Genomic DNA, 144179 nt, shown 5'->3' with positions numbered 1-144179 from the left:
AAGTAGTAATACCAATTCCAATGAAATAATTATTTAAAAAATATTTTTCTAGAAGTCAGATACCTGCCACCTCCAGGTTAAAAACCCTTTCTTTAAAGCATGCAAATGGATTAACATTCATTCAGGGACTTATGTTTAGTATATTATTTGTTGGGATTTCTTGAATTTGTGAGATCCCAACAGCCTGGTCCCTATCATAATTGGCTTTGCAGATTTAAATTTATCCTTCCATGAACAAGTCAACATTTTATATAACATCAGAGTACAAGATCTGTGTAATATGTAATGGAATTGTGTGGTAAAGACAGCCAGGATAATTCTACAACTCCAAGAAAAAGGAGAAATTCATCAAGTTGATTTTCCTCAAGTGAATGAGATTCTTAGGTTTTAAACATTTGGAGGCTCTTCTGGGAATCTAATCCTCCCCTCAGTGGCACCAAGGGCAGAAGCACAGCACAGCCTGCTCAGAATGAGGTGAGGACAGACTCTTTCTGACTGCTAATTCCAAAGATACCAGCATCATGTTGAGCCTGTCTGAGCTCTTCACTGACCAGAGAGCTCTGAGTGCCACCCAAAGACCAATCTCTTTGACTGGACAAGGAAGCAAAAAGCTGAACCAGATCTCCAGCTCCAACTCTGGGGACAGTAATGAAAAAGTCAAGCTATACAGTCTAGTACTGGCTTTATTTCTAGCGGGGTTTATCCGGGAGATATGTGTTGATCTTCAGGAACAGTTAGACTTTTGCCTCAGAAGGGATGATGGATCATATTTCCTGACTTTGGGCCAGCTGGGTAGAATTGACTCTCAAGACCCCAACCAGCTCATGTTACAGATGCTTTAGAAATTCTGCATACATTTGACCAGGAGGAAAAAAGAAGAGATTAAAGTCCCAGTTCTACCACCTGACTTTTCTAACCTTGGACAAGTCACAATCTGAGGGAGCCTCAATTTCTCAGTATCATTGAACCATAAAGGGGAGGGCTGGGTTCAAAGAAAAGCTTCCAAATGTCCAGAATCGGTCCAAGGATCTGGATCACTGGATGGAAATATCTTTGATGAGGGAGGGGGATAATAAGAGTTGCACTACTTATTTCATGGGATTATTGCAAGAAATGTGCAACATTAGTATGTTAGAAAAGCATGAGTTTAAAAAAGAAACAAGAAGTGAGAGTAGCCAAAGAATAGAATATCAGGAATACTACAGGAATGAATGAAAAGTAGAGTGGTATAATGATAGAACAGCAGTGGGTAGGAAGACCTAGAATCAAAGTCAGATTCTTATTTTAGTATCTGTGTGACCCTGGACAAGTCCCTTGGTTGCACAGTGAGTTATGTAAAATCTCCAAGTCTCTAAGTTGCAAAAAATTTGTTGACTTGAATGAGTAAAGGGAATTCCTTCACCTGGGCATTCTCTATATAAATAAAATCACCAGTTCCTATCCCTTTTCTTAGAGAATGAAATATAATAATAATAATTATTACTATTATTATCATTTATATAGCATTGTAAAGTTTGCCAAGCACTTTATAAATATAATTTCATTAGATCCTCACAACAACCCTTGGAGGTAAATGTCATTATTATTTACATTTTACAGATGATGAAACTGAGGCAGACAGAGATTAAGTGATTAGACCAGGGTCATACAGCTAATAAGAGTCTGAGTCCAATCAATCCCAGAAAAATGAAGCCCAAAGAATTCCAGTGGCCTGCCCCAAATAAGCTACAGGGCTTTGGACTCCTTCCACTTCTCAGGTGCCCAGAAAAAAGAAGATTCATTTTCATCTTGAGTGTTCAGGGAAGATTCTAGGTCATTATTTTAGAGTCATCCTTTCTTTTTCCCCCTCCAGTACTGTCTGTACCTGATTAGTGTGTGGGTCCTAAACACAGGTGTGACCATTCCCTTGCTCCAAATTCCTCAGTGGCTCCCTTTTTCCCCCTAAAATGAAACACAAGCTCCTCTCGTGGATATTGGAAGCCCTTCACAGTCTAACTCTAGGCTATCTCTCTCTGCTATTCTTGCATGAACTCTGCCTCTCAGTCAAACAAGCCTATTCCTAGCAGTATGCCACTCTCTCTTTATATTCCATCTCTCTGTTTCCCATGCATGTTTGGAAACATGATCTTTAACAGATTAGAGGAAGGGGGGTGGAGAAAACAAGTTAAGTGCTCTCTATCCATTGTACTACCAAGCATCCTCTAACAAATCTGACTCTGATAAGATATTGATGATAGACCTGTAAAGGGATCCAACTCTTCTAAATTGCAATTAGGAATTGCTCTCCTGTTTTACAATAACTCGAATCATGAAAAAGAAAGCAAATTTAGAATAATGGAAAAACAAAGGCAATCCTAGACAATAGATAATCTTGGCTTCCTACTTGACAACAGAGAGGTGAAGTGTCCTAAGACAGCACTGTGTTTACACTGCCAGAAGATATCACACAATCAATGTTTGTACAGAATTGTTCCTGTCAAAAGGGAGGCTTCATTCTAGAGATGGTTGAAGTGAAATGATTGTGATTTAACGACAAATTTGTCAATAAAATAAGGATAAATGTATCTTTACTTTCTTCTAAGCACAACTCAAATACCTCTCAACCCCTAGCACTTCTTGTTCGCCCCATTTCATATCATCTTGTATTTCATTCTCTCTTGACATATTGCATTTACCTTAGACTGCAAGCTGCTTAAGGGCAGGCTCCTGTTTTTTCAGTTTTATCTTCATGTCCCTAGAGCTTAGCAAGGTGCCTTGTCCATAGTAGACACCTCATAAGGAATAATTGAGTTGGACACTAGTTAGCCTTTCAAGGATAATTAGAATTTGAAGGGTATTCCCATCAATGAAGGCAGAAATCATTTAATTCAACAATTCTCCAATAAGTATCTGCTGCATTATAGGGAACAGAACAGTTTGTGCATCTGAGGGGCACAAGTCTTTGGACAGAAATCCCTCAGTTCATCAAACCAACCCAGCCCCCTTGTTCTCCCTTTAAAGCAGTGCCTTCCTATTCAGTGGAGAGCGTTCCTGAACCTAGAGCTGACCAGAATGACAACTGTTGGCCCCAGTCTCCTGATTCAGTCCCCACAGCTTCTCCACAGTCCAGTGCCTATTTATAAACCTTATTAACATTCCAATCACTGTACCTAGGCCCCTGCCTGCAAAGAGAGTCAGAAGTCAGAGGAAACCAGAGAAAGCTCTAAGAAGCCCATAGGTCTCCTTGGACAGTAGCACCTGGTGGTTCACCATTTCCCCAGTTCCTCTGCCAGATTCTTGGGAACAACAAAGCTTGCCCTATATGGAAGACATAAGTAATAGCATTTCCCAGTCCAGGTTCCCATTCGCTGTTTCAGAAAATATAAACAAAAACATGAAAGATAATTGCTATTGGCGGTACTTTTGGCCACAAAAAAGGTTTCAGGGCTATACTTCTTCCCTACTTCTTTCTCTCTTATAGTCTTCCCTTCTCCCCTCTTAAAGATGTCTCAGTAGAAAATTGTTTTAGATAGCCCAATTTTTCAGAAAATTGAGTTTACCCTTCTTAAATTCACAAGTGAAAAAAACCTATTTTCTATAAATATCTTTCTAATGTTTTGTCCTTTGTTTTCAAAGAAGACCATATAGAGGTGATACCATTACATGTATGTGAATTGGATATGAGTGAGGAGGGCTGTGCTAAGTCACCAGCCTCACTTTTTCCTCTGCAGCCATCTAGGTCCAGTGACCATATATGGATCAGAATGACTGGAAATAGTCCTGGATGTGAGGTAATCAGAGTTAAGTGATTTGGCCAGGGTTACACAGTAAGTATCTAAGGTCAGATTTGAACTCCCATCCTCCTGACTCCAAGGCCAGTGCTCTATCCACTGGGTAACAGAAAGAATTCTGAAAAGACGGTAGAGTAGGTCAGAAAACTTTTGGTTCTCCAAATCTCCCCACCCCACCATCACACACACACACACACACACACACACACACACACACACACACACACACACACACACACTTCCTAGGACAATTTGAGAAGACCCTGGGAAAGATTTGACTTCCAGAGGAGGAGATTTGACCTGAGTGAAGTACACACACCTCTCCATAACGCAGTAGAATCAACTAGCAACAAGCCCCAAGGGCAAATGAGTTGAGAAGCAGCCTCAACCTCAGCCTCAGTCTCAGAAACTTTGATTTTGCAGACAGTATTGCAGTCCTATGGCTGTGTAGAAGATTGAAGGACCTTGCTCTGTTGAGGGAGACCCAGCCCATGCTAACCAGATGATTCCAGGGCTGTGACTGCAGGAGAAGGAATGTGCCACTGGTGAGTACAATAGCAAAGGACAGGGACCTGTTGGCTGTGTATACTTGCAGAAAAGCAAAATCCCTGATTTCAGTTCTGGGGTAGAGAGGACAGTTGTAGTTTGCAGTCAACAGAGGGAATTCAGGGAGTAAAATCATTTGCAGGACACTGCTCAAGGGTCCTAATATAGCTTGGGAGTAAAGAAGAGATCCCAAGTGCCCTGAATCATACCTCATGACCTGAGACCAGAAGCATAATTCCCCATACCTTCAAACTACCATTTGATTGCACTTAAGAGCTGCTAAAAAAAAAACAGTAAATAATGAATAATAAAATAAATAAATAATGAATGAATAAAAATGAGTAAGCAAAAGAGAAAGAACCCAACCATTAGATAGTTACTATGCAGATAAACAAGATTTGGATTCATACTCAGAGAAAGATAATGGAGCTAAAAAAGTCACTCCATTTTCAATGAGAAATAGCAAAAGAAAAAAAGTACAAAAAGAGTTCTTTGACGAACTTAAAAAGGACTTTAAAATCACATAAGAAAGAATGAGGGAAAAATTAGAAAAAATTAAGAGCAATGTGAGAAAATCAAGAAAATTATGAAAAGAAAGTCAGTCAGTTTGAAATAGAGAATCAAAAATTTAAGGAAAAAATAATTCCTTGAAACTAGAATTGGGCAAGGGGAAATTAATAGCATTCTAAGAAACCAAGAAATAATAAAACAAAATCAAAATAATGAAAAAATACAAGAGTGAGGGAGGGTTTTTTTTCCTTTTTTGGTTTTTGCAAGGCAAATGGGGTTAAGTGGCTTGCCCAAGGCCACACAGCTAGGTAATTATTAAGTGTCTGCGACTGGATTTGAACATAGGTACTTCTGACTCCAGGGCCGGTGCCTTATCCCCTACGCCACCTAGCTGCCCCCGAAAAAATAGAAGAGAAAACAAATCATCAGAAAAACAGTTGATCCAGAGAGCAGATTGAGGGGAGATAATTTAAGAATAATCAGACTAACTGAAAATTACAGTTAAAAAATAATCTTGAATAATATTATAAGAAATTATCAAAGAAAATTGTCCTAAAGTTCTGGGACAAAAAGGCAAAGCAGAAATAGAAAAAAATTCATTGATCACCACCTGAAAGACATTCTAGGAGGAAAACTTATCATAACCAATTTCCAAGTTCCCAGGTTAAGGGGATAACATTGGAAACAAGAAAAAAAAAGAACAATTTAAATATCATGTAGGTACAATAAGGATTACACAAGACTTAGCAACTGCTATGCTGAAGGACTGTAGGAATTGGAATATTAAGTCCAAAGAGCAAAAATTAAGAATTCTAGGGGCGGCTAGGTGGTGCAGTGGATAGAGCACTGGCCCTGGAGTCAGGAGTACCTGAGTTCAAATATAGCCTCAGACACTTAATAATTACCTAGCTGAGTGGCCTTGGGCAAGCCACTTAACTCCATTTACCTTGCAAAGAAAAAAAAACTAAAAAAAAAAAAAAGAGTTATGGATTCCTTCCCCAGAAAAGTTAAGTATAATCATTAATGAAAAAATGGATATTTAATAAATTGAAATACTTTCAGGTTTTTGTAGTAAAAAGCCCCAGAACTTAAGGGGGTAAATGACATGTAGCATCCAAGAGAAATATAAAGCAAACATTTAAGAACAAATATAAGGGATGCAATAAGATTAAATTGTTTATTTTATATATATGAAAATATTAGTGGTACTCATGATTGTCATCATTATTTGGATAGTTTGAAAATTATGCAATGATTCTAAAAAATAAAAGTGTGTAGAAAGAGATAAAAAGGAATAATTATCTAATATAAATGAGGCTAAGAGAAAAAAGTTGGTACAGAAGCTAGTAGGAGGAGAGTGAGTAGTGCTGGAACCTTATTCTCATGAGTAATGGACTAAAGAGAGAATATGTGTCTGTTTGTGTGTTTGTGTGTGTGTGTGTGTGTGTGTGTGTGAATGATTTCTAAATTAAGAAAGAAATAGGAGGGTGAGGGAAGAAGGTGATAAGGTGGGGGGAGAAGATAAGGGAAGAACTTTTAGAAGGATGGATAGGTTAAGGAACAGGAGGACAAGGTATTGGTTGGAAATAAAGCAGAGTAGTAGGGAAAGATTGGTAAATAGGGTGAGAAGAATAATGAAAATAGGAAGAAGGAAAATATACAAATAATTGTAACAGAATATGAATGATATGATTTTATACACAAAACAGAAATAGATGGTAGCTTTAAAAATAAATTTGTCATTATGTTGCTTTCAGGGAACATTATGAAAATGGAAGATACACAAAAATAAAATAAATGGCAGAAGTAGAATTTATTGTGTTAAAAAAAGCTGGGACAGTAATTATGAACTCAGACAAAGTTGAAGTTAAAATAGATTTAAAGTGAAAACTGGAGAAATTACGCTATATTTCAACAATATTATTCAATATTGTTTTAGACCATTTAAAATGCCTAGACAATATAAAATATTTGAGCATATACCTGACAAAATAGACATAGAAATTACAAGAACAAAAACATAAATTATTGTTATACAAATAAATTCATCTAAATAATTGAAATAATATTTATTGTTCTTGGATAGGTAAAACTAATACAATTTTTAAAATGAAAATTTTACCTAACTGGTATATATATATATAAAATCAATGTCATCTCAATTAAATTACTAAAAAGTTACTGTTAGAAAAATAATAACAAATTTCTTTTGAAAGAGCAAAAGCTCAGGAACTTCAAAGAAATCAGGAAAAAAGATGCAAAGGAAATATATTCAGCAATGTCAGATCTTAAGCTACATTATAAAGAAGATAATGTGGAAGTGTAAAAAGGAAAGTTTTGATCATTTTTTTATCAAAATTTTTTGGTATAATTAACACTTAATGTAGCCAAGTATAGAAGAAATGAAGAATATTGGGGGGAAACTATATCTCTCAGTATGATGTGATTGGATTGAAATAGTATTGTGGGGTATGATTACTGTTTGTCCTTCATTCTCTAAGAAGACCATAACATCAGGGAGGTGATGCCATGATATTCACGTGAATTGTTTTTGAGTGAGGGAGTGCTGTGCCAAGTCACCAACCTCAATCTTGTGTTTTAGGAAATGAAAAGCTGGTTGATTTAGAAAAACATGGAAAGACTTGGACTATGAAAGAAGATACTATCCACCTTCAGAGAAACATATGACAGGTAGAAATTTTCATGTGTCTGAGTGTTTATAGGAATTGATGTATGTTATATATGTATGTGTGTATGTATATTTGCAATTAATTTAGCCTCTTTAGGATGGAAAGGGAAGGGAGAGGAAAAATAAAGGAAAAAGTGCACAGCACTTTTTCCAACTAGGAAGCAAAGTTGGGCATCTTTGAAAATAATGTGTAGGGGCAGCTAGGTGGTGCAGGGGTGGCTAGGTGGTGCAGTGGATAGAGCACCGGCCCAGGAGTCAGGAGTACCTGAGTTCAAATTCAGACTCAGACACTTAATAATTACCTAGCTGTATGGCCTTGGGCAAGCCACTTAACCCCATTTGCCTCGCAAAAAAAAAAAAAAGAAGGGAAAATAATGTGTAGCATTTATTATATAGGTTTTCTTGAAATGGAAATTTATTGTTTTATGTTGAATCCTCTCTTAAGGTCTACTGTGTACATGGCAATTTTTTTCTCATTTTGTATTTAAGTTTAAAATTTTTTAAATTATGTTATATATATTATTGCATATAGCTTAAAGTCATTATTATGAACAATTATTTCAGTTTTTAGGAGTGACAGAGGCCCCATGTTAGGATGATTATTCCAAGTTTAACAGTCTTGGATTGTTTTCCTTTCCTTTCTAACATTTTATAGATTTCCTGAGTTATATATTAATAGAAATATATATACATACATACATACATGTTCAATATTTATAGTCTGGCCCAAAATATTTAGTGACATTTTGAGTTATTTGAGTTTAAACTTTAAACTATTAAAGTTTAAAATGACACTAAGACTTTTGGGGATACCCAGTACATGTATTTGAAGAATGTTTTATTAATTAATTTAGGTAATATTGCCATTTTTACTATATTGGACCAGCCTAATCATGTACAATTAGCAATACTCCAATTTTATAAATTTGCCTTTATTTTAAAAGATTAATTTAGGTAGCATTGTCATTTTAATTAAATTAAACCTAAATATATGTGACTCTGTGTGTTTGTGTGTCTGTGTGTGTGTGTGTGTGTGTGTGTGTGTGTGTGTGTGTGTGTGTATTCAATGGAAAGGACATTGGATTTAGAGTCAGAAGATCTGGCTTCAGATTCAGACTTTGCCATTTACCACTGTTGTGACTATAACTGTGGAAAGTGCCTCTGGTCCTTATTGTCACATAATAGCCAGCACAGATTAGAGTATGCAACTTCTTCTAGCCTCAGTTTTCTGGTCTATAAATTATAGCTAGACTAGATGACCTCTAAGGATCACGCTAGTTCTAAGTCTGTGATCCCATGGAATTTTATGGGTTTTAAGTTTTCAAAATTGTTCTAGCTTACATTATATCATTTGGAAATCACAGAAGTTCAGTGAGGTTGCCACCACAGGTCTTATGATTGTTCTAATTTTACTAATAAGGACATTGAGGCTCAGACAGGTATCCATCAATGACTGATAGAGACAGGCTTGTCTTTGGAATGTCCAATTTCCTGAGCTGCCTGTCAAACTCTGCCTATTGGTCTTTTCCCAGGTCCATTCCCCTTCTCCCCAGGTCAACACTCACCCTCCCTTCTTTATTATACTGAGGCAGAAACAGGGGAGACCACAAGCCTGCCCAGTCAAATTAGCTTTAAGGGAGTGAGTCGGAATTCAGAAAAGCAGCTTTGGTGATGTCAAAGGAAGGGCTGGCTTTGGACAACAGAAGTATCAAAGCCCAGATCACATATTTACTACTTGCAAGGCCTAGAGCAATTAATTTCTCTTTTGAGCCTTGGTTTCTTCTTCTGTCAAATGAAAGCATTGAGCCAGATGATCTTTGCATCCTTCCCCTTTAATAAGTCTCATACCAAAGCAATGAAGCTTCCACAGTAGAACTGGGGGCATGGGAAGATAATTCGAGACAGCCTAAGAGGATCTCTGAAATAAGACCTTTTACAGGGGTAAATGTTGCAGCTGAGCCAATTGTTAAATTTTCACAAATGCTACAAGGCAGTGATTCATTTATTGATTGGTTGATGATTGTCTTAAGAAAGGGTTGAGCAAAATGTTAATGATGTAAATTAAATTTAAAAGTGTGTTGTGCCTACATTTTTTCCCCCTGGTTTTTGGAGTCATTTATCAACCATTTACCAGCCTTTTAGGCACCTTCTCTATTCATTTGAAGCCAGCTCCAACAGGACAAATACCAGTTAATTGAAGAAAGGTCACTGTCTTTTAATAGCCACAGCTCAGTTTTCTGCTCCCACGTTCTAATCTTTCACCAATTGACACCCTGCCTTGATTCACCCTTCACCATGCAGAGCAGAGCTTCACCCCCCCACCTTTGCTCCCTAGGGACCCTCTCCTGGGCAGGCTGGGCTGCAGCCACTGTAGAATCTAATTACTGAGAAAGCCAGGGCTACAAAAATAAAACTCTCAGATCCCTTTCAGGTATCTATAGTAATTGGCATTTTTTAAGTGTTAGCCATCTTAAAAGTTCCAAAGATCAGAAATGTTTTCCCATTCTTCAGAAACATCTAAATAATTCTTTGCAGAAGGGAAAATAAATTATTTATTTTGCTGTCCTCTTGGAGCAGAGGTTAGGCGTCATCATTTCAATGGTAGTCTGTTGGTAGAAGTAACATTTTGTCCCTCTGGGGAGCATTTTTAACTCTACTCAGTTGCACTTTCACTTCTGTTATTTCATGATGTCCTATTAGGAAAGAGCTTGTTAGTGGTAGAGGAGATATGATTTTAATCCAATCCTGTCATTTTACAAAGGAGCAAAACTAAGATCCAGAGAAGTTAAAAAATTTACTCCAGGTCACACAAGTGAGCAGCATCAGTGGGATGAGAAAACCAGAGACAGACCCCGGGCATTGTTTTATTTTCACCTGCCCCAAATAGGTAGGATTATACAGTTTAACACCTGGCTTCATGGATGACCTGGTCTATTTCCTGTTTTCCCTACCAAGAATTTAATTGAATAAAAGCCTCATAGCCTTCATTGTGTTGTGGGGCTGCAAGTGTCAGAGGAAAGAGTAGAGATGAGAACTGTAGAGCAACTTACAGACTGAGGACTTTTTCTTTTTTGGTAATAAACCACAGGTTTTATTGCAATGTGGTCAATTTTGTGGGCATGGGAAGTTTGATCTCAAAAACATTCCATTTAAGGTTCTTTTCATACAGAAATTGCCATTATATTCAAAATATCGTTAATGCTGCAAGACTCACATGGTAAACACATAACTCCTATTCCTGTTCTGTGGTGTACAATCAATGGAAAATAAAAAGGCAACAACAACTGCTTTATTTAGGAAGATATATAGATGACAGGAATGAGCATTGAGGCACTACAGTAATTTGATGACTCATGATCATTTAATTGGCATTCCTTTTTGAGGGAGACCTTATTATATAAAAGTGCTTTCAATGCATAGTTGCATATATAAATATATACCCATATGTGTGTAAATGTAAATATGCATTTATACATATTTGTTTATGTTGTCATGTCACAATAGGCAAGTTAAAGGCAGATTAGGGATACAAAGCCCAAAGAACTTCAGGAGCTGCAATCAAGTACAACTCAAAATAATACTGAATGAGCTTCAGCTTCCAACCAGTGGATCATACTTTCAAGGTATTCAATTAGCTAACCCTTTGCAGTTTTCTTCAGCTTAGTTCTGCAAGGAATGCATATAAATGTCATCTGTTTTGCCTAAAATGTGATAGGAAGGCATTCCTCAGGTTCTACATATAACGACCAGGATCAAACAGTCCAGTGGCAATCATTGGTAGCTTGCTTAAATTATGTTTTTCTGGTAAGGGACAAAAATCTAACATTATTTCAACTGATGGAGCTGCAGAAATGGAAGCTATTTCTGGATGGCACTTCACCATCATTTTATAAAGGTCTTCCTTCAGGTGAAACTACTACATTGCCTCCCAATTTCTCTCCAAGCATTGATTGATCCTTAATATCATCCAAGCCATATACTTGCCGCTTGTGTTCAATGCTTATAAATTTCTTTTTAATAGCATATTTAGAACTAGCATAAATCATCTTGATTTTTAAAGGTGCACATTCAGGAGCCCAGAATATAAAAACAAGCACTTCTTTCTTAGACTCTTTTGTCTCATATGTGGCATCATACAAATCACTCAGAGGTAGCAACTTTATAAAAGCTGTGTAGGGATCCTCTACAGTGTCACCAAGGTCACCCACCAAGATCTGCTCTCTTTCTTTTTTTATTTCTTCATGTATAGATTTCCTTATTTTTCCATGTCATAAAAAGCTCTGATTACTTCAACATTCATAGTTATTACTCCAGAAGCCATGGTTCCCAGGAAGCTAAGGCTCCAGCGACAGATCTCCATTCAGTGGCCCTTGGGAGAGAGAAGGAGAGGAGGCCAGATGAGAGACAAGAAGAGGGTGAAAACTTATTTTTTAAAAATTTTGATAACTATAGTTTCAATATAATTAATTTCCTTTCAATATCCTACAAAGGGATTCATCATATATATTATATAATCACATATATATATATATATATATATATATACACACACGCACATACATAAACAACTGAGAAAAAACACACCTTATTATTTTGTTTTTGTTTTATTTTAAATTTAAACACAAAATAAGAAGGAAAAAAATGCTGTCACAACACCTTACTATTAAATGTTCTCTTGTCTTTAGGATAAAATGCCAACTCCTCTCCTGGACAGTTAAATCCCTAAGCAAACTGTCTCCAGTCTACCTCTCTAGACATACTTCCCGTGATTTCCCTTCATGCAATATAGTTTCTGGACAAACTGGCCTATTTGTTGTTCCCTAAACTCCACATTAAATATCCCACCTATGAAAACCATAGAACACACCCAGAGGATGTGAGATCAAAGTGATTTCAGGAAATACCATCTGGCAAGAAATGGGAAGTCCTTGAGGAGACTCAAAGTAGCAGAAGCGAAAGTAAACACTCAGGTTGATGACTGGAGAAAGAGAAACCTGTCCCAAATTCCTCTTTTAGGACTCTAATCTTAATCTTGCCAATCTCTGACCCTGGGGGGGGGGGGGGGGGGTTGGCTGCCCTCAACAACACCTCATTCTGGTTAAATCTCTATCCCCTGGCCCTCTCTTCTGATGGGTACCTGCCCCAGGGATCCAGATCTTACTTACTTCACTCATGGATCAGCTCTTCACTCTCAGGACCTAACCACCTCCTCAAGAAGTCTTCTTACCCTAGAGATGCATCTATCCTTTGACTTTCTCTTGAACTGTGAAACTCTGTTCTATACTGTTGCTTCCTGAGGTGCCCAGAGTATGTTCACTTCATGCCTGATGCCATACCTTGCTCCCTAGACATTTCTACCTCCTTTCCAACTTCCTCCCTGGATATCATTTTCTGTTTTCCTCCCCCCATTATAGTAATTAAGGTCCCCTTTAGATGCTATCTTTTTCCTCTAAAGATTTTAAGGTCTTTGAGAGTAGAGAATATATATGTCTTTGGTTTATAAATGTATCCCCAGCAGATAGTACAGTTTCTAGAAAACAGTAAATCTTAATAATCTTTCTATCCATCCATGCATCCATCATCTGTCTTATCTATCATTTATGTGTTTAAGATCTATTTGAACTAGAGAGATGGCATGTAGACAGACATTCAGAGGGTAGCTTCCAAACTTATTCAATCCCTTCCTCAGAGGAGGAAACCATGTCTCAAGGGTAGAAAATCACATAGTCAGGGTCACAGAGTTAATTAGTAAGTGGACTCTCCATCTATTAGAACCAGCAGCAGGAAAGACTGCCCTATCCAGAAGCCCCCTTGATCACTTTTTTGGTTCTTCAGGTTCCTAGAGTTGCCTCCATGACAGACAACCATGTAGGATTTACATGTAGGAAAGGAGTCAAGCATAACAAATTGATCTGTGTTTGGACAGCCTTCTCTTGTTTCCTTGATCCCCGTGTCATTCATCTGGAAGGACAAAGAGAAATACTGAAAATAAACCAGGTCTCCAGGGCTTCGGGCTGAAAGAAGCTAACTTTTCAGCTATGGGTACTTGGAAAAAAGATGAGAGATGATGCTAGATCCCAAATAGAACCAACAACAGGAGGAATGTGGGCAGTGCCTTCCCTGCCCCTCAGGCCAGCCCTCTCCTACGTTACACAATTATGACAGTAACTTTGTTCCTAACCCTTTTCTCATTGTACTTTTTTCGGAAGGCTGAGGGACAGTCCCTGAGACTGCATTTCCCTCAGTTATTATAGCAGCCTAACCTGTGCTTGGTGTGGGCCAAGGTCAGCTCTCTGGCAGCCCTGGGGCATCTGCTTGTTCTGGTGCATAAGCAAACTGTCCCAGTTCCTACCTCCTTGAGCTTTCTTTCAGTACAGTCTTGAGACCTTTGCCTGACCAACAATGAATACTGTTACCCAAGATTGTTTTATTTTAATGGGAAATGAGAAGCAGCAAGGCTAAGGAACAAATGGGGAAACAGCAGCATCTCCATCAAAAGATGCTTACAATTTAAAAAGAATGTCAAGTCAACATTATTTTTCACATCATTCAAGCTCAACAACTGATCTAAATTCGAAGATCAAGAAGGTGGTTGGGGCAGCTAGGTGGTGCAGTGGATAGAGCACCAGCCCTGGAGTCAGGAGTACCTGAGTTCAAATCTGGCCTCAGACACTTAATAACTACCTAACCGTGTGGCCTTGGGCAAGACACTGAACCCCATTGCCTTGCAAAAACTTAAAAAAAAAAAGAGGAGGTGACTGATATGGTGAATTTTGGGTGGTTTCATAAGAGCAGGCAAATCAAGCCCAGCTAAAGCAACAAGGCACCCTGAGGAATAGACAGGAAGGGGACATGTGCCAGAAAAGTCAAATCAGTGCCAACACGTCATCCCCACTTTCACTCAGACCTGAATGAAGAATAGATTAGGACCCTAAACCCAAGGGCCCAGGAAATAGCAATATCCTCCAGATCTCTGGTTCTATTTCCAGTTGCTCCTGTTTCCAGCTATCAAGGAAGGGAGCAATTCACTTTTCTCACCACCCTACACCAACAACCAAAGTTTTTGCTGTTGTCAAATAACAACACAAAAAAGTAGGACTATTGCAAAGAAATCTCATAGAATTATCTTCTTTGCTAGGATGATGGGACCTTTGCATCTGAAACCTATATATGTTGTTTCTCTCTGTTTAATTTCTCCAAGGCAAGGGTCTTATTTCCTATTACTATACCCACTATTTATACACACACACACACACACACACACACACACACACACACAGAGTGAGAGAGAGAGAGAGAGAGAGAGAGAGAGAGAGAGAGTCATGCTTTGCACCTAATAAATGCTTTTTCATTCATCCATTGGAGCAGAGATTTAGAGCTGGAAGGCACTTCAGGGGTCATTCAAAACAACTACCTCAGAATCACAGAATTTCAGAGCTAAAAGACACATGATTGATCCAACCCGAGCCCAAAAATGTACTCACACAGCAACTCATATAAGAATTGTTCTCAGGGGGCGGCTAGGTGGTGCAGTGGATAAAGCACCAGCCTTGGAGTCAGGAGTACCTGGGTTCAAATCCGATCTCAGACACTTAATAATGACCTAGCCCTGTGGCCTTGGGCAAGCCACTTAACCCCATTTGCCTTGCAAAAACCTAAAAAAACAAAAACAAAAAAAAACCAAGAATTGTTCTCTGACTCGTTGCTTAAAAAACTTCATTAAGTCCTCACTACCTCCAAGGGAAGCCCATTTCACCTTTGAATATGACTATCCTATGGGTTAAGAAGGTTTTCTTTCTGTCAGAGTAGATTTGGTGAGATTCTTTAGTTGTGCTGAGGAGAGACAACTTAACCTTCCCTTGGACTCCAAATTGAGCCTAAGTACAAATGTGTTAGTTTAATTTACTGAGAACTGCAAATATTGCACTGGGAAGAAAAGTGAAAGGGGGTGAGGGATTTAGTTCCCCATTCCCAGTCTTAACTCAGTTGCTGTAATCTCATATGAGTTAATGTGTCAAGAAGATATTAATAACCTATGATCCCTTTTATCGAATGTTTTCAGAATTTCTTTAATTGAATAACAAGCAGCAATACTTTGAATTGAGATTGGATAACCAAATCCCCTTCTCTGTGATACTCAATTTGTCTTTCAGACAAGGGTAGAGTCATTGCTTTTTTCTTTTAGATTTTTCAAGGCAATGGGGTTAAGTGGCTTGCCCAAGGCCACACGGCTAGGTCATTATTAAGTGTCTAAGACCGGATTTGAACCCAGGTACTCCTGACTCCAAGGCTGGTGCTCTATCCATTGAGCCACCTAGCTGCCCGGAGTCATTGCTTTTTAAAAGATTCACTGAATGTGCCCCAGTCCTTTTGTCTTAGTAGCCAATCCTACCTTTGACAGCTTTGGAACATTTATCTCCTCTTTAGCCAATCCATGACCTAATCCTAGAAAAAGGACTGATAACAAACAGTTATGAAAGTAGAGTTGTGCTAGATATTAGCCGCATGAGATCCCCCCCCTTGGGGGGAATCGGAAGAGCAGCATCATTGGGCAACAGTGATGGAGGATGCCCTTGGGGGAAACTTAAAAAGATATCGCCTAGCTAATATAGAAGCTCATGAGCTATGTTATGAATATAAGTACCCAGGGAGTACCATAGAGTCCGAGAATGATAGCCAACCTCTAGATTGGGAGTTGTGGAGGATTGTGGAGGAATGTGGGGTCCAGAGTTGTGGTTGCTATGGACAGAGCATAAGTTTGAGAAATTTCTGGATGGGAATTCAGTACAGTGTAAGGAGGGAAGGCTACTCCTCCTGAATCCTATTAGACATAGCTTTTACATAACCTCCAGTGAGAAATATGGGGTTGTTTGGATTCCACAAGAATGTGAAGGGAGAATTGTTAGTTTACATTACAAAGACTGGGGTCTGCCTATATTACCTAAGGTACTGGGTTAAAGTCAAAAGATTTAGTCTCAATCTGATCAAAAACTGAGATTAGGCAGGTGTGTGCCTCCTATTTCTAAATTAACCTAGGGTCTTGGCCTTCTCCTTTACACATGCTCAAGGAGACAGCTCATTAGTATAATGAGCAGGGAGGGGACCAATGTATCTGTTAGATTGTGACCACAGCCTATGATTGGCATGAAAGGACAGGAACAAAGCCTTTCAAAGACCTAGTATTTTGGGATTTCCTCACCCCTCTCCCACCTTGAGAGAGTGTGTCATTTATTAAGGTATCTTAATTATTTTATTTTATTTTTTATTTTTTTAGGTTTTTTTGCAAGGCAAATGGGGTTAAGTGGCTTGCCCAAGGCCACACAGCTAGGTAATTATTAAGTGTCTAAGACCGGATTTGAACCCAGGTACTCCTGACTCCAAGGCCAGTGCTTTATCCACTATGCCACCTAGCTGCCCCAAGGTATCTTAATTAAAAAACCACTTTAATCACTCTGGACTAAGTATTCAGGAGCCATTTCTAACACTCCCCACCTCCTTCCATGATAACTTACATTATAATAGGAACAAAGGACTACCTGGAGTTTTCTACATCATCACATTCATCCATCAAAAGTGAATACATTTTACCAGAAATGACTAGCATAAGTCAACACATACCTCATGGGATACAAACGCTTACAGTCATGCTTCAGAGGGAAAACACTGAGGCCTAGAAAGCTTGATTTGCTCAAGCTATCACAGTAGTTAGCACAAGATACAGGATTCAAACTCCAATCCTCTGACTCCAAATCCATCACTTTCTCTTCATGTCCAATTAAGACCATTTCATTACTGATAAGTTCAGAAATAGGTCCATGGGCAGCATGTTCTGCATGGGAGAAGGCATTTTTACTACCCAACCTAGCCTGGCTTGGTCTACCTTCCAGGATGATTACTTTTTTTTTTTAACTTGGGAGATACCAGTGGTTGGGTTGGGTCAATGAACATGCCTCCAAGATAGCCCTGGAGAAAGGAATTTAGTGAAATCAGGAATTAAGTGAGAGATAAGAGAGCACACAGGAAGGACAATGACTGCCCAGAGGGTTTAAATACCAAGAAGGTAGGTAGACAGGGAATTGATTATTTCTGGGAAAAGGGCCATTCTCAGGGAACAGTGTAACAACTTTTTTTTTGTAAAGTCCAAACCAGATATTTGCCTTTCTCATTACACATTCCTTTCAGAAGATTACCCATATGAGACAAATAGAAAACTGGAGAACATGATTACATTTTAAATAAATTTCATTATTTGAGGGATTTTATCAAATCCTTCTGAAAGATAACTGGGAGACAGTGCAAATGAAAGATCAAAAGATTTAAAATTGAAAGATAGTGGTTGGGAGTCTGGGTAAGTTACTTAACTTTTCTTAGCAAGTCCATGATTGCCAGGGCTTGCTCTCTTCTCTACTGCCAAGGATCATGCTCCTTGAAGCTGCTTCTGGTCTCATGACTACATGTAGGAGATATCCTGAAGGTATCCCTCATTTCTCAAATGAGGAAATTGAAGCCAAAAGATGGGAAAGAACTTTCCCAAGGTCACATAGGTCTTGAGATTACTTAGTTTTGGTTTCCCAAGTATCTAAAGCAGTTACCCATTCATCCCCAAACAAAAGATACTGGATGCAGAGGGCATTCTTCACCTGGGTTCAAATTATAGTTTTTATCATTTAATAGTTATGCAAATATATCACCTTTTAAGAGGGCTATTCCTGTTTTAAGGTCTAGTAAAATGAGAAAAATGAGAATAGATGACCTCTAAGGTCCCACCCAGCTCCATATCTCTTATCCTGTATAAGATCTCTATGGTAAGAGATGACTGGTTTGAGAGGAGGTTACCATTGTAGAAGGCAAGGCCCCATCCAAGTACACATTGCATTGTGACATGTTCATGAAATTATCTTCAATCATTATTAGAAAGAGTGTTTTAGTCCAAAAGAAAGGGCTTCAAATCCTGCCGCAGATACTTACTAGCTGTGTGAACCTAGGCAAGTCATTCCAACTTTTCTAAGTTCCACTTTTCTCATCTGTAAAATAGGAAGGATACTACTACTGGCAGCACCTATCTTCAAGGTGGTCCTGAGACTCGGAATGTAAAGTTAATGGATGTTAAGCATTTTGAAAACATTAGAGTCACTCTGTAAACCTCAGTGACTTTTATTTTTATTTTCTCTGTCCAGTTTTCTTGGGAGGAGAGAAGCCCTAGGTCAAAAAAAAGTGCATCTCAGAGTCACAAAAAACCTGAAGCTACCTACCTACCCCTTGTTTCCCATTGAAAGAGCCAACTGAAATATTTCAATATGAAAAGCCAACCTGTGTGTTTTTCAGGGGTGCCAACTTGGCCCTGGTTTCAAATTGGAGAATGATATAACTTGGACCCTGACAAAAGCAAACCAGTCAGAGCTCCTAAGCTATAATCGGTTCATCAGAACTATCTGGAGAGCCTATTCAGAAGAATTTCTACTGTCTCAATAAAGGCCAAATTTTGTGGGCACCCTCCTTTTCCTCCAATCATGGGCATGTCTCAGACAACATCCTCTCATTTTTTTTCTTAACTTGAACAATCATTCCACCCAACTCCATCCCAGGGTCTCCTGTCCCAACCCTCCAGACTTCAAACAATTGAACTGATGCTAACAAGGGTGGGGGAAGCCAAGGGCTTATGATTTGTACCTCCTATGGCACAGCTGGGGGAAGAAAAGCTCCTACTCTCTTGTCTTCATCCATTTATGGTTTGAGTGTCTTATACATTCCTTTAGAATAAATCAGGGGAGTGAAGGAGAGTCAAAGAAGAACAACCAGAGCATCTACAAGTCTAGACAGTGTCCAAGCACACTGCCCATTCCCATCCACCCCCACACATACCAGGAAAGGATACCAGGCCCATCTAAGGAACACTCTGCTTTAGAGATCTTCAAAAATAAAAACATAAAACGAATCTAGAGAAATAACAGGTCACAGACAGATGAAAAATACTCCGATTAGAGGAGAGGGGTTTTTTTTAAAGAAATAGCAAATTGTACATAATAGATTTACAGTTTTAGGTACACTCCTCTGTTTTTCTCTTCCAATTTGTTATGGAAATGTTGGCTTTACTTCTAAAATTCAGAATTTAAAAAAGTTTAAAAGTCCTGTTAGACTTGGCTCTCAGTCAAAACTGTGTGTATCTGTGTGTGTTTGTGTGTGCATGTATATGTATAAAACCATCATCACCAGAATTGTAGGTACAGTACAATTTAAAGTTTTCAATGCCCTTTTCCTATATTATCTCACTTCATAATCTGGTATGTGTTGAGGGGAGGGGGTAATTACACATATTGTTAATTCCATTTTACATTTGAGGCAAGTAAGGCTCAGAGAAGTTAAAATTTTCCCATAGTCACAGAGCCAGTAAGTCACAGAGGCAGGATTCAAACCCAGCTCTTCCTGACTCCACATCCAGTGCTTTATCAACCATACCACTTTCTTCAACCTGTCAGGAACAGGCTTAGCATTAGGAAAAAGAAAAGTCTATTTCAGTGCTATGAGAAGAGAGGAAGTCGAGGGTTAAAAACAGTGTTGGTTCCAGTGGGGGTGCCAGAAGGGGGTCAAGACAAGAACCATGAAGGCATTGATGGAGCAGATTTTAGGAACAGAGTTAGGAATCTGCAATATCAGCATCCTAGAGACAAACACAATTTGGAGAGAACATTTGACATAGCCTTCTGTTTTCAGGCAAAAAAGGGAAGTATTATTTATTATCAAGGCAATGTAGAGTAGGAGAAAAAATAGAGGAGAACAAGATAACAAAAGTAAATGGAATAATAAGAATAATAAAAATGATTGTAAATAAGGTAACATATGTAAGGACTTCTGAAACCTTCAAGTATATATAAGTATTTTGATCCTCATTATTATTATGACCACGGATCAAATCTCAATTCTAACATCTGCTTGCTGTGTGACCCTGACCGAGTCACTCAACTTCTCTATGAATTTCAGTTTTCTTTCAAATACCTATTATACCTGCTCTTTATTTGAGACTGAAATGAGCTAATGTCTGCAAAGCACTCCAAGCCCAATTATCGATGGCAGAGACTATTATTATTAGATAGGACAACACAATCTAAAGAGTAGCTAGATGCCCTGCTTCTTTGGGAATTGTCCCTGGGGGACATCATGACTATTTGCCTAATCAGTGACTGGAAAAACATCCTTAATCCATAAATCTCTCTGACCACGTCATTCCTTTGCTCAAAAACCTCCTCCAGCTTCCCACTGCTTCTAGCCTAAAATACAAACTTGAGTCGGCTTTTCATCCACTCCCAATCTGACTCCGGCTGACTCCTCTGGGGTCGTTGTTTTTACCCCTTTTATGAACTCTGTGTTCTAGACCAGCTGTCTTCCTTCCATCTCCCATCTCTGGACCTTAACAAAGATTTCCCCTGTCCCCCTCCCCGCCCATGCCTAGAATTCATGGCTTCCTTCTTACCTTGAACCCTGGACTTCCTCTCATGGTCAGCTCCAACCCTACCTCCTGAGGGGGGCCCTCCCTGGCATCCCATCCTACCTACTCCACCCCAGCCACCTCCAAAACCTGCCCTGCAACAATTTAACTGTATCTTTGTTGAATATGAAATCCCTCTTCACGTAGTCAGGTTCTATAAAAATATTTTTTCAATTAAGTTTCTATATTTGTGCTATTTTCCCCAAAAGAAAGTAAGCTCCTTAAGGTCAGTGCGTGCTTTTCCATTTTGGTTTTGAATCCCCTGGGCCCAGTATGTACTCAGTGTCTCATAAACACTTGCTTTGGAGCAACTAGAAAGACAACCCCTTCACTTCCCACTTGGGCTGTCACAATAGCTTCTTGGGTCTTCCCAGTTCCAGTTTCCCTCACTGCTCTTCCCATAACTTTCAAAGTAATATCCCCAGTGAAAGCTTTTACTGATCCACTTATCTCTGCCATCTCCACCCCGCCCCCCATAAATTCTTGTAGTGGCTATTCATTGCCTCCAGGATAAGATGCATACTCCTTAGAAAGTCATTTCAGGTCCTCTGCAGTTTGTTCCCACCTACATCTCAAACCTGGTTTCTTGTATTACCAAGTCCATATTTCAGGCAAATTGAATATAACTATTCTCTGACCTCATGGCAAATCTGATAATTGCATAGACTCTGTCTATGCCTCAAATATCCTCCCTGCTCACCCCAACTTTGCTAAAATTCTCTTCTACCAGGGCTCTGTTTCAACTTTATGAAATACTACCCATCCAGAAAGTGAACTTTGTTGCCATGGAGAACTTTTTGCAGGAATCTCATTTCTGCCCTTATGTCCTATCTTGGATTATATTCATTGAAGAACAGCTTGATGTAGTAGATAAAGAGGTGACCTCAGAGCCAGAAAGATCTGGGTTCAAGTGCCCCCTCAAGCACATACTGGGTATGCCATTGTTCCTAAACAAGTTACTTCAAGTGATGAAATAGCTCTTCTTCTCTCTGTTACCACATGAAGGACAGCAGATGTGGTTGCTAGGCTGGTTTGTTTTGGTGGACTGTTTTTCTCTATTATACTACAGGGTTCAAGTGGACAGGGTAAATAGCAGAAAACTATTATGGTATGTTTTAAAATGTAGGCACCAATAAAACTTTTTTTTAGAAAAAGAAGAAGACTACATGTCCTAGAATATGACTCTCAGCAGTGGCAGATTATTAGTCACCTTTTCCTCTCTCTTTGACCCACCAGGAATGTCCTTTTCTACCCCTGATAATTTTTCTTAGGCTTAATAACTCTGTTAAGCAAATAATTAACAAATGACTGCAATGTGCAAGATACTTTGTGGATCCAAAGATCAATGATAGGTTCCCTTTCCTCAAGAAGTTTATAGTTTCTGAGTCCAAGAGTAGAGTATAAAATAATAATACAAAACAGGAACCTAATGGCCCAAGTGACATGGGTTAATGAATCTGGCATTTTATCCTGAACTATGTGGCACCAATTAGAATCCCTCCTTTAGCTTAAAAATGAAATAATCCAGGGGCGACTAGGTGGTGCAATGGATAAGAGCACCAACCCTGGAGTCAGGAGTACCTGAGTTCAAATCCAGCCTCAGACACTTAACAATTACTTAGCTGTGTGGCCTTGGGCAAGCCACTTAACCCCAATGCCTTGCAAAAATCTAAAAAAAAAAAAAAGAAAGAAAGAAAAAAAAGAAATAACCCAAAGAGCCCTAGCTTCCATTTGCTCTTTGTTATGGTATGAGTTCATGAATGCTCCTCATTCCTTCTTAAAACTTGGACTAGATGACCTAGTTCAAGTACTTTCCACCTCTGCCACAATTCTAGACATTCTAAACACACACACACACCTCTTATGGAGAAACAGATCAACTTTAACCAGCCACGTGGGGGAGGCAGGGCTGCTTCCCACTCACAATGAGTTGGACGTTCTTTGGACTCTATGAATGTTCTTTTTTGAGTCATCTTGGTAATTCAGGTTTCAGGTTAAGATAGCGTCACAGCTGTCTACCTCCATTTATGAGTGAGGGAGAGTTCTAATTTTAACTCTTTTAGGACAGGTGACATGCTTGATCATGAGTGGTGATGCACCCATTTGTCTTTTTCCTTCAAAAAACACTCAGAAGACCAGGTCTACTGATGTGAGAGTCCACATAAGCAATCATGAGATGGATGAATCCCTAATTTTGCAGCAAAATGCTTGGGAAAGGTTTCCAATATTTTCTGCCAACAAGAACTTTAATGGGTGCTCTGTCTGGCTCTCTTTTACACATGTATACCATGCCAGACTCCCCAAAAAATGAGGTACTGAGCAAAAATCCCTTATGAATTTTATTGATTATCTTACCCATGGTATATTTTATAGTTTGGAGATCAATGCCAGAGATCTATGTAGTGTAGTTAAGACTTGTAATTAAGCCAGACTAAAGTGTTTGTATTTCATTTACTATAGTCAGAATTTCATGAAGAAAGACAGAGGAAGGAAGGAAGGAAGGAAGGAAGGAAGGAAGGAAGGAAGGAAGGAAGGAAGGAAGGAAGGAAGGAAGGAAGGAAGGAAGGAAGGAAGTGAGAGTGAGGGAGGAAAGGAGGGACTGAGGGAGGAAGGAAGAAAGGAAGGGAGGGAAGAAGGGAGGAAGGGAGAGAAGGAGAGAGGGAGGGAGGAAAAGGAAGCAGGAAATTCCATATACAAAATAGAATATAAAAAGGGAATTATATATTAAATCACACATCTATTCTTTTCTATACATGCTTTAAGATATTTCAGTTCAATAATCTCTCATTTCTTTTATTTTTAGCAACCTTATTACTAGCACCCTTCTCCCCTTAAATTCTGTCAAATAAAAATAGAAAAATACAATCCTTGTGAAAATAAGCATAGTCAAACAAATCAACATGTTGACCATGTTAAAACCTGTGTGTGTTTATGAATGTGTGTGTGTGTGTGTGTGTGTGTGTGTGTGTGTGCCTCTGTGTGTGTGACGATATTCCGATATACAGAGGCACCTAGGGAGTTAGAGTGCAGTAGATAGAATGCTGGGTCTAGCGTTAGGAAGACCCGAGATCAAATCTAGTCTCATACACTTATTAGTCATGTGATCTTGGGTAAGTCACTCAGTGTTTGCCTCAATTTCCTCAGTTGTAAATTGGTGATAATAATAGCACCTACCCTAGAGTTACTGTGAAGATCAAATGAAATATAATTGTAAAGAGCTCAGCTATGATGTATATATATATATATATATATAATATATAAATTGTGTAAGTATAAATATATATAATTATATGCATACCGAGGTACATCTCTATATCACTATATACATATAGATATGTGTCTATATCTGCATTTGGGTATGTATTTATTTAAATACATACATAGATATGTCTCTACAAAGTTATATTACATATATGTATGCCTATATATGTATACATATGTATAAATATATATATATATTCAAATTTCTTTTTCATAATATTATTTATTTATATTTTTTTAGGTTTTTGCAAGGAAAATGGGGTTAAGTGGCTTGCCCAAGGCCACACAGCTAGGTAATTATTAAGTGTCTGAGACCAGATTTGAACCCAGGTCCTCCTGACTCCAGGTCCAGTGCTTTTATCCCCTGCACCACCTAGCCACCCCTTTATAATATTATTATATAAATTGATCTGGTTTTTCTCTTTTTGCTCTGCATCAGTTCATAAAAGTCTCATTGAAATCCTTCAATCACCTCTTAAGGAGCAATATTCAATTATATTTAATATGTCATAAGTTAATCAACCATTTCCCAGTTGGTAGACATCCCCTTAGTTTTTAGCTCTTTGCCCCTATAAAAGAAGAGTTGCTAGGGCAGCTAAGTGGTGTAGTGGATAGAGCACCAACCCTGGAGTCAGGAGGACCTGAGTTCAAATCTGGTCTCAGACACTTAATAACTTACCTAGCTGTGTGGCCTTGGGCAAGTCACTTAACTCCATTTGCCTTGCAAAAACCTAAAAAAAAAAAGAGAGAGTTGCTTTAGATATGATCCACATGGATTTTATTACTCTTTCTTCCATCTCTTTTTAGGCATGATCTTAGTGGTGTTACTTCTAGGTCAAAGGCAATACATAGTTTAGTAACTTTGGGAGATGTTACAAATTGTTTTCAAGAATATTTGGGTCAGTTCACACAAAGAATTTCCTTTTTCCTTTTTTGTCATCTTTGTTAGATTGATGGGTGCAAAATGGAATTTTAGAATGGTTTTAATTTGAATTTCTCTAATAGTGATTTGGAGCATTTTTTAACATATGGCTGTTGATCACTTGGATTTCTTCCTTTGAGAACCACCAACCTGTATATCTTTTGACTTTTTTGAGTATAGGAATTGGCTGTTATTTTTTTATAAATTTTAATCAGTTTCTTATATATTTTGGATACCACACCTAGACAAGAATTTCCCTAATTTTCCCTCTTATTTTAACCATCTTAATTTTTGAAAAAAGCATTTTGATTTTATGTATTTTACATTGTCCATTTCTTCTATGGTCTTCTATATCCCTTGCCTGGTCAGGAACTCTTCCCCTATCCATAGTTGTAAAAGTATTTTCTTCCTTGCTTCCCCAATTTCTATATACTTTGACTTTTTAATGTTGAGATTATTTGTCCATATATGTATGGTATATAGTGTGAAATCTTGTTCTAAACCTAATTTCTGCCAACAGTTTTCCCCACCAAATATTTTTTGTCAAAAAATGAGTTCTCACCCCAGTAATTTCAGTTTGGGGATTTATTGAACATTAGAGCACTTTTTTTCAGTCCCTTCTGTATGGTGTATAGTGTAATCTGTTGCTCTAATTTACTTTTCTAGCTTTTAACCAGTACCAAATAGTTTTGATAATTCTTACTATGCAGTATAGTTTGAGGGCCCTTTCCTTCTCCCTTTTTATGATTTCCCTTGAGAACTTCTTCCCACAGGAACTCTGTTAATTTTTCCTAGCTTTCCAAAATAATCCTTTGGCTTTTAGTTGGTATGGTACTAAATAGAGTACAACTATCATTTCTATTACATTCACATAGCCAGACCAATAGCACATTTTGATTTGTTTTTATTTCTGAAGAGTGTTTTGAAATGTATTCTTAAAGTTCAGTGTGTGTCTTGGTATGTAAACTATTAAATATGTGCTTTCTGTTAATTGTTTTTTATCTTTTCCTATTAGGATTTGTTGGTAAAATATAGAAAGATTGATTGCTAGGTGCTGTTTTATATCTCTATATCACTGAATTTATAATTTCAATTAATTTTTAGCTATCATATATTATCTGCAAGAACTTAATTTCCTTCTTGACTATATTCCCACAATTCAATTTTTTCACTACTATCGACATTTATTTATAGCACCATTTTATTTCTCTTTCTTCTCTCTTCCAGTGCTTCCTTACTTCTTCCTTCCTGTCTTCTCTTTCCCTTTCTTCCTTTTTTCCCTCTCTATTTTGCTTCTCTAACTTGCCTGAGTTAGAAATTCAATGGCTACTTATAGGTTCAATCCCCAGTACTAGTTGCTACAGAATCTTTTTATTCCTCTTTTTTTTCTGACCTTGGCCATTTTGCTCCTCCTTCAGCAGCCTGGGGTAGCCAGTCCTCTGTTCCTGAGATCAAAATAGTTTCTAGTAATTTGCTTTGTCTTTGTTATGTTGTGATTTCTTCTTTTTTAGTTTTAATATTGGCAATTTACCATTCTTCCTTTTTAATCAGACTGATTATTTTATTGTCTGTTTGATTAATTTTTAAAACTCATAACTTTATTTGACAATTAAAAGTGTGTTTTTTGCTTTGTATATTCTTTGATTTTCAGAATTTCTATTGTGGTGTTTAGTTGAGTCTTTACATTTATTGGCTTTTTAGTTTGCTTGGCTGTTCATTTTTCATTTGTGTGCCCAATTAATTAATTTGCTTTTTAAAATATTCTTTTTGTTGATGTCTTTAAAGATATAAAATTTCTCTTCATGATGGCTTAAATCACATCCAAAAATGTTGTGTTGTCTTGTCCTTTTTTTTAAATAAAAATTTCTTTTTCTGTGATTTGTTCTTTTTTTTTTAGGGTTTTTTTTTGGCAAGGCAATGGGGTTAAGTGACTTGCCCAAGGTCACACAACTAGGTAATTATTAAGTGTCTGAGGTGGAATTTGAGTTCAGGTCTTCCTGACTCCAGAGTTGGTGCTCTATTCACTGCACTGCCTAGCTGCCCCCATGATTTGTTCTTGATCTGTAGTTTGTTTTTGTTTATTTGTTTCTGAGTCTGGTTATTTGGTCTTAAATTTCAAAAGACCCTTAACTCATTGTGGTTTGCATATGATGTGTTTAATATTTCTTTTATTCTGTACTTGTTTATGTAGTTTTAATTAAAAAAAGAGGGAAATACATATTTTTCAGCACAATTGAAAAATCATACTGCTTTCTGATCCTATTCAGTAATCATCAGTGCTCTATTGTACCAAACTTTTTAAAATTCTATTCATTTTTGGCTATTTTATTATTTGTCTTTTGATTATCTAGGAATGAGAAAGGAGCATTGAGATTCCAAACTTTAAAGTTTTACTATTTCTTCTTACATATTAACTAATCTTAATTATTTAGATGCTGTCACTAAGTACGTATATTATTTGCTGTTTATAGTGCCTTTAATCATACTATAGTTTTCCAATTTATCTTTTTTAATCTAGTTTACTTCTATTGTTGCTTTGTCTGAAATCTTGATTTCTAGTTCTGCTTTTTTGAGTCCACCTGAAACAAAAGATTTTTCTCCATCTCTTTAACTGTGAATTTTGCTATTTCAAGGGTGATTCTTGTAAACTATAGTGTTTGATTCTGTTTTCTAATCTATTTGGCTAGTTTCTTCCTTTTTATGAGTAAATTCATCCCATTCACACTCAGACATGATTATTAATTGTATATTTTCCTACATTCTATCTTCTTGTACTTTTTTTTCTGTCTCTTTCCCCTTCTTTAAAATAAAAAGGTGTTGAGAAAGGAGTTAGTGGTCTATATTTTATACAATTTAATTCCATTCCAAGACTCCTTTTCTCTTCCCCTTACCTAGTCCATTGTCACAGGATTTTACCATTTTTTCTTCCTTTTAATCCTGTTTCAGTGCTCTGCCTTTCAAATGTGAAGTCTGCTTTCCTTTCCTCCCTCATCCCCCTATCTTATCATTTCTTTCCCTGATTCACTGATTTTTATCAGTCAGATTCTTATCTCAGTCAGACTGAGAACTGTTAAAAGACCTTAGCTCAAAAAGGTCAAGATCTTCCACTGCCTCCAGGGTCATCTCCAGTTGTGCTCATTAATATCTGCCCACTGGACCTAGAAGATTCAGGAGGAGGAAGTGAGGCTGATGATTGTGCAGTGCCCCCTCCCCCATTTAAATGCAATGTCATGTCATGCCATGTCATGCCATGTCATGTCATGTCATGGAATCACCTCTCTGATGTCAGTCTTCTTTGAGAACAAAAGACAAGCAACAATCCTGATGCCTCATAGTTTTAATGTATTTTTGCATCAAACTCTGCATGTTTACACAATCTTCCTTTGTGTAGTTTAGATAGAAGTGAAATTCATATGCAACCTACTCCCCCCCATCCTCTCCTCAATGTTGTATTGTCTTTATTCCTGTTATATAAGTTAATTTTCATTCCTTTCTGCCCTAGTATAATTCTTTAGTTCATTTTTTTGTAGTGCTAGGCTGAATGAAGGCATCCAGTGAAGTTTTTCTTTATAATTTCCGGGGCAATGAGGTGAGTGCATAAAGAGCAATAAAGTTCCCTTGGATATTTTTTTTCCAAATTGTTCCATCTGGCAGTCTTTATAGATTATTATTCAAGGAAAAGTAGGAGAGGTGAATTCCAGTGTGACCCATCATGTAGCTATCTTAGCCAGCTGGCCTTCACTTCATCCTTTGCAATCAGATCAAAAGAGAGAAAGTGAATATTTATAGAGAGAAATTAGGAGGACACATTTGTCTTACCATACTGGAGAGATTTAGGAAATGTGTATTGATTGATTTTATTTAGTCATTAATGCAGCCCTATATTCAGGCAGCCACTTAATAGACATCTAGAACAGAGGACTACAGGGAAGACCTTGGTTGACACACAAAGCTGCGCAGCGTTCTTGGGCACCCCAAAGAATCATTCTGTGATCATTCTAGGCACCATTCTGGCCAGGGCTCATATTCTTAGAAGGGTTTTCTACAGAACCCAAGGTTAACTGGAGAGTACATTCTCACCTGCATGTCTCTACAAATCCCAAGCAGAAAAAATAAATTGGTTACACAAGGCAAATTCCCATGACAGCAGTAACTGGCACCTGAGAAAACAGCATCTCCTTCAAATTGAAGCATTAGAGAAATGACAGAGTGTGGAGGTAATTAAATGGACAATCCAGGCTTCAGACCTGAAGGGTTTGGTGTTCTTAGTTGTTACAAACTTTAGATTACTCAGGTCAAGCTCCTAGGACAATTCTACACCCCTTTCACTTAACTCCTGTGGACAGTCTCAGGCTATTTGATGGCATATTCCTATCCATGCAGGGGGATCCAGCTCCCACATTTTCCAGGCTGATTGACAGAATTCTGGGGCATCCTTTGATAGGATCAGATGCTTCAGGTGGAAAGGAGGGAGAAACAGAAATGGTCCCATACTGAATGACTCTTCCATCAAGCAGTCACAGACATCTGGGAATGACAATGTACTCAGACCTAAGGCCAGGGTAGCTGCTCAGAAGCTTGAACCCAGTCTAGGAATCATCTCTAGAGGAAGTTCACTCAAGCATATCCTATATGCATATCATCACACTCCTGCAAGTTTACTGACCAAAAAAAAAAAAGAGCACATTCCTGCAGTCGAATTATTTTAACTGCAGATAATCAAGTACAGAATTGGATAGACCAGTAAGACAGTATCTACAGAGAGCAGATTCAGGGAGGGAAGCAAAACACACTTCATATTTGAAAGGCAGAGTATTGAAATAGGATTAAAAGGGGGCAAATGGCAAAATCTTGTGACAATAGACTGGTTAAGGGAAAGAGAAAAGGAGTTTTGGAATGGAATCAATTTGTATATTGACTAATGCTAATGACTAATCAGGAAGCCTTGGAAACAGAAGAGAATAAGCATTCTACAGCACCTCCTATTGGGAGGCATTGTCCTAAACACTTGATAATTATCTCATTTAATCCTTACAACAACCATGCAAAGGTGCTATTATTATCTTCATTTTATAGATAAGGAAATTGAGATAAAAGTTAAATGACTTCAAAGCTCTATCTTAATATTTGAGGTCACATCTGAATTCAGGACTTTGTGACTCTAGGCCCAGGGCTCTATCTACCATGCCACCATTTGCCTCTAATTTGGGGTTCAATTACTACATCCAACATATATGTGACCCTGGGTAAGTCGCAATTCTCAAGTTCCCCACATGTCTCAAAAACTGTTAGTTGTTGGGTTGCTGACCTGCATCAGTGGAAAACATTTCCACACCAGTAAAATGTGGATAAGTTGAAAGAATTCAAGGTGAAGGGCTGTACTATAGAAGACAGATTATACTTGCTTTGTTGGGCCCCACAGGATAACACCACAAGTAGTGGGTGGAGGTTGCAAAGATGCCAATGTGGGCTTGATGTCATAAAAATATTCCATAACCTTTAGATTTAGGAGTTATCCAAAAGCTCAAGGGGCTGCTTTAGGAGGCAATGGATTACTCAATCATTGTTAGTCTTCAAGACTTCTTATGTCAGGTATGTTATTGTGGGGGTTTGGAGTGAGGGAAAGGTATCAGTTGGATTGTATGGCCACTGAGGTCCTTTCCAATTATTTGATTCTCTGAGCTCTTCACAATAATGAAACCATGGGTCCAGACTAAACACAGATAAACATGGATGGACAGATAGGGAGGTAGGCAGCTAAAGGAAACTTTAGCACTTCTGATATATTTTTTTTTAGGTTTTTGCAAGGCAAAGGGGGTTAAGTGGCTTGCCCAAGGCCACACAGCTAGGTAATTATTGTCTGAGACCAGATTTGAACCCAGGTACTCCTGACTCCAGGACTGGTGCTTTATCCAATACGCCACCTAGCCGCCCCCACACTTCTGATATTTGATCAATAATTTATCAAATGGGGCTAGACTATAGGTCTTGGATCACAAAATCTTTTTTTTTTAGGTTTTCGCTAGGCAGTGGGGTTAAGTGGCTTGACCAAGGCCACACAGCTAGGTAATTATTAAGTGTCTGAGGCCAAATTTGAACTCAGGTCCTCCTGACTCCAGGGCCAGTGCTCTATCCACTCCGCCACCTAGCCATCCCAATCACAAAATCTTAACTCCTCTGCTTTTAACAAGGAAAATACAGTACATTTTCTGAACTACCTCTTCCAATCATCATTTCAACATCATCATCCCTGCCACAATGTCTCCACCACTACAATCATTCTAACTCATTAGGATAAGAAACTGAAACTATGAATTAATTGTTATAGGGAATTTATGGTTGAGGAAATTTCAACTATAAATGCAGCAGTTAAAACTTTCCCTGAAATTTATGGTCATAAAAAACTGCCTAGAAGCCTAAGGGTTGCAAATATGTCAGAGGTAGTAGTTAAATTCATCTTCCTGAGATTTCAAGGTTAACTCTCTAATCACCACAGAATGCTGCATTTTACTTTAATTCTAAGATATAAATATACTTTTTGCCCATTCTTGAACTAATATGTTTTTTCCCTGTCTGCCAGATCAATGTCTTAGACTTTAAATGTTCTGTATCAAGAGACCTGGAAAGATTTAAAGTGTTTGTAAAACACGGCAAAAATAGTTTTAAAATTTAAGACAGTATTATTACATTGCTACTTATTCTGTAAAGCATCTTGCAACTTCCCAGCGTTGTTGTGAAGATCAGATATTTGTAAATGGCACAGTGTTACATACATGTTATTATTATTATTATTATTATTACTACTACTACTACTATTAAAGAAACATGGGAAGACTTGTAGGAACTGATGCAGAGTGAAGTGAGCAGAATCAAGGTGTTATTATGGACCATTGGGTATTTAATAACAATTTTGGGATGATATAGTTCATTTTCAGCACATACTTGGGAGTAGGGATATGAGGAGCTGAAACACAGAGAGGTAAGGAGGTCTACCTGAGGTCACACAGTTATCTATTCATAGTAATTTTAATAATTTCCTAAGAAGACATTCTAGGCTGCTCAATAGCTGAGACTCAGAAAGTTTGGTCCTCCAATCTCCAGATACACAAAATAGCTTTTCACTTCATTGCAAACCTGAAATTAAATGATCAGGAGACTAGGCTCTAGTTTGAGCTCCTTCACTATCTTTGTATGAATCCTTATTATACATGTATTTGTTTTCATACCCTTTTCCCCTCTCCCTAAGATCAAGAAGTCAAGTTCATATGCCCCATCCTGCATACATAGTTGGTGCTTAATAATTGCTTATCAAATTAATATTCCCATCAATAATATAATAATTTCATAATATTCCCATCAACTGGTTATCTAGCTTTTTGACCTAAGATTTCTAATGAAGGGCAGTCCATGTTCCCTCAAGAGAGGTGCTTCCACTTTGGGGTCACTTGAAGGAAGTTTTCCTTGACATTGAACCAAAATAAGCCTCTCTTCACTTTCTATCCATTGATCTTAGCTCCATCTTCTGAGGTCAAGAACAAATCTCTCTTCACATGACAAACATATGAAGCAAGTTAGCATGTCCTCTAAAGTCCTCTTCTCTTGTCCAGGTTTAATGTATGAACTGAAGGCTCTTTGTCACTTCTGATGGAGCTTTTCTGTAGGCTCCTCATCTTATCATGTTCTTCCTAAAATGTGCTGTCCAGAACTCAAATGCCATTGCTGCTAAGGATCTACCAAGGCAGGGTGCACGCAGCAGAGTTATCATCTTGTCCATTTGAACAAGCAACCCAAGATCACTTAAACTGAACTTGCAGTTTACTAAATTCTCCAGGTCTTTCTCATAAAAAACTAATCTTGCAAACGCTGCTTCTTCTTGGAAGTTCTAACCCAGCAACATCTTCTTGGATCCTGCAACATCTTCTTGGATCCTGCCTATCTTTGGGGTGGATAGCTTGATAGGTTGATAGTCTTTCCCAGGTTCATTGCATCTATTGATTTAGTAAGTATATTATCTGTGTCTTCATACAAGTCATTGACAAAAATGTTGAACAACAAAGGGCTATGGAAAGAACAGTGGGGTAATCTACTACTGCTGTGGTCTCCAGAGAATTTTAATCCTGCAACAAATTCCAATATGTGAATATTTACTTTACTGCTAGACTTCTACTCAAGAGACCAAAGAAAGAGGAAGAGGTCCTACATGTACAAAAATATTTATAGTATCTGCTTTTGTAGTGGCAAAAACACTGGAAATTTAGGGGATGCCCATCAATAAGGGAATGACAACAAATTCTGGCATATAAACATGATGAAATACTATTGTGTTTTATGAAATTAAGAAATAGATTACTTCAAATAGGTAACCCGGAGTAAAGAAGACTTGCATTCAAATCCAGCCTTAGATAATCACTAGTTGTGTGATTTTGAGCAAATTTCTATACCTCAATTTCCTCATCTATAAAATGACAATAGTAAAAGCACCTACCTCCCAGGGTTGCTGTGATGATAAAATGAGATATTTGTAAGTGGCACAAGTTACATACATGTTATTATTATTAATTATTACTATTATTAAAGAAACATGGAAAGACTTGTAGGAACTGATGCAGAGTGAAGTGAGCAGAACCAAAGGAACAATTTTGGTTATTAAAGCAAGGTTATAAAAAATGAACAATTTGGAGACTTTTTATGAAGAATAAAATGAGAATTAGAAAAAAATTATACAATAACAGCAACAGTATAAAGACAAATAACTTTGAAAGGTGTAAGAATTCTTATCAAAGCAATGGTCATCCATGATTCCAGAGGATGAATGATGAAACATACTACCCACTTCCTGACAGAGAGTGTAAAATGAGTTTTTTTAAAAAACCATAAATCAATAAGGGAATGTTTTGCTTGACTGGCCACATTTGTTAAAAGGAATTTTTGTTCTTTTTTGTTTCTAATAGAGTGGAATGTGGAAAAGAAAATAGATTCCAATTAATTAAAAAGTAAAACTTGAAAAAACCCCAAAATAAAAAATATATACTAGTGTCAATGTTCTAATAATTATGTACATTATAAAATTTGTAAGAGGTAGTAAATCTGGGCAAATCCATCTCTGATACCAATCAGTTTAATGACCTTGATCAACTTAACTTTCAGTGCCCTAGGCCACTATAAATTGCAAAGGTGTCAATAGACATTGGTAGAGGGAGATCTCTCATCTGGAAGTTCCCTATATAAATTAAATTACATGGTCAGCCCCTTATCTCCAGATAAAACCTCTGCAAAGAATAAAAAAATTTAAAAATGATGAAATAAAGATGAAAGGATTTGATTTCAAAGTCAATAAAGAACCACTAGAATTTACTAAGTAAAGGAATGACACAGTCATAACTGTGCTTTAGGAAAATCAGTTTGGCAATGGTGAGGAGGATGAATTAGAGAGGGAAGAGACTTGAGATAGAAAGATGAATTACTGGATGATTGCAGTAGTTTAGTTGATTGAGAGTTTCCACAAAGGTAGTGACTGTGGGTAGAGAGTAGACATATGATAGAGACATTGCGTATAAGATTGAACATGTGTGGTGAGAGTGAGAAATTCCAAGGTTTGCAGACATTGATGACTAGAAGAATTATGGTATCCTCAATAGTAACAGAAAAATTTGAAAGGTGAGAGAGGGGAAGTAATGTAATAAAGTCAGATTTCAATACATTCATGACTGTTCAATCTGTTCCACAGAAAATGAAAAGGAGATATAGGAGGGGATCGTACTCAATGACTACCACTCCAGAGAATTGACATTGGCTCCTGCTACCGACCCAGATTCAACTAGGGGTCAGGACATGGTGACACTGGAGGCTTAAGGAAGAAACTTTGCTTCATCTATAATTGCCCTAAGATGCCACCACCCCAGGTACAGCCACAGCAGACCAGTAGGGACAGGGCTGAAAGAGTTTTGAATGGGTTATGATGTAGTTAGTGTGAAGCTATCTATGATTAACTAAATGGAGTATGATACATGATTAGACTTTATAACCTCGCATTTGTTTATCATATACCTTGGAGTAAGGTCATGGTTCCACAGTCTCCATTATGAAGATCACTGCACTAAAATCTCCTTCCAAGTTGACAATGGAACCATTAATACCTGCTTTTTAGGTTCCAAATTCATATATTTGCATTATTGCCTTCTTCATCCATTCCCTAAAGATAGAATTAAGAGATTTCGGGGCTGCTACATGGTGCAGTGGATAGAGCACCAGCTCTGGATTCAAGAGAATCTGAATTCTAATCCAGCCCCAGACGCTTAACAATTACCTAGCTGTGTGTGTGTGTGTGTGTGTGTGTGTGTGTGTGTGTGTGTGTGTGTGAAACTTTGTTAAATGCTTTGCTAAAATCTAGTTAAATTGTATAAGTGGCATGTCCCAATTTACCAGTCTAGTAAACCTGCCAAAAAGGGAATGAAATTTGTCTGATTGGTCTGGTAGGACTTGTACTTGAGGATGTTAGAGGTTGCCTCATTTACTACTGCAAAGGAGGATGAGCACTTCTGTTTTGAGAGCAGGTAAAGGAAGCCCTTCTCAGAACTACTTATCCACAACTGGTGTCCACCTGGTGCTCAATTCTCATCTGTGGCTCCAAAAAACTGGAGTATGCCCAATGGTCCCACTCTGGTAAGCCTAACAGCAGATAGGCTTATAGCAAATCCAAAAGATATGGACCTTCAAGAATTTAATCAATCTAAATTCTCAGGAATTTATTAAATATTTAAAATGCACAAAGTATTTTTTTAAATTCCAATGATAATCGTCTTGATGAGGAAGAAAAAAAAGAGAGCTATCTAAAGAGACCAAAGTGGTTGCAAAGAGAATTTATCCATCAGAATCTCATACTCTGAGAAATGTTAAAATTAATCCAGGTTGAAGGTAACTGACAGGCCAAAAAAATCAGTGAGTTTGGGGGTATCTATGTCAAACATGTGAAGACTTCCACTGGTATAATGGGCAGATGAGAATTATTTTTTCCAATGGTCATGAATGTGATGGCTTGAAAGAGCTGCTGTGGAGTACTTTGGTCAGACATCAAAAATGTCAAGGTTATCTACTATAATCTGGGTCATCTCTAGTAATTCTGACTTTTTTGTCCTGCCACTGGACTTTATTGACTCTGAAAGAGAGAGTAAGGCTGATAACTTTGTACAACTCTGCTTCACTTAAATCTAATTCATGTATGAATCAAAACATCACACTTGATGTCATTGGTCTCAGAAAATGAAGGACAAATAACAATGATAACTGAGGGTAATCACATTCTCCCCAGTTTTCAGTACTCTGGAAAGCAGTCGAACATTTTCCTTTTATAGGTTTGAGTTTCTTCTATAGAATAAACAGAACTGGAATAGATAATCTCTAAAGTTCCTTTCAGTTCCAACATTCTATCACAAAAAAGGCAGAGAAAAGGGAAAGGAATGACTATTCTGTGAAATATTCTGGAAACAAGGAAGTTGAAACATTAAGAACGTTGACACTAAATAAGTACTCTTTTTTTTTGTTTTGTTTTTTAGATTTTCCAAGGTAATGGGGTTAAGGGGCTTGCCCAAGGCCACACAGCTAGGTAATTATTAAGTGTCTGAGATGGGATTTGAACTCAGGTACTCCTGACTCCAAGGCCAGTGCTCTATCTACTGCACCACCTAGCTGCCCCTAAGTATACTATCTTGATGATAGATAAGGAACGAGAAGACAGACAAGCATCTGAGTTCACCTAGATTTGAGAAAAATAGATCTCAAAGGGTTCACCTGGCATAAAATTCTAGAGGTAAGTTGGGGAAATCCAAAAGATATGGACTTAAAAGAATTTAATCAATCTAAATTCTCATTACAAATGCAATGTCAATTGTCTTGATGAGGAAGAAAAAAAGACAGTTATCTAAAGAGACCAATGTGGTTGCAAAGAGAATTTATCCATCAGAATCTCATACTTTGAGAAATGTTAAAATTAAGAGTGAATCAAAGTATAAGATATATGCTATATACAAGAAAAATGACCTTTACAAAAGATCTGTTGAAAACTAGAGAGAAATTAATGAAGGAATACTATAGTTCAGGCTGACTAGGGCAGCAACAATGGATAATAGAATAAAGACAGAGCTATTTATGCAAGCTTAGGCAAATCCTGAACCTCCACTGTAAAATGACAAAGTTGAAGTACATATAAGCAGATCTGGATCGATGATCCTATGAATCTACACTTGATTCTATATGGCCTGTTTTCACTACCAAAAATAATTATCTTTGGTCTTTAATAATTTGAAACATCTAGGAGGGTTGATTTCCAAGAAAATTAAGGCATTGACTTTCCCCTCAAAGAGTTCAAAATGCCTGGACAAACTGTAACCTGAAGGAGTGAAAGAATTACGATTTTTTTACAGTGCTTAGAAAATAAGATAATTATCATAAGACTGAAGAATGGGTGGATGTCCCAATTTTCAGGAAAGGTAACAACAAACTAGATCCTTCAAACTACCTACCAGTGAAGTTGATTTTGATTCATAACCTCCACCTACTAGAATCCCTGGATTTCCTGTAGTCTCAGTTCAGGTGCTACTTTCAACAGAAGCAGTTCCTAGGTTGTGTTTTTCCCCCCAGAAGCTGGTGCTTTTCCTCCCTTCTCTCTATTCTGCATGTTATCTCACATGTACCAATTTATGGCATATTAACACTCCATTAGAATGTAAACTCCTTGAGGGTATGAACTGTTTTTACTTTTTGTGTCCCTAGTACTTAGAACTCTTCTTGACACATAGTAGGTGCTTATTCCTGATACAGAGGGTGTTTGTTGATTGATCCTGCTGTGATTCCAGAAAGAGGCAAATTGTAAGCATTTATAAAGGAAAATTATTATTATTATTAAGATACAGCCAGATATTAATTTTCTTTTTTTTTTAAATGAAGTCCCAAGGTTGACAGAGCAGGAAAATTCTGTAGACCTAATATGCCACTGGATTTTTCTTAAATGAAGGCTTCTGGCCAAAATGGGAGTCACAATATCTAGCTCTTATGTACCCACTGCAGCAAAATCTTGGAGTTTGTACTTTTCCTGGGCTGAGTTTAAATTAACTCAGACCAGTCCCTAGTAGTTTAGGTTTGATGTGAGAACAAAATGAGACACTCAGTCATTTAACTGTTAAGAAAATAAGATTTACTTAGCTGTAACAAGAAAAGGATATTTAAGGCTAAGCCCTGAGAAGACATCCAGTTGATTCAGCTGGGTGAAACTTCTATTGTGACCCACCAGCCAAGCATCTAAGAGTTCTTCCAGCTGTTATGGCCACTTTGTACCCATGTAATTAGAACATGATGTCAACAATTTGAGCCCTTAATCCTCTGAGCCAACCAAATCTTAAGGAATGTCTCAATATCTTTTAAGGAAAAATTATCTCAAAGTGGGGGGAAGGAAATGAGTAAGTTAGGATATTGTTGCTACCACAGCCCCAGAATAAATGATAATCAAGAAATTCAGTGAAAAACTACAGTAATATTTTCCATCCCAGAACTGCTGAAAATGTCAGATAGAAGCCCAAGGTGAATGGGAAAGAAGGTTCCCAAATAAAAACAATGCCAAAGGGTAGCTAGGTGGTGCAGTGGATAGAGCATCAGCTCTGGAGTCAGGAGGACCTGAGTTCAAATCCAGCCTCAGACATGTTAATTGCCTAGCTGTGTGACCTTGGGCAAGTCACTTAAAAGCCCCATTGCCATAAATAAATTTTTAAAATTTTTAAATAAATAAAAAAAACCAATGCCAGTATAACCAAAGATGACATACATGTATCCTTCAAGGTTTTGTGTCCAGAGACACCAAGAAGGGAGTCTCATTTTTCTAAGGGTGATCAGAATGTCCTAGGGTAGGAAACTTGGAAGTCCTGAATGGAAACAGATAATCACAACATGGTACTGACTAGCACGTTGCCATGTCACAGTCCTCCAGACCAGGAAGGCCAAAGCTCAGCATCACTGTGATGTCAGAGAGGACCCTGATGATCCAGCATTTGGATCCTCAAAAATCCAGGAAAGCCTAACCCTAGAAGGTAGAGGTTAGCACAAGAACCAGGGGACCCAGGAGCAAGACCAAGCAAAGATGACCACTTCATTCAAAAGTATGTGAGTCCAAGCCCAACTCAGACTCAAAGTTGCATAATTCATGATCTTAAACTGGAGAAATGAATAAATCACATCAACTAATATCAAAATTATTGAAAATCTCATTCCATAAGGACTATAAAGGAAGAAAATGGATTTTTCCATCAAAATTACATGACTACTAGAAGAAATTAAGCAAGATATTTAAAAATAATCTCATTAAGAACTGGAAATAGAATAAATAGCTTAGAAGAGAAAATGGTAAATATTATCTGAGCAACAGAATCTCTGAAAACAAGAATAGGCCAAGCAACCCATATGCAAAAAAATTTAAAGCAGATCTTTTTTTTTGTTTTTTTGCAAGGCAATAGGGGTTAAGTGACTTGCCCAAGGTCACACAGCTCAGTAATTATTACGTGTCTAAGGTCACATTTGAACTCAGATCCTCCTGACTCCAGGGCCAGGGCTCTATCCACTGCACCACCGAGCCACCCTTTTCCTTTTCATTCTGATTCTTCTTTCAAACTATGTGTCCCTAGTAATTTACTTGCTATCTTGGGGAGAGGGAAGAGAAGGGAAGGAGGGAGAAAATTTTACAAAAATGAATGTTGAGGGTGGCTAGGTGGCGCAGTGGATAGAGCACCGGCCCTGGAGTCAGGAGTACCTGAGTTCAAAGGCCTCAGACACGTAATAATTACCTAGCTGTGTGGCCTTGGGCAAGCCACTTAATCCCACTGCCTTGCAAAAACCTAAAAAACAAAAAAATGAATATTGAAAACTATCTTTTTGTGTAACTGGAAAAAGATACTATTTAAAATTTTAAAAATAAAATAGATGAGAAAAAAATGAAAAAACAAAAATCAATGATTCCATGAGACACATATAGTTGAACCAAATCAAGATTGAAAAAGTACAATGTAAAACAACTGATATTAAAATAACTAAGAAAACTGAAGAGATTATTTAACAATACTAAAAATCATAATAAAAAAATCATTGGAATCTATATTTCAAGAAATCACTGAAAACTGTCCAGATCTATTAGAATCAGATACTACAATAAAGACATAAAGAATCCACTGACAGCCATTTGAAAGGAACAGTCCTAGGAGTATCACAGCCAAAACATATATGTCTCGCATCCAAGAAAAAAGTATGGCAAGCATTCAGAAAGGAGTTCAAGTTTCAAGGAATTACAGTCAGGATCACATGAGAACTGACACCTTCCACTAAAAACAAAAAATCCTGGAATACAATATTCCAAAAGTAAAAAATGAAGGCTTACAACCAAGAATAACTTATCCCTAAAAGATGAGTATAATTTAAAAAAATTAATCTTTACCAGAATAAAGGACTTCCAAGCTTTTCTGATGAAAAAAAAAACAGCTGAACTTTTAAATACAACACAAAAAGTCCAGAGAAATCTAAACAGGTATGTTCATTTGAACTACTAAAAGGAGTTGTACAATGGTATAGTGCTTACATTTTTATTTTGGAGAAGAAAAAAGTTGGTCCTTCAGAAACTTCAATATCTTCAAAGAATATTGAGGGAATTAAAGGATCTTTTAAAAAAGAGATCTTTGGGCATATTGTTTCTGCTCAGAGGCTCCAAGGAGAGGGAGAAGAGAGGATAAAATGAGGAATGAATTCATGTAGAAAGGAGGAAGAAGGGAATAGAATTTGCTATTTCTCATTATTTGGTATATGAGAAAATACAATCAAGAAGAAAAAAGATGGGTAGAGTGAGCATCAGGTGAATTTCACTCTAATTTCAAATGGACAAAGGAGAGTTTTAATACACATATACACACATACAATTTTACACACACACACACACACACACACACACACACACAGAATCAGCATAAAAAAATTAGTAAAACTCAATAGGGAAACAACTGAGAAGAGCTACAAGCTAAACAAATTTCCTGATCTTGAAGGGAGGATTAAAAGAGGGTAAAATAAGAAAAGAACTAGAGTCTAAAGATATCTTTTATATTACTCCTTAGACAACTGAAGAATGGATGAATAAAATGTGGCATATGAATGTAATAGAGTTTTACTGCACTGTAAAAATTACAATTGATAAGGTGAAATGAGTCCATTAACCACTGGCCTTGCTTCCAGTCCAGACCCCATAATTATCATCTATTGTAGACTGAGCCTGGCAACTGTCTCGGCAGATGCTGAACCTCCCTCTCCTCAGCAGTCACAGCTAGTGATGACCTGGAAAATAAAGTTTTCATCACCAGAGTCTTTAGCATTGAAAAACAGTTCAGTCTCAGAAACAGATATTGTTTTGTCAAAGAATTTGACACTAAAGAAAATACATTACCATCTTCCTTGTTTGTGATATCCTAAGCCCCCTGGGAGTTTCCATCTGACCTATCGTTTCACTATCATTTATGTGTTTTTCCTATCAAAATGTGAGCTACTTGAAAGCAAGGACTCTTTTCTATTTATGCTTCCAATATTTAACACAGTGTTCAGCATATAGGAAGCACTCCGTAAAGCCTTTTCACTCATCTATCCATCAGTCTAGTCATTTACTCTTTCAAGGGCCTTTACCAAACCAGCAGTCCCTTGGATATCTATAACCTAATGGAACCCAATAATACATATGTGCATGATTTGATCAGGGTAAAGATAATACTATCAACAACTCCTTATTCCCAGAAGTGATGTACATATTTCTTTAATGGAGCCTTTTTTATTTGCCACTTCCTATTATTTATTGACTCATACTATCTACTATCTATGAAAGTCCTCAGTTCTTTTTAAAACTGCTGACATGCTTCCCTTATCTTATACCGATGGGTCATTTTGTGAATCCAAGAGTAGTATTTCACACAATACATTTCATCTTATAGTTGGTCCAAAAGTTGTTGAGGTTGTTGATTTTTTTTGTGGAGCAGAGGGCAATGAAGGTAAGGGTGGGGTGGATTCTGACTCTGATACAGTTGCTGTTCTACCAAACTTTCCTATATTCTTTAGTGAAATCTGTAAGAAAATATATTTTCCACTTGATTTACCAACTCTCCAAACAATAAGAACTTATTCATTATTCCTTTCCTAAGGATGATTACTGTTTGATCATTTAGCTGACTAAAAGAATCAATCTGTGATGGTATTGAATTGATCCCAAAATAAAGGTTTTGTGAATTTCCAGATTCTTTCATGTTTTGTCTCTTAAGAGTATTTTCAATAACCTACTAGAGGGAATACAAGAAAAAAAAACCTAGTATTTCCAGAAGTATTTACTTGAATAACTTTTGCATAATTATGTTGTATAGAATGCATTGTTTTACTTAACTATTTGATTTCTTCCATTGCAGTGCTGATGAGACATCACAACAAAAGTTAAGCCAAAATAGATGGATATTCATGGGAGTAAAGAGAGCAAGTGTGGCTAGGCTGGTTTGGGGGGTGGGGTTCAGATACATAAATCTAGATGTCTGTACCAAACTAGTCTTAAGAGCCTAATGCTAAATTTTTGCGCGTGCAAAGATCTGGAAAGGCTTCGGATTCCCCACATCAGTCAGTATAGAAGTCATTTTCCAGAATGAAATCAGCTTCAAGTAATGCTTCAGACCATTATCAACTTTATATACTTGCTTGATCATTCAAATGTAATTTCTTAGAGGATAGAGTTGAAGTGTAATAGCTGTTCCTCATAATTCAGTTAATCAGAAATATTAAATATGTTAAATTCTGGTTATGAGTTCATCTTCCTTCATGCTACACAGGACACACAGACAAAAAACTGTTTACAGATGGCAGTCCTAACCCTGGACAGCCATTCCTAAGTTCATTCTTTTCTCAATAAAGGGAACTAGGTGAGAATACAAAAATCCTGTTACTGGAAAAAAAAAAAATCTCTACCATCATGATGTATGTTCTCCAACAATGCTGTGATAGAAGCTGCACATTCACATTTGGGCAACATATTTTTATTCACAATATTTAAATATGCACTTGCCAAACAGTATTATTGTAATAGTTCTAAATTACCACATTGCAAACCATAAACCCAGAGGTTGAAAGCCAAATCTTCAAGGTACTAATTAGGCTTGATAAAATAGCAAAGAACGCTACAATTTGTTAAGGAAGCTTCTGAAAGCAGTCCTTACCGTATTTGTAGGAAAATAATTCAACTTAATGTTTCAACCTGATGGCACTGAGATGGCAAGGATGTTTTTTAAATGTTTCAATGAAAATGAAACCACTGACTTAATGCAACAAACATTTATTTATTAGGCATGACTATGCACTGGGAATACTGAGACAAAAAAAAAAAAAGCCATTTTTAACCTGAAGATGTTGACATTGTTTTCAGAGATATGACATGTTATTCAGAGAAGTAAATACAAAGAAATTTTAGAAGGAAGAAAGTATTCACAATTCTGGATGGGAAAAGGGGTCAGGAAAGGCTTCACAAGGAAGATAAAGGATTCAATCTAGAGAAAGCTTTAGATTCCTTAAGTTGGAGATGAGGAAGGAGTACCTTCCAGACACAGGAGACAACTTCCTTATGGTATAAAAAAAAAGAAATGTCATCAGAGTTAAGAAAACAATTCACAGCAGACCATATTACATAATTAAATATGATATCTCATTTTAGCATAAGCTGTAGCAGGGATATAAAAATCCTTCAGTGTTAAGCACAATTTTGTTCAAATTTGCCTCCTTGTAAGAACACTTTCTGGGTTCAAATGTCCTACTTCATGTGTCAGTCATAAATCATGCTTATCAAAAATCAGACATTCTTATGTAACTATATGATACAAGGTAGTCATTAAAAAAAGACAAAAATATCATTTTCATTAGGGAATTACTCAGCCCTCAGACATACTAAGATTTCACTTTTTAACTTCAATTCCCAAACATATAATGAAGTGCCAAGGTCAATGAAGACAGACTTTGAAAACAGGCAGAAATTAATGTTGTCACTGGCACATTTAGAAATGTGTTGCCCTCATATTACAAGTGCTTCTTCCTGTCCTTTAATGAACTTTTAGTATGCTAAGTGGAGAGGTAGAAGTTTGGAGCTTTTTAGTTCAAAGAACTGACATAGAGAAATCTGAGGGAAGGGATGCCAGATAATATTTCAACAAGCATTTATTAGATACCAGCAGACAGGCTACAGGCAGTTAAGAATGCATTCTAGCCTGGCTAATGTATTCATAGGAGAAATTTTTTTAAAGGTATATTTTATACACAAATGACTACAGTAATGTGAATTGAGTCAACATAGAGCAGCAAAAAAACTAAGGTCAAACACAACAACCATCAAGTGAGACTATAATGCAGAGTTAAAGGATACATATCTCTCCTTTCTATTAACAACTTTTAATCAAACTATTTTCTCTGGGAATGCATTTTTAAAGGGATTTGCTTGAGTGTTTGGGGAAATATCTTGTACCAATACATAATATATCCAGTTTTACTTTTAATATAAATAAAGGCCTATTTTTGACTGACACATGAAGTACTTACTACATTTACTCATACATTTTAACTGTCAGAATACAAAATATCAAGAATGTGGTTAAGGAATAAAAAGGTACAAATATTTATCAATGAAGTCATTTAAATCTTTAAGTGCCTTTTCAAGAGTTGTAATACATTTTATAATTATTTTAACACACTGCTGACTTTTTTAAATGAAATTCATGCAAAAGTAACAGGCTGTCAATGAGCAAGATACATAAGATTCTGTTAAATTATATCTACCAAGATTTAATTAGCAAAATCACTGTAATTATATTACTGTATGTGTTGATTATGTCAGACACTCATTAATAAATGCTTACCTGAGGTACCCCATTTTCCATAGATACACCCTACTTTACTCACCACCTAGTTTTCTACTGTTAGTCTCCTAGGAGTGGTAAAGAAGCAGAAGCCCCTAGGTTGGAGGAATAACTGACCCAGAAGAGATAATTTATGATTAAGAAACACCCAAGAGTCTGCCACTAGGCCAACAGTGTTCCTTCCCTAAAGAGAGGAGAGATACATCTGCATATGAAAGTATTTAATGAGGGAAGGAATGGAAGATCAGAGTAGGGTTTAAGACCTCTTTGGTTTATGTAAGGCTATATTAAACAAAGGGGAAATTAAATGTAATTTACTATCAGAAATTTAAACAACTAATTTGTGAATTTTAATTTTCCCCATGGACAGACAGGACAAAGATTATGATATCTTTAGGATGACAAAAATCTATCATACTTTGATCCTTGTACTTAGAAAAGAAGGAAGCAGAAAGTTTAATTTTTGATACGTTTCCTTCTTCTATTACTACAGTTGTTTTCTGGTGTTCTTGGACGACATGCTTTTCTGGAGGTCATCTTCCTTTTATTTCTGCTTCTGGAAATAAAGAAAAAAGTTACATCTTAAGAAAGTATTCTAATAACATTTCTGAAAACTCAGCAAACAACACATTCTTTGTTTTCATAATTTCACAAAATCAAAGAATTTTACAATATTACAATTGAAAAGGATTCATATCTGAAAAAGAATCTCCCTAGTAATATACTTGATAAGCTATCTTTTTTGTTAAGATTCTTAAGGCTAAATTTATTAACATTCCAAACAACTCACTCCACTTGTGAGTAGCTATAGACAATAGGAAGCTTTCCATAACACTAAGTCTAAATTTTCTTCTTTGCAACGTCTACCAATTACTCCAGTTTCCATCTTCTGAAACTAAACAGAATGCTTTTCATTGTCAACCCACCCTTTAATCCTTTAGTCTTCCTTCTTCTCTCCAAATTAAACATCCCTTATTCTTTCATTTGATTCTCAGATAGCAAGGATTCCAGGCTGGTCACTGTGTCTATTGTATGCCTTTGGCTCATCTACTTATCTCAGCATTTCTTAATCTACTATTTAGAAGTAAACACAACACTCCAGGTGTAGTCTGCAGGTAGAGTAACAGTCAAAGAGTATTAAGTCCTTAATTCAGCACTGTGCTAAGAGCTGGGGAAACAAAAGATAATTCCTAGCTCCAAGAAGTTTTATAATGGGTAGTGGGACAATAAGAAAAAATAGACCCATGGGGTTGATGATGTCCAGAGATTCAGGAGCATCATGAGGAAAGGAATTGAAGGATGACTGGCCTAGGCCCTTCCCCAAAATGGAGATTATGGAGGAAAAACACCACTGAGAGAAAGGAGGAAGCATGGGCAGAAGTTATGTTCTAGAGGTGTCCCTCTAGGCTACAGGACTATCCGAGAGGATTATTATCTACTTATTTCTGGAGGCTAGTCGTCTCTTAATGCACCCCAACATTGTATTAGCTATTTTGATTGTTATATCACACTATTCCTGATCTTCAAGTAAATAAACCTCTCAAATCTTTTCCCTATCGTATCTTTTATGGGTGAAGTAAACTTTTGAATCTACCAACAATACAGTCTACTTATCTCTATTAAATATCATCTATTTAGATTCAGTCCAATCTTTTAGCCTGTCAAGTTATTTTAAGATCCTATCAATCAATGTTTTCTTTTTCTCTTCTAAGACCTCTACAATATCTGTTCAGATTCCTTTACTCTGATATCCCCAAAGTTACCAGATGATCTCTCATTTGCCAAATCCAATGGTAATTTCTTGATGCTTTGTCTTTCTTGACCTCTCTACCATTTGACAGTTACCCTCTTATCCTGAATATTCTTTCCTCTCTGGATTTTTGGGCCTGTCCTTGGTTTTCCTCCTATCTGACCACTCCTTCTCAGTCACCTTTGCTGTATCTTTATCCATCTGTACCATACTCACTAAATACTCCTCAAGGCTTTGCCCTAGGTTGTCTAATCTATTCTCTTTAAAACTTCTTACTTAGTGATCCTCATCATTTTCCATGGGTTCAATTATCTTGGTTATGCAAATGATTCCCAGAGCTATTTATCCAGCCCCATACAGTCTCCTTTTTGCCAGTCCCACATTAACTTCCTGTTGGATACTTAGAACTAAATTTCCATAGGCTTCTCAAATTCAACATATCTAAAAGAGAACTCATTATCTTTCTCCACAAATCCACCATCTTGGGAAATTGTTTATTACTGCTGAGAGTACTACCAACCTTTTAGACTTTTGAATCATCTTCCTTTTATCTAAGACACTGATAGAAATGTTAAACAGCATGGAGTCGATCTTAAATCCTTGAGGCATTCTGCCAGAGACATCCTTCCAGTTAATGTCAAACCATTAATGAATCTTTGAGTCTTACTATTCATATAGTTCTGATTGTATCTAATTGTACTATTATCAAAACTTCATCTCTCAACCTTTGTTTACAAGAATAGGATGATATACTTTACTGAATGTTTTGGTAAAATTTCAATTAATTACATCAAATGCTTCTGAACTATCTATTAGAAATCATTATATTAGAAATCAAAATAGGAAATAAATTCAGTTTGGCAAAACTGTTCTTTTATTCTTGGGGTTTTTTTGGTATATTTATTTTATATTATTACAATAATCTTGTTATGAGAATAAACATAAACACCTCTCCCACCCAAGAAGATTAGAAACCTCAAGAATAGTGAGAGGAAAAAAAAATATACTTCAGATTCCAAGGGGTTCTGTCTCTGGAATGAGTTGCCTTCTTTATCATAAGTCCACCAAAGAAGTTGCTTCACTATTTTTCCCATAGTTACTATTACTAGCTGTATTTCCCTCCACTCTGTTCCTTCCCACTCTCATTTATTCTATTCTATTCTCTCTCTCTCTCTGTCTCTCTCTCTCTCTCTCTCTCCTTTCACTCTGTCCCTGTTCAAAAGTATGTTGTATATGAGTACCCTCTCCCACAATCTTCCTGCTCTTCTGTCACCTACTCCCTCCTTCCTCTCCCCATCCCCCCTTATCCCATCCCTTTCTCCTCATTTTTCTAAATACCCTTACTCTGAGCCCTTTCTGATGAGATTGAAGGCTCACTCATTCACCCTCATCTTCTCCTGTTCCACTCCATTGAAAAAAGCTTTCCCTTGATTCTTATGTGAAGTATATTAGCCCCTTCTTCCTCTCCTTTCTCTTCCTCCCAGTACTTTCCTTTATCACCCATTGACTCCATCTTTTTACTATATGATACCATTTACTATATGATCCTTCCTGTGCCCTGTCTATATATGCTCTTTCTAACTGCTCTTATAAATGAGAAAGTTCATATGAGTTATCAGTATCATCTTCCCATGCAGGAATACAAACAGTTCAACATCATTAAGTTCCTCACAGTTAGTACTTCTCATCCCCACCTCTATGGTTCACCACAGTCCTGTACTTGGAGATCAAACTTTCTGTTCGTTCTGGTTGTTTCAATAGAAAAGTTTGAAAGTCCCCTGTTTCACTGAAAGTCCATCTTTTCCCCTGAAAGAAGATGTTCAGTTTTGCTGGGTAGTTGATTCTCAGTTGTAAACCAAGATCGTTTGCATTCCAGAATATCATATTCCAAGCCCTAGGAGCCCTTAATGTAGATGCTGCCAGATCCTGTGTAATCCTGACTATAGAGCCATGGTAGTTGAATTGTTTGCTTCTGGCAGCTTTTAGTATTTTCTCTTTGACTTGGGAGTTTTGGAGTTTGGCTATAATATTCCTAGAAGTTTTTCTTTTGAGATCTCTTTCAGGAGGTGACTGGTAAATTCCCTCAATCTCTATTTTTATCCTCTGCTTCTAGGCTCTCAGAACAATTTTGCTGTATTTTTCTTGAAAAATAAAGTCTAGGCTCTTTTCCTGGTCATAACTTTCAGGTAACCCAATAATTTTTAAATTATCTCTCTTGGATCTGTTTTTTAAGGTTGGTTGTTTTTTTCCAATGAGATATTTCATATTTTCTTCTAATTTTGTGTTTTTTTGGAATAGTTTTATTTCTTCCTGATTTCTTGGAAAGTCATTGGCTTCCTTTAGTTCCATTTTGTATTTGAAGGAGTTATTTTCTTCAGGGAGATTTTTTTTATGTTCTTTTCCTTTTTAAGACATTCTTCTCCTCATTTGCCTTTTGTGTTGCTTTTTTCCCCCATTTGGCCTAAACTGGTTTTAACATATTATTTTCTTCAGTATTTTTTGGTATTTCTTTCACCAAGCTGCTGATTTAGTTTTCGTGATTTATCTACTGCACTCTCAGTTCTCCTCCCAATTTTTTCTCTACTTCCCTTAATTGCTTTTCAAAGTCTTTTTGGGGGGGGCTCATCCATAGCCTGAGGCCATTTTCTATTTCTCTTGGAGGTTTTGGATACAGTAGCTTCGATTTTGCCATCTTCTAAATTTTCCATGGTACCAAAGTAATTTTCTTTTGTCAAAGTCTTCTTTATCTTTTGTTTGATCATTTCCTCAGTCTATGACTAATTTACTGCATTTCCAAGGTTTTTTTTTGGGGGGGGGGGGGTTGGGACATCCTATTGGGACTTTAATTCCTCCAACATCTTATGAGAAGCTTTGACTGCTTTCTTGCCTGTGCTTTGATATGCCAATGACCACAGACGCTCCCCTCTGCCCTGGAGCTGTGAGGAGAGTCTCTGCTTTGCTACAGTAGTATAGAAGCCCAAACTGCAACCTGGATTTGGTGTGGGCAAACAGCTGAGTCCTGCCCCAGGGAGAGCAGAGGGACCTCTACAGTCTCCCCCATCCCCCTTATGGTCTGTGGGTTGCTCTCTGGAGGTGCAAGCTGGCTTCCCCAATTCCTGCAGCAGGTTTTTACTGCAGGGCTGCTCTGAGGCCAGAACTCACTCCACACTCACTCTGGTGCAGCAGAGTTCTCTCACCACCCCTTCAAGCTGCTCCCAGTGATCCTGGGGCCAGGAGGTCTGGAAACCACCCCCTCTGCCACCGACCCAGGCACCCCCAGGGATCTAGGTATTAGGCCTGGCTGCATAGCAGTTGCAGCTGTGGTTGTGGCTGTGCTTGCAGCAGCTTTTTCCAACCCCAGGTCTTGGTGAAACAGACCTTTCCTGTGGAACTTCTAACTTGTCTTGGGCTCGGAAATTGTATCACTCAGTCTTTCTGTGGGTTCTGCTCCTCTAAATTTTGGCTAGAGTTATAATTTGAAGGCTTTTGTTTTTGGGGAATGAGGTTCCGGGAATTCTTGCCTTCATGTTGACATCTTGGCTCTGGCCAACACAACTATTCTTAAGAAAGTCATGCTGGAGTCTCTAAGAGTGGTATTTTGGGGGGTGGGGATGAGGCAGAAAGTCTCATTTTCATGGAATGAAGTGATCCCACCCATGACCATGACCACTGATTTATAATAAATTACAAAACTTAGGGAAACTACAAATGGAGAGTGGAGGGGCTATGGATAGGGGGAAGGATTAAATTGGTACTTACAGAGTCATAAACAATCCAAGAAAATTCAGTAATGGATAAGAAAACAAACTCACAAAGAGCTTGGTTATTTTTAAAAATTGGATTCTTGATATCTAGTGTAATTCAATTTTCTTCCCAAATTCCTAATAATAATTCTCATTGAACATATTAATATTTATTATCAAGGAAAAAGAATGGTTCAAAATATAAGCAAAAATCAATCAATTTTCAATTGCTTAGAGGTAAGACTATTTCTGCCTTTTGATAAAAGTCTTTAAAGGAGTATGATTATTTTTATTCAATTCTGTCATTAAAAAATGACAAAAAGAATGAAGATTCTCCTTCCTTTCAATAATCAATTGGGGGAACACAAGGAAGAAATATTGCCCCAAGTAATATCATCAAAGTCCTCTGCTAATATACTTACTATTTTCAGCATGATCTGATGGGGCTTTTAAGGTAAAATTTCTGGACCTAATTATACTGCTTACAAAATCAAGTCTAATATATTCTTATCATAATAAAGATGTTCTTTCTCACATAAAGACAATTGTTTTCTTTTTTCATAAAATTACTCCATAATTTTATAAGTTGAGATTACTATGCTATTCAAGACAACAAGAAGCAATCTCCTCTACCACCAAAAAAGAGTATCAGTTCAGGAATTTGGCTGAGATTTCTCAGTGATATCACCCTGGTTCAGGAAGGGAGAACTAAAGCTTCCATTGTTGCCTAACAATGACTCTGGGGCATAGATAGAGGTAAAGCCAACTTTCACTCATAGCGCTTTTCACTTCAATAAGAAATGTGAAGCTAACAGAAATGTATTGGGGACACAAATGCAACAATTTGGGCAACAGGATATCAGAACAACTTGGACAATAAAAGGAGATTTTTTTTGGTCCAATTTCTTAAAAGGTTTCACTAATAAATCACAAGCAAATAGAAGTAAAATGAAAAACTGTCTCAGTCTGTCTAGAATTATTGTGATTTATATTAGAGTACCATGCCAATGAAAAAGCACTTAGGAAACAGCAATTTAAAGTCATATTACTTTCAAAATGCATTATAAACGTTTAGTCAGAGTTCTTAAAATTGGCTCTTTGTGAATGAAAATATCAAAATGCTCTTACAAAAGTACTGGCATGTCAGTTCCCTTGCATCAATCCCTTTGTGTCATTTCAAGATTGGTTCAAATATACATTTCACATCATCCATTTAAACAGATAATTCTCTTCCCAAACTTAGAAAAAGCAGTCTATTGATTCTTAATGAAATGATAGTAATAAACTAAAAAGTTACCTTCTATAAAAGTTCCCTTTATCTAGAGACCCAGATTTCATTATCCATAAAGGTAATTAAGAAAGAGAGGTAGTGTGGTATGTGGTGGGAGCAAGGAAGACCTGTTTTCAAGTCCCATTTTTGATACATACTGACAGACAGGAGGCCCAATGAATAGTGCTCAGTTCAAATCCAGCCTGAGACATTTACCAGCAGTATGACTTTGGAAATCACTAACTTCTGTTTACCTCAGTTTCCTCAACTGTAAAATGGAGGTAACAATAGCACCTACCTCTCAGGTTTTTGTGAGAATCAAATGAAATAATAGTTATAAAATGCTTAGCTCAGTGCTAGCACACAGTAGGAGCTTTATAAATTATTATTATTATTAATTATAATGATGTTATCCTAAGCAAGACATCTAATCTCTAAACATCTCAGAAAATTCTGGATGACTCTGTGAATATGAATAATTGTAGCAACAGAACTGTAGATGGTTCATAGGACCATACATTTAGCGTTAGAAGGGAATCCTGAGAAACTAGTAAGTGAAAAAAGTCAAGGACTAGAACCCAGATCTTATGACTTCAAGTCATGTGATCTTTCTACTAAATCACACAGCTTTCCAAATTACACCAGGCAACTTAACATAGTAGAAAGAACTGTATCTGTGTGTTAAACATGATTTTCAGAGTGACTCTGCCATTCACTAAGCATGTGGCCTTACACAACTCAATGAGCTTACTACCTAAGAGAAGGGGAACAGCTTAAAAGACATTTTCGTTAGTTTTCTCAAAATGCATTTGTATTCTATGGAGTGGAACAAGGTTCTCAAAGTGCCTTCATATGTAGAGAAATGGAATTCAGTCACTTAAAACTTTTAGTAAAGTATAGAAAGCACATCTGGTCTTTGCATACCACAAATAAACACTCTTTTCATCAAAAGGCTGATATAACTCTACACAGTGATAAAACAGAGGAAATTAAAAATCCATAATTGCTTATATATAATTAGGAGGGCTATCTCTCAAGTTAATCCACCATCTTCTAGACCTGGGATAGATGAGATGAGATGGGTTAGAAGGGTTGCAGTCCTAGAGGCAGAGTTTGGCACAACACTGAATATGAGAAAGAGATAAGGTTAGTTCATATTTCTGAAATTCTGCACTGCTTTCAATGATTTTTATAAAGCCTTTCTTAACACCAACATACTACAGGGTTAAAAGTCATGGAATAAACCCATTCTATGAAAAATCAATATTATGAATCAACTCTTGGCCACAAAATTTCATTCTATTGATGTAGACACTAATGATTAAGTATATGCAAAATAATTATAGAACAAGGTAATTCACTGCCAATATTGCACAAAGGAGCGGGGGAACTGGCAGCTGGGGGAAGTTAAGGAAAGGGCTCATATGATAGGTGGTTTTAGAGATGAATTTTGAGGAAAACTATAGATTTTAAGTTCCATAAGGTGGTAGAGAGAAAGAACATTCTAGGCTAGTCCATACAGGTTTGGAACCAGGAGATAAATTGTTGTATGTGACGAATAGGAAAAAGGTCGGTTAGGCTGAACCAAAATGTGTGTATTTGTGTGTGTGTGTGTGTGTGTGTGTGTGTGTGTGTGTGTGCATGCATTTTCATGTGCATATGTTTGTGTGTATGTGTAGATATACAGAGAGAGAGAATGAGACAGTAGCCAGGTTTTGCGTGGTCTTATATACCAAACAAAAATATTTACTTATTGCTAAAAGGAAATAGGAGTCACTAGTTTTATTAAGCAAGAGAGCAACCTAATCTGACCCACTTCAGGAACATCATAGCTGTAGCTGTGCTGGGAATGGATTAAAGTGAGGAGAATAGTTAAGAGGTTTGAACAACAACACAGTGAAGAGGTAATAAGAGTCAGAATTAGGAAGTTGACTATGTGAGTAGAGAAGTGACTGATGTGAGATATTTTATCAGCAGAATCTCCAAGACTTACCTACTGATTGGACATGTAGGGTAAGGGAGAGGGAGAAGTTGAAGATGACCTGGAGGTTGCAAACATGGATGATGGACCCCTAGACAGAAATAGGCAAGTTAAGAAGAAGGCAAGTTTTAGGGGGAAATGGGAAATTCTGTTGTGGACATATTCAGTTTGAAATGTCTATAAGACATATAGTTCAAAATGTCCATCAAGCAGCTGACTTAAGTTCAGGAGAGAAAAAAAGAGAGAACATTATTAGATATATACATCTGAAAATCTCACCTTTTTAGCAATGATGTGAGGTCAACAAGAAAGAAAGAAAGAAAAGAGAACCCAGGACAGAACCTAGCAGTCAAAAAATGGAGACAGATTCATCAAAGCAGACTGAGAAGAAGCAAACAAGTAGAAGAACCAAGAAAGATCAGTGTCACGAAAATCCAAAATATCCAGGAGGAGAGATAGCATTATTAAGTGCTAAAGAGAGGTCAAAGGGAAAAAATGAGGATTTAGAAAAAGCCAATAGATTTAGCAAAGCTGAGATCATTGGTAATTTTGGAGAAAGCAATTTCAGTAAAATGATGAGGTTAGAAACCATGTTGCAATTATTTGAGAAGGGGTAAAAGGAGAGGAAGTGGCATCAATGAGTATAGACAACTTTTTCTAGGTATCGAAAGATACACAGAAACACAGATACATAGAGAGACAAATATTTCATTTCTAAAGAAATACTATGTGAATATTATTGGTTGGACGAGTTACAAATATACCTAAATCACTTAGGGGGCCAATGGTGGGATATAATAGCAAAATTTATAAATACACCTTCTTTAAAAACATGAAAGGCTCATACGTAATAGGATAAATTATTTACTCTTAATGACACTGAGATGATAATCAGATTATCAAAAAAGAAGATAGGCCTACATTTTCAGATTTTGTAGGGAGACCAAAGAAATGTCTTTTCTAAATTTGATGCCCAGTGGACTTTCACGACAAAACGGTAACAATGCAAAGGATAAAATTTTTTTTTTGCAAGGCAAATGGGGTTAAGTGGCTTGCCCAAGGCCACACAGCTAGGTAATTATTAAGTGTCTGAGGTCAGATTTGAACTCATGCACTCCTGACTCCAGGGTCAATGCTCCACCTAACTGCCCCTGCTTATTTAATTCTTGAAGTTATCCAAAGGATGAAGTACAATCTCCTTAACAATCTCCTTAACTATGCTCCCCACTTTGATGGGAAAGCATTGTGATTGACGGTATAGTAAAATGGAAATCTTTTCAACTAATTATTTAACCCTAATCATTTATTTTATTTTTTTATTCTTTTGAAATGCAAGTAAATCTACCTCATGTCCAAGAAAGCTGAAGCCAAACCAAAATGTATTGCCCTGAGAATAGTATTTGAACTGTGGGAGCCAAACTTCTTTTCTGTTTGTGGAAAAGTTACCGTATTTGGGACAACGTGCTGAAATAAAAGCTAGATAGCTAAGGAATTAGAAGAATGTGGTAGAATGGATATACTTTAGTTTGCCCTAGGAGTAATATTTAAAAATATGTGATTTAGGTTTCTTTTAAATGTGCCCATAAATTTGAGATGAACATTTGTGAGCTGCTTCTTTTATCAAAGAAAGATAGTGAGCCATTCAGATTTTTACTACCATTTAAGAGTGTAAATCCTTAAGAGACAGAGGTAGTAGTTGCCTGAATAATATATATATATACACATATACATATGATATTTTTGAATAATTATGACTCACAAAAAATCTGTTATCATGAAAATAAAATAAGTAAACAAGTACTTACTGAGGAGTAGGACTGTATGGCTGATTTGTACAAGGAATAGTATTAAACACAAAGAAGTGGAAGACAAAGTCATTGCAGCTAAGAAAACTATTTTCTAGGGGTAGCTAGGTGGTGCAGTGGATAGAGCACTGGCCCTGGAGTCAGGAGGACCTGAGCTCAAATCTGGCCTCAGACACTTACTAATTACCTAGCTACGTGACCTTGGGCAAGTCACTTAACCCCATTGCCTTGCAAAAACTTTTAAAAAAAAGAAAACTACTGTCTAACAGAAGACAATATATAAAAGTAAAAAATATAATACAAAAAATGACAACAAAGGATATTATTCAAATAGGAATGCAAGGCAGTACATGGTTAGTTGCCAACTAAGTTGAGTCAAACAATGAATAATATGAGTTAGAGAAGAGAGCAATCACTGTGAGTTGCACAAAGCTGAGAAAATTTTGTGGAAAGTATGAAGGATGTCTGATCTTTCAAGAGGTCGCAATTTGAACACAGAAGAAGCCAAGAAGGATCATTATAACTAAAAAAAATGACTTAAGGAAAGGCAAAAATATAAGGACTGTCTGAGGAATGGTGACTAGTCTTAAAATGAGCATGAATAATCATACCACATGACCAACTTTAACAGAATGGTCAGAATTCTGGCACCTTGTTCATAAGCCAGTTATAAAACTTGAGCCATCTAGTCTCCAAGTAGGTAGTAAGCTTTTAAATATCTTTAAATCTCTTTAAACTCTGAACCCCGCCCCCAGAATCTAGCACACTCCTTTGCACACAGCAGATGTACAATAATTGTTTTTTAGTTGAATTCTCTTTTTAATCTCTAGAGACAGCCTTTGGCTGCTCTACTGTCTATTCACCCAAGTAAAAAGACAGGAGCAGGATTAGGAAAGAGCTTTTATGAAAATGTTAAAAAAAAAAAAAGTTCCCTGACTCTGAACAGTTTGGGGTAATGTGCACTCGATCATTTACCCAGTGTCTGAGCTAGAAGCTGGCACTCTTTCACTGATCAGATTATCCTAGCTCTGTGATCCCATTTTTGGGCCAAAACACACCAATATGTGTGTAAATTATACTTAATATAAAGTGTCTAACTGCACAGGGCATGGTGCTATGTGATAGAGATAAAAAGTCAAAAATAATTCTAGCCCTAATGGGTATAATTTACTTAAATAAGATCATGCATAAACATTACTTGGTCTAATAAATTGGTTGAATATTTATAATAATTTACTAGTCCATGGTATACACTAAAATTTGAAAGCTATGATTTTGTTTCATGGGTTGCCACAGTCAAAGCATTTATCACCAAGTGGCTGGCCTCCTGGCAAGGAGTTTCTGTTACTTAGCTAAGCTTGTGTTCAGAAAACAGACGTAGTTTGCTTCTGGATCCCTAGTCAAATACTTTGCAAAATGTCAACAGAGAGACAGATGACCTAAAAGAAGGTGAGCCTCTACTGGTACTCATTTCAAGTCAAGAGAGGTAGTGGAAGGTGCTCAGTGCACCAAAAAGATTTAAAGTAGAATATGAATAAAAGATGGGCAGGATGAGAGAGCACTGATAAAAGGAATAACCACATCAATAAGATCATGGATCCATGGAAGGATCCAGATAATTCACAATGCATACTTACCTTGTTTCCAAAAACTCCTTTTCCTCTATGAGGTCTCTTATGATGTCTGAGCTGGAGCTAAAAGGACACGTACATTTTATTATCATAAGACATTTCTTAAGCTATTTGCAAGCTGCACTTTGATTGGCAAGGCACAAAGCAATGAAGAATGACTTAGTCACTGCCCCTAGAGTTTAGTCTTAAATCACTAAAATGCCATTATGACACACCTCACAGTTCCACAGATTTGGTCATAGTGCATACTGAAATGTAGAAAATCTTTGTAGATATAAACCGTATCCACTTAAAAAAGCATTATAATAGGATGATAATATACAACTCCACAGCACTTTTTATAATCCCAGACTGCTTCCCGGTCCAAAAGCTCAACTTTTCAACAGGATGATCTAAAGTTGTAAATCTTCACAACTTGTGAGAAATTAAATGGTGCAGGTGGCCCAAAAAGCAATGGGAAGATGTATGGTGGGCACAAGTAAAATGTTTCCAATGATGATCTGGATCCAAGAAAAGAGCAAATTCATTTGGTGAAATTTATAATTTGACAAGGAGATAGACCAGTCACGAGGCTTGAACCTCAGGGGGCTTCACTGGTACTCCTGAAGAAGTCTTCTAGCAGATTGATTTGAGCACCTATGGAATATATAAGGAACAAAGGAAAATATGGGTAGTTTACATTCTGTGCTAATGGAAGAATACTCAAACCAAGAGGGTCACCAATCTATTAAAGGGACTTGAGTGCTACAGATTGGCTGAAATAATTATGAATGTTTAACCCTGAGAAGAGAAGACTGAGGAGGAGGGGGCCTGCATGGAAAGGAAGGGAGAAGCCATAATGAAGTTTTCGAGGATCTGAGGAACTACCACATGAAAGAAGAAATCAATTTGCTCTGCTTGGCTCCAGAGGGCAGAACGTGAAGCAATAGCTGGAAGCTTCAAAGAGTCATTTTTAGTTTTACAAAAAGAGAGAAACAAGAAAAGAGGGAATAAATAGTCTGCCTAGGGAAGTCTTGATTTCCCTTTCCAACAAAGCTTTTCAAAGAAAGGCTGGGGGATCACTTGTTAGAAAGTACAGAAGGTATTTTTTTCAGGGTTCAGTTGGAATAAATGGTCTCTGAAAATTCCATTCCATGAAATGTCAAAAAAGAAAAAAAAATGTACAACATAGAAAACCCTAATGACTTTTAAATATAAATTTAGACATTGAAAATCTATTTTTAATTTAATATATAGCCTATAGTTACTTAAGTGTAGGGTAGATGGAAAAGATCTTAAAGATGAATTAACTGAATCCTCTCTTTTTACACAAATTATTTGCCCAGTCAAACAGATAGTAAGTGGCAGAACTAAGTTTTGAATCTAGGAGCTATAACTTAGGATCAAGGTAATATAAATATGTAAACCCATCATTTTCAGTAATTCTTTCTGCTACAACCTTAACAGGTGGTGTAACTAACATAAATCATTTTTATTCAACTTGGTTTCATTTTCCATATCTCTCAAATGATATTAAATAAGATCAGATTAGATGATCTATAAGGGAAATAGAATAAATGGGAAGCAAAAGTTACATGTGGAACCAGAAGTCACATTCAATTCCAATTCTGTCACTTACCACCTGGAAGAATTTGGCTAAGACATGTAGTTAACCTCTCTGGCCCTCAGCTTTCTCATCTGTAATGTGAATGAGTTGAATGAGGTGACTTATAGGTCCTTTCCAGCTTTATAGGCATGTCCCTATGAACTCTTGCAGATCCATAATTCTGTCATACTAACTTTTACTGACAGGGACCTAAAGCTATCCTTACTTCTACTTATCTCTACCTAGCTGAGGCTTTTTCTAATTTGATCAAAACAGAAAATAACATAAGAAAAGGAAGTACTAGACAGGATTTGTCTGCTTTATAATTCACTGACTGAAAATGAGTTTCTTACATAGGAAATACAGAACAGAAGAGTAGACTTTGAAGTCAGAAAGATCTCACAAGCAATTCAATGTGATTCAATAAACATTTTATTAAGCCTCTATAATTTGCAAGGTACTGTTCAAGATAAAATAAAATAAAATGTGGATAAAAAGACAAAGATGGAAAAAAATCATAACTTCAAGAAGTTTTACATTTTCCTTAGTAAGTCACATATTCTTTCCAGGTAAGGGTTATCTCATCTGTAAAACTTAAATGACAATATTCACAATATCTATTTCTTTTCTTTTTTTTTTTAAGGTTTTTGCAAGGCAAATGGGGTTAAGTGGCTTGCCCAAGGCCACACAGCTAGGTAATGATTAAGTGTCTGAGAACAGATTTGAACCCAGGTACTCCTGACTCCAAGGCCGGTGCTTTATCCACTATGCCACCTAGCCGCCCCTACAATATCTATTTCATAAGTTGTGAGATTTAAATGAGAAGATATATCAAAAATGTTTTGCAAATCTTAAAGGACTAAATAAACATCAGTTATTATCAGGAATAATAATTGAATACAGGGAAGACAAATCTAGAATAGGCAGTTATTTAAATGAAATAATTGATGGATGGCCCTGGATCTGTCAACAGTACAAGTTTATCACAGATACATAAATAAACTTCACTAAAAGTTTGTTCCTATGAGTTACAGGATTGTCTTCTGTTAAACTAAAATTAACCTGAGAGACAAACATAGTAAGCCCTTCTCACTTACTGACACTTGTGTGAACTAATTTACATCCTTTACAACACGGCAACTACCCCCTGGAAGATTTTGATAGAGAATGGACACAGCACTTTGATATTCTAATTAGAAAAGGCAGAGTATAATTAGTGGGATAAACTTCCCCCTACTTCATAATTTTGCTGAGGATCAGTTCTGATGAAGTAGAGATCATACCCAATCCTTGTCTATTATCCAATAAAAATTAGAAACCCTTCATGGGTGATTATAAATAATTACATAGGATAGTTCCCTTTCCACTCTTCCTAAGATATTTCTTTTTTTTTTGCAAGGCAATGGGGTTAAGTGGCTTGTCCAAGGTCACACAGCTAGGCAATTATTAAGTGTCAGAGGCCGGATCTGAACTCGGGTAGTCCTGACTCCAGGGCCAGTGCTCTATCCACTGCACCACTTAGCTGCCCCTTCCTAAGATATTTCAATGGAAATTTTATGTGGTACTTGTGATAAATCAAACACCAAATTCAAGTTGTGAAAGTGAAGTAGGGAGATAATTTTATACTACTTAGTCATTTCTCTGTCCAACTTTGATCCAGTTGGATCAGAGCCAAGCAGCAATAACAAAATGGGAGAAGTTGTAGCTGTATGGCCCAGGACCCAGCATCGTGCCACTATCAAAAGACAGAATAAGAAACTGAGAGAACAGATTTCCTTTCTTTTTTCACATGATGGTTACAAAGCATTCAACCCATTCCAGATAAGAAGCAGAATAGTCAACCCTGTCAACTAACTCGGTATGTCGAACAATCAATTTACACTGGAGCTTTCAGAGTACCAGCTAGAGTCGCTGGTTTGTTAAAGGAAAATATTTGCGGTACATTAAGGACATAAACCTAAAAGGTTTCTTAGTGATGTGATGCCACATCAGTGAAAACAGATGGTAAACGAGAAATTTTTTAAAATCTATGAAAACCTCTGAAAGTTGTCTATTCCTTTTTACCATAAATGACGTCAACTTCCATGGTGAGTCATCTAACAACCTGGCTCCGATAGCTATGTAGGTTAAACTCCAAAGACCTTCATTTTCACTGCTTTAGCCATACACAACAATGGTCAATAATCAGGAATTAACTTTTTCTCTCTGAAGTATTCGATATTGCCAATTGTCCCTTCTTAAAACTCGCTATCCTTCCTTAATTAATGTGACATTGAATTATCCTGATTCTTCTTCCTCATAGTTGATTCTTCTGTTCTCCAAAGGTGTTTCCTTAAGTTTGAGGAGGCTGGGCAGTTAGAACAATCTCTGGTAGGTTCTCCAAAGCTGAAAAGTCTTGCACAGGAGTCTCGTGCTGACCCACATTGACCACTGGATAAATAATTTTCCTATACAGCTTAGCCATCAGGGATGGCTGCAAGAATTATATATGGTATAGCATAGAAATCATGAAAAGGAAATTGAGACTTGAATGAATTGATGAAGAATGAAGTAAACAGAGAACAATTTTTATAATAACAAAATCAACACTAAGAATTTAAAATGCTTGTTGATTTGACAACATTATGAAAAAACTTAAGAACTCTGATCAATGGAATGACCAATCACAACTCTGGGAAGGGATAATAAAGGATGTTACTAACCTCTAAAGAGCTGGACTCAAAATATTGGTGAATATGGGTTTTCTGGGAAGTTTTTTGGCTTGACTATACATATCACTTTCAAGGGTTTTGCCCTTCTTTTTTTTTCAACTGGGTGGGGTGATGGGAGAGAAAGAAGGTAAATGCTTGTAAATTGAAAATAAAATGGGAATTTTTATAGTCACATGAATTCCCAAAGATTGTCTATTAAAGTATTTTTTTCATTCTTCCCTGCTAATAAAAATACATTTTTATTAATTTTTTTTTTTTTTAGGTTTTTGCAAGGCAAATGGGGTGGGGTTAAGTGGCTTGCCCAAGGCCACACAGCTAGGTAATTATTAAGTGTCTGAGACCGGATTTGAACCCAGGTACTCCTGACTCCAGGGCCAGTGCTTTATCCACTGCACTACCTAGCTGCCCCCATTTTTATTAATTCTTAACCTTTATTTTGAACTTAGCACCAAATCAAATGGGCATTTCTATATACTTAGTAGAATAGAAGATTGTATGTGAAATTGTAGGATTTCTTTCCAAATATTGAATAGATTTAATCTTTCAAAACTGACCTATTTGTTTATGCTTTATCCTAGCTTTGCTTCCATTCTCTTTGCATTTATTTTTCAAGCACTACCTATTTTGTAGAAAATATTGAAAATTGCTTAAGTGACGTATCATCTTAATTCCCACTTCATCAATGAACTAAAACAATTCTTTGCAAAGTTACTAATAATCTCATAACTATAAAAACTAATGAGTTTTTTTTCCATTTCTCATCATTCCTGACCTCTTTAAAGTACATGGTTCTTTACCACCTTCTCCCTCCTGTATGCATCCCTCTCTGGATTTTCATGGCATGAAGAGTCTCCTCCTGGTTTTCTTCCTTCCTGTCTACTTCTCAGAATCCTTTACTAATCACCACCACTGTCATGCTTCCTATTTGGGGGTGAATCCCAAGGAATTCAAAAACACATCTGACAAGTGTTCTTTTTTTCTAGCCGAGATCTTATTGTCAAAATCAAAAGAAACGAAGCAAATTCTGAAATGTATACAAAAGCAAGATCTTGGCTTCCCTGGATATCTTGGTCTCTGGATTCCGCTTCCCTTGCTAATGGCAGAAATTTGATTACTATGCATGCCGTTGCCACCCCTGAGCTCAACTTTTACTCTATCACCAGGCAAAGCCATCAGGACATGTTATTTATCTAGTGCTACTGGTACACACAGTACTTTAGAGAAGGTAAAAAGCAAGCCTATGACACAAAAATAACTCACCTTAAGGATTAGTTACAAGGATTTTTTAAATGCAAAATTTACATTTGCCCTAATTTTATCTCTATCTCTTTCTCAGCTATTGAATTAGAATCATAGATTCAGAACAACATGGCACCTCAGAGACCCCACAGTCTAACTTCCTCATTTTATAGATGAGAAAACAGAGAGCCTAGTGCTCTTTCCACTTTACTAGAATCATTTTAAAATATTTTTTTCATTTTTAACATTAGCCTCTTGTTAAAATTTTGAGTTCCAAATTCTCTCTCCTTCTCCCTCCCTTCCTGCTGACAAGTCAAGCAAAATGGTATCAGTGAAATCATGCAAAATATATTTCCATATTAGGCATGTTGTAACAAAAAAAAAAAGCAAAAAGAAATGAAGAGAGAAAGACTTTTTCATAATGAGTCCTTTGGAATGGCCTTAGATCACAATATTGATCAGAGTAGCCAAGTCTTTCACAAGTGATCACCATTACAACGTTATTTTTACTATGCACAATGATCTCCTGGTTTTCTCACTTCACTTTCATCAGTTCATATACATCTTGCTATGTTTTTTTTCCTAAATCTACTCCATCATTTCTTATAGTACAATTGTTCTCTATCATAATCATATGCTACAACAATGTTCAGTCATTAGCCAATTGATGAGCATCCCTTCAATTTATAATTCTTCACCACCATAAAAAGACCAGCTATAAATATTTTTGTACATAGGAAGACTTTTCCTTTTTCTCTGAACCCTTTGAGGTACAGAACTAAAAATGGTGTTGCTGAATCAAAAGGTATTTTTGTTTGTTTTTGGTTTTGCAAGTAATGAGGTCAAGTGACTTGTCCAAGGTCACATAGCTAAGCAAGTATTGAGTGTCTGAGGTCACATTTGAACTCAGGTCCTCCTGTGCTCTATCCACTGCACCACCTAGCTGACCCATTACTAAATTAGTCAAATTTTAAGGAAATTAATTCACTATTCACTGGAAGGTCAAGTACTGTAGCTGAAGCTTAAATATTTTGGATGAGAAGAAAGGTCTCATTGAAAAATACCCTGAATGCAAAAGGAGAAGGGAATACAGAGGATGAAATCAGTAGCCTCACAGAGGCCACAGACATGAACTTGTACAGACTTCAAGAAGCAGTGGAGGATAGAATGACCTGGCGAGTTTCGATCCATGGTTCACAAAGAGTCAAACAAGACTCAATGACAGCAACAATAATAGCAAACCATATGATCTTCCTTGGATCCTCCTCAAATCCCTAATGGGAATTTAAATTAGGACTGATGATCAATATTTTTCATTTCTTAAGCTTCCTAAGGAAAGTTCCTTTATTTAAAAAAAGAGAACTGTACAAATTCTAAAAGCAAAGAAATGCAAACAGTAATTTGCATAGTGAAAGTGAATGAACATCAAAACAAAATGAAAAAAAAACTTGCCAACTAACCCACAAAAGTCAATTCTCTTCACATCTCAACCTTTCCCAGAATCTCTGATCAAAAGTTTGAACTGAAAAGGCCTTGCCTAACTTATCTGAACTGCACTAGCCCAGTTTTTTCATGACTAATGTGTTTCCTCTTACCATGCTCTCATAATAATGACTGGTTGATAAAAATTACTACTACCCTTCCTGCATTTCCCAATGCAAGGAAGAAAAAGCAAAGGGTTTTTTGGTTTCTCCGGGTAGTGACTACCCTAAAGTCTTTGATAGTGTGGATCACAACAAAACATCACAAGTCCTCAAAGAAATGGGAGTACTGGATAATTTTGCTTTCTTAGGAATCTGTAGTATGCAGATTAAAAAGCAATAGGTAGAACAGAATGTGGAACAACTTCCAGAAGACCCAAGGTCAGACACCTGCCACCTGGGCCACTTCCCCTCTCTGGGTCATATCTTCTGGATTTGGGGTTGTACTAGGTCACTCCCAGCTCAGCTCTTGTATCTTATGAGATTAGGATTGAAAAAGTAGTGAAACAAGGGGAATTTCTGCACAACAAATGAAAAACAAACCAGGCAATTTGAACAGAGTTCATCTGAGGAACAAAAACGAAGGGGACTTAACAGATGAAATATTCAACATCAAGTAGTAAGACATATTTCTATGATCAGTGGGGATTAGGTAGGGTAGGTTGCTGAACTTTAAAATTATTGAGGTCCCTTTCAACTCAGAAATACTGTGAATGTCTCTGGGCTATAGTTCATTCAACTATAAAATTAGGGAATTAGACTATATAACCTTTAAGGATCCTTCAACTCTCCAAGATCCTATGATTCCAGGTAAGAATATATTTCCCAGGCACAATAAATTTAAGCCTTGAGCTGATAAAAAAAAAAAAGCAGCAAAAGACACCAAAGAATTATAATTTATTTTTTACAATTGCTTCAAGTAATTTCATTTCATTAATTAACCATTCAGAATATTCTTTTTTTAAGTATATACAGCTTTGTACAACCCTCTCACACTTAAATACAATTCACTTGCAAGTCATGATATCTCCTTCCTATATAGATGTGCAGTTGGAAACAGGAATTCATTTCACTTAATAGGAAACAAGAGGGAAAAAGCTCAAGAGAAAAGGAAGCAATCAGAGGGATTGTATTGCCCAGATTAACAGAACTAGAGTCCTTATTTAACCTACCATTTATGGAACATTCCATAAATTAACTCCAAAAGAAAAAGAAACTCAGAACCAGACATATTGACAAGTGAATTCAATTGAACTTTTCAAGAATACTTAATTCCAATATTAAATACACTGTTTGGAAATAAAGTAGGTATAGAAGGGATTCTACCAAATTCCTTCCATATAATAAATATGACCATAATATCAAGGAGAATCATAACAAAGAAAGAATATTGTAGATCTATATACTTTATGAATACTGATATGAAAAATTTAAATAAGATATTAGCAAGGAAATTACCAAAAAATACCACAAAGATTATATACTGTGCTAACTGGATTGATACCAGGAATATAGAATTAATTCAATATTAGGAAAACTAGATGTAACATCATTTTATTAACAAAAACAACAAAATCATATGCTTAAATTAATGTGTGCAGAAAAAAGCTTTTGACAAACATACATTCCTATTAAAAAACATTAGAAAACCTAAGAATAACTGGAACTTTCCTTAAAAGTATAAGTATCATCAATCTAAAATCAAGAGCCAAGATTATCTGTGATGAGGATAATCCAGAGGTCTTTCCAATATGATCAAAGATAAACAAGGATGTCTGACATCACCATTACTTTTCACTACAGTATTAAAAATGCTAGATATAGCAATAAGACAAAAAACAAAATAAAATTGCTTACTAGAAAAATGGACCAATTCACCACCCCACCAAAAATGAATTCTTTTCACACAGCATCTTCAACAAGTGTCACTTTCCCTTTTTTTGCCAACTTTACTGCTCTGATGGGTGTAAGACAGAAAGTCAAAATTCAGTTTGCATTTCTTTCATGATTACAAGTTGTTTTCTAAAGTAGTTGAGTAAATTCATGGTTCCAATATAGGTTTACTTTACCTGATTTTCTCACATTCTCATAAACATTCCATTTTAAACAATTATATAGTTGGAAGATAGAATTGTTTTAATTTGCATCATTAATGATTTTGAGCACTTCCCGCAGATGATTATTCTAGTTTTTTCTATTACTTGTGCATTTCTTTATTCTGTAATCTTTTAATATCTGCACTAAATCACCAGAAATTTGGTTTGTTAGCTATATCACAAAAGTTTCATCCAAAGAATTTATAAAAGTCTGTATCTTTCCTTATTGTTCTAAAAGCAAAGGATCATGATTTATATATAAAAGAAATGTCCTAATTTGTCTTTAATATTATCTATATTGTAACTAGATTCATATTATTAATAAATATTTATTAAACATCTACAATGTGCCAGGCAATTTACTAAATGTTAGGGACATAAAGAAAAAAAGATGAGAAATTGGTTCAAAGATTTATCCAAGACTATCTGAACAGGATATAATAGAGTTGGGGATATGAACTCAAGTTATCTGATTTCAAATCCTAGTAGTAATAGTAAAAGCTAGAATTTGTATGCTTTAAAGTTTGCTAAGTATTTTGACTATCTCAATCTTCACACTAACTCAAGGAGATATTTGTTGTTATATCCAGTTAACAGATTCTGTATCTTATTAATATGTATATACTTCATGTATTTCTATCTTGTCTTAAATGGCTTTTCCCATTCTAACCTTTTCTTCTTGTTTTTAGTGATATACAGAGATGCTAAAGATCTAGTGAAGCTGCAGTAAAATAAAAAGAGGGCTAACAGATGTCGTTCGGAGTGGCAAAGGATGTGGCAGAATTAGTTTATCACACATGCAAAGACAGAAGTAATACCATTTCATAGTAGTATGGGATAGTAGTATTCATGATAAACATATGCAAAAAAATCCACCATAAATATATTTGTAGTTTCTAGACCAACACCTATCAAAGGAATAGGGAAATATCGAAATTCTACAAGGATCATCCTTCCAATTACATCATCATACATTCGGATACTCAAAGACTTCTATGCAAAGGTGAGCATAAGAGAAAACAGTGGGAAAAATATGTTGAAAAACATAACAGAAGTCTCACATAGTAAATTCACTTTCTGAGAAAAGGATCAAGAGGTACTGAATAAGGCTGGCACCATAGAACACCACAAAAATGAAACTGATTGCATCTTAACATTGAGAAAATGCCTCATTACTGATGGGGGAATTATTCCTTAATCAAACATCTAAGTACAGTCATTTCAATGATTTATTAGAGCAAAGATCAAAATTAATACAAAACTAAAAGAAAAAATGTGAAAAACAAATGGAAGATGATTGAAACAACTCCAATGTAAATTTCTTAACAAGTTGTTGGAACATTTACACTAAGAAGAATAATTTCAATGACATCTATTACAACAATTAGTTCTGGCATATAAGTCACTGTCATCATGAGGCTGAAGAAGTTTTATAACAAAGTTTTATAACACCTGACATCAGCCAAGGTCAATAACCCAAAGACTATATAATTATGGAATATCATGGAGAGGGATGGTCAGAAGAAAAGGACTTTAAAAATAAAGTTTAAAAATGCATGACCAGATACCCAAACCCAAGAAAAGTCATCTCATGCTTTTTAAGGATGAAACTGGAAAAAGGGCAATAGAAGGTGAAAATGAAAAAGATCTTAAGAGTTTTTGTTTCTTCAGTAAACTCTATTCAACATCAAGGATACTAGAAAAATGCACACACAAACAGACACACATATCTTGGGAGTTCTTCAGAAGGAAGGGGAAATGAAACTGAAGAAAAGAAACGTAGGAAAAAATCTAGAATAGATCTAGTACACCCAAAGGAAATTCATATTGGAAACAACATAACATTATAGACATTGAGTAATTTATAGACACAGACATAATACATTTGATGATGCTCAATTAATGAAATTCCAAAATACCTAGTCTAGTAATATTAAATAGATCATAAACAAAACAAACAAGTTATTGATAATGGGCTGGAAGACAAGAAAATTGAATCATGCATCATCTCTGCTACCAAGAAGCTATGTGACAAGGACACTTCATTTTCCTAAGACTCAGCTTCTTCATTTGTGAAATGAGAGGACTAGTTTTATAAGGTTTCTTCAAGGTTTAACATTTTATAGGTCTGTTAAAACCTATTTTCTCTCTCAAAAGAAAGTACAAAAGTGTGGTTACAATAATAGCATAGTACAAAGTGTCTTGATTTAGGGCCAGAAAATCTGAGTTCAAACCCTAGTTCTGCCACTTATTGTGAGTGACCTGGAGGACTAACGCATTCTGGGTTTCAGTTTTCTCATGTGCCAAATGAGACAGTTGTACTTATAGACATCTTGCTTTAAATCCATGATCCTACATTTTGGAAATGTCTTCTTCAAATTTGGATATGTAATTAATATTCATCTATGCAAAATGTATGTCTTCTCCCATTAATTAATAAGCCCCATATTCACTTAGACATTTGTTCACTAAAGCCCACAAATTAATTACTCCTGTAATGGACTTATGTGAAGTTACCTAAATATTACAACAAAAACAGGAAAATGTCTGCATTTGGAAATAACCCTACTTTAACACTCAAGTTCATCCGAGATAACATGAACATGAAACATCACTTATCTGGAAAAATCAACAAGGCTAAGCAGAGTCAGCAATTTGCTATGCACCTTGTCCAAGAACATAATTAAACCTTAAATATTTGTGTGGGGAGTGATCAGAGAAGATATGTAAAACTCTTAGCATTGTCTTCTGATTTGTAGGTGGTCAAACCTCTTTAAAATCTTGACACACAGTGAATAGTCTCAGAGCTGGGGGTTAAACCAAGTTTTCAGGAAGCCTAGCCGCTGTTGGTATGATAGAAACGAAACTAGCCTGACAGTTCCAGATCTAGTTCTGGCATCCAACTACTTTTATGCCTCAGTTTCCTCATCTACAAAATACAAGAGTTGAACTAGGCCTTTAAGGTCTCATTCCAGGTTTTTTATTTATTGTATCCCTGCTTATCATTTCTTCATTTTTATGCATTTTCTTATACCACAGTCCTAATTTAGATCACTGTCAATGATGAGAAATAAGAGATCTCAGAAATTATAGAAAAACATTGTGCCAGTTCAATCTTCATTTACATAATAAAATGTCGACTTGAAAATTAATACTATAAAGCTTCATCAGTGTATTCATAAAGATATACAAATCATTTAGAAATATTCTGAACCCCTCTATTTAATTTGCCAGTATACAACCGGCATAAATGTATTCAACTAGAGAACCAGGGCTTTAGTCTACAGCTGATTACTAGTTAGTGGTCTAATAGCAAAAGGGCAGTTCTTTCAAGGTCCCATAACCCATTTCAATCAACTCATTAGGAAGGGATGAGAGGTGGGAAGGGAAGACTATTTAAAACTATGGTTGAGTTGCAAATACAGTAAAGATTATACTTAAATTCTGTTAATCAAGTCAATTAAGTAAAGTGTCAAATATAAGATTCTATGCTAAAAACTAAGTTTGCTATTCTCAAATATAAAGTATAGACATGGTAAACAATATTTGCTAAATATAAGTGGGATCTAATGCTAATTTTTTTTTTTTTAGGTTTTTGCAAGGCAGTGGGGTTAAGTGGCTTGCCCAAGGCCACACAGCTAGGTGATTATTAAGTATCTGAGGCCGGATTTGAACTCAGGTACTCCTGACTCCAGGGCCAGTGCTCTATCCACGGCACCACCAAGCCACCCCAAATGCTAAATTAAATGAGCTATGACATAAAATAACAAAATCAGAGATCTGATCATCTAATTCATTAAAGAGCAGGTATCATTTAGCCTGAAAGAACTTCAGTAACATGGAGGCAATGCATTATCCTTTTAATCAATGAAGTTTGTTTTCCCCTTTTATAAAAAAAGTTTACTCTCTACAACTTATCTATTTCTATGCTCTGGAAGCAAGAAGAAAAATGATTGACATAATAAACCTTCTAATAGGCAATTGTGTCCCCTATCTCCAAGCTTTATAAATCTCATAAAGCAAAATTTGGTACTCTATTCATTCTTTTCATATTTCTAATTCTTTCCCACAGCATTTTCATTTCTTTTCAAATTCCCTTAGTACTTTACCAAGTTTCCTCTATCAGATTTCATTTAAGAAATTATTTTCACCTTTTTGAAAATTCTTCATCTCTTCCAGGGATTCTAATTGAACTTAAGGTCAAGTTATATTTTCATTTGAGGACTTGCTTGGTAGTTATTTTCAAATCATTGTCTTCTGAATTTGTGTCTCGAGTATCCTTGTGACCATTAATAGTTCTTTATTGTAAAATAGTTTTTGGCTCATTTTTCCAACATTACTTCCTGACTTTGTGTTAAAGGCAGGATCAGAGCACATAGCTACTATTTGGTTCTGTACTAGGCTCCTGCCTCAGTTTACAGCCTAGGGCTTATAACTACTCCTTGTCCTGGTTCATCACTCTTAGGCACAGGAGTGGCCCAAAGACCCACTGAAACTGGATAGTAAGCAAGAGGATCTGCCAGCTTTACCTGTTCCTTGCTTCTTGAAGAATAGCAGGCTCCTTTTAGTTATATCTTGATTTTTCCTCTTGCCATTGTCAGAATGTTTCACGCTTCCTTTCCTAGCTAGATTCTGCCCCTAGTGTCTGCATATCTGACTCTATCAACCTCAGCTAGAAATAATTGTCAATTTTTTCCCTTGGATTTCACAATTAAGGATTCATTCTGGTGCTTTCTCTAGATTTGGGGTTAATTATGAGGAAAGCTTGAACTTCCTGTAAATCTTCCATCTTACCTGGTCTCTCCTTCTACATCTTATAATCACAAAATGTTAATATGTGGTTTATTGTTGTGAAAGCCTTCTAGTAATCTAATAGCCTCATTAAGGATGCTCTCAATTTGTGTATCAATGACTCAGATTTTGAACAGATGGAAGAACAGGTACATAATTATTCAGGTTTTTCATGATTATCTTTTCTCAACATTAATGATGAGAAATTTTCTTCATGTCTTTGATAACTTACCCTCCATCAGAAATCATGTATACCAGTTCCTTAATGCCCTCAGAATTGTATTCCTATGGCAGTAGGGTCAAATAAAAAGAGGGACCATTAATCTATATATGAAGATGCCTACTGATAGTTTTAAAATGTAATGTTATGTTTTATTTATTGTATCAAGTTTCTCAATTACATTTTTTATAATTTTAACAGAATTTTCATATTCAATTTCTTTACTATTATGTACCAAAAACCTTAACATTTAAAATTTTGAGTTCAAAAAATTCTTTCCTTCCTCCTCTCCCCCTCCTTGAGAAGGAATACAATTTGATATAGATAATACATGTGCATTCATACAAAATATATTTGACTTAGCCATGATATAAAAGAAAACATATACACATACCCCCAACAAAGGGTTTTAAAAGTATGCTTTAATATTCATTCAGACTTCATAAGTTATTTCTCTGAAGGTGGATAGCATTTAACAAGCCCTTTGGAATTGTTGTAGATCATTGGATTGCTGAGAAGTTATTCACAATGTTATTGTTACTATGGTCAATGTTCTCACGGTTTTGCTCACTTTACTTTATACCTTCCTAAGGTTTTTTATTGAAATCATCTACCTCACCATTCTTATAGCATAATAATATTCTATCATAATTATATAACTTTCTCAACTATTTCCAAATTGATGAGTATCCTATCGATTTCCAATCCTTTTTCACCACAAAAAGAACTGCTACAAATATTTTTGTACATATAGGTCCTTTTCCTTTTCTTTGATCTCTTGAGGTTACAGATCTAATAGCGATATTGCTAGTCAAAGCATACGTACAATTTATAATCCTTTGGGCATAGTTTCAAGTTGCTTTTCAGAATGGCTGGATCAGTTCACAACTCCACCAACTAGTGCATAGGTATCTCAATTTTTCCACATTAGCTCCAGCACTTTTCATTTTCTTTTTTTCTGAGATATTAATCAATCTGATAGGTATGCAATGGTGCCTCAGTTACTATAATTTGCATTTCTCTAATGACTATAAATAGCATTGATTTCTTGTTTTAAAAATTATCTGTTCATAACTTTTGACTATTTGTCATTTGGGAAATGACTCATTTTTTAAAAATAAATTTGACTTCTCTACATATTTGAAAAAATGATGCTTTTATCTAAGAAACTTGCTAGAAACATTTTTCCAGTTTCCTTCTTGTTTTCTAATCTTTCCTGCATTGATATTGTACAACTTTTAAATTTGATGTAATCAAAATGATCTATTTCATATACCATCATGCTTTCCATCTCTTGATTGGCTGAACATTCTTCCCTTATCAGTAGACCTGACATTTAAATTTTCTAAGCTCAACTAATTTATTTGTTTTAAGATATCACCCTTTTTATCTAAATCATGTATTCATTTTGACCTTACTGTGTTATACAGTGTGAGATTTTGGTCTATACCTCATTTCTCCCAAACTGTTCTCCAGTTTTATAATTTATTGTCAAGTATTGAGCTCTTGTCCTAAAAGCTTGGATCTTTGGGTTTGTTAAAACACTACATTGTTATTGTTGCTTATTACTATGCATCGTGTATGCAATCCATTCCACTGATCATTCATGCTATTTAGTAGCCAGTACCAGATGGGTCTGATAATTACTACTTTATAATACAATCTGAAATCTGGTATGGCTAGATTAACACATTTTCTTTCCTTAACAATTTTTTTCATTGATTCCCTTCATATTCTTGACATTTTGTTCTTCCAGATGAATTATGTTATTATTTTTCTCACTCTATAATTCTTTGGTAGTTTGATTGGTATGGCACTGTATACATAAATTATTTTGATAGAATTACCATCTTTATTATATTGGCTCAGCTTATTCATGACCAATTACTATTTCTCCAATTGTTTAAATCCAGTATGTGTGTTTAAAGTGTTTTGCAATGGTATTCATATAGTTCTTGGATTTGTCTTGAAAGGAAAACTCTCAGCTATTTTACATTGTCTGCAACTATTTTAAATGGAATTTGTATCACTTTTCTGCTAGGTTTTGTTGGTAATATACAGAAATGATGATTTATGTGGGTTTGTTTTATATCCTGCAACTTTGCTAAAGTTGTTAATTGTTTAAAGTAGGTTTTTTTAAGTTGATTCTCTAAGAATTCCATCATATCATCTGCAAAGGGCAATAGTTTTGTTTCCTCATTGCCTGTTCTAATTCCTACAATTTCTTTTTCTTTTCTTATTGCTAAAACTGGTATCCCTAATACAATATAGAGTAATAGTGATGATAGTAGACAGTACTGCTTCATCCCTGACCTTAAAGGAAAACTTTGAGCTATCCCCATTACACATTATGCTTGCTGATGACTTTAGAGAAATACAACCTACCATTTTAAGGAAAGGTCCATTTTGTCCTATGCTTTGTAAAGTTTTAAATATGAATGATCTCGTTAAAAGGCAGTTAAAAGATGTTTCTGCCATCTATACACAATTATAGGATCTTTACTGTTTTTATTATTTAAAACTTCAGGCCTGCATAGATCTCACCTGGTCAAAGTATCTAATTTATGAAATTATATTGTTGCAATCTACTTGCTGGTGTTTTACTCATCTTTTTTTAACATTCATTAAAATTGTTCTATAGTCTTCTTTCTGTTTTTACTCCATCCTTGCCTATTTTTCCAAATAATTTCTATTCCATTGGAATTAATGCATTTAATATTTTTGCTTTTCTACATTTGGTTGTGAAATTTTTATGTTCAATATATGGCCAATTATCATGAAAATGCCATGAGCAGCTGAGAGAAGTGTGTGTGTGTGTGTGTGTGTGTGTGTGTGTATTCTTTCTACTCTCTTCACTTTCTGCAGAGATCCATAACTTTTCTAAAATTCTATTCATCTTATTAACTTCTCTTTATTTTATAGTTAGATTTATCTAGTTCTGAAAAAGGAAAGTGGAGGTCCCCTACTAGTATTAACTATTTCCTATAATTCATTTAACTTTTTCCTTTGGATGTCTGACATTTGGTGCATATGTTTAGTACTGATATCATTCCATTGTCTATGGTACCTTTCTGGTAAAATACAGTTTCTCTGTTTCTCTCTTTTAATTAGGCCAATTTTTGCAACTGATTTACCTGATCATTGTTTCCCATTTGTTTGCTTTTTAACCTCAGTTCAAGCATTAATTGACTCTGCTTCAACCCATTATTTTTTATGGGGTTTTTTATGATTTTTTTTTGTAAGGCAAATGGGGTTAAGTGGCTTGCCCAAGGCCACACAGATAGGCAATTATTAAGTGTCTGAGGCCAAATTTGAACTCAGGTACTCCTGATTCCAGGGCTGGTGCTCTATCCACTGCGCCACCTAGCCTCCCCACAACCCATTATTTTTATTCCACATGTCTCTTTGTTTCAAGTCTGCTTCTTGGAAAGAAGTTGGATTCTAGCTTCTAATCCATTTTGCTACCTGTTTCTGTTTTTTAAATAAATTCATCCCATTCACATTCAATTATGATTATTTTTCCTAATCCCTATTTTTCCCACATTATCCTTCTCTCTATCCCTTTTACCCTGTCCCTCAAAAATCTGTTATCTTGTTAATGACCACTGCCTCCCTTATTCTGCCCTTCCTTCTATCAGTTCTCATCCCTCTACTTTTATCCCCCTCACTTTCTAATTTCCTATAGGGCAAGATAGATACCTATTCTCAAGTGAGCATGAACATTATTCCCTCTTTAAGCCAATTTCAATGGGAACAAAGTTCAAGTGGTGTCTCCCTCCTACCCACTCAGCTTTCCTTCTAGAGTGAAATTTCTTCCTTTCCTGCCTCTTTTATGGATAATTTTCATTATTCTTCCTCTTCCTTCCTCAAGTGCAAAAGCAACAATAGCTCAGAAAAAATGCCTTATTCAGAAAGCATCTGACTTGCTAAACAGAGAAATAGTTAGCAAAAGCAATACTTTTACAACTCTGTTAAGTAAAGAAAATATTTAATTTCAGTACATAGGAAAACTGTTACTACCTTAATTTAAATTAATATGTACAGCTTTTGCTTCTTGTAACAATTTGGAAATAATATATAAGACATTAATCATTTTTTTTCTTTTTAAAATTTTCTTCTATTAATCATTTGAATACTTATTCATGTCTATAAAAAGTAAAACAATTTTAAAACCAAATTTCAAACACTTTTGTATTCAAAATCTATAGCTGATAAAACTCATTTCAATAATTCAATAAATATATTTAATAAACCATCTATATATATATTTTTAATCCAAGTCACTGATTAAAGTGTGAAATAGCAGAGAGAGCCAAGCACTGATTCCTGGGATGCTCCACTGAAGATCTCTTCTTTTATAGAAAATGAGCCATTAATAACTACTTTTTGACTCATCTAACCAGTTTTAAATATAACAGATTCTCTTATCAACTAGTATATCTCTTCATGAGCAAAGCATTGATAAAACCATGTTGGCTCTGTGTCACACTTCTTCCCTTTTTAGATATTGAACAACCATCTTTTAATGATCCTTTCTACAATATTCCCAGGAATAAAAGTCAAGCTCTGTACTCTCTATTATCTGAATGCTGTTCTCTTTCCTTTTTTTTTTTTTTTTTTTTTTTGAAAATCGAGGTATTTGTAGAACTGAGATGTGGAATATCTTTCAAATATCAATGACAGTAGTTCAGCAATTAGATCTACCAGTTCTTTCAGGACAAGAAATTGTAAGTCATCTAGGCCAGTTGACTTGAATTCATCAAGGAAGTCAGGTGTCCTCTCTCTCCTTATTTATCTTGAATATCAATTCCAAGTTAATCATTTTTTGTTCTGTCATTTTCACAGTAATGTTCATTGTCCTTTGCAGAGGAAACAAACAAAATAATACTTAAGAATCTGCCTTCTCTCTCTTTTCAGTTATCACCATCCCCCCTGCCTCCCCCCAAAGATCCTATGTTTTCTGAGTTTCTTTTTTCTACCCATGTGGCTAAAAAACAAACTAAAAAGAATAAAATTCACTCGGGTTGTCCCTAGTTTCACTCACCAGTCTCAACCCATTCGAAGTTATAGCATTACTATTTGTAATGAGTGGGTATGCTATTTATCTTCTGTTATCTGGCCTTTATTCTATTTTCTGTATATTTCTTTTAAAATTTCAAGCTAGTTGTTGATTTTCCTGAGGTTCACATTGATCTCTTCAAGCAATTATCATCCCCCCTCCCACTGGAGATGTTTACCTTTCTGTCCCCAAAATTTCTTAAATATCTCCAACCTTTCATGGGTTTTACTTCCTCTCAAGTATTTTAGCTCATAGGATCCTACCCATTTTTCCTCAATCTCTCTGAAATCTTCTTTCTTAAAAATTCATATTAAGATTTCCTCTTCTTCTCTACCAAAAGCTCCAGGTTACTCCCTTAACTCCCCAAAGCTTCAATCATTTCCACTCTGGGAACCAGCTTCTCTCTATTAGTAAAAACTAAATCTAGAATTGAATCCTGTTGGTCCTCCATCTTCTGAAGGTTAAAATCACTAGTAAAGCTTCCAAGAAGCTATTCACGGCTCTGCTTTTGGCAGAGGGTAGACTTATTGAGAAACAAGGTCAGTAATCAGTGGATCACTAGTTAGATGATTTATTACTCACAAACATGCAGCTCTCGCACCCTGTATAAAGAAGAATGGAAATTCCAATCCAGAGCCCAGATTTGGCTGATTGCTGCTATTGCTGAGCAGATTCACAGGGATTGAATGAGAGGGGGAACCTTCACAGCAGTCAATTAGCAGACTCTTGGGAATAAGACCATCTTATCAATCACAAAGACAAGATAATCAAAAAAACTGGCTAAATTTACGTCTTATATTAGATGAAGTTTGCTAATCTTGTATTCCTAACTCTAAATGTGGTTGACAAAGTCAGCATTTGGGTACATGCCTAGGAACTTTCCAGTGTAAAGACAGATCAATAAAAGATCAAACATAAAGTCACTTCTGGCAGCTGGGGCCCAGCGATAGCTCAATCCTCAGAGAGCCGAGCAGATGTCTGGATAACTGAAGTCTCCTATCACCACAATATCATACCTCTGGGATAGGTTTGTTATTTGTTTCCCAACTACTCATATGTTTGCTCTTTCTGTCTTTGGATTATTCTATGAAAAAAATTTTGTTTTCTTGTCTTTTGACTTTGAGCCGAAATTTCTTTTTGCTATTTCTACCCTCTGGTTCTTCTAATTCCTCCCATGAGTACTGCTTCTTAATATACAACTGAGCTACACCCTATTTTTACAGGGCAGCTAGATGGCACTGTGGGTAGAGCATCAGCCCTGAACTCAGAAAGAGCTGAGATCAAATCTAGCCTCAAAGACTTACTAGCTGGTGACCCTGGACAAGTCACTTAACTTTTCTTCCCAATGAAGGCTATCTCCAGTCATCCTCATTCATTTCTGGCCATTGGACCCAGATGGCTCTGGAGGAGAAAGTGAGGCTGGTGACTTAGCACAGCCCCCCTCACTCAAATCCAATTCATATGCTTGTCATGGAATCATCTCTTTGATGTCATAGTCTTCTTTGAAAATGGAAGAAAAACATATCATCCTCATTTATCTTATTTCTTTGGTGCAACATTAAGTTTTTTCTGTCTCCAAGATCAACTTTGCCTGCTTTATATACTACCATCTCCTGCTGTTCATTTCTTGATTAAACTTTCAGTTTTGGAGCATAGATCTTTGAGGTCTATGATTATACCAATAGATCTTTTTTTCTAGAATTCTGTCTCTTGTACATTTCTGGATTTTATCAACTGTAATTCTTTTGTCACTAATCTCTGTAGTATTTAACTTAACTAATACATAAGCATTTTTCCCCTTTCCCTCTTTTTTAGTTCAAAAACCTTTTGATTTGATATGCAGGTATATAGAAAATACATACTTACCATCCTTTGTCAGTACACTTCATCTCTGGTCACTAATTTATCTACTTGTAATATAAATTGTAGAAATCTGAATATGATTCTCAGATCCAGAAAGATCTTAACAATCCAAGGCAAAACAAACAAAAATATTTAAAAAAGAAAAAAAAGGGGGGGGAGCAGCTAGGTGGTGCAGTGGATGGAGCACCAACCTCCTGGAATCAGGAGGACCTGAGTTCAAATCCAGCCTCAGAGACTTAATTTTTAATTAGCTGTGTGACCTTGGGCAAGTCACTTAACCCTACTGCCTTGAAAAAGTCCCCCACCCCCCCCCAAAAAAAAGAAAAAAGAAAATCCAAGGTAAATGGGCGAAACTAATTTTCTCTCCTCTGAATTCCTTGTCTTTAAATGGACAAGGAGGAAAAATACCACCTTAGGTCACATGATCTTTAGTGTCTTGCTGGAGTCTTTACAACATAGGCAATACTTTTTAGATTTCTCTTGAAAGTTTCATTTGAGCCCACAAGAATTACCAGAAGAGGGTATTTATATTGTAAAGTTCTACTATGTCTTGTATAGCTATCCTAGGAAGATAAATGATCTCCCTATTGTTGTTTTCAGGTTAATAAATAGCTATCACCACACCCTTAAGTAACTGTTCTTGCCTTTCCCCTCTCCCCTGATAATCTTTCACCTGATGGTTTTTGTGACTCTAATACAACATTGGGATCCTCTCCAAACACACCTCTCTCTCTCTCTCTCTCTCTCTCTCTCTCTCTCCCCCCCCCTTTCCCCCTCTATTTCAGCTAACCTCTAATTATACAGTTTTGGAATTCACACCTCTAAGTGCCTTTCACACATCTCAAACTAGATATCCAGTATCCATTTTAAAATCAAAATCAACATTTCCATAACCAAACTTTTTATCTTTTCCTCAAACTATTCCTTTCCTATCTTCCCTATGACTAGAGAGGGCAACACCATCCTCCTAAACCCTTAGACTCAAATCTTGTAGTCATCCTGATTTCTTCACCATCTCAATCTGTTGTCAAAGTCTGCCAACTTTACCTTTGCAATATCTCAAATATGCCCCCTTCTCTATTCTGACACAACTACTACTTCTGCAGACTTTCATCACCTCACACCTAAATTATGCAATAGTCTTCTTGTGGGTTTGCCTGCCTCAAGTCTCATCCACAAAAGTGATTTTTTAAAAACCCAAATCTGATCATGTTTAGGTTTTCTTAGGCAAGCCCATCAGAGTTGTGCTCTCTGCAAGAGAGTTTGAATATTTGGCAGTTTACCTTAAGAAAGAAAATACCTTATCTTGACAAGACAAGTCATCTTCAGAATCTTGCTAAGACAATTCAAAAGGAAGTAGATCAACTTTCTGGCATGGCGCTGGTAGGCTGTCTAGGTTTCACAGGTGTGTGAACTCCAACAACGAAGATCTGCTGGAGATCTTCAGTTTGGCAAGTTTTGGTAAGCTCCCACACTTTCCTTTAGCCCAAAAACTGAGTGGTTGTGTCAAGCTCTTCATTTATGTATCCACCCTTGGACAGTATACTGCCAACTTCAGCGAAGGGATCCACAGCATTTAAAATTTCTCCATTTGAAATAACATAGGCATGGTTCTACATATGGATGGCTCAGTGCTGGCTGATGGAGAATCTCTCATTTTTTCTGAAGTTGATTCTCAAGTCAAAATTAAAACAAGTAGCAGAAAATCAATCCATATTCTGTTGCATCTCAGTCTCAGAGACTTCACTGTGAGGGCACAATTATCTGCAAACAAAAATTTGATCTCCAATTCTCTTCCCATTTGAGTCTTGGCTTGTAATCTTTTCAAGTTAAATATTTTACTGTCAATATGACACCTGACTCTGAAGCCATTTTTTACCTTGTTGAAGTCATCTGACAACATTGGTGGGGGGGGCGGGGGAACATGCTAAAATGAATGGGAACAAGCCTACAGCCTTGCTTTACTCAACTGGCAACTGGCAACTGGCAACTGGCAACTGGCAATTGGCAAGTGGAAGAGCACTGTCTTTTCTCCAGAACCTGTGCAAACAAAGTATTATGAAACTGCTGGACAATGCCAATGAACTCTTGACAACCAAATTTTGCCATGATCCTCCATGAGCCTTGGTCAGGTCAAAGCAAATTGTCTGGTGAGCCTTTTTGCTCCAAGTGTTTCTCCTGGAGCTATCAGGCAGCTGGCACCATGCTGACTATTTCTCAACCCTTTCTGAAGTCACATGGCTGGCTCTCAGATAGATGACCATCTTCCAGGTGAAGGATCACCCAATGAAGAAGGACTCTGGCAACAATCCCACCAGCAACGACTGAGAGCAATGGATAATCACCCCTTCTGGGATCGCACAATTTCCTTATACTAGGTATGTCTCTTACTGAATCATTGGTAAAATGGGCACTGAAATGGGACATCAATTGCACTTTGTCATGTAATTTTCTCCTAAGATAAATTTCTTTATTCATTTACCAGAACAAAGTTAAATGATTTTCCTTCATGGAGAAATTGTACTAACATCACAATAACTCAATTAGTATTGCATTCTGACCCACCTCAAGTCACAGGAGTTTTGACTGAATGTAATTTTAATTAAAATTCTGCATTCCAACAAGGTCCCTGATTATCTGTCTTCTGCCAAACTTTTGTTCCTTATGAGAGACTTTAAGTCTCTCACTTTAAGTACAAATATCAATTCTTGTTTAAAATATGCTACATTCATAATTCATCAATTTCCTTTCAGATGATGGGCTCAATTCTATTTTTATTTAATTATTTAATTATTTGTTTGTTTATTTTATTATTTTTTTGCAAGGCAAGTGGGGTTAAGTGGCTTGCCCAAGGCCACACAGCTAGGTAATTATTAAGTGTCTGAGACCAGATTTGAACCCAGGTACTCCTGACTCCAGGGCTGGTGCTTTATCCAGTGTGCCACCTAGCTGCCCCTAATTATATTTTTATAATAAAAATTCCTTCCTTCCAGATATATTACTTCTTAACCCCCTCCTCTCTATAGCTGGATGGCACAAATGCATTTTTTCCCATATCACAATAAAAAGTACTTTTTTTTGCCAATAGTTCAGCTGTCAACAAGAAGCAATTTGCTTGCCAAAACTGAAGAACAAAAGTTCTCTTTTCCTTCTTAAATAAAACATTCAAGTCATTTATTGAAATTTAGGCAAGTGTTCCAACATGTGGCCCTCTATTTCAACAATAAATAACATTCTTATCAATTTGCTTATCATATCAGTATTTATGTCTTAAAGGACAACAAACCCTTTAACAACTTAAATCCTAAAACAGGCCTTTATCTAAAAAAAAAGGAAACAAGTTAACAAAGACAACCTCACAAGAATAATAATTAGGAACAGAAATATTTTATTGAGTCATGATGATAGCAAGATCACCCTAATGCTACATGATGTACCATAGTTTGAAAAGGCTAACTGTGGCTACTAAAAAAAAAATGTATTCAAGTGTGCTTACAGGTGAAGGAAGCTTAAAGATGATCTCGTTCAGGCTCCTCATTTTAGAGACGAATAAAATAAAAGTCCTTGGAGATAAAATCATTTGGCATTAGGCCAGGCAGAGACCCTCCAGAGATGCTCTACAGTGGCATGGAGCTAACCTGGGTCACTAGAGCTGGGTTGGTAGAGTGAGCGCCAGTGGATCTCAATAAGGGAAAAAAGCTTCAGGAAGAGACCCAGCCTGGCAAAGAACAGAGGGGCTCATCAGTGACCAAAAGAAAGTGCATTTTTCAACCAGGTGTTCCTCAAAGATCATCTCCTAAGCTACTGAGGGCTTTCAGTGTTGGTGAGATCACAGATTCAGGATCAAGAACTGGAAGGGCCCTCTGAGTTGTGCAATCTCCACTGTGAACTCTTGGCAAATGCTCAACAAATATGGGCAAGGCAACTGCTACTCATAAGGTATCTCACTAAAACTTTAATGTATTAATTATAATAATAAGACACATGGGGAAAGTTGGGCAAGAAGTGATACTCTGATTTTTGAATATTACCAGGATGGAGTATTCTCCATACTCTACTGAGTAATGGGGAGGAGGTCAAAATACCCTTTCTGGTTTCCAGAGCTGGAAGGGACAAGAGCAAGGTTAGCTGGGAAAGAAACAGTCAAGAAGGAAAATGGAAGATAGCATCAAACACCATAGAGCTCTTATGAGGTCTGAAATGTCAAAGACACAAACCCAAAATAGAATAACTCCAAAGAAAAGCTTAAAGAAAAGCAACAGCCCCAAGATCAATTAGAATTCCTAGAAGAAATCATGCAAAAGGTTTTTTTTTTCTTTTTAAAAGATAATTTAAAATAATAATAGTAGTATAAATGAGATGAGGGAGGCTGGACAAAAGTGAAAAAGAAATGAAAACTATAGAGATTAGAGAATTAAGAGCTTAGTAACAAGAGATACAAAATTTATCCAAGAAACAGAAAAAATTAGAAAGTTAATAGAAGTTAATGACTTCATGACATTTGACCCTATTTGCCTTAATTCTTCATGTGTAAAATGAGCGAGAGATGGAAATGGCAAACCTTAGCAAGAAAACCCCAAAAGGGGGTCACAAAGATTTGGACACAATGAAAACAACTGACCCTAGGGTGGGCTGAGAAGTGGATGTGCCCATAAGCATGGCTTTCCCAGGTATGGAAGTCCTGGGCAATGTCCCAAGAAAGAAAGAGGTGCAGAAACAGCAGAAGCATTTGGAGCAGCAGCAATTGTGAGGCTGGTATCCAGGGCCCCAGTAGGGTCATTGAGTCAACTATGCAGAGGGATGCCCAGGGATGGCCTCCCAGACCATGGATGGTTGAGGCTGACAGAGTTTTCCAAATGGCTAAGTGGAGCTAGATCCAGGAGCATATACCAGGTCAAGAACTTGCAGAGTTCAGACCAAGGGAGCAGCAATTAGACTGCCTTGAATCAAAACACTTTGGAAACATTTTGAGCTTTGTCCTTTGGATCTTGGAATAAAACAGCAATCAGTTCCCCAAGAAAGCAGCAAATGTATTCACCTTCAGAAGCAGCACAGAGCCCTTTCCTAACAAATCAGAAAGTAGGCTAGAAGAATGAGCAAACAGAATCCCAATATAAAGCTGGGTTGCAAGGGAAGTTCAAAACACCAATTCAGAAGAAGACTCCAAAATATCTACAAACAAAATCTCAGGAAATTAAAAAATTAGTTAGAATTTCTAGAAGAGAGGAATGTTTAGAGTGTTTTAAAAAGTTTAAAATGTATCTATAAATGAAATGAGAACTTGAAAAAATTCGAAAAGAAATTAGAGTTATAGAAAAAAGAATCGGGAAAAAAAATTAAGACCTTGATATGAGAAGTTTACAAGACCTTACTCAAGCAACCAATCTCTAAGGACCAGAAGGCAAATGAAAATCTAGTGGGGTAGAAATCTAGGGCTACCAAGTGACATTCCCCCAGAAAATATAAGATTTAATTCTGTTTTGTTTGCTAAACAAATTCGGTATTTATTGCTCCCCATGTTTTCCTCCCTAAAATTTTTTTATGAGTCTTTTAAGCTGAGCATGGTTTATTATTCTAAATCACTTGTACAATTAATGCTATCTATTTTAAATAGGGATCACATGGTTCCCATGAAAATTCCAGTTTCTGCCTCAACTTCAATTTCCTCACTTTCCTCAAAACTTTTCCTCTCATCTGTACACATCTGACTGCCTTCTTAATGTCTTCCTCTTTGTAGTATCTAGTCTGCATGAGAAACTAACCAAATAGATGAAATCCTCCCAGAGAAGTACAGTTAAAGGCAAAACACAAAGAAATATTTTCAAGGTACCTAAAACAGGGAAAGCTTTCAAAAGAAAGGAAGAAATCATGGAGAATGTTTTTAACCAAAAAAAAAAAAAATTCAACCAATAATAACCAGCACCTACCAACCTATATCCCTATTTTCTCATCTTTATTTAAAAAAAAATTCTAAGAGAATGAAATGTATTGATAGCATCTCCAATGGAAATATGAAAAAGGAACAAACAGAATTTTTGCTGATGATTTCCTATAAGCAGACATAACTTTGATGACACAACTAAATATATAGAATATATGTGTGTGTGTATATATTATATATGTATATATAAAATAAAACATTAAGATCCCATTCTATTTGCTGATTTTTTAATGGTTTGATAAAAAGAAATGTGTTCTTGAAGGTTCTCCTCAGTCAGGAATCCTGTAGAAATAAAAATTATGAAAATATGCAATATATAGGAATTCAGAGATAACCTTGCTAAATAGTTATTAATAGCAAGGTATAAAAGATGACATCCATCCTCCTTTAAAGTGTTTACCAGTATCAAAGGTTTCCAAACAAAAGGATTCCCTACTGATGGTGAGACTCTCTAAATATCCCTATTAATAAGCATAGTCAGTGAACCAAGTCTTGGAGTATTACAAATCCTTTTCAATGAAACCCACAGGAATGTGAAAAATACTGACTTAGCCATCCACAAGGGAAAAATAAGTCATATGCAAAATATATATTGTGAAGAAAATGACACATAGATAGATGAGTATTCCCATCAATATAAAATCTAGCTAGGCACAGCAAATGAACAATAAGCTGGACAGATAATTAAGAAGTAAAAGATTAGGCAAGATTTCATTTGGGAAACTACAGAAATGACATGGAGAAAAATCACACAAGTTGAGAAGGCATGATCCTTTTTAAGGTCTATGAAACTCTAAATGCTTTTGTGTATTTGCTAAAGAAACTACACACATGATAAAATAATGGATCTATCAACATAAAATATAAATATACCTTAGTATAAGGTAATTTTTTTCTTTCCACACAAACATGGCTATCACTATTCTCCCCTTGCCTTCCTCTAGTCTCAGGAAATGTACAAAAGGTAGGTGCAGTCCTCTGAAAGCGGTTAGGGAGCCATGCTCTGGAATCACTAATTGCAACCACCCAATATTTGTCTTAATCTTAAATAAATGTCACACATGGAAATGAAAGAAACTAGAATGTCATCAAAAAAAAGATTAAAGAGGAATTCTAAAAGCAGAGAGCTGGATTTTTATCTCAAAGCTGTTTCTCAAATCCCTTCCTAAACAGCTATCCAATGAATAGAAATAAAGACAGAAATTTTCAAGAAAATCCTCACACACAACATATATAAATATATTATAATTACCTGCTTCCTGAATCTGATGTGATGATCAGAGGAGTTTCATGAACTTCAGATAAATTAGAAGAGTCATCTATTGCATCCTGTTCAATTTCTATCTGGGATTCAACTTCTGATTGGACTGTAACTGAGCATAGATCTGTGAGCACTGGTTTACTAACTTCACCTCCTAAAAGTAAAAGTTAAAAATTATGAATAAATGCTACATTTTTTAAAAGAAAAATTAAATTCTTTCTTAATGTAACACCCTGTAAAAACAATTGGTACCTTTTAAGTTTAAAGTTTAAAGACTACATAATGGTCCTTTACTTTATATGGTTCTCTCCTCTACTGCTTTAGGGAATTTATACTGAACACAAAGTGAGGGGTACAATCACAATTGCTCGAGCCTCCAGTTAGGAAAATTACTGATACTTAGGCAGAGTTTTGACTCTCTGATTTAATTTACATTCATATTTCTAACTCTGACAACTGGTTTTTGATTGAGGCAAAATGCAGTGTATACTGGAAATATCTGGGAAAAGAGAAAGTAAAATACACTGACCATCAGGAACCAGGAGGGGATGTTGGTAATCAGTAGATCTTTTCCCAAAATGGTCATCAGTCCCTGAACAGGTACATACAACAAGCAGCATTGCTCTACTCCTCTGCTCTGAGATGAATGCAGAGCGCTGGGCCCTTCTCAGTCTCTCTGTCACAGCTCAAATCTACTCTCTTTTGATGGCTGTCCCTTTGCCCTTCCCTCAGCTCAAGTCTCCACTGTCTCCACCCCTATCACTCTATTTCAAGACAGTAAAAAATCAACTGGGCTGAAAGAGCATCATGTCCACTGCCTCTCTCATGTTTCAGGGGTCTCCTGATTCTCTGTAAACTAGATGTCATTTTCTTCATCTCCACTCCATTCTTTTCTTTGTTCACTATATGGAAAAAAGAAGGTAGATGTGATAGAAGTGCTATCATTTATATAATGTCTGACAATAGAAACTGGATCACCAAAAAGTGAATTAAAGCTCAAAAAGGTCTTATTCTTCCAATGAAGTTTTTGTAATAATAACATTCCTGAGGAATTCTTACACATTTTGACAAATTTTTAAACTACCTTTTATGGACTAAAGAAAATATATCACTAATAAATAGATCAAATGAGTAGAGATCCAAATCCCTTAGCTAAAGAACCACAAGAGTTGTCATTGATGAAAACGTGACTAATAATAACCCCATTGCACACCCAATAATTAGGTTTAATTCCCCCTAACTTTTGCCACATCTCAAGTTTTCTAAATCTCAAAAACAGCAGATGTAGTCACAATATTAACAGTTAATAGTGTGGAAGAAAGTCTGAAAACATGACGAAAAGTCCATCCAAGTTAAGATTCTTCTTTAAATCTCTTGGGGGTTCTCAGAATTCAGACGATACACTCTGAAGTAATCAATTCTGAGATATTCTCAATTAGGCAGACTGAAGACTCCAGAAATAAGTTTTGTGTAAATTATTTTCTTGTGTTCTTTTGGAAAAATGCTGGAAAAAGAGATTTACATCATATCGAGGGCGAGTCCCCAAATTGTTATAAATGGCTCGTGAATACTTAGTCCAGAGTAATTAAAATGTTTTGTTTTATTAAGACATCTTTGTAAGTGGCACGCCTCCCTCAAGGTGGGAGAGAGGCCACTGAAATAGTTTTGAAGGAAAACTCCACTCAGAAAGGAGAAAAAAAATAAATGACCTTAAGTTCCTTGACTAAGTATTTAGTGGGGAAGCTTCCTCAAAAGGAACAAAGAGAAAAACTTAATAAAAACTGGATAATAATCAAGGTAACTAAACAAAAAGGATGGAAAAGGGAGAAACAAAAAATGGTAGACCTAGAGCTCAAAAGAAAACATACGTCTCCCAACTGCTATCGCTCCTCCAATGAAGTTAGGTAAAAGAACCTGAGCATTTTAAAAATTGCCAATCTGAGATGATTTGGATTTTGGCTTCTGTTCTTTTTGGTTTTTATTTTTTTTATAAAAGCAATGAAAAAGTCTATAAATAAAGCTTGAATAGAAAACTGGTAAATGCAAAGAAAGAATTTGAATAAAGGTTCTGTGACTCAGTATTCACCAAGTTTAATATACTACAATAAAAAAATCATTTTATGATCTGGTCTGGTTTGTTAGCCAAAGCTATAGTGAAGAAATTATTCTGAAACTATAAAATGGGTAAATTTTTAAAAAATTGTTTTTTTCATTATATTAAATATTAGAAAATTGGGATTTTTCAGCAGTATAATCCATTGCCACAGTAACTATGCTACTGTTTTCTCTTTCTTTCTTTCTTTCTTTCTTTCTTTCTTTCTTTCTTTCTTTCTTTCCTTTTCTTTTTTAGTTTTTTTTGCAAGGCAAATGGGGTTAAGTGGCTTGCCCAAGGCCACACAGCTAGGTAATTATTAAGTGTCTGAGACCAGATTTGAACCCAGGTACTCCTGACTCCAGGGCTGGTGTTTTATCCACTGCACCACCTAGCCACCCCTATGGTACTATTTTCTAATAAGAATAAAAGAATTAAAGAATTTCTTTTCAATGTAAGCTATACTAGAGCACCTTTAGTAATAGAGTATATGTACTACAAATAAGCTTTTTTTAATGCTACACATAAATGGTAAACTAGTATTTATTTCTACTGGGTTTTTTTTTTCTTTGAAAGTTTCTTACCCATGGCTACAGGCAACAACTCTTCCATAGATTCCTCTACGTCTTGCTTTACTTCTTTGGTCAGTTTGCCAGTTTTCTTGCATCGGTTTTTTACTTCATCCACTAAAAGTTTAAATTCATTCTGGTGTTCTTTACCTGAAAGAAAAATTTTCTTAAGGCAAAAAATAAAAAAATCTTCACTCTTCACACACTATCTATTCAAAAGTGCATTTATTATATTAACAACATATCTTTATTGTTCTCTGCTGCTTCAAACTATAGCAGGCTAATAGGATAATTTGGTCAGTGACTTAAGATTCACTTCAACAAATTTTCAAAAGGATGTAGAACACCTGGGCCATGGCATTGTGAAGGATCTACCCATTATCCATTATTTCTTCTTTTCCTTTCCCTCTTTTTACTTCTATAAAGCATGAACTTTGAATTAGAAGTGAAAAGGAGATCAGAATTCCTAAAAACTAGAGTGTCTTTGAAGTGTGGGGCATGAAGAGTCAAGCTGAAAAGAATTTCAGAGAATTATAGATCTAGACTAGGAGGAAACTTTAGAGATCATCTCAACTACAAATTAAAAATCTGAGACCCAGAAAGGCTAAGTGATGTGCCAAAAGCCACATAGATAATGATAGGGTCAAGATGTGAAGCTAGATCGCCTGGCTCAAAAGCTAGCTCTTTCCCACAGACAATCTCACCTCCTAGTAACACATCAGAAGCCAAGGCACTCTATTTTCCTAAACATGATGCTCACTAACAGTGGGACCTTTGGGAAGCCATTGAACCTCCATGTTCCCGTTTGTGAAATGAAGGTGCTGGTCTGGATGGGTTTTTTTTTTAATTTATCTTTATTAAAGTTATTGAGTTTTACAATTCCCCCCCCCCCCCAATCTTGCTTCCCTCCCTCCACCCCCCCACAGAAAGCACTCTGTCAGTCTTTACTTTGTTTCCATGTTCTACCTTGATCCAATTTGGGTGTGATGAAAGAGAAATCATATCCTTAAAGAAGAGAATAGAAGTTTCAGAGGTAACAAGATCAGACAATAAGATATCTGGGTTTTTTTCCCTAAATTAAAGGGAATTGTCCTTGCACTTTGTTCAAATTCCACTTTGTTCAAATTCCACAGCTCCTTATCTGGATACAGATGGCACTCTCCAAAATTGTTCCCGATTGTTGCACGGATGGAATGAGCAAGTCCTCCAAAGTTGAACATCACCCCCATGTTGCTGTTAGGGTGTACAAAGTGTTTTTCTGGTTCTGCTCATCTCACTCAGCATCAGCTCATGCAAATCCTTCCAGGATTCGCTGAAATCCCGTCCCTCCTGGTTTCTAATAGAACAATAGTGTTCCATGACATACATATACCACAGTTTGCTAAGCCATTCCCCAATTGGAGGACATTTACTTGATTTCCAATTCTTTGCCACCACAAACAGGGCTGCTATAAATATTTTTGTACAGGTAATGTTTTTACCCTTTTTCTTCATCTCTTCAGGGTATAGACCCAGTAGTGGTATTGCTGGGTCAAAGGGTATGCACATTTTTGTTGCCCTTTGGGCATAGTTCCAAATAGCTCTCCAGAAGGGTTGAATGAGTTCACAGCTCCACCAACAGTGTAGTAGGGTCCCAGATTTCCCACAACCCTTCCAACAATAATCATTATCTTTCCTGGTCATCAATCTGAGAGGTGTGAGGTGGTACCTCAGAGAAGCTTTAGTTTGCATTTCTCTAATAATTAATGATTTAGAGCATTTTTTCATATGGCTATGGATTGCTTTGATCTCCTCATCTGTAAATTGCCTTTGCATATCCTTTGACCATTTGTCAATTGGGGAATGGATTTTTGTTTTAAAAATATGACTCAGTTCTCTGTATATTTTAGAAATGAGTCATCTGTCAGAATCATTAGTTGTAAAGATTGTTTCCCTATTTACTACATTTCTTTTGATCTTGGTTATATTGGTTTTATCTGTGCAAAAGCTTTTTAATGTAATCGAAATCATCTAATTGGTTTTTGATGATGTTCTCCAACTCTTCCTTAGTCATAAACTGCTCCCCTTTCCATAGATCTGACAGGTAGACTAGTCCTTGATCTTCTAATTTGCTTATAGTATTTTTTTTATGTCTATGTCCTGTAACCATTTGGATCTTATCTTGGTAAAGGGTGTGAGGTGTTGGTCTAATCTAAGTTTCTTCCATACTAACTTCCAATTATCCCAGCAATTTTTATCAAAGAGGGAGTTTTTATCCCAATGGCCAGATTCTTTGGGTTTATCAAACAGCAGATTATTAAAATCATCTCCTGCTTTTACACCTAGTCTATTCCACTGGTCCACCACTCTATTTCTTAGTCAATACCAAACAGTTTTGATGACGGATGCTTTATAATTTTAGATCAGGTAGGGCTAAACCACCTTCTTTTGCACTTTTTTTCATTAAGCTCCTGGCAATTCTTGACTTTTTATTTCTCCATATAAATTTACTTACAATTTTTCTAACTCAAAGTAATTTTTTGGAATTTTGATTGGTAGGGAACTAAACAGATAGTTTAGTTTTGGTAGAATTGTCATTTTTATTATATTAGCTCTACCTATCCATGAGCAGTTGATATTTGCCCAGTTATTTAAATCTGGTTTAATTTGTGTGAGAAGTGTTTTATAATTGTTTTCAAAAAGATTCTGAGTCTGTCTTGGCAAATAGACTCCCAAATATTTTATATTGTCTGAGGTTACTTTGAATGGGATTTTTCTTTCTAGCTCTTCCTGCTGTTTCTTGCTAGACATATATAGAAAAGTTGAGGATTTATGAGGGTTTATTTTATAACCTGCAAGTCTGCTAAAATTGCTAATTGTTTCCAGTAGTTTTTTGGATGATTTCTTAGGATTCTCTAGGTAGAACATCATGTCATCTGCAAAGAGTGAGAGTTTTGTCTCTTCCTTCCCAATTCTAATTCCTTCGATTTCTTTTTCTTCTCTAATTGCTGATGCTAACATTTCTAATCCAATATTGAATAGTAGTGGTGATAATGGACACCCTTGTTTTACCCCTGATCTTATTGGGAATGCCTCTAGCCTCTCCCCATTGAATATAATGCTTGTTGATGGTTTCAAATAGATACTGCTAATTATTTTAAGGAACAGTCCATTTATTCCTACACTCTCTAGTGTTTTTAATAGGAATGGATGCTGTATTTTGTCAAAAGCTTTTTCAGCATCTATTGATATGATCATATGGTTTCTGATAAATTTGTTGTTGATATAATTGAGTATATTAACAGTTTTCCTAATATTGAACCAACCCTGCATTCCTGGATAAATCCTACTTGATCATGATGTATTATCCTAGTGATAACTTGTTGTAGTCGTTTTGCTAAGATTTTATTTAGGATTTTTACATCTATATTCATCAGGGAAATAGGTCTATAATTTTCTTTCTCTGTTTTAACTCTTCCTGCTTTAGGTAACAGTACCATATTGGTTTCATAGAAAGAGTTAGGCAAAGTTCCATCTTTCCCTATTTTTCTAAAGAGTTTATATAGGATTGGAACCAACTGTTCCTTAAATGTTTGGTAGAATTCACCTGTGAATCCATCAGGCCCTGGAGATTTTTTTTAGGGAGTTCAATAATGGCTTGTTGAATTTCTTTTTTTCTGAGATAGGGTTGTTTAGGTATTTAATCTCATCTTCATTTAACCTGGGTAACTTATATTTTTGTAAATATTCATCCATTTCACTTAGATTATCAAATTTATTGGCATAGAGTTGGGCAAAATAATTTCAAATTATTACTTTAATTTCCTCCTCATTGGTGGTGAGTTCACCTTTTTCATTTATGATACTAGCAATTTGGTTTTCTTCTTTCTTTTTTTAATCAAATTGACCAGAGGTTTATCAATTTTATTGGTTTTTTCATAATATCAACTTTTGGTTTTATTTATAAATTCAATAGTTTTTTTGCTTTCGATTTTATTAATTTCTCCTTTAATTTTTAGAATTTCTAATTTGGTATTTAATTGGGGATTTTTGATTTGTTTTTTCTCTAATTTTTTTAGTTGCATGTTTAGTTCATTGATTTCCTCTTTCTCCAATTTATTCATGTAAGCATTTAGGGCTATAATATATCTCCTGAGAGTTGCTTTGAATGAATTCCCATAGGTTTTGCTATGTTGTTTCATTATTATCATTATCTAGGATAAAATGGTTAATACTTTCTTTAATTTGTTTTTTGGTCCACTCATTTTTTTAAAATGAGGTTATTCAGTTTCCAATTTGTTCTGGGTCTATATCTCCTTGGCCCAGTATCACATATGACTTTTATTGCATTGTGATCTGAGATCTGGATGGGTTTTAAGCCCCTTCTGTTACCCCTTTGGTCTCTTTCAGTTGAAGAAGATACTTTACTGAAAACTGAAACTGTCCTTCCTGAGTTCTCTCATTCATTCTACATTAAAATGCCCTTCTATAGACTCACTTATTCACCAGAATGTGATGTAAAGACAAAAGGCATTAGTAAAATATGTCAAGGAATTAATTTCTCTCTAATCACATATCATAATGCTGATCTGCGAAGGAATTATCTGACAAAAGCAGTGTGAAATAGTGCAGTGAGGCATTTGATAAGACTTGGATTTGAATCCTCTGACATTTATGTTTAATGCAGACAAGTCATTTACCCTCTAGGTACCCTGGCAATGTCCTAGGCTTTATCTACTTAATGCATAATAGATCAATATAGGGAATTTCTACACCAATTTAAATCACAGACTCCAAACTTTTTCTATGGCTTATAAAATACATAATTTATTCCTTACATTTTTGACTATTCCTAAGATTGTGAAAGGCATTAGAAGTAAAGCACAGGGGCGGCTAGGTGGTGCAGTGGATAGAGCACCAGCCTTGGAGTCAGCAGAGTTCAAATCCGGCCTCAGACACTTAATAATTACCTAGCTGTGTGGCCTTGGGCAAGCCACTTAACCCCATTTGCCTTGCAAAAACCTAAAAAAAAAAAAAAGAAGCACAGCATTCTGTATTTATTCTATAGACAAGGAGTCTTTCACTAAACGAAATCCTTATCCATGACAAAACATTCTTTCCAAATTTAAAATGACTTGATTTTTTAAATGCCTTTGATATGGAAAGAATTAGAAAAGAATATTAATATTGATATTAATATTAATTAATTAATATTGATAGTAATATTAATTAATATTAATATTGAGTTTAGAATTCTCTAACTCCCCAAAGTTATCCAAAAGAATAAAAGGCAAAAAAAAAAATCAAACCTATTCTCTTTCCTTTCTTCCAACATAAAGTCAACTCACAAGCCAAATATGTGTGTTTTTTTTTATCACTGTCGACACAAATCAAAAGGAATTGGACTATAGGTTCATGGACAATGTAAGTGAGCATGTTAAAACTTTTAATGAAATCATTTACTAAGACTATAAATTTATAAGTGATGACTATGGTTACTGTTTCATGAGAAAGAACACATGCTGATCAATTTTGGAGAAGGGATTCAGTTTAGCCTCCTCAAAGTTGTACCAAGGAGTTCATAGCTCTCTTTAGAAAGGTCCTTCCTAATATGAGGCAGAAACTGATTTACTCCCTAAGTCCAGGGCTGAATTAGAACCTAACTAGGCTCCAACGCATAGTAGCACAGCAACATGTGAATTTCCTTATTCCCCAAAAGCTCTCATTTATAGCTATTTAAGTCACTTCTAAATCATCTGTTCCCTAGATTAAAAAAAAAAACTCATTCTTCTAAATTCCTTATAAAAATCATTTTCTAAGCCATTGATCAAGGCTTTTACATTTTTTATAAGCAATGAAAGAAGAAAATAGGACATAGTATTCTAGTAAATGCCTGGATTTACTTTGTCATTGATACACACTTTTATACACCCCAGGATTATACATCATTCTCAGCTTCTTAGCAACAATGCAACACTGCTCACTCTAATTCAACCTGTGATTCACTGAAACCCTTTCTGCTGTATTGAGCCAAGCCATAAAATTGACCTGAGCACACCACCTCCAGGATTGAATATTTGTGTATCTTGTTTTCTCTGGAAAAGATCCTCTTATTTACTGAATTTCAAGAACTATGCAATAAACTATATAAATCAAAATGCCTTTTAGCAAGCAGGTAATGTTCATGCCTTAGCCCTAATCAACATTCATTCCATTCTAATATATACTACTTCAGGTTCATGTGGTATATATGTTTCCTGGCATCTCATCTCAATCCAGTTTTCTCTCGCAGAGATTTTTTGAACAGTATTATTCATAAAGAACTCTGGGATAAGCAAAAAGTGGAAAGTGCCATCATTATTAATACAATGGATAGTCAAAGAGAAACACAAGAGAAGTAGGATAACATTATCTAAATAAATATTTTAAATAAATCAAATTCACTTCTGCATAAACTAAGTTTAACAAAAAAACCATATAGTAACCATTTTTTTAAAATTTAAGGTCTATAATTAGACACTCATTTTGAAATTATGCTAAAATGAATAATGAAAATTATACCAAAAATAATAAGTAACCCAAGTTAATGCTGCTAAAAAATTATATTACTTACGATATTTACTGTGAATATCATCTATTTCTTTTTCTGTCTGGTTCTTTGTAAATACCATGACCTGAAACCATTAAATAAAACTTAGCAAAGACAAACAGAATGATAGAAAACAAAAATGAGTGCCAAACACCATAAAAACTCAAATACAAAGTTTTAAAACAACAATGTATTACATTCTTTCTACCATTCTCAGACTTATGAAAAGAAATTCCATGAAAATGAAGTTTTAGAGAACAATATGCAATACCTTACTATTAGAAGATTCTTTTTTAATACTAAAAATCATAGTTTTTAATGGATTTCATCTTGGATGTGATTCTCTTAAAAGTGTTCCTTTACAAATGAATACTTTTTTGTTCTATATCCACAGATACTTAAGAAATGCATATACTGGGTCAGCTAGGTAGTACAGTGGATATAGCACCGATCCTGGAGTCAGAAGGACCTGAGTTCAAATCTGACCTCAGACACTTAATTAGTACCTATCTATATGACCTTGGGCAAGGCACTTAAACCCCATTGCCCCCCCCAAAAGATAAAGTTTTTTAAGATTTTATTTTTTGAAGGCAAAGGGGTTAAGTGACTTCCCCAAAGTCACCTATTTAGGTACTCATATACTTAGGTATATGAGGCTGGATTTGAACTCAAATCTTCCTGACTCTGGGGTCAGTGCTCTATCCACTGTAGCACTAAACTTTATTTTTTTAAGGAAGAGAGTTTGTTCCTCTTTTTCCTCTACTTCAAACCCTTTTACCAAATCAGGGCCATAGTAGAGCTAAACTAAAAGTATAGTACAGGCTACTTTTTTAAAGCATACTACAAATTCTAAACAAATTCTTCTTTCCATTCTTTGAACTACCTTCAAGTATTTATGATTTATTAGATGGGCACTATCTTCCATCAATGTTGGTCACAACTCTTCTGTCTTTTATACTAATTATTTGAAGAATTGCTATAGCTAAAAAAATACCAAAAACTTATCATCGCTGGTAGTCAATCTTTTGGAGATGAACCTCGTAAAACTTAGTTAGACTGCTCCTCCAATGATAGTGATATTCTAACTCTGGGACTCCACTCCTGTGGGTAGGACCTGCCAGAACTTGCATTCACACAGTTTTTGAGAAACTAAGGATAATGTAATACTGTGCTATAATAATTAGCTCAATGATCTTAGAAAAATATGGAAAGCCTTGCATGAAATAATGAAGAACAAAACAAGCAGAATTAAGAGAACACCATATACAGTAACAGCATTACTGTTTTAACGATGACTTTTGAATGAATAAGTTATTTTAGTTATAGATATTCAAGTTAACTGGAAAGGACATATCAAGAAAGATGCTATTTGTATCCAGAAAAAGAACTGCTAAATAGAAATATGAATAGGATAAGTTTACACATACACACCTGATTAAACAGATATAAATAGATGGACAGATAAGACAGAAAGATAACAAAGAGAGACACAGATAGATATCTGTTTATTTTAATAACCATCTTCTAGGGCAGGATGGGGGAAGGGTAGAAAAAAGAAGAAAAAAGAAATTTACATAATTTTGTACATCTGAAAGTAATAGCAAGTTGGGTATAGTAATTTTCACTTTCATATGTAATATCTTTATTATTGTACTATGATATAGAAATATTTATTCCATAAATGTGTTAAATAATAAAAAAAAAAAAGGGGGGGAGAAACTAAGGTTACCTCCAGGTCTCAATGAAGAAACTAGACTTCAGGATAGGCTTTGCTTTATAAAAGATTAAAAAGGAATTGGATCATTTTAGTCACTAATGAAAATAGTAATTATACTATTATTACTCCTCCTCTTCCTAAAGTTGTTTGCCCTTCATTTTTGAAGAAGACCAATGAAATCACTACAGTGGCATCAAGGAAAGGAAGGTATATCTGGTTGTGACTGATCATTCCACTACAAGTTCAGAAGACTGAAGTAGTGATTATGAGTGAGGTCCTGACTTGCATGTGAATTGGATTTCAGAGAGGCAGAGTTGCAGAGCTGTCAGCCCCACCTCTCTTCCAGAGAAGTCCAGTGGCAAGAAAACTGACAAGGGCTCAAGATGCAATAGATGGCAGCTTCTACGTCTCATCAAGTTCTGAGTATTCCACAGGACTAGCTTTAGCCACCTTCATGGCTATTAGAATAAAGTTGTTCTGATCCACCCATTTCACTAGAAGATGTCTTCACATGCTTAGGTATGCATCTCCTAGGTGTTCAGAGAGGACCAGTGATTCTGGTGAAAAGAATTGCTGAGCCCTTTCAGGACTGCTCAAACACCTTGGGTTTCCTCCTGTCAGTGAAATCTCACCTGGGGCTCCAAGAAACTGTCTTGGCAGAGTCCAAATTAGATTAAGGATAGCCAACCGACCCACTACTCATAGTATTACCTTCCCTATTTCACAAAAGAAAAAACTGAGGCAGGCAGAGTTTAAGTGACTTGTCCAGGGTCACAGATTTTGAACTCAAGTCTTCCTGACTCTAGGCCCAGAGATCTATGTATTCTAGCACCCCCAGCTGCCTCTACAAGCAGGGCTGTCCAAAATGTGGCCCACAGGGTGATTTTATGTGGCCCACCTGTGGGTTTACTAATTAGTTTAATAAACAAAGGCCAGCTACTGCAGAGCTCTCACTAAAATGGCAAATCAAAATTATATTATCTATTGTTTCAATAAAAACTTTTAAAAGTAAGGTTGGACAGCCTTGCTCTACAGTAAACAGGTTAAAAAAATGCAATTGACTATTTTATTTCCAGCCAGTTACTTGCCTAGAGCAGCAGCTTTTCATATCAACAATCTAAAAAGTCTATTTGGCTTGGGCGGAACCAAGAAGGGATTGAGTCTTAGGAGCTCTCTGATAAAAACTCATAAACTAAGGACTCTAACTAAACTTTTGAGAGACAGAACCCACAAAAGTAACCAGTGAGGAGGTTCTCCTACTCAAGGTAACCTGGAAAACAGCAGAAAGGCTCTGCTCCCCGGGGTCAGAGGGGTGGCCCGCCAGAGCCAAAGAACATCAGCCTCCTGGAGGCAGCCCAAGGGTGCTGGGAGCCGTGGCTCACAGCAGCAAGGGAGTCTCCTGGGCTGCAACCCGAGGAGCACCAGGCACAAAGTGGGGGAACAGTGGGGGACCTCTGCCAGAGCGAGCACGTGGAGCCCAGCCCTCAGGGCACACAGCAAGCAGCTTGGTCTTTCCACAGCCCAGATCCAGGAACAGAAGCAGGCAGAGCAGGTAAGCAGGAGCCCCCAGGGCATTAGCCCATTGAGCTGAGGGAGGGGAGTGAAGAGAGACTGCAGAGCTCTGTCCTCTGCCCCTGGAACAGGACTCTGGGGTTCTGACCACATTCAGATCCTTATCGCAGTCTAGGCCCCCCCATAGAACAGCAGGGGCCCCCCACCTCAGCCCCATGGCAGAGGTGGGGTGCTTATGGTCATTCACAGACCAGGAGGGAGGGCAGAGCCTCACACACTGAGACCCTTGTGGGAGTGCCCCAAAAGCTCAGGAAGCACCCCAAAGGAAGCACCCCAAAACCAGGCCCAGGCTGGGAAAATGAGCAGAGAAATAAGAGGAACACCATTGAGAAATATTTTGCAAATGAGCCCAAGAAGGATCACAATACTCAGTCTGAAGATGAGGAAGCACAAGCTCCTGCATCTAAAGACTCCAAGAAAAACAGAAATTGGGCTCAGGCTATGATAGAGCTCAAAAAAGACTTTGAAAATCAAATGAGGGAGTTGGAAGAAAAACTGGGAAAAGAAAGGAGAGATGCAGGAAAAACATGAAAATGAAGTCAGCAGCTTAGTCAAGGAAATCCAAAAAAAATAGCATGCTAAAAAACAGCTTAGGTCAAATGGATAAAACAGTTCAAAAAGTTATTGAGGAGAAGAATGCTTTAAAAAGCAAAATGGGCAAGATGGAAAAAGAGATAAGAAAACTCTCTGAGGAGAACAAATCCTTCAGACAAAGAATAGAATTCAGGGAGATTGATGAATTTACCAGAAATCAGAAATCAATACTTCAAAACCAAAACAATGAAAAATTAGAAGAAAATGTGAAATATCTCATTGAAAAAACAACTGATATGGAAAACAGACTTAGGAAAGATAATTTGAAAATTATTGGAATACCTGAAAGTCATGATCAGGAAAAGAGCCTTGACATCATTTTCAAAGAATTACTACAGGAAAATTGCCCTGATATTCTAGAAGCAGAGGGCAAAATAGAAATGGAGAGAATCCACCAATCCCCCAGAGAAAGAGATCCCAAAAAACCAACCCCTAGGAATATTATAGCCAAGTTCCAGAACTCCCAAGTCAAAGAGAAAATATTACAAGCAGCCAGAAGGACACAGTTCAAATATCATGGAGCTGCAGTCAGGATCACACAGGACTTAGCTGCAGCTACATTGGAAGCTCGTAGGGCTTGGAATACAATATACCGGAAGGCAAAAGAGCTTAGAATGCAGCCAAGAATGAACGACCCAGCAAGGCTGAATGTCCTCTTCCAGGGAAAAAGATGGACTTTCAATGAACCAGAGGAATTTCAAAGGTTCCTTTTGGAATGGCTAGAGCTGAACAGAAGGTTTGATCTCCAGATACAGGACTCAGGTGAAGCATGGAGATTGGAGGAGAGGGGGGAAATATGAGGGACTTAATGAGGATGAACTGCATGTATAGAAAAATGATACTGATAATATTCATATGAACCATCTTAGTTAATAGAGCAGGTAGAGGGAGCTTTTATAGTTGAAGCACAGGAGAAAGCTGAATTTGAAGATAAAATATGGTGTAAAAATGGAGTCAATAGAAAAAAAGGGGAAATGGAATGGGAGAAAGAAAAAGGAGAGGGGGAATAATAATAATAATAATAATAATAATATTACAGTGAGCTATTGCAATGATATGGAAGGGGGGAGGCAAGGGGGAATGAGGGAACCTTTGCTCTCATCAGAGATGGCTAGGAGAGGAAACAGCAAATATACTCGATGGGGTATAGACATCTGGAGTAAGAAGGAGGGGGGAGCAGGGGGAAGGGGTGGGGATGTGAATAAAGGAGGAGAGGATGGACCATGTGGGGAGAGTGGCCAGATATAATACATTTTCTTTTTTACTTCTTGCAAGGGGCTGGGATTGGAAGGCCTGCCCAAGACCATAGGGCCAGGTGGATTCTGGGCCTAAGGGGTGGTATGGGGGCTCAGGGCTTCTTGGCCCCAGGACCAGGGATCTGTCTGCTGTGCCACTCAGCTACCCTACAGCAGAGTCAGAGTGAAAGGAGAGAGAAAATAAGAGTACATGGTAGTGGAGAAATAAGAAAGGAGGGAGTTGCAATCAGCAATGGCAACATTGGAAAAATATGGAAGTAACTTTTGTGATGGACTTATCATAAAGAATGTGATCCACCCATGACAGAGTTGTTGGTGTTGGAACAAAGACTGAAGCACATTTTTTGTTATTATTATTTGGGGGAGGGTGCAGGGCAAGTGGGGCTGGGTGGCCTGCCTGGGGCCACATAGCGGGGTGATCTTTGGGTGTCTAGGGCCGGATTTGGACCCAGGTGCTCCTGTCTCAAGGGCCAATGCTGTCTGCCACCCAGCCACCCCTACTATTATTACTATTTTATTTTATTTTGGGTCTTTTTTTTTTCTTTTTGGTTTTTGCAGGGCAGTGGGGATCGGGTGGCTTGCATGTCACATGGCTGGGTGATTGTTGGGTCTACAGGGCTGGATGTGGGCTCGGGTGCTCGTGGATCCAGGGCTGGTGCTTCATCCACTGCGCCACCTGGCCATACCTACAATTATTACTATTATTTTTTTAATTTTAATTTTTTTCTCTCCCCTTTACTTTTTTCACCCAAGCAAGTCTATCTATATTCATGGGGGGAGGGGTATTTTGTTTACTTGTAAACAAGAATATTTTATTAATGTAAAAAAATTTGTACAAAATGAGAATAAAAAATAAATTTAAAAAACAAAAAAAAAGGTCTATTCGAGGAGACACGAAAATATGTCCTGAAGTATCATTTGCAAACAAAAAAAACACTTAGGTGGGGGCAATATGTTAGTGATTGTTTTTCAGTGTTTCTTTCCCTCCAAATAAGCTAGATACAGACAACTGTGAGAAACTTTGTGTCTCATTTTTTCCTTATAATTTCAGTGGAACACAAAATCCAATTAAATTTTTAATGCTAAGTTATTTCTCCCCTCAAAAATATTGTAACTTATGTCAAATCCGACCTCAGACACTTAATTACCCAGCTGTGTGGCTTTGGGCAAGCCACTTAACCCATTGCCTTGGAAAAAAAAAATTGTAACTATTTTTATATAGTGTTGGAAGGTTTATAAAGTCCTTCTCACTTGATCCTCACTACAAACCTGTGAATTGCTCACTACAGGTGCTATTATCCTCCTTTTACAAATGAAAAAACAAAGGCACAGAAGGGTTGAGTGACTTTGCTCACATAGAACCATAAAGTGGCAGAGCCACTGATTTCAAAAGTGGTTTTCTTTCCTTAACACATTGCTTTTTCAATGGTCATAAAATATTAAGAATTTTAGAGGTAAAAGAAACCTGAGAAATCCATTGTTCCAATCCCATCTTATAGATGGGGAAACTGAAATCAAGAGCATCTAACCATGCCAATAAGGATAATTGGTTGATGCCATAGCTAGGACTACACTCCAAGGTTTCTAATTCTTTCCATCATACTTGACATTGATGATGCACTATAAACAAAAGAAAGTGGCTCTGCTTTGGATTCATTCCCAAGTTAATATCCACAATATAAGAAGAACACAATACATTGTGCTAAAGTGTATCCCCATGTGTTTCCTATTGAAAAGATTTAATAATGTTTTCCTACTGTTTTAGTAACAATTTTGGACTTTTCTTCCCTCCTGAAATTACTGAAACAGATACCATAAACTTACATTTTCATTTAGTTTATTTGATTCAAGATGCACTCGAGTCTTCTCCATATTTTCAATTTCTTTAACTATTTCAGCAACTGTTAAAATAAAAATGTAAAGTTGTGACACCAGTGATTCTGTTGACACATATTCTCTAAAACTGTAACTGAGAAGTCATATCCTTAACCTCTCCTGAAAGTCTTCCTATCATATTGTTTATGGAGTCTTGGAAGATGAACAAACAATCCCTGAGAACTAAGCTAAGACAATCAAAATAGTTAATTTCAGATTTAACTTTAATCATAGTTTGAATCCAGTTAGTCTGAGAGAACTGTAAATTTATCTTATTAGTTAACTTGAAGAAATGACCAAAATGATTTGTTTTAATTCAACAAATGATTGAGACCTATACCCTACAAGGTTATAATGGTCTCAGGACTTCGGGAAAAGTCAAATGACCACTTCCTTCATCATATTTCCTTCTTCCATATTGAACTGACAGCCTACCCACTCTGTTCTTCACCAGTCTAGTCTTCAGCACTCTTGATTTCAGGGGTAGAAGTGAGGACATTCTCAGAATTGAGATGTCAAATTCATCCACAGATTAAGTATTTTTAATAGGCTAATAGGCCAGGAACTGTCACTGTTGCTAGTCTGTGTGTGTGTGTGGGGGGGGGTAGAAAGGGAGGAAGAGAGACAAAGGAGTATGAGACCAGAATCCTACTCTCAAGGCCCTTAAACTCTACTTGATATATAAAAATATAAAAGGAAGCTGTAAAGCCCTAGATTAATGGTAACAGACAATAAGATCTTTAAAAGTTCAAACAATGAAGAGATAATTGTGAATTACACTGTCCAAGGAAGGTATCGTGAAGATCTTGAGATCTGAAATGAGGTTTTAAGAAAAGGTAGAAGTAGATGAAGATAAAAATATTAGTGTGAATGGTAAAAATATTCTGAGAAAAGGTAATGTCATGAGGAAAAATGTAGACAGAAATACACAAGAAATATTTGGGACAGTGAGTAGATAGTTTAGTTAGAATAGAAAGTATATGAAAGGAAATAATAGAAGATAAGGTCCAGAAAGGCATGTTGGGAATAGTTTGCAAAGAACAATGAGCACTTAGGTATAGGTAAGGAGTTGAAACTGTATTCTACTGGTGAAGGACAGTCAGTAAAGTTTTTTTGAAGTGGTTAAAAACATGAGACAAATCAAAATGATCAGTGAGCCAGTTCCCTGCCTCCCTCCCTTCAGAAACTCTGAAAAAATAAATCCTAAGACTTTAGGAAAATAAACATTCAAAATAAGTATTAAGAGCTTTAAAAGCTCAAAATAAAACCCAAAGTGCCATGTTATTAAACTTCAGCAAATTAGAAGGTCAAAGTTTACAGGGAAGAAATCTTTACTCTAAAGCATTCTTCTTTCCTAACAAGTTTTTCAGTTTATAAGAGTAGTTTTCAAATAGAACAATTTTCAAAGACTTTATAATCTTCATACTATATTATAATTGCAATCTATAGTTTTAAGTTCAAGATAGTTTTAGTTCTATTGAAGATAGTTTCTAATTCTTCATCAAGAATCTCAACAATTGGTTGACAATTGCCCTTGAAATCTTTGACTACTATGTTAGTGAACGGATATGAAAAACAATAATCACAGCAATCAACCCTACATATCAAGGAAGCTCCATATTATACTTTGTAGATAATTACAAGTGACAATAAATCAGTACAAATTCCAGTTTTTGTGTTTAACTAATGAAAGGTAAAACTAGACTCTAAAAAGTATGAATAAGAAATCCTAGAGAGGTCAATGTATTCCAACTGACATTATTTGAAGTAATTATTATGTAAAATATGATGACTGCTTCCAGTCCAATGGAAATGTGCAGCACCATTTTGAATAATGCTACCATCCCATGGGATAGTTCATTCACACTAATTGGGAGTTTGCTAGAAGAGAACTATAATAAGGAGTCTAGCTTCTTAAGGTCATTTGTTACATTATATGCATAAAAAAGAAACATTGCATGAGAAAACAATAATGCTGTCACATTATAATTGCACTGTATTTCTTTTGGCTAATAATAAAAAAATTATCTAATTAAAATGTTATGTTTGGGCTGTTTGGGATAGAATTAAGGTTAATTTCTTAAAAGATGGATTGATTTATTTGGCCATCTTTTCTATAATGTTGAGTTCAAAGCAAAAGAAGGAAACCTTCTGTCAAATGGTGTTTTAATGAGTTAACTGAATCTCTGATTTAAGAATACAAATTTGAATTTTTAACAGCTCCCAGTTTGGGCCTAAACTTATTTTAAATCTACTTTCATATTTTATTAGGACCTATCATTTTGACAAACTTCTCTCAGTCTCAGGGAAAGCAGGCAATGAATGAAGGATATGATGAAGAGATTGAAAAAGCAAAGAGTGAAAGTGAAGTTGTTCTATTTTGGACAGTTATATCAATTCCTACATTGAATTTCAGGAATTTTTAAAAATAAAGTTAAATCAACTGACTTTCTGAACTGTCTCCTCAAGGAAACAAGGGGAAGGAAACAAGTTATCTTGAAAAACCTGTTGGGAACTTGATAGACTTAAGTTGTATTTCTCTATATCTGGCCAACCCAATTTCAGTCTGAAGGCAACATATTTGTAATCGTACCTGACTTGGGATGTAGAGAATCACACTGAGCATTGTACATGTGCACAAATTCTTGATGACGTCTAATAAGTTGCTGTTTGTTCCCATGACTTGAGAGTCCATGCTCCTTGAGCTTTTTCCTCAAGTCCCGCTCTGAGAGTAAATTGTAAACAACTTTGGGCATTGTCTTCCTTTTATTAATAGAACTAAAAAAGAGTTTAAAAAAGGGAATTTAGTTAAGATTATCTTGGAAATCAAAACATCATTTCAGAATAACTTTCATTTAAGAATGTCCAAAGGGCTCTTTCCTCCGGAGTCTGGAGAGCAAGGATTTCAGTTCACAGCTGGGCGGGGGGGTGGGGGGGTGGGATGGGAAGGGACGACAGGAAAGCAACTCCCCTCTCCTCCCTTTCAGTTCTCTATGACTCTGGATGCTGGTCTTGTTCTATTCCATTGTCCTTCTCAGTTTCAGATAGAATGGGGATCCCAACCTTACAAAAGAGTTGGAACCATGATGACCTTACTCCCAGGATTTCAGGCAGAATGTCAGTCAGCCCAAAGGGGATGCCTGGAGCAGCCAGGGTGTCCTGGGACCTAAGCCCAAGGTGGATTGTGGATTGCTGCACTCTATAGGAACCCAGATAAGCTGTACATTTAGACCTTGGAAGTAAACATTTCTTTTTAAAAGCTAATCCTTTAAATCTTTAATCCTTAAAAGCTAGCATTTAATTGAAGTGAGAGATGCTGGTAAACCCCTGTTATATTTGAGGGAATACCACAGTAAATTACATTGATGTGATTTTGTTAACTTTTCTTATGTTGATAAAGTACTGATAATTTTTATGTTGCTGAATTGTTTTTATAAATATTGATATTAACTTTTTTGTGAACATCACTAAGTTGCTACTGTCTAGTGGGAATGTTCCTTTTGTCCTTTGACATTCAAACCAATCTAGACTACTTGCCTGTCCTGAAAACAAAATGTCCTACAACCTCTTATGATGAGATATTTAAGCCTAAAATTCATAAGTAGCTAACATTCTTTGCTACTTCTCTAACTGATCCTACTTGGGGGGAATTTAGGCCCTTTGGAACAAGGACCCAAAGGAAATTGTCTGGATCTCTCTTGGGGTCAGAAGGATCCCTAGAGAATTTGGGTGTATGTCGTGAATGAAGATGCTCCAAATTCCTAGAGGTAGAGCTCCAAGTCATTTGGAAAGCTCAAAATGAGTCAGGTTTCCCCACAAGATGGAAAGTCAATTTACTTTGCCTGTTTTTTGCTCTAACTTTGGGAAGTATCCTTTGTTAGATGAATATGCAAAACATTGTATTTGGGGAAAATTATGATTTCTGTTTGTACACATGGGATTTATAGATGATCATACAACACTCATTATTTTGAAACTAAAGTATACGACACTAGGGAAGAAAGTGAATGGAAATTAGCTATGTTTCCCAGAAATCACAAAGGGACTGTTATTAATTTGGGTCAAGGACTGTTTTTACTAAAAAATGCATTAAAGTGTATGTGCCAAAATCACCATCTTTGAAATAGGGGAAATGTGTGGTGGGGACTTTAGAGCATGCTTAGATGGCCTAATATGGAAGCACACTATTCCCTTGAATCTCCCATCATGTCTCCTTTACTGGTGGCCAAAATGGAAGTTGGAGCCACAGTAACCTTGGAACTCAGATTCCAAACAAGATGTTGAAGTCAATTAACCCTGAGAAAAGCCCTGAGAAGTCACGGTATAGAAAAGAAGCCTGAGGAGGGTTTTGGACTTGGAACTAGGACTATGCTTTAGTTATAGTAAAGAATCAAGTTGAGTTATTAGCATATTAGTTTCATATATTTAAAGCAAATGTTTCCTTGTCAAAGTTTTAAAAAGAAAACTCAAAAAAGTATTTCAAAGCTTTTGAGATAGTAAATAGAAAATATAAACAATGATGACCACAGTCACACCAGTAAGAGAATCAATCAAGAGAATTTACTCCCTTTCCTGATGCTTTAGATTATCTACTCTTCTTAAAGACTGAAATATGATAAACAATGATGTGACCAATTTGTAATTCATATAGTCAAAGAATATCATTGGAAGTAGAAATGTGAAATAAAGGATTATATAATAATAATAATAATAATAAAACAATCTTAAAGTCTGATATAGTAAAGAGTTCTGAAGATCATAATATACAATGCACTATAAAAGGAGAAGTTATTAGGAGAATAATTCAATTCAACACAAAACTCATGTCATATGTAAGATAAATTGCTGGCTACAAAAATAACTTAAAATTTCCTATTTTAAATGAGATTATGTTACAATTACTTATTATTTAAATAAGTAAGCTCAAATTTGAGGAAGGAGAAAGCATTGAGCCTAAGTAGTAATCAGGAAAGACTTTGCAGGAGTGGCACTTGAGCTCACCCTTGAAGGAAGCTATGAGTTTCTGAGAGTCAGAGAAAGGAAAAAAAAATGGTCCATTCATTTTTAAATCATGTTCTGGAAAAGTTATGTCCAGGGTACTAAGCAGAGCCAATTGGGCAGGCTGATTTCAGACAGTGGTTCTTATCAGAACCAGTTACAAAGGTTGGTTGATTTCTCAGCAAGAATGAAATTGTGCCCCATATATACTGTAGATAGAAAAATCTTTGTAGTTGTTAAAAGGATATGAAAGCAAGATTATAATATACCTTTAGTATAATATGCCTTTAGTTTCTGAGGCTTGTAAAATTTCCTCTTGACCATTACAACAGGCCTTGCTTTTGTTGTATTTTGTGATTGAAAAGTAGTCTCACTTCCTTAGATATTGTAGCTATTTGGATATATAATAGTTTAGCAAGATTTTACTTTCCTAAGATATCACATGTTCAAAAAAATGCTTCCACAACTTGTACAAAATATTGCTACGTTTCTCTATAAAAAGTCAGACTAAAGTTGACATTTGTATATCAAAACCTGACATGAGGGTATTTTTAAGTTTTTCATAAATTACAGAAAAAATATACAGCTGCATTTTAGTTTTATAGGTAACAGAAATGTTTTCATTAGTATATTTTTAAATCATTTCTCACTGGAGATACATAAATCAGTTTTTCACTTCTTATGCACATCACAATAACCTCTATGGTAGAGAACAATCATTTGTGCTGTTATTAATTTTCCTAAAGCACCTTGATAACATTGAATAAGTTTAGTGATAAAGCATTCCCTACTGATTCACCATCAAAAAGGAAACAAAACTTTGCTCTCATCTAGCTAAAGTTAAAAACAAAATTATAATTTAATTAGGATCTGCTATAAAGAGTTTTCCTCTCCCTTCCCCCAAAAGGATACTACAATTATACTATATGCACAATAGGCATCATGATGATCAGAATTTACACATACAAGTTCCCAATAAATGCAAACTCAAGAAGAAAAACTGGATGCCATATGTGCAAAATGCTCATGGCAAACCATCATTCTGTAGTCTTACAAACAAAATCACTTCATACTGAAGGGGGGGGGGGGAAGAATAGTGAAGTACAGGTGAGAAAACAATAACTGATGCCAGATCACAGTAGGGCTTTAAGATGCCAGAATTTGCTTCAAGAATAAAATACAAGAGGGAGACAGTGAAGGTTATGGAAGATAAAATAGAAAGGAAAGACTAGAAAGTGAAATACAGTTGGCAGTTTATTACAATCATTCAGCAACAACTGATGAGACCCTGAAATGTGTGAATAAAGAAAAGATTAAGATTTGAGGGCTACTATGGAAGTAGGATCCATAAGATTTGGTAACTAGTCTGCTTTGGTTATTGGGCTGAGGGGTCTAGTGTTACAAATGAGTCTAGTGTTATGGATCTGGGTAACTGGAATGATAAAAGGAACATTAACACAAATAAAGAAAGAGAGAAAGAGGCAGCAATTGAATTTAGAGAGTTACTGAATAAAAATTTAGATTTGTTGAGTTTGGTACCAATGAGACATCCAGAGAGTTAGGATGGTATAAAAGCATTTCAAAGGATAAAAGGAAATTTAAGTAAGTTTAACTTAATCCCTTTGCCTTCATGCCTAGATGTTTAGGAATGGGTCTTTCCAACTGAATTAATTACGCAGCTATATAGTTAACAATTATCTACTTCGAGTTCAAGAATTTACCAGGTACTTCTGGGAATATAAAAGAAGTCTAATATAAAACCCCAATTCTCAAAGATCCATAAAATACTCATCTTCCTGTGTTCCAATCTGGCCTCAGGCACTTACTAGCTATGTGACCCTCGACAAGTCACTTAACCCTATTTGCCTCACTTTTCTTATCTGAAAATGAGCTGAAGGAAATGGCAAACCACTCTAATATCTTTACCAAGAAAATCCAACATAGGGAAATGGAGAATTAGACACAACAAAAACAAATGAACAACAATTTGCAAAAGATAGATTCAGGTATTCAAAAAAATGAAAAACTAGAATAATTCAATTAGAATATTAAACAAGATCCAGAGCAGAGATGATTAAGGTTAGAAATTAACAAGACAATGGTAAAAAGAAAGATGCCAAATCAATAAAAAGATGTATTGCAATTTTGTGACTATAACTGAATCAGTTTGAGTCAGTCATGAAGTAGGAAAAAAAAGGAGTAAAAGAATTAAAAGACAATTGAATTCGTCTGGTTTAATCTTGAAGACTATTAATTAAAAGACAGTAAGAACTGCAGAGAAATGTTCTTGACAGTAGACTAAATAGAATAATGACAAAGAGAAATAAGAAAATGTTTAAAGTGCAACTAAGGACATAGCAAGCTTCAATTTCTGATTCCTCAATAAGACAAAAAAACAAACCTAGGGAATCTTCACTTTTCAGGGACTAATATAAGGTTTTCCTTTTTTGCCAACTCTCAGAGTTTCCACAAAGGGATAACTGAAAAGCATCAAGAAAAGAAAGTCCAAGTCATAAACATGGCCACAAAAGTTTGAAGGTTTAGATCTCACTTGGAGAAGGAGAAAATAGTGAGATGATCAAGGGAATAAGATCATCACAAGGGTAGAGTCACAGATTTCCACTAAAAATTAAAGATTAATCACTAATAATTATGGGGAAGAAAGTTAACAAAAGTTACATCAACCATTAAAGGCAGTGTCAAGAAGATCTAAATTCAAATCTAGCCTCCAACATTGTGAAATGTGTGACTCTGGGCAAGTCACTTCACTTCTATCTGCTTCAATTTCCTCATCTGCAAGATAAGATCTTAACATCATCTACCTCCCAAGGCAGCTGTGAGAATAAAATGAGACATTTGTAAACCACTCTTCACACCATAAATGCTTATTATTATTACTACTACTATTATTATTAAAGGGGATATCAGACTTTCCCCCTCCTCCCCAAACTCTTTATTTTCAACTTTTAGTCATACAAGTACAAGATGCAAAGAGTTAGCAGGAAATACATTAGAAAAAAAAAAACGAGGAGGTAGTGTCTAGATGGTGGAGTAAAGGCAGGGACTCCCTCCCCCAGACCACTCCAAATACCTTTAGCCACTCCAACCTAGTTCTAGAGTGGCAGAACACACAAGAAGATTGAGTGAAACAATTTTTCAGCCCAAGACAACTTGGAAGAATCATGGGAAGGATCTGTTACACCAGGATTAGAAAGGGCCCACAGTGCAGCCTGGACCATGCCAGAGCAAATTGGCTTCAGCCATCCAGGAACAATCCTTGGGGCAGCAGGGGCAGTTTCCAGACCTCTCAGCCCAGGGTTTGCCAAGGCAATTGGGAATGTCAACAGGAAAAAACTGCTGCACCGGAGTGAGCATGTAGCCCTGGCCCCCAGAAACCAGGGGCAAACCCCAGCAACTGCTTCCAGAGTGCTCAGCACACAGACAGTAAGGGGTTGAGGGAGGATTGCAGAAGTCCCTCTGCTATCTAATCCTGAGGCAGGACTCTGTTGCTTCACCCATACTCAGATTCAGGTTGCAGTCTGGAGCCCTAGTCTCAGGAAAAGGAGCTTTACCACCATAGTGGAGCAGGGCCCCTCCTCATGGTTCCAGGACAGAGGGCAGTGCTTATAGTCACCAACAGACCAGAGCACAGGTCAAGAGAGTGGTCAGAGTTAAGACCTTGGAGGAACTGAGGTCCCTGGGGGGTGAACCAAAAACCCTCAAAAATTTTGGACAGTGTGTCCTCCCCCCCAGAAGCAGAGCCCCACCTTAACAAAAGAGTTAAAATCAAGTCACAGGATGGGGAAATGAGCAAATAACTGAAGAAAAATAATCTAACCATAGACAATTACTTTGGTCCCACAGAAGATCAAAATACACACTCAGAAGATGATAAAGTCAAAGCTTCTGTATCTAAAGTCTCCAAGAAAAATATGAATTGGTCTCAAGGTATGGAAGACCTCAAAAAAGATCTTGAAAATTAAGTAAGAGAGGTTAGGAAAAATTGGGGAAACAAATGAGAGCAATGCAGGAAAATCAGGAAAACTGAGTCAGCAGCTTAGTGAAGGACATACAAAAAACATACTAAAGAAAATGAAGTTGAAGAATACATTAAAAAACAGAATTGATCAGATGGAAAAGGAGATTCAAAATCTCTCTGAAGAAAATAATTCCTTAAAATGGATCTAAGGGAAGTGGATGACTTTTTGAGAAATAAATAAACAATAAAACAAAATCAAAAGAATGGAAAAACTAGAAGAAAATGTGAAATACCTTACTGGAAAAACAACTGACCCAGAAAACAGATCCAGGAGAGATAATTAAAAATTACTGGCCTACCTGAAAGTTATTACCAGAAGCTTAGACATCATATTTCAAGAAATTCTCCAGGAGAGCCCTGATTGATACTCTAGAGGCAAAGTGTAAAAACAGAAATTTTAAGAATGCCTGATTCCAAAATGAAAACTACCAGGAATATCACAGGCAAATTCCAGAACTCTCAAGTCAAGGAGAAAAATATTACAAATAGCCAGAAAGAAACAATTTAAATATCATGGAGCTACATCAGGATAACATAAAACTTAGCAGCTTCTACATTAAGGGCACATAGGCCTTGCAATATGATATTCCAGTAGGCAAAAGAGTTTGGACTACAACCAAGAATCAGCAACCCAGCAAAACTGAAAATGCTCTTTTAGGGGAAAAAAATGAACATTCAATGAAACAAGGGATTTTCAAACTTTCCTGATGAAATAAACAGAGCTGAACAGAAAGTTTGATCTTCAAATTAAATGTGAAAAAAAAATCAACAGCAGAATGAATTCCTAACTAGGAATTTATAATCCGTTGGTGGTGTTCAGAAAAGATTCTCAATTTCTGGTCCCCCCCCCCTTTTTTTTGCAAGGCAATGGGGTTAAGTGGCTTGCCCAAGGCCACACAGCTAGGTAATTATTAAGTGTCTGAGGTCCAATTTGAACTCAGGTACTCCTGACTCCAGGGCTGGCACTCTATCCACTGCACCACCTAGCCGCCCTGATTTCAGATCATTTAAAAAAAAAAGGCCCAATTACAGAGTAGGTTCCCTGATGTTAAACATCAGATCTACTCAGAAATGTCAATCAATTTTAGCATAAAATTATCATAAATTGGAAGAAGCATTCCAAATATATTTAAGGGAAAGATGGAAAACTGTAGGACTTTCCAGGTTATTAAGAATTTCTGGGGCATGATAAACTTTTACATAGCAAACATCCTGAAAACTTAACATACCACCGTACAATCTACTTGAGACAAAAACAACAAAATGTTTGCCCCAAATAAGACCTAATCCATTCTTAGCTACCTGACTTCTTTTCATTTTAGTCTTGGAATATCTATGTGTATCTAAAAAAGTATGAGATAAGAGGAAAACATTCTCCTTATGAACCCTTATGCCACAGATAGCAAGACTTTGGAAGAATTCAAGGTTTAAGTTACTATATTTAGAGAAAGAAAAACATGTTTCTGCTCATGCCTTCTCCAACTATCAGATTAAGACAAATTAAACTGTATGCTTGGAAACAGTTACATGTGGAATTATCCACAGATGAAAGAGAAGGTTGGAAGTAATTATGGAGATCAAAACAACAGCACTACAAAGTCAATGTGATAGTAGCTTTCATATAATCCAAGAAAAACTATTTTTTATTGACATGGTCAGACATAGTCACAAAGAGTGAGAAGAATCTAAAACTGAGACTTCATTAGGGTAGAATACTCTTCACAAGGGAACTAATCCACAGATCCCCACTGTGGCTAAATTTCAGGGGGTCTGTGAACTTGGATGGGGGGGGGGAAATGTTTTATTTTTGGTTGTCACAAATCACCAAATGACATTTACAATCCAACTACTACGTTTTTAGGAAACGTTCTGATACTGAAAACTGTAACTTCTGTAAACATGTAGGTGAAGAGATTAACAAAATCTCCAAAGGGAAAACTGCCCACTATTAACAACCACGTGAAGCAGAGTAACTGAAATCAAACTAACTCTGATTTCATTTCACACCCAACAAACTGGTAAAGACAAGTGAAGCAGTCAAAAGTAGAGATCTTATGGGAAGGCAGCATGGAGCCATGAATCACTACCATCATCATGGAATTGTACAAATAAAATAACAAAAGTGTGCCCTCTTTAAGGACACTTTCCTTTCTTTCTCAGTAGCTTCAGTGTTCACAAGTGTTCTACAACTATGTTCACATACTCTGTCATCTGGTCATAATCTGTGGTTGTTCCATTTTTTGCCTTCCAACTCCAAATCTTGTTCTTCCACTACCCTCTTCTATGGTTCCTCAGTACAACACCTAATCCCATCCTTTACCCCTCAGTTTGCTCAAAAACCACTACCTTTACACTGGTTACAATCTCCTCCCTTTCATTTCAATCCCTTGATTCCACTTTACACTGTCCTCTTTTCTTAAGTCCTCTGCCCACTTATCTTATCAAAAAGCTTATTTTCCAATGCCTGCTTAATATTACCACCATCTCCACTGCTGCAGAATGGAGCGAGACAGAAACACCAAACGATGCTGAAGTGATCCTCTAAAGGTTTATGCTCCCTAACTGCAAATGGATCTTCAGGGTAGCAAGAGATGCTTTTATATCTGCCTCATAACTCAACATCCCATTCATCAGAGCAGCTTTTCCAAACCTCCAGCCTCTCCACTAACAACTTTGCCTCATATTTCACTGAAAAAATGTTGGGATGCTCACCAAGAGATCTTTCTTCTCTTCTCATCTTTCCCCACCCCATAGTCTTCTGCCACTCTCTTCTTCTTCACCTGTCTCACAGGAAGAGGGAACCCCTCTCCTTGCTAAGGAAACTCCATCTTCTCTGGCAGACTTCTCTCTTCATCATCCTTACTCCATCACAGATTGTGCTCATCTACTGGCCATTTCCCTATGTCCAAGTTTTCTCTATCTTCAAAAAACCCTCACTTACACTATCTTCCTTACCAGAAAGTTGTCTGCAATCTCTGCTTTTGCTTCCTTTCTTTAACCTCCTGCAATCTGGCTTTCAACCTCATCAAAAAACTGAAATTACTCTCTGCAAAGCTACTAATGATCTTTTAAGTGTAACATCTAATGGCTTTTTTCTCAACCTTCATTCTTATTTATCTCTCTGTGTCCTTGTGTATAACTTGTACTGAAGATCCCATAAACATCTCAAAGTCAACATCTCCAAAACTGAACTCAGTATCTTTTCCACCTAGGAGCTTTTCCCATCATAACTTCCCTATAACTGTCTACCTTCACCCAGGCTTACAAAACAAACCTCAACTACTTGCTCTCTCACCCCCCATATCCAATCAGTTGTTAGTTGTGTCTTTTTCAACTTTTTTATGTCCCCTTCTCTCCTTTGATACCACCACTCCCCCAGTGCAGACCCTCATCACCTTTAGCTCAGACCAATACAACAGCCTACTGATGCCCCTGTCTCTTCTCATTCAGCTGTCAAACCTATCATCCAAAAACTAAGTCTGACAATATCATTTCCTACTCTATTATTAAATAAATTCTGGTGATTCTCTATTATCTCCACAACTAAAAATAACATTTTCTGCTTGGCTTTAAATCCAGTGGCACAGGCCTTCTTTTGCAGGCTGTCCTTCAATGCTCAGAATGAGAACTGGCTTCCCCAGCTTCCTTCCAGTTGCAGCTCCAGTTTTCACTTTGTTCAAGAGATCTCCCAGTCCCCTTCCCTCTGAGATGACCCCCATTACAGTGCTTGAATTCTCTCATCAGACTGCTTTCCACTCTCCTATGTGGACCCAGCCCCTCACACAGCACCTCATGCACTCACATTGCAGGGGTTTCATAAATGTTAACTGATTTGACTTTTGTTTTTTTAGGTTTTTGCAATGCAAATAGGATTAAATGTCAGGCCACACAGCTAGGTAATTATTAAGTGTCTGAGGTCGGATTTGAACTCAGGTACTCCTGACTCCAGGGCTGGTGCTCTATCCACTGCACCACCTAGCCACTCCCTGATTGGCTTTTGATCCAGATATTCTTGACTTAATCCCTGGGGGAGGATTAATACTAATTAATTAATTAATGCTAATACAAATACTAATGCTAATGCTAATGCTAATGCTAATACTAATAAGAAGGAAATTCTCACATATTCCACATAATGTAAAGTCCTTTTTTTTTTGTGACAGCAAAGAATTAGGAAAAAAGTAGATACATATCAGTGGAGGAATGATGATGGTTCGTGAATGTATTGGATTGTGCTTTAAAGTTAACATCTTTTTCTTTTTCATTTCTTTTTGATTTAAACCAACTTGCTACCTAAATCTTTATCATCTGGTTAAAAAATTTTTAGGTGCTCAGGATTTTAGGTACCACCATTAATAAGGATTTTTATTATTAATAGTTTTGGGAAGATCAAATTAGATAAGGTATTTAAAATATTTTGTAACCCTAAAGCTTTTTATTATTGTCTGTTATTATTTATTGAGTAAGAAATCTAGATCCATTTTAAGAGTTTCTAAAATATGACTTGGGAATATCACACATTAAATCTGAAAGTCAATCCATACTTATATTTTGATTTATTGTATGATTATTTTGAAGATGAAATTTTAATCTCAACTGTGTTTTTTTGCTTGTTAGACTGTTTTGATTGGTTGGTTTTGTGCTTTGCACACAGAAAGTTGGCTCTTAATAAAGGCTTGGAGATTGGGTTAGAAGAAAGGACAAAGGTCATGACTATAGAGAAGATGAAAAGATTTACATGATCTGATGCAGAGTTAAGTATGTGGAACCATCAAAATGCTATGCATAGTGACAATAATGTAAATGCAAAGAATCATCAAACAATCAAAAATGAATGTTGCAAAATTACAAAGAACAAGTACCACTCTAAAGACACTGCCACCACTCTGGAAGAAGTGGGAAGTCCAAGGGGATGGTATACTGCATATATTTTCAGATTTTTTTTTTTGGATTTATTTATCATTTTTACTGATTCTTTTTCTCTTTCTCTTTTTTTCCTCTAAAGAAAATTATTTGTTTTATGAGATGACTCTTGAGAAGGACAAGAATTGTGGGAGAAATTCTGGTGATATAAAAACAAAAGCTTATTTTAAAAAATTATTCTGAGAAAGAGCCCATAGGTTTCACCACACTGCCTGACTTATCTGAGGCACTTGAGTGGTTAAGTAATAAAACCAAAGGCACATAACCAGTTTATGTTAAGGTGAGGCTCAAACCAGGGCCTTCCTGACCAAAGTCAGTCAGTCAGTCAACAGACATAATATTAAGGATTTCTGGAACATGTACTGAGGTGAGCACAGAAAATACCAAGAAAGACAACCATACTATCTCTATTTTTTTATGCAGGCCACAAAAACCAAATAATTACATACATACAATAAATACAGTTGGTTCTCCAATCTTGCTTAGATGAAACAGAGACAATGAAACAGACTATTAAACCAACCAATCAAAATAGACTAACAAGCAAAAAAACACAGTTGAGATTAAAATTTCACCTTCAAAATAATCATACAATAAATCAAAATATAAGTACATGGATTGACTTTCAGATTTAATGTGTGATATTCCCAAGTCAAATTTTAGAAACTCTTAAAATAGGTCTAGGTTTCTTATTCAATAAATAATAACAGACAATAATAAAAGGTTTTATTTAGGTTTACAAAAATATTTTAAATTCCTTATCTAATTTGATCTTCCCCAAACTGTTAATAATAAAAATCCTTATTAATGGTGGCACCTAAAATCCGGAGCACCTAAAAAGTTTTTAACAAGATAATAAAGATTTAGGTAGCAAGCTGGTTTAAAACAAAAAAGAAAAAACAAAGAAAAAGATGTTAACTTTAATACTTCACCTCTCAACAATATGTTAGCAGTAGTAAAATGATTACTAAGGAATACCATGTTTAATCTGGAACATATTCAGAGAAGACAAATATAATACAAAATTGGATCCAGTGACTACAGAGGTGGTGAATATTTAGCAGTGACATATTGGCTGAAACTAAGTAAGTATGCCTGTCTTTCCTTATTACTTGGTTACAAGGTAGAAATGGAAAATAAATAATTCTTTAAAAGTAAAATTGTCATGTAAGATACCCATTTATATGCCTTACAAAACAAAAGGATTTAATAGTCTTGCTAAAAAATGTTGAAGTTCTCAGTAGACAATAGTAACAATAATGCTATTAACAAACATATAGGAGAATTTGGATTTAACTGCAATTTTGAAACTAATGAAGAAAAAAATTAGTAAGAAATAATCTATTTCCAAAACAATAGTTTTTCTTTTTAAGCCACAGTCTGTTAACTGTTCTAATAGCAGATTGAGAAAGAGTTAAAGAAAATCAACATGGGCAACACGAAAGCTGAATTCAATTTAATCATTATATAAAACAAGAGTCAAAAAAGTGCAATCTATTCATAACTTTTATTTAAATTACTCACCTTCTAAGGCTTTCCTTCTTGTCCTCCCGTGACAAGCAGCTATCTAAGTGCTTATTTATGAAGGCTTCAGGGATGCTCACACTGCAAACAGGACATTCCACTGCATTTAAAAACATACATGTTATTTGTAGAGGAGGGAAAAAAATCAACTGGACAATTTTCAATGCAGAAAAAGATAAATAAAAAAGGCGTAACAACAACAGCAATAATAATAGTGTTTATAAAGCATAATTTAAGGTATAACATTAAAAATTATTTAAAAAAAAAAAGCCAGTGGACTGTAAGGAGAACAAGGTGAGACAAGATGTCAGGAAATTTGGAAGATCATAAGAATATCAAGCATGAAGTAAAAGACTTAGAATTAGCTAGAAGTTCACCTATTGGCTCAATCATTTGGGTAGACCATTATCTAAGACAGGGCTGTCCAAACTTTTAAAAGTTTTTTATTGAAACAATAGATACTATATTTTGATTTGCCATTTTAGTGAAAGTTCTGTGGTAGCTTGGCTTCATTTTCTAAAGCATTTAGTAAACTCAGAGGGCTGCATAAAATCATAACCCCAATCTAAGGTATGCACAATTATTTTGTGAAAATGCCACTAAAGATTCACATAAGCTGGAAGCAAATTACATAACAAACTAATTCTCAGAAACTCAAACCCTATAATAATAATAATAATAATAATAATAATAATAATAATAATAATAATAATAACTCAATTCTTCCATTCAGTGTGATGTAAGTAAGACTACAGGCAATTTGAAGTGGAGCCAAGATGGCAAAGCATCAAGGAAAAGTGTGGCCAAGTTCTACCCCATAACTCTCTATAAAAATAGAGGCAATATACCAGAGCAAATTCTGACAGGGAAATCCAAGGGAAAAATCAGTCATTTTCCTAGCCCAGGTCAGAAAAGGAAGCTACACAGAGAGGTCTGGATCCCACAGCCCTGAGCATTCTAGTGATGAAGGGGATGGGCACCAGGACAAGACCAGGTACACCATTCAGCAGAGAAGGGCTTGACTTTGAGTAAGGTACCAAAAAGCCAAAAGGTATCTTTATCACTAACTACCATGAGTCATATACCCAGGGCAGACAAAGCCTTTGAAAGGGAGCCTTTCAAAGAGGTCACAAACAATGTGAAATCAAAGGGATGTACATCAATTGGTTGTAGTATATGATTGTGATGCAATACTATTGTGCTAGGAGAAATAACAGAATGTTCTTAGAAATATCTGGAAAGACTTAGATGAACTGATGTCAATTGAAATGAGCAGAACCAGGAGAACATTGTACAAAGTAATAGCAATATTTTACAATGATCAACCGTGAATGACTTAACTATTCTCAGTAATATAATCATCTGAGACAATTCCAAAGGGCTTATGATAAAAAATGCTATCTATCTCCAATGAATGAACTGAGAATCTGAGTGCAGAGCAATGCATATTCTTTATCTTTCTTGGGGGAGGGGGGGTGTTTTTGATCTGTTTTCTTTCACAACATGACTAACATGCACATGTTTTATATGACCACACATATTTATAACTTATATCAAAATGCTGGCCTCCTCAAAGTGGGGGTGGGGATTTGGAACTTAAAAATTTTAAAAAACAAATGTTAAAAATTGCTTTTACATGTAATTGGGGGGAAAATAAAAATTCATTAAATAATTTTAAAAACAAACAGAGAGGCCACAAATCCCAGGTTAAGTACTATAGGTAAAAGAGCACATTCAAAAGCCAGCAACTGCTGTGTGACTGCCCCCAAGAGCAGAGGAGGGTCCCTGTTACAACTCACACCCAGCCTGAAGCCTGCAGCAGAATAGCCAGGGCAGGAATCCCGGGACAAACCAAAGGAGAACCAGCAGGTCTGTCACTCAAAATTGAAGAGCTTTACAACTGGTTGCTAGTGGCCAATCCAGCAACACTCTACTGGAAATCTCCCTGGACTAAGAACACAGGTCCACTGCTCAGACCTAAGCCTAGACAAGGAGGCCTGCAGAATGACACTGCTCCAGATCAGTGACTGAGAGTAACACTGATCAGGGGCAGGTGTCTAGCCTGAGCTGCCCCTGAGATCCTGGGTTAATACAATACTCAATATCCCAAGAAAGTAGCAGAGACTTGTGAGTTAACTGAAGCCAAAGTTGTCCAAAGAAAGTCTTTTTGTATCGCCAATCCTTAGCATAATGGGTGGTATAAAAAAGGCATTTAATTACTATTTATTAATAGTCTGAGAAAGACAGAACCTAGAAGATACCAGGTCAATCCAATCATTCTCTGCAGAAGTATGCAGAACCTGATCTAACATGAAGTGAGAAGTGAGGAAGTAGGCTGGAAAAGAATCCCACCATAAAAAAGCTATTTTGATAACAGGGACACTTAAGATATAAACCCAGAAGAAGAAAATGACTCCAAAACATCTACAAACAAAATCTCAAAAGAAAAATAGAGTTTGGTTCAACTAGAATTTCTGGAAGAACTGGAGTAAAACTTTTTAAAAGCTTTAAAACTGAGAGTAATGGAAAGAAAAACTAGAGAAGAAATGAGAGCAAGAGAGAAAGAACTGGAAAGGGAATCGTGAGCTTAGCATAAGAGACACAAACTTTACCACAGCAACAAACTCCCTAAAAATGCGACTGACGATTCCTTAAAACAACTCCAAATACTAATACAAAGTCAAAATACTGAAGAAAGTGTATCTCATAGTAAAAACAACTAAACTAGAAAACTGATTAAGAAGAGATAATTCTTGTTATCTCTTTTTTTCTTTTAATTTATACATTTTTAAGTTAGCTTTTTTTCAAGTTTTGACTACTTGAAATTTATGATCCAAGGAAGTGTCTAAATATCCTATTTCAAGTGAAAACTCCCAGGAACATCAGATTCACCAGAGATTCCAAGTCAAATTAAAAATATACTGTAATCAAAAAGAAAGAATTCAAGTACCAAATAGCCACAGTCAGAGTCAAGTATGATTTAGTGGTCATTAAAATAATGGAAAGAAGAGTTCAGAATACAGTATTCCAGGAGGTAAAAGACAGAGATTTGAAACCAAGAACAATTTACCCAGAAAAACTGAGTATAATCCTTTAAGGGGAAAAAACAGATTTTTAAAGGACCACCTCTTGATGAAAAGACCAGAGAGAGCTATGTGGAAACTCTGAAGTGCAGATGCAGAAGACAAGAGAGATATAAAAAGGAAAATAACATGAGCACTCAATCATAAGAAACCAAACAAGGATTCTGATAGGAGAAATGATACCCAATCTTCTAATAAATAGGAGATGATTTATCCCCTCAGAATTCAATCTAATCAGCGGTCAGAGAATGAGCCTAATGAAATAATGGTCTGGGAAATAAGTCTGTTATGTTCTAATGGTTTTAAAGGACAAATGGGAAAGAGAAGAATACACTCTGGAAAAAGGGCAGGAAAAGATTTAAGAAAGATGGGAAAATTGTCTCACATAATTGGAGTTCACAAATAAAAATGAAGAGAAAGGGATGAAGGGATGTTTTGAACCTCACTTTCATCTGAACTAGTCAAAGGAGAGAACACACACACACACAAACATAAAGAAATCTATTTCATAATTAGGAAACAAGAAGAAAAGGGGAGAAAGGAAAGGATGGGATAACATCAAGGATTGTTTAAAGAAACAAATTCCACAAAAAGATGTAAAAAAAATATATAACAGCTACTTTTTGTAAAGGCAAAGAAATGGAAATTAGGAGGTACCTATTAGTTTAGAAAAGTCTGAATAAGTTACATATGAATGTGACTGAACAGTATTTTGCTGTAAGAAATGATGAAAAGAATAGCTTGAGAAAAACTTGGGAAAACTTTTATGAACTGATGCAGAGTGAAGTGAGAACTAGGAGAAAATTTTTAACAATAACAATACTTATAAAAACAAACAAGTCTGAGAGACTTATTAACTGATCAATCAACCATGACTCCAGAGGATCCATGATGAAACATGCTACCCACCCTCCTAAATACAATAGAGGTGTTAAAATTCAGAGCTGAAGATCAAGGCTTTTTTTTTAAAACCAGTCAATGCTATGATTTGCTTGAATATACACGTTTGAAACTGGAGTCTTGGAGTTTTTTCGCCCCTTCTCAATGGGAGAAGTTAAGTGAGAGGGAAAGAAATCAGATTTTCTTCTTTAGAAAAAAATTAAATATTTATAAAAAGACAATTTGTGCTATTATTTGAGGGTAGGGACCAGGATTGTTTTTCTTTATATTCTTCAAAATACCTAACATAGCACATCTTAAAGCATTTACTTAACCCAGTGCCTGGCATGTAATAGGCCCTTAATAAATGTCAATTAATGAATGGAATGAATGAATGCAACAGAGAATAGATTATAACAAATTCATTAGTTAATGTCTTATAGACATAAGTAAAAGTTAATTGTTTGTTAAAAGGATACAGTCAATAAAAACATATAGTGGTCTTGTTAGACCATAGATGCAATTCAACTACTTTTTCAAATTTATCCACAAATTAAAATTACAAAAGATCTATAATTTTAATAGCATGAAAATTTTCTCTACTGACTTTCATTCCATATCTTGGTGGATGGTCCTTGTGAATTATTTAAAAAATTCAGCATTTGCTGAACTTTCCAATAACAAGATGCTCCTAATTTAGACAGGTTTAGCCTTGAGAAATAGAGCAAGTATGTCTCCATAGCTATACATGAAGCCTTCTCAAAGATGTATGACTTACTCTAAAATTTGTATTCCATTAGCATAGCTGATAAGAACTATATGTCACCTCCAAAGTGAGGTATCAGAGTAAGACTGAAATAGAAGCTTTTTTTAATAAACAAATTCAAAATTCAAACCAAATATTTAATGGAAAACTTGTATGTTCAATACTGTGTCCACAATGGTGAGTGGAGGGACTCATACCTCTTTCTATTCTACTTTAAATTTAGAAATGCCCATTTTATTTGGTGTTTGAAAAATTCAGAAAAACTTATTTTTTAAATAAAGAAAACCTACACAGATGAAAAAGTTAAATTGATAAGTATATATTCAGTCCCTTGAAATACAAAATAGATGGTCCATAAAATAAGTTCTGCAGGAGAACTAAGAAAAACTAAGAAAGGAGAAATCAATGTGAGAACAAACAGCTTTAATTTGGATTTGGGCAACAGGAATGCAATGAGCAAAGCCTAAGAGGTGGAAATAAGCATGGCACATTCAGAAAAATGTGAGGGGATAGACTTGAAAAGGAAATTTGTGCTAAGGAATAATGAGAGATGAAGTGAGAAAGAGCAGGCCAGACTGCAAAAGATTCAGAATGACAAGTCAAATAATGTGGTCTTTCTCATAGAGATGAGGCTTGTAAGCAAAATGACATAATGAAAGTAGTGTGTTAGGGAGATTACTCAAGGGATACTATACAAAAGAGAAGAAGGGGGAATATCAAGGCATAAAGGCTGGGACTTCAGTCTCAACTTCTAATCTCATTGTTAAAGACTGGTACAAACAAAAGTACTTTGTCTATCAAACTTCAAGGTGGTACTGTGTTGAAATCTAGTACATTTTTTTTCTCTTCTTTCACTTCAGAAATAGGACCTTATATGGCTCTTCTCTGGGATGAGTTTTTTATAAAGGAGAAATACAAGAAAATAGTTTCCTACCTTTAGAAACTTCCTTTAAAGCAGATGTGGAGGGTTTCTCAGGACCATTAAAAGAAGTGTATCCTTGATCTTCCCCTGCTTCACTTGATTCCCCCTTTATCTCTAAAGAATTGCGGGGCTTTTTCCCTGTATCGTCAATTTTGCCATCTTTGCCTCTCTTTGGCTTCTCTGGTGGTTTTATAGAAGAAGGACCTTCTTTTACCAAGTAAGAATCCATTTTATTTTCTTGCTTTATTGAAGAACTCATGTGCCCTTTAGGAACTTGGATTTTGCCAGAAATATTCCTTGAGCAGGAGGACAGAGGAGATATTGGTGGTGAATCGAGGGTGAACTGCAAAAGCTGATTCCTTGGAGGACAACAAACTTTTGATTAGGACAGCAAACAATGAATGTATTAAGTGGTCTAGATTATTTGTCTGATGCTCTCTCCACTAGTCACTGATATCTGTTTTAAAATCTTAAGTTTTATAATGACAACAAAAACAAACCTTCTGTGATTAAAAAAAATGGATCAGCTCTAGACATGGTCATGCTAGGAAGTGTTCTAATCATTCTGGAAAGCAATTTGCAATTATTTCAAGAAAGTGAATAAAACATCTATGAACCAAAGCTCTCACTGCTAGGCACATACCCCAATGGTTCTTATAAACATCAAATTTCAACAAGACACACTCAACTATTCATCATCCAAGAGCTGATTAGCTTTCCAGTGGCCTATCTTTTGGCTGTTGTGCTGCTAATTAGATTTTTATCTGTGGATTAAAAAATATTTTTTGGATGCTTGTTTCTGTGCTCTCATAACTCTCCATTTTTTTTTTTTTAGGTTTTTGCAAGGCAATGGGGTTAAGTGGCTTGCCCAAGGCCACACAGCTAGGTAATTATTAAATGTCTGAGACCAGATTTGAACCCAGGTACTCCTGACTCCAGGGCCGGTGTTTTATCCACTACACCACCTAGCCACCCCTAACTCTCCACTTTTAAAAGAATAAGGGTAATAAAATGAGATAATTCAAGTCAGCTGTTTGCTCCTAGTTAGTAAAGTAGGCAAAATATTGGTTAATTTAACAAATATTTATTACTTATTTACTAAGATGTTTTATTGACCCCTATGGAAGATAGGAAGATGAATGACAAATTCCTATTTTCAAGTCTATGAGGAAGAGATGTAAAATTTCTGGGTAATATCTGAAGTATTTAAAATTATTTGGAGGTATTTTGTATGTACTTCTATAAGTAAATGTTTATTTCTCCATTAGAACTTGGGACCTTGTTGACAGGAAATATTTCACACTTGTCTTCATACCCACATTGCTTAGAACAGCTCCTATCATACCAAAGGCCCTTAATAAATGCCTATTGGTTGATTGATTTGTGATTGTAAGGGAAGCCATTTGCCTGGTTGTGGGTGTGAATTTCACAGGGTTTCAACTTGACTGGGCATAAGGCCCGTATTTGGATATTTACCTGGTAATGGTTCTATAATCGAGTCGGAGGCAGCTAAAATTACACAACTTGCTTATATAATGATACTTATGGAAGTGGCAGATTTGGCATGATGGTGGCTTTGTTCTAGGCCCCTATAAATGTCCGGACAAGTGTATGGAAATGGGGCTGTGGAGGTAAAGGCATTAGGACTTGCTGTGAGTGGACTAGATATAGATAAGGAACTTGGGGGGACCGAAAAGCAAACTTGGATTGTGCAGATAGAGTTGTGTGTGGACTGACCCTGCAGCCTCTCGCCACCCAAGGCTGTACAATAAAAAGAGAAAAATATCTCTCTGAACAAAAAACCTGCAAAGCCAACAGGAGAGGAGAGGACCCTCCAGACCTCCTGCCTTACAATTAGTGGACCTGGCAGGATCTGTCTGAGGCCAAATTCTCCTGGACTTGCAAATGGCAACAATGCAAGGATGGGATTTGTTTGAAACATCCTGTTCTCATTGACTGAACTGGACTTATATTTGGCTTAGTCTTGGCAGGATTGGACTTTCAGTGATTTTCAGTCATCTATCTCTTCCTTGTCTCTCCTTAGGCAGCAAGAGGTACAATGAAAGTGTACCTGGTGTCAAGAAGCCCTGAGTTCAGACACTTACTGGTTGTGTGACCCTAGGCAAGTCACTTAACTTCAATCTAACTCAACTGCCTCATCTAGAAATACTACCTCCCTCTGTAGCACAACAATTCTCGTACACCTCCCAAATTAACTCACTATCCCACTTACTATAACTTCTTCATGCCTCCTCAAACCCCCCACCCCATTCCTCCTCCTTCCTTCCTTTCAACTGAGAACTTTGCATCTTATCCTACTAGAGGAAAAAAAAACAAATGAGGCCATGTCCCAAGAGCTCCCTCTTCTGTCGTCCTCTTCATTCCATATCACTCAGATACCTTTTGCTACCATCTCTGTCTCACATAAAGAGGTGTCCCTTCTCTTTGTCAAGGCACACCTCTCTAAAGGCACAAATGACCCCCATGCTCTCCTGGCTTCTCCAGCAGATTGGCCTTTCTATCATTCTCCCTCCCTTATTTTTACACTCTCCCTGACTGCTTCTCTACTATCTACAAATATGTCCATCTACCCCATCCTCAAAAAATTTTAATTTAATTTGTTTTGTACATCTTCACTAGCTATTTTTCCTATATCTCTTCCCCCATTAGTAGCTGAACATCTAGATAAAGCTGGCTACAGTCTACGCCTCCACTGTGCTATCTGGCTTCGGCTTCTGAACTCATCATTCACCGGAAACCACTCTCTGCAAAAGTTACTAATGATCTCTTAATTTGGCAGATCTAATGGCTTTTTCTCAATCTTCATTCTGATTTCTAATTCATTCTTCATTTTGATTTCTCTCCAGTCTTGTACACTGTGAAACACTCTCTCCCTGATATTCACTGTCTTCTCTCTAGATTTTTATGTCACTGCTCTCTCTCCTGGCCCTCCTCTATCTGTCTGACTTCTCAGTCTCCTTTGCTTGATTACATTATCCAGGTCACATCAACCAAAAAGGTGGGTCCCCAAGGTTCTGTTCTGGGTCGCCTTCTCTTCTCTCTCATACTCTTTATACTATTTCACTTGGTGTTCACATCAACTCCTATAGATTCAATTATCATCTCTCTACTAATGACTCTCAGATCTACATACCTGGACCTCTTTGACCTCCAGACTCACATTTCTAACTGCCTTAGTTATCTATTTCCTACAGATATCTTAAACTCAACATGTCCAAAATTGAGCTTATTATCACTCCTCCAAAATTATTTCCTAACTTCCCTATTATTATCATAGACACCACCATCCTTCCAGTCACCCAGGCTCCCAAATTAGGTATCATTCTCAACTTCTCACTCTTTGACCTGCCACATCCAATCAGTCATCATGTTCTGTCATTTCTACCTTCATAGCATTTCTCATCACCTCCTCTCTCTTCTGACACTGCCATCATCTTGGTGTAGGACCTCATCATCTCATCATCAACAACTTGCTGATTGGTCTCCCTGCTCCAGTCCATCTTACACTCAGCTATCAAAGTCTTCCTCCCAAAGCAGAGGTCTGGCCATTGCCACTCCCCCACTCAATAAACTCCAGTGACATTCTATGTCCTTCAGGATCAAATATGAAATCCTCCATTTGGCTCCAATGCCTACCTTGCACTTTTTCAGTTTTCCAGTATTTTTATGCCTTACTCATCCCTACATACTGTACAGTATAAGGAAAATGGCCTCTCAGTTTTTCTCACACAAAATGTCATATGACTGAAGCTTTCTCTGGCTGTCCCCAAAACCTGGAACATCCCCCCCCTCCTCCTCCTCTCTGCTTCTTGGCTTTCCAGGTTTCCTTCATGTTTCCCAAAATCCTAAAATTCCCAAAAAGAAGTCTCTTCCAATCCCTCTCAATACCAAGACCTGGAAGCTAGAAAAGACTGAGTGAACCCAGAAACAAAGGGATTCCCCTCTGAGGGCCACCTCACTACTAGAGAGACTTCTGAGCAGGAAGGAGCCTAGCCATGCAATGATGAATTCTTTGGTTTTGAGAATCTATAAAAATTAAAAATACAAAACGGCCCTCAGTCCTGTGGCAATTTCCTTTGTTTTTTACAGTGATAATGGAGGAATCACTGAAAAAAAAGGATAGAAATAAGCACCTCCATGCACCCCTGTGCTAAGTACTTTACAAATACTGTCTTATTTTATCCTTACAACAATCCTAGGAGGTTGGGAATATTATTACGCCTATTTTACAGTTGAGGAAACTGAGGCAAACAGAGGCTAAGTAACTTGTCAAGAGTCAAACAGCTGGTGAGTGTCTAGGATCAGATTTGAATTCTGGTCTTTCTGACTCTGGGTCCAGAGACCTTTCCATTGTGCCAGAATCATACAAATTCTGGACCATCTCTTATAAAACATTAACTATCTGAAGGAAATAATATACCAATATACCAAGAACAAATAAATGGTTGCAATAAGAGAAAAAAAAGATTGATTGGCCACTTCAAGATAAGTTAAACAAAAACTTACAGTGGGGGAAAAAAGTATGCAAGAATCTATACAAATAGTGAATTAAGTCCCTTTTAGCTGCTTCCATTAACATATTTCAAAAGATCTTGCAGATAACAAGGCAATAAAATCATTCAGATGGTCATGAACTAGGCTATAACCAGAGTGTCTTCTTGACTCCAGTGTTAGTACTTTAATAAGAATTATTTTTCAAAACAGGAGAGTTTCTGAAACATAGACTTATATATCAATCCCAGATATCCTAAATAAAAAGTGCATATATGGAGGATATATTCCAATGTGAATTGCTATAATGAATAAGAAAAAGAAGGGGAATCAAATAAAATTAGGCCATACCGTGCTGAACTAAAATTTTTTACCAGTTCATCTAATACTCGGTTATTTTTCAGGTCAGGCTCTGTGACTGTCTAGAAAAGAAAAACAACAGATGGAAAATGTTCAAATAGGCAATAATTAACCTGTCAGAATCTTGTTTTGACAAAATGCATGATACCCCTTCATCCTACTCCACTACCTCATCCCATTCCTGGAAGTTCAGGAAGGGTTCAAAAATAAATTTCATATAACCTATAGCACTATATGCCTTTCAAAACAGTGAATTAGGTTTGATGAAAGACCTCTAAACATTTGATAAAAAAACATTAGTGATCTGTATTGACTATAAACAAAGTCTATAATGTAAGACTTCTTCAAATCCTCCAATCCTCCAGTTCAACTGGCTTCCACATGCTTCCACAGAGAGGTAACAAACAAGTTGACTAAGAGGAGTAGCAATTAAGAGATACCATCTTTTGAGCAATGATCTCATGAAAAAAATAAATGTAGCAGTTTTTGTTTTGTTCTTTTTTGCCCTTTTCAGGAAATAGTATTTTATTTATTTATTTTTCCAATTATATGCAATGATAGTTTTCAACAATCACTTTTTTGCAAGGCTTTGAGGTTTACATTTTTCACCCTCCCTTCCTTCCACCCCCCCCACCAAAAGAAAGCAATCTAATAAAGGCCATATATGTATAAACATGCTAAACATAAAGCACTTTAATCATGTTGTAAAGAATAATCAAAATTAAAATGGATAAAACATTACAGAGAAAAAAATACCTAAGACAGCTTATAAAAATTGATGATAATAAGCTTTGGTCTACAGTTAAACTCCACAGTTCCTTCCCTGGATATGGACAGTATTTTCCATCACAAGTCTTTGCATAAGGTTTTCTTAGTTCTGTTCACTTCACTCAAGCCTCAGGTCATGCAAGTCTTTCCAGGCAATTCTGATCCCTCACTGACTTCTTATAGAATTAACATTGTATTCCAACACAATTGTATACCACAATTTGTCAACCATTCCCGAATTGATAGGCATACCCTCAATTTCCAGTTCTTTGCCTCATGAAAAGAGCTGCTGAGTATTTTTGTAATGTGAATTTTCCTTTTTTATCCCTCTGGGAATCAGACCCAGTAGTGGGATTGCTGGATTAAAGGGTCTGCACAGTTTTATTGCCCTTTGGCCATATAAATGTAGCAGTTCTAAGAATAGTCTCCTATAAATCTATTTTTTTGTTGTTGTTGTTTAAAACTAGTTTAATGGAATATTTTATAATAAATCAGCTTTAAACAGTATAACATATCATTATATGATAATATGATATGCACAAATATGATCAGTCTGTGAGCAGTAGGATCTGAGTCCCCTAGGATGGATTGGCAATGGGAAAGAGTCACTTTTCTGAGAAAGGAAAAAAAATGAGTCTAGAGTTGAAAGGGACCATTTGGTCCAATCCCCTTGTTTTACAGTTGAGTTGCACAAATTCACAAAGCAAGGGGCAGATCAGAGATTCAAATTCAGGTCCTCTTATTAGAAATCCAGGACCCTGTCTACTATCACACACTGGCTCCCAAGTAGGATCAGTACAATTTAGAGAGCACCAAGAAAAAAAATGTAGCATTTTTTCATATATTAAAGGAGTCTAGTCTTATGATAATCTTTTTGTTGTTTTTGTTTTTTGTTTTTAGATTTTCGCAAGGCAAATGGGGTTAAGTGGCTTGCCCAAGGCCACACAGCTAGGTAATTATTTTAAGTGTCTGAGACCAGATTTGAACCCAGATACTCCTGACTCCAGGGCCAGTGCTTTATCCACTGCGCCACCTAGCTGCCCCTCTTATGATAATCTTAAGAAGTAAGTTAAGTACTATCATCTTTACTTCAAAGATGTAAAACTCAAAACAGGAAGTTGAATAACCTGTCAAAAGTATTAATACTTCATTATTTACATAACACTTCAAAGTTTTGAAAAGCCCTTTCCAGATGCTTCCAGCTACTCCTCAAACGAACACGTTTTGTTATCTCTCTGTGAAAACATGTATAAACCTGATGAACTGGAAGATTTGAAAAAATCCTGCCCATAATAGGATTTTACTGAGGCTCAAAGAAGTTAAAAGGCTCACAATGAAGTCAAACATTAAGTGGATGAAGTAAAAATGGCTCATTTTTTTGGAAGAAAAACAAGAAATCCAAACTTTTTCAAATAGCCCTCTTTTCATCAGACTACTTAATCTTTTTCTTCCTTTCTTTTTTTCCTTTTCTCCCTTTTCTCTCCCTTTCTTGATTCATCCCTTCTCTCTGCACCTATTTCTCTTACTTCCAGGGTTGGGGAACTAACAAAGCTATGTTCCAGAGTTCCTTCTGAGAAGAAGTGTTTGACTTGAGAAAGGGAGGTGCTAGATGAATGAGATTCATTCTCATGGACCCAAGTCAACCCCTCCTGGTTTTCTATGTCATCAGAACCTAGCATCACTGCATAGGCAATGATGTTTTTTGCCCTTCATTCTTGAAGAAGACCATAATAACAGGGAGATGATGCCATAACAAGCACATGAACTGGATTGGGGGAGGGGGTGCTATGCTAAGTCCCCAGGCTCATTTTCTCCTCTGGAACCATCTGGTTCCAGTGGCCAGATTTGAATCAGGACAACTGGAGATGACCCTGGATGGGATGCAATCAGGGTTAAATGACTTGCCCAAGGTCACACAGCTAGTAAGAATCAAGTGTCTGAGACTGGATTTGAACTCCCACCCTCCTGACTCCAACGCCCAGAACTCCTTCCACCAGCACCACCTAGTATCACTGCATAGACAATGAGACTATGTGCAAATGTACCATCACACTGTCTACAGAATTCAGTAATCAAAGATAAGGAGGTCTGAGAACATGATAGTGAAGGGAGTTTAACTCTCCTGTCCTTAAGATTTTTATTTCCCAATTCTGGCTTAAGTGTTAAGAAATGTCAACATAAAAGTACCATCCGAATGTAACACAATCAGGTATTTCCAGAAGCTTCTAAAAGTATTTTCCACACTATTCCACTAAAATGTCTTCAATGTAGCTTCAAACACGAAACTCCTGTGTAACTCTTATGAATTTGAAAAAGGTTAATACTTATGATAAAAAAAATATTAAGTTTTTCACATAAAACTCACCACACAACAGGTTGGACACTGTGTTTTGTAAGACAAAAATTTTCTTATACAAAGAGAACAGTCTGAAAAAAATTAAAATGACAATCAGTCCATTAGCATGTATTTACAATAAAAATTTGACTTCTAACAGAACTGCAATCAATCCATCAGCAAACATCTATGAACTCTACTTTCTATGTGCCACTGTGCTAGGGTGACAGGGATACAAACATAATAAATTAAACAAGCTCTACTGAGGAAGAGCTTAAATTTTAATGGGGAGACCAGAAGGACACATGGGTGTATATAAATATAAACAGTATAAATGCAAACACAAAGTTGTTATATGGTCCTAGTAGAAAATGAAAAAGATATCTCTGACAAGGAAGAAACCCAATATTATAATCCCAAATTTATAGATAAAGTAGAATTTAATGGCCTTAATGCTATAGCTAAAATAACTAGGCCACCAATTTAAACCCCTAACAATAGTCAAGATTAACTGCCAACATGTTAATTAATGCTAGAAAGATTCCAGAAGACACTACTTTTAGAATATATGAAAATAATAGCTGTTTTAGCAATTTATATTTGTTTGTATCTCTGTGAGCTGCAACAGCTTCATTTTATCTTAAATACTCAAAGTTACTAATTTGTTCAAGTTTAACACTATAAATGTATCTTTCCTTTTCCTCATATAAGTACTCTTTTCTTGTACAATTTTAATGTAATACATGGAGTCATATATAATTTAGATTTAGCAGAGTGAAGAATTCACAGTGGTCAATAATCTTCCTAGGGGCAGCTAGGTGGCACAGTGGATAGAGCACTGGCCCTGGAGTCAGGAGTACCTGAGTTCAAATCCGACTGCAGACACTTACTAAGTGCCTAGCTGTGCAGCCTTGCGCAAGTCACTTAACCCCGTTGCCTTGCAAAAAGCAATCTTTCTAACAATTTCTTGAAATATTAATAAATGTGTCTTTAATAGATCACAATCCTAAAACACAGCATGGAGAAACTATGTCTGGTTTTGTTTGGTTAACTACAAAGTTCACTAACATGTATAAGGAACAATTCTAGCATCTCATTAGCAACAAGAAGCTCCCAGGAATCAACACTTAGACAAAGGATTGCCAAAGGTAGAACAAAAAGCAGATGTTATATAGGAAACAGTATTGTGAATGAGTGACTGTTTAATATCAGGTTGGCTTCTTTATTCAATGCAATTCTAACAATTAATAAGCTACTACCATATATTTTTTTTGCAAGGCAACGGGGTTAAGTGGCTTGCCCAAGGCTACACAGCTAGGCACTTATTAAGTGTCTGAAGCCGGATTTGAACTCAGGTACTCCTGACTCCAGGGCCAGTGCTCTATCCACTGCGCCTCCTAGACACCTCAGGAATTAACAATATTGAAGGAGGATAAAACTTGGACAAAAATAATTATAAGTTAGAATATCTGTGGAATATGGGATGATCAAACAGGGAAGAATGACAAACTCATGATGGAAGGAACCACTTCTAGCTAAGTTCAAAACTTCAGAACTTTTATGTAGCCCAGTAATTCTTAATTTGGGACCCAAAGACCACCATCACAACCCTCCCCCCAGTTACCTTGAGAGTCTATAAATGTGGATGGGAAAAAAATTTTCATCTTTATTTTCACTAAATTCTAACTGAAATTATACTTTCCTCAAATATGAATTTTTGAAAATCATTATTCTAAGAAGGGGTTCAGGAGCTTAACCAAACTATCAAAAATAGTAAACTTTGATCTAGTGCAACTGCCTCCCTTTATATATCCTGTATGAAGAATCTGCAACCCCAGAGGCTGAGTGATTTGCATTAGGTCATACTAAACATAAGTGAGTGGAAGTTGTGGAAGAGTAGAAGTTGAAAAAGTGGGGATTGAATTTAGACCATCTAAAAGGAAAGTCAGTGTTCCTTCCATTGTACCACACTGGGAACATTTCAGAAAAGTAGCACCACCTAGCCCTTGAAGAAAAAGAAAAATGTCAGTAGCTAGCCATACAGAGTGTGTCTGCATCAGGCATTAGGGAGTGTTTCTCCTCTCTTCCTCGATTCAATAGTCCCTACAACCCAGAGTTACAGGGAGGATTAAATGAAATAATATTCATAGTGTACTCTGCAAGTCTTCAAAAGTGCATAGAAATACTATTGTGGTTGTTGTTGTTGTCATAATCATTATTGCTAACTGTCCCCTATATTGGAAGGAAACTAATTCAAAAAAGAATTAGTTAATCCAGTATTCAATAAATCCAAGAACATCAATTATGTGAATTCCCTATTAATCAATAACTGCTAAGAAATTGAAAAGCAATTTAGCAAAAATTAAACTATATATCAAAATGAACTCAAAATGGATATAATGACAGGAAATAGACTTGATATTTCTTTAGTTTAAGGAATTCTCAGATAGGGCAATTCCATCTATCATTGTAGGTGAATGTGCTACACATACTCTTCTTTAGATGTGGAAAGAATCCTAGTGGTTATGGAGCCCAAAGAGTTTTGAATTTGGGGTTCATAGACCACCACCACCCTTCACTGTTATGCATGGTCTAAACACTGAGAGCCCAAGTGATTTGCCCAGAATCCCAGTCAGTATGTGTCAGAAACAGAACTTGAACCCAAGTTTCCTGACTCTAGGGAAGCTAGGCAGCACAATGGATAGAGTGCCAGGCCTAAAGTCAGGAAGAGTTTAAATCTGGCCTCAGATACTTACTAGTTATGTGACTCTAGACAAGACACTCAACCCTGATTGCCTCGGTTTCCTCATTTGTAAAATGAGTTGAAGGAAACCACTCCAGTATCTGTGCCAAGAAAACCCCAAATGGGGTCACAAAGTCAGACACAACTGAACAACAATTCCTGACTCTTGAATAATAAAGGCTATATCATATAAAAATTAGAAGAGAATTAGATCAGCTCTAATTTAACCAAACAAGTTTAACTTTTCTCTTCTTGAACACTGTTGTCACCCTAGTCAAGCTCTCATCACCTCATACTGGACCACTGCACTAGCCTGCTGACGAGTTACTGCCTGCCCCAAGTCTCTTCCCCACACCATCAATCCTCCATTCAGCTGTCCAATTGATCTTTTTAAACTGTGGGACTAACCATATTACATGCACAACCAATAAACTTCAGTGGTTCCTTATCATTTCCAGGATCCAATACAAAATCCTTGGCTTTTTAAAAGTCCTTTATAACCTGGTTCCTTCCTACCTTTCCAATCTTTTTATACCTTACTCCCCCTCCCCATACTCTGAGATTCAGCAGTACCGGCCTCTACCTCCTCCTTATTCAGAGCACTCTACTTAACAGACCCCAGACATTTTCAGCAGCTTTCCCTCATTCCTGAAATGTTCTCCCTCCTCTCTCTGACTACTGGCTTCCCTGGCTTCCTTCAAATCTCAGCTAAAGTCTTTACCCATTCTTCCTGCCTGCTTCCCTCCTCTCCCCCTCAGCTTTCCCTCTGAGATCACTCCCAAGTTCTCTTGTTTACATCCTGCAGGTACACAGTGGTTTCCATGTTGTCTCTCTCATTGGATTGCTAGCTTTCTGAGAGCAGGAGTTGTTTTTACCTTTCATTGTATCTGAGTACTGAGAAGTGTGCCAAGCATATTATAAGCATTTAATAAATGTTCTTGACTTGACTAGTGATAAAGGTAATCATAAAAAATAAAACATACATGAACCATAAAAGCATTTTGCATGAACAAAATCAATGCACCTGAAGGGCATTCTCATTTTGGTGGAAGGGGTTAATCCCTTTTCAACAACTGTCCCTGATATCAGTCTAAGACATACCCATAGGCATTTAGAACTCAAACATGACCAAGTGTTACTCCCAAAGAATGAAAGGTCAGCCAGTCAATCAGCAGGCATTAAGGCTTACAGCATGCCAGGAACAAAGGACTCAAAGAATAAGAAATGCAAACAACATATGGAAGACAGGGAAACTAAAGTACAGAAAGGTGAAAGGAGTTCATCAAAGCCATATCAGATTAGGGTAAAAACAAGAATATGGGACTGTAAAAAGGAAATGCAAATCAAAGTAACTCTGAGGTTTCACTTCACAACCAGAAAACTGGTAAATATGAATGAAGAGAGAAACAGTAATGTTGGAAGCAATGTGGAAAGATGGGCTCACTAATAAACTGTTGGTGCAGTCATGAACTGGTCCAACTATTGTGGAGATTAGTTCTAACCCCAGGCAGGTTAGGTGAGAGAAAGGTCCCAAATACCCCCAAATATTCACAGCAGCAGCATGCGTTGTAGCAAATCACTGGAAAGAAACTAGATCCCTCACCTGAAAGAAACGGCTATTCAAATTGTGGTCCTTGGCTAACGAAATGTTAAAAAACTCTAAATGTGAAGAACTCGAGAAGCGTGCAAAGAAAATGCAAATGAAATATTCAGTGAAATAAGCAGATGCAGGAAAACAATCTACAACTGAACTCCAACAATGTAAATGGAAAGAATATAATATATATTTAATAATATGATTATAATATAAATAAATAAAGCTTGTATTATACAAGCTACACAGCATTTTTTATTCTTCTGCAGATCCAGTGCAATATTTTCTAATTCCCAGACGCTAAGGTCAATGTTCTATCCACCTTAGGAAAGAGACTTGGGATCTGTAACATTTTAAAAAATATTTTGATAACTATATTTCTTTAATAATCTAATTTCTCCAAATCATATGTATTTTAAGTATTTAAAAATATTAATTTGAGAAGTTCATAAGAATCATCAGACTATCAAAGGGCCTCAGGACATAGAAAAACATGAAGAACCCCTGCTGTAATTATGAAGAAATTAAACCTATGGCTTAATTTTAGCTTTATCAGATTACTGCCAAATATAGATTGATAGATTGATGAGATAAAGTGCAGAGTAGATTCAGCAGCTATCCTATTCAAAGTGGTTCTTGGCATATTTGATAAGGCAATTGAATTCATCTGAATGGAGGGTTCATTCACTCTTTTTTCCCCAGAGTGTTGTTACCTTGTGACTTTGACTTTCTCCCCACTAAGACATAAGTATCAAATGCACAGGAAATAAAAAGCCCCAGAATTATAAAATAAAAACGAATTTGAGTTGTGGTTAGAAAAACTGACTTGGGTCCCACTGAATTACTTATGAGCATATCAAACATAATCCTCTCTCAGCCTCATTTTCCTCAACTATAAAACAAGAAATATATAATTAGATGATTAAAGTGACTTTCAACTTTTATATTCTGTGATTTTATGAAGATCAAAAGGGACCAACATTCTCTAAAGTTCTGACATAAATGTCTAAATTCTAAGGTGTTTCTTCAAATAATCCAAAACCTTTAGACTCAGTTCCATGGAAAAGCTTTATTTCAGGAATAACCATAAAGCTTTAAAACATAGGGAAAATTATGATTCTTGGGTAGGAAAATACTAATGATGTTGAGAACTAATAAAGCTTTCAAATGGGGGCGGCTAGGTGGCGCAGTGGATAAAGCACGGGCCCTGGAGTCATTATTGTACTATAAATACAGTTTTTGCATTTCATGGGATTTTATGTGGGGAAAATCAACATAGCATAAATACTATCTAATTGCATGAGTCTGAATCAATATTTTACAATCAAATGAATTGTAAATGCAGTACTTACTATTCATATTCAAAGCAAATGAAGTAGAGCAAAAGAAAAACAAAAAAAAAAAAGAGTAAAATAGAAAAGTAGGACATTCCAGAAAAGTTCAGAGAGTGTTAATAAATGGATAGGCCCTTAGGTCACTGATTCCAGTTCATCCAGGGCAATGCTAACTAAACATCCAAAAAATGTTATATGAAACAACTAAATCATTTCACCCCAAGTCACTAAGGCACTTATGTCATTAAAGCAACACTAAAAAACAAAGCAACTTTAAAAATTGAGGAAAACTATGATCGTATTTTATTATTAAAAAAAAATGATCTATTGAAGGTCCAGAATTTCAGAGGGTAGAATCAAAAGGGTAATAAAATAAACTATTACTTTTGAATATCTGAACAATTGTGGAAATTAAAGACTCTATTATTCCTCTTGGATAATTACATTAAGACAATATGGATTGGCTGGAAGGGATGGCAAGGCATGACAAAAAAAAGAAGAAATAAGGTAACGTGGTTACCTTCTTTACTAATGAGAGATACTAGAGAGAGATATACATAGCCAACTTTTAATTATTCATTATAATTGAAGGGGAAATGGCATGGCAACTGAAATCCAAAAACAATTCCCAAACCTCACAATTTTCATTAATTCAAACACTATCTTCTACAAACATTTCATCAAAGTTGTACTTAGAAGCAATCCAATTTCTGGTATAAATTTTCTATGTTCCTTCACCTAACATAAGAAGATGGAAAAGATCTCTAAATGATACAAAAACTGAATAATTAGCACCTAAAAATTGGGACAATGACTAGCAACTTCATTCTAAATATTTTAAGTTTTTGTATAAAGAATTTTTAAACATTTAGCATTCCACAATTTCTATCAATTTGGGAGGGGGATGAACAAAAAGACTCAACTCAATTCAGAATCAGTGATCATTGAAGTGCAAAAATAATTAAAATTGATATTCAATGTCTGGAATTATCTCATTGAAAAAAATTATGCAAATTTATCTTAAGTTTAAAAAATTTTCAAGCCCTGTAATTCTAATTCAAGAATTAATTAGGGGTGGCTAGGTGGCACAGTGGACAGAGCACCGGCCCTGGAGTCAGGAGTACCTGAGTTCTGGACTCAGACACTTAATAATTACTCAGCTGTGTGGCCTTGGGCAAGCCACTTAACCCCATTGCCTTGTAAAATCTAAAAAAAAAAAAAAAAAAAAAAAAGAATTACCTAAACTAGTTAGTAAATTTTGTCTTCTAATTTTATATACCTCTTTTTTCTGTTGATTTTAATGTTAGCTCTGTTCTAAGAATTTGACAACAACATATACCTTGTGGTGTGATCAAAATTTCAAAACAAAGAAATTATGAAGGGATGAAAAGACAAAACAAGAACATTATGAAATCCATTAAACAGAAGCCATATACCCATATCACTTTATGTAGAGAAGAGTATATCTCATACACACTAAAAAGAGGGCATTCTCATACTTACAGTTATGTGAACACTGAGGAATGATCATTGCAATGTTGAAATAATCAAAGCAAATCCCACATCTCAGCAAATCATCTACTGCCTGAAATATAAAAATTCATCAAAGTTTCTAAATTAGTTAGGAAATAAACATGATCATTAATATTAATCAACAGATCTTCATAAAATGAAACTGTTCACTCTCCACTAAACATTCCTTCTCAATCCACCAGGAAGCAATACTTTTGGTCTTCTCTGTGGTCTGGCCTATTACATGATGCATCCAGCTCATCAGCCCTAACATGGCTCTTCTGCTCCTCTGCTCTGACAATTCAGACTGAATCATCAAAGAAAGTGATCATAAAAATGATATGCCACAAGAGATCATCTAGCTCAAAAACTTCATTTTATAGAAGATTACAAATGAACTTTGGGAGACAAGAGACATGAGTGTGAATTCCATTTCTCATATTAGCCACATGACCAAGGGTAAGTCAATGAACTATCTAAGTTTCAATTTCTTCATCAGAAAATGGGTCAAAGCCAGCCATAGTACCTACTTCACAGTGTATTATAAAAATGAGATGTGATCATGGGTGTGAAACACTCCACAAATATTTTATTAAATGATTTGCCTCATTTGTCATAGCAATGGGACATAAACCAGGTCTATTAACTTGAAATCCATTACTATTTCCATTGCACAACACTAAAAAACAGAGCTTGTATACTGAAGAAAGCCTGGGGTCAGTGAGAGTCAAAAGGTTGGCTGTCAGATTAGCTAGAGGAACAATGAGGCCAGGAAGGATTGTCCAAGGAAACATAATCCTTGCTAAACTCAAGGAATCCAAAAAAGTAACATAGGTTGAAAACATAGGTTTCAAAATCTAATATAGTGGGAAGGGGAAGGAAAGAAACGAGCATTTCCAAATCACCCACTGTGCTTCTTGAGACCAGGGATTGCCTTTATTTTTGAGCGTATTTATGTTTCCAGGGCTTAGCAGTGCCTAAATTCATGAATTTATATAATTTTATATATAATTTATATATACTGAATTATGAATTATGAATCATGAATTAGCAATTACTAAATGCTTTTCTCATTCTTTGTGATGTGAATAGAGAAGGCAGCCCAGGGAGACTGTATCAAACTTAACTTAGAGAAGGACTTAACTCTGAATTCAATTTTTGTCACTTTTAAGGTTGTGCTGGTACTGGCCCTGGTGCCAGGGGGACCTGAATTCAAATGTGTCCTCAGACACTTGTCACTTACTGTAGGATCCTGGGTAAGTCACTTAACCCCAACTATTTCACCAAAAATAAACTGCTGAGCTGCCTTAGGCAAGCTGATCTACTAATATAAACTTTGGTGTCCTCATCTGCAAAATAAAGAAAATATTTCAAACGTCTCTCAAGGTTACTGGAAATCAGGAAGCACTTAGTTATAAAACTAAAAGTCTCATAGGATGTGAGCTATTATTGTTGCTGCTAAAGCTTAGATTGCCTAACAATTATCTAATCCAAAGCACTTTGTACCAGACTATTTCCTTTTTGGAAGGGTTCAGAGTATATTGGAAAATGATCTTCATCTCCATCAATGATACTTTTCAGAGGGGTTCCAGAAGCTGCTTCACCAGGTCTGCCCCAGAGTGTGTCATTAGCATAGGCTGTCACAGAGAGCCAAAAGTGACTTCACTAGAGCAGAAACTCCTAGCGAGAAAACTCCCCTAACCAAGGTGTAGCAGACCTGTTCAACAATGTATAACTTAAGAGAGTTGTCTGAGACACACCAGAGTTACAGGATTAGCAGGGGGTCACCTAAACAGTGTCAGAAGCAAGACTTGAACCTAGGAGAACACTGATGATTAAAAAAGTAAACTGTCCATCATTGAAATCAATGTGCAATTTCTCAAACAAAATCAGCCTACTCTCTTCTTCTTTAATTTTGGGACCAGGTCATTGTCCATGTTTAATATTTACCCATGATATGTGACCCCATTACATATACATTGATGACCCAGCTCCATAGGTACGCCCATTTGAATGTGTATTTTTGTTCTTTCTATGTGGAATACAATTCTGATCACTAGCATAATTATGGATCTCGATGAGGAGGCAGGAATTCTAATATTTGAAGAAATGAGATTCAGCACAAGGTGGTCATTCAGGAACATTTCTAAGGTATTACTAATCCATCTAATCTTTTACACTTGGCCAACACTTTTGGCAAGCATCATCCTCCAGTTTTCTGTCTTGCTTGGTATAGGGTGACAAAAAAAAATTACCTTTATTGTTGCGCCTTTTGTATAATTTTGACAAGTATATAAGACATACTTTATAGAAAGAGAGCCTTTAAGGTTGTATTTTGTTCCAAGAACTCAAATGATTTTTTTCTAACAAACACTATAGCACTTTGTAACCTCTAAACGCATTGCAACTACTAAGATATAGTCTGTTGTGGTAAACTGCCAGTAAAAACCTGTTTTCTTCTCAGAATTTGTTTTTATGAATGTAGGTCCTTTTCATTAAAATACTGGAGAAATGAGAAGCCACTTAACCCTAAGGTCTTCTGTCAGATTTACAGTGACAATAATAACACCCACAAATATTTTCCATTATGATGACATCCTCTACTTTTGAAGTTAATTCCAAAGTCAGTTACAATATAAACAATGTTAAATATGTATTCTATATCATTAATTTAGGGACATTTTGATATAATAATGTAAAAAAGTAAATGTCAATATAGGAATATGCATTTAATATACAAACTATAAACCAATACATAAGTATATGATTATATAATGTACAAATATGCAATTATATATTTATTTTTTTCTTATTTTCTTTTTTCTAAGCTTTTGCAAGGCAATGGAGTTAAGTGGCTTGCCCAAGGCCACACAGCCAGGTAATTATTAAGTGTCTGAGACCGGATTTGAACCCAGGTCCTCCTGACTCCAGGGCTGGTGTTTTATCCACTGTGCCACCTAGCCGCCCTATATATTTGATCTGTAATACAATTATATATATATATGCAATATTCCATAAATAATGTACCAACAATCTGCATGAAACTACAATATTCTATTATAGTTCCCCATTAATAGCATTTGCTAATATTTATAATGCCCTTTACAATTATTCCATTTTATCCATCTATATTCTACAAATTCATATAAAACTGTGTATTACAATATTCTATTACAGTTCCATTAATAGCATTTGCTGAAATTCATATAAAACTGTGTATTACAATATTCTATTATAGTTCCCCATTAATAGCATTTGCTAATATTTATAATGGCCTTTACAATTATTCCATTTTATCCATCTATATTCTACAAATTCATATAAAACTGTGTATTACAATATTCTATTATAGTTCCCCATTAATAGCATTTGCTAATATTTATAATGCCCTTTACAATTATTCCATTTTACCCATCTATATTCTATAAATTCATATAAAATTGTGTATACACATATAACTAAGCTATATACAAATTCTAGCTGCGTATGTATATGTGTTTGCACGCCTATGTGTGTATAATTTAAGTGGGGGAGAAAGGAACAATTTATTAAACAGCTACCACTGTACTTAGAACTTCACAAATATATTTGTTTATATATTTAAACATTAAGAAAATATCTATATCTTGCTATAACTTATATAACGTCTAACATACAAATGGTAATAGGTGCATAGATGGAATGTAAAGGCATTCCATTCTGTGACACAGAGACACAGACACACACACATACACACACGCGCGCGCGCGCAGACACAGACACGCGCACACGCGCACACGCGCGCTCCCGCTGGGCCTCTGTCCAGCACCGCGGACAGGGCTTGGCCGGGTCAGCGGCCGGGCCACGGCACGGACACGGCCCCGGCGGGCTCCGAGGGCCCGGGCGGTGCGGACGGCGAGGCCGGCAGCGAGCCGGGGGCGCCGGGGGCGGGATCCAGCTCCGCACTCGCATCCTATCCAGGGCGGGGCGGCCTTCGGCGGGGCTAGGGCGGGGCCGGGGCCGGGGCCGCCCCTCCCCCGCGGCCTCCCCGCCTCCTCCCGCTCCCAGAGGCGGCCGCGGCGCGGCCCGGGCTCCCTCCGGGGCCGGGCGGCTTCTCGGCCTCCGCGGGCCCTCCGGCCAGACTCACTTTCATCTCGATCAGACGCGATGGCCACCGATCCCCGTCCGGCTGCGCCATGGCGGGCCCGGGGCTCCAGACACTGGTCGAGTCCCGGCCAACGGTGACCGTTTTTCTCCCGCCAGTCGAAATTACCCGCCCTCGCCTTGCGTCACTACCGCCCGTGGTCCCGTGACTCATCCGGGCGCAGGGCTTGCTGGGAATTGTAGTCCTCGGCCAGCCTCCGCAGGTTCCCTCATCAGACTTTCTAGGGGGAAAAAAGGGATAGCCAGAGTGAGGGCCAAGAGTGTTGAGGTCCCCCCTCGCTCATGACCGAAAAGTGGGGTCATAGATGAACTGGATGGGATTCTCCCTAATTGATGACGTCATAAACAATTCCTTACTAATAATCTGCATGTCTCCTTTCATATTCAATGAGCTCCCCATTAAGCATAGTATTGTGTGAGATGGTCTCTCCTGGAGTTTCCTCATGAAACCCTTTCTCACGTAGTTTCTGAGTTTGGCCTTGGGAAGTAGACTTCCAGAGATTTCATGTTGTCTACAGTTACCTTGAAATGGAATTTCTTAGGGGCTGCTAGGTGGCCAGTGGATAGATCACCGGAGTCAGGAGGACCTGAGGTCAAATCCACCCTCAGACACTTAATAATTACCCAGCGGCGTGGCCTTGGGCAAGCCACCTAACCCCATTGCCCTGAAAATAAGAGGAAAAAAAAACTAAAATGGACTTTCTCTCTCTCTCTTTCCCTTGAATTTTGTTGTTCATATATGAAAACATTCTTATGCACAGGTGGTGAGAATGATCTTCAGTGAAACTTCCTCATGAATACATTATTTTATCCCTTGTCAGTGCTGGGAGAGAAAACACTGTCAGGTTTCCAGCTACTTGGAAATGTTGTGATTTTAAGAAGAATTAAGTCGATTCTTTTTTCTGATTGGACATCTCCAAAGAAAGCTGCATAATGAGGTTTTGTAGAAAAATCACTTTTAATAGAGTCAAAGGAAATGCATAATGAGGTTTTGTAGAAAAGCACTCTTATTGGGATATAAATTAAGCTATGAATATGATAATAAGAAATGGAAAACTGAAACTTTCCAATGGGATAAAGGTTAGTTATGAATAGTTAGGATAATGAAGATTGAATTTGCTTTGCACTGGCTGGGTAACAGTAGTAAAAAGATTGTGAGCTTGTCTCATATCACCAGTGGGATAAGACAGAATTTAGAAGGATTATTAATAACCATAAAAATGACCTGCATGTTTTTATTTTTGACACACTCCCTGGCAATGGGACGTGTCCTTTCCTTCAGAAAATAAAGACCTTTCCTGCTCCCTGACTCAGATTCCAAACTCTTGATTTCTCTTTATTTCACACAGTAATAGCTAGTGTCTGTATACCACTTTAAGGTATGCAAAGCTCTTTACAATTATTATTTCCTTTTATCCCCACAACAACCCTCAGAGGCAGGTGCTATTATTATCCAGTTTTATTGATAAGGGAACTGAGGCAAACAAGTTAAGTCCCTTGCCTTGATTCCCATTAGTAAGTGTTTGAGGCAAAATTGAATTCCAGATTTTTTCATTTCAAACCAGCACTCCAACCACTGGGCTACCTATTACTTCCTAATATAATAAAAGCCCTTCACAGTTTGACTTACCTGACTCTCCAGACTCATTATACATTAGTCCCCTAGATAACTCAGTAAAATTGGTCTCTCTGTTCCCCATTCTAGGTACTCTATATGGCATCATTTCAGGGTCATCCTTGCTACCTCTACCTCTCTTACTCCTCCAGGATTCATTCAAGTATCACCTTTGTCTTGAAGTTTTCCTTTCTCTCTCTCTCTCTCTCTCTCTCTCTCTCTCTCTCTCTCTCTCTCTCTCTCTCTCTCTCTCTCTCTCCCCACCTCTCTCTCCTCTCTCTCTCCCTTTCTCTCTCTTCCTTCCTTCCTTCCTTCCTTCCTTCCTTCCTTCCCTCCTT

At 36.4% G+C, this 144179-nt stretch overlaps 1 protein-coding gene and 1 pseudogene across 7 annotated transcripts; both read right to left on the bottom strand.

The window, feature by feature from the left end:
- Positions 1-10625: 10625 nt before the first annotated feature.
- Positions 10626-11836, bottom strand: LOC141494988 (cofilin-2 pseudogene; annotated as a pseudogene).
- Positions 11837-43177: 31341 nt separating this feature from the next.
- Positions 43178-142376, bottom strand: RAD18 (RAD18 E3 ubiquitin protein ligase). Of its 7 annotated transcripts, none has more exons than XM_074198664.1 (14): positions 142210-142317; positions 139327-139432; positions 138075-138156; positions 130931-130992; positions 127789-127859; positions 122938-123284; positions 117276-117375; positions 104385-104569; positions 101741-101817; positions 94802-94862; positions 88225-88359; positions 85540-85702; positions 57308-57364; positions 43185-45677 (listed from the first exon to the last, which is right to left on the bottom strand). In XM_074198664.1, exons 3-14 carry the CDS (start codon positions 138100-138102, stop codon positions 45578-45580), a joined length of 1386 nt encoding a protein of 461 aa, XP_074054765.1. In that variant the 5' UTR covers positions 138103-138156; positions 139327-139432; positions 142210-142317; the 3' UTR covers positions 43185-45577. The 7 variants fall into 7 exon arrangements, with proteins under 7 accessions (XP_074054762.1, XP_074054765.1, XP_074054759.1 ...); XM_074198659.1 differs by lacking the exon at positions 139327-139432 and adding an exon at positions 53878-53956 and having other exon boundaries at positions 45590-45677; positions 142210-142355; XM_074198661.1 differs by lacking the exon at positions 139327-139432 and having other exon boundaries at positions 43178-45677; positions 122938-123221; positions 142210-142376.
- Positions 142377-144179: the final 1803 nt, after the last annotated feature.

Source organism: Macrotis lagotis, chromosome 8, assembly GCF_037893015.1.
Source record: "Macrotis lagotis isolate mMagLag1 chromosome 8, bilby.v1.9.chrom.fasta, whole genome shotgun sequence".
In the NCBI taxonomy this organism is placed as follows: domain Eukaryota; kingdom Metazoa; phylum Chordata; class Mammalia; order Peramelemorphia; family Peramelidae; genus Macrotis; species Macrotis lagotis.
This window is presented reverse-complemented; position numbering and strand designations above follow the sequence as displayed.

Bases quoted from the DNA above. Each gene is read 5' to 3' on its own strand.
- RAD18 (XM_074198658.1), bottom strand. From the start codon at position 142,260: ATGGCGCAGCCGGACGGGGATCGGTGGCCATCGCGTCTGATCGAGATG. The intron at 101,818-104,384 runs GTACGATTACAA...TTATTTTAACAG, and splicing joins TTCTCTACATCCCAAGTCAG to TTGCTGAAATAGTTAAAGAA. The intron at 94,863-101,740 runs GTAAGTTTATGG...TAATGGTTTCAG, and splicing joins CAAATAAACTAAATGAAAAT to GTCATGGTATTTACAAAGAA.